This window comes from Hypanus sabinus, chromosome 4 (genome assembly GCF_030144855.1).
Source record: "Hypanus sabinus isolate sHypSab1 chromosome 4, sHypSab1.hap1, whole genome shotgun sequence".
NCBI classification, from domain to species: Eukaryota; Metazoa; Chordata; class Chondrichthyes; order Myliobatiformes; family Dasyatidae; genus Hypanus; species Hypanus sabinus.
Window position 1 is genome coordinate 99282825 of NC_082709.1, and position 144179 is coordinate 99427003.

The 144179-nt window shown below is 47.0% G+C and overlaps 2 protein-coding genes and 1 long non-coding RNA gene across 5 annotated transcripts in view; 2 read left to right on the forward strand and 1 right to left on the reverse strand.

Moving 5' to 3' along the window:
- Nucleotides 1-1367: 1367 nt before the first annotated feature.
- On the forward strand, nucleotides 1368-60499 carry adprhl1 (ADP-ribosylhydrolase like 1). The gene is made up of 7 exons (XM_059967714.1): nucleotides 1368-1581; nucleotides 28568-28732; nucleotides 28824-28949; nucleotides 38122-38262; nucleotides 40567-40694; nucleotides 51540-51672; nucleotides 59857-60499. The coding sequence occupies exons 1-7, from the start codon at nucleotides 1368-1370 to the stop codon at nucleotides 60018-60020; spliced, it is 1071 nt and encodes a 356-aa protein (XP_059823697.1). The 3' UTR covers nucleotides 60021-60499.
- Nucleotides 60500-68898: 8399 nt separating this feature from the next.
- The window catches only part of LOC132393023 (pleckstrin homology-like domain family B member 2), a 414321-nt gene continuing 339040 nt past the window's right edge, over nucleotides 68899-144179 (reverse strand). For 2 of the 3 annotated variants that reach the window (XM_059967715.1, XM_059967717.1), the window contains 7 exons: nucleotides 138041-138076; nucleotides 123167-123353; nucleotides 110130-110220; nucleotides 104501-104647; nucleotides 99422-99641; nucleotides 97321-97406; nucleotides 68899-71379 (listed from right to left, as the gene is read on the reverse strand). In XM_059967715.1, the coding sequence (XP_059823698.1) occupies nucleotides 71239-71379; nucleotides 97321-97406; nucleotides 99422-99641; nucleotides 104501-104647; nucleotides 110130-110220; nucleotides 123167-123353; nucleotides 138041-138076 (908 nt within the window). In that variant the 3' untranslated portion in view covers nucleotides 68899-71238. The remainder of the gene's footprint in view (nucleotides 71380-97320; nucleotides 97407-99421; nucleotides 99642-104500; nucleotides 104648-110129; nucleotides 110221-123166; nucleotides 123354-138040; nucleotides 138077-144179) is intronic. The other variant, XM_059967716.1, reaches the window with a different exon arrangement.
- LOC132393025 (uncharacterized) lies at nucleotides 71252-131756 on the forward strand. The gene is made up of 3 exons (XR_009511731.1): nucleotides 71252-71359; nucleotides 90250-90457; nucleotides 131417-131756. It is a non-coding gene; the product is annotated as an uncharacterized LOC132393025 (long non-coding RNA).

Consider the following 144179-nt stretch of genomic DNA (forward strand, 5'->3'; position numbering starts at 1 on the left):
AGTACATAGAAGATTGAAAGCAGCGAGCTGGCTGCTGGCTGTGTGCCTAGACACCTGAGTTCTTTGGACACAGAGCTCGGAAAAAGCGATGTAACAGAATTTTAACATCATAAATCAGTGAGTTGTTTGTTATGTCTCCCCTCTTGCTGTGAAATGGAGCCATTCCTTTTTCCCTTCTTAGTGGGAGAGAGCCCGTGGTATGTCAAATGCCAGGTGAACGTGTAGTCTTTGGGGTACTGTAAGACCGTGTCTGTATTGATGATTTGCTGCACGCTTGAGTACTCGGTGAGGGCACCGATGCTTGTTTTTGCTGGTGGGGGGGATTGTTGCTTTGCTGCTGCTTACGTGTGTGAGAGGGGAGCTGGGGGGGCTTTGGGGTTCTAATATTTAACATTCATTCTTCGGGGCACTCTGTTTTGAGGCTGCAAAGAAAAAAAATTTCAAGATGTATATATTTCTCTGACATTAAATGTACCGATAGAAACCTTTGCAAAAACACCTGTTCCCAATTTATGCTCCCCAGTTCCTGCCTAACACCATTGTAATTAGCCCTCATCCAATTAAGCACTTCTCATATCATCTGCTCTAAACTTTACCCATGGGTTTCCTAAAGGTCAGAAAGTTGTAGTCACTGTCTCTGAAATGTTCGCCCACCAAGAAGTTTGCTACCTGATCAGATTCGTTACCCATTACTAGACCCAGTATGCCCTCTCTTCCAGTCTGCTTGTTCATATACTATGTCAGGAATCCTTTCTGGACACACCTAACAAATTCTGTTCCTCCAAAACCTTTTCCTCTAAGGAGATGCCAGTCAGTATTAGGGAAGCTGAAATCACCCATGACAACAGCCCTGTTATTTTTGTACCTTTCCAGATCTGCTCAACTTATTTGCTTCTCAGTGTCCTGGTGGTCACTGGGGCTCCAATGGAATACTAGAAACAGAAAATGTTGGAACATTACTTGCGGAAAGAGTGAGAGAGCATGGATGAGTTATTTGGAGATGGGGAGCCTGCACTGTATGGAATGGTTAACATGGAAAATCACAAAGATAAAAGCAAATTCCATTTGGGGCATTCCTCCATTATAGTACAAAGGCATCAGACAATATTTATTTCTGAGATGGTAAGCAATATAAACTGTGTGTTAGCTAATTGCTATTCAATGGGACTGAGTGTTGTTTCCAAAAATACTCCAGCTGATTACAGTGGGAGAGAATGTTGATATCAACAGACAGTCTGCAGAAGTTTGAAGCTGCACTTGAGACTCTATATATAACAAACTAACCAGTGCAGAGAGCTACTCCCAGGGGATGGCCTGAACTCCCTGATATATTCTCCAAGGCAAAGCATTGGAATTCATTCCCAGCAATGGAACTCTACAAGGCTGCCATGGTACTGGGTGGAGTTGGTGACGCGCTGGGCTACAGGAATTCCAGGTGGGAGAAATGTTCTTCAGGTGTGGTCATTCTCTCTGAGCTGAAAGCTCTGGGTGGATTGGAAGGGATAACAGTATCAGCCGAAGAGTGGCCTGTCAGTGACAATACAGTCATGCACATAGTGACAGCAGAGACACTTGTATCAGGTAAGAATTTAATGAGAACAACTTTATGCTTGACTGAACCATCGGATCCTTATGATAGGTACCTGTTCCCCAATACACAAGGGTTACTCTTTCAGATAAACCCTCTCGCTGTTAATTTGTGCCTTTCCTTCTGACGTGGTTACTCTTACATCCCAGAAACGTGTGGATCAGTAGGTTAATTGGTCGCTGTAAGTTGTCCTGAGTGTGTAGGTGATTACTAAAATCTGGGGAAAAGGAAAGGCATTGGTTATTATCACACTGACCGAGATGGAGCTTTTCACTATATCCACACTGACCGAGATGGAGCTTTTCACTCTGTCCACACTGACCGAGATGGAGCTTTTCACTCTATCCACACTGACCGAGATGGAGCTTTTCACTCTATCCACACTGACCGAGATGGAGCTTTTCACTCTATCCACACTGACCGAGATGGAGCTTTTCACTCTGTCCACACTGACCGTGATGGAGCTTTTCACTCTAACCACACTGACCGTGATGGAGCTTTTCACTCTAACCACACTGACCGAGATGGAGCTTTTCACTCTGTCCACACTGACCGAGATGGAGCTTTTCACTCTATCCACACTGACCGAGATGGAGCTTTTCACTCTGTCCACACTGACCGAGATGGAGCTTTTCACTGTGTCCACACTGACCGAGATGGAGCTTTTCACTCTATCCACACTGACCGAGATGGAGCTTTTCACTCTGTCCACACTGACCGTGATGGAGCTTTTCACTCTAACCACACTGACCGTGATGGAGCTTTTCACTCTAACCACACTGACCGAGATGGAGCTTTTCACTCTATCCACACTGACCGAGATGGAGCTTTTCACTCTGTCCACACTGACCGAGATGGAGCTTTTCACTATGTCCACACTGACCGAGATGGAGCTTTTCACTCTGTCCACACTGACCGAGATGGAGCTTTTCACTGTATCCACACTGACCGAGATGGAGCTTTTCACTGTATCCACACTGACCGAGATGGAGCTTTTCACTCTGTCCACACTGACCGAGATGGAGCTTTTCACTGTATCCACACTGACCGAGATGGAGCTTTTCACTCTGTCCACACTGACCGAGATGGAGCTTTTCACTGTGTCCACACTGACCGAGATGGAGCTTTTCACTCTGTCCACACTGACCGAGATGGAGCTTTTCACTCTGTCCACACTGACCGAGATGGAGCTTTTCACTGTATCCACACTGACCGAGATGGAGCTTTTCACTCTGTCCACACTGACCGAGATGGAGCTTTTCACTGTGTCCACACTGACCGAGATGGAGCTTTTCACTCTGTCCACACTGACCGAGATGGAGCTTTTCACTCTGTCCACACTGACCGAGATGGAGCTTTTCACTCTGTCCACACTGACCGAGATGGAGCTTTTCACTCTGTCCACACTGACCGAGATGGAGCTTTTCACTGAGTCCACACTGACCGAGATGGAGCTTTTCACTCTGTCCACACTGACCGAGATGGAGCTTTTCACTCTGTCCACACTGACCGAGATGGAGCTTTTCACTCTATCCACACTGACCGAGATGGAGCTTTTCACTCTATCCACACTGACCGAGATGGAGCTTTTCACTGTATCCACACTGACCGAGATGGAGCTTTTCACTCTATCCACACTGACCGAGATGGAGCTTTTCACTGTATCCACACTGACCGAGATGGAGCTTTTCACTCTGTCCGCACTGACCGAGATGGAGCTTTTCACTCTATCCACACTGACCGAGATGGAGCTTTTCACTGTATCCACACTGACCGAGATGGAGCTTTTCACTGTATCCACACTGACCGAGATGGAGCTTTTCACTCCGTCCACACTGACCGAGATGGAGCTTTTCACTCTGTCCACACTGACCGAGATGGAGCTTTTCACTCTGTCCACACTGACCGAGATGGAGCTTTTCACTCTGTCCACACTGACCGAGATGGAGCTTTTCACTGTATCCACACTGACCGAGATGGAGCTTTTCACTGTGTCCACACTGACCGAGATGGAGATTTTCACTCTATCCACACTGACCGAGATGGAGCTTTTCACTGTGTCCACACTGACCGAGATGGAGCTTTTCACTGTGTCCACACTGACCGAGATGGAGCTTTTCACTCCGTCCACACTGACCGAGATGGAGCTTTTCACTCCGTCCACACTGACCGAGAGGGAGCTTTTCACTCTGTCCACACTGACCGTGATGGAGCTTTTCACTCTATCCACACTGACCGAGATGGAGCTTTTCACTCTGTCCACACTGACCGAGATGGAGCTTTTCACTCTATCCACACTGACCGAGATGGAGCTTTTCACTCTGTCCACACTGACCGAGATGGAGCTTTTCACTCTGTCCACACTGACCGAGATGGAGCTTTTCACTCTGTCCACACTGACCGAGATGGAGCTTTTCACTGTGTCCACACTGACCGAGATGGAGCTTTTCACTCTGTCCACACTGACCGAGATGGAGCTTTTCACTCTGTCCACACTGACCGAGATGGAGCTTTTCACTCTGTCCACACTGACCGAGATGGAGCTTTTCACTCTGTCCACACTGACCGTGATGGAGCTTTTCACTCTGTCCACACTGACCGAGATGGAGCTTTTCACTCCGTCCACACTGACCGAGATGGAGCTTTTCACTGTGTCCACACTGACCGAGATGGAGCTTTTCACTGTGTCCACACTGACCGAGATGGAGCTTTTCACTGTGTCCACACTGACCGAGATGGAGCTTTTCACTCTGTCCACACTGACCGAGATGGAGCTTTTCACTCTGTCCACACTGACCGAGATGGAGCTTTTCACTCTATCCACACTGACCGAGATGGAGCTTTTCACTGTGTCCACACTGACCGAGATGGAGCTTTTCACTCTGTCCACACTGACCGAGATGGAGCTTTTCACTGTGTCCACACTGACCGAGATGGAGCTTTTCACTGTGTCCACACTGACCGAGATGGAGCTTTTCACTGTGTCCACACTGACCGAGATGGAGCTTTTCACTCTATCCACACTGACCGAGATGGAGCTTTTCACTGTATCCACACTGACCGAGATGGAGCTTTTCACTGTGTCCACACTGACCGAGATGGAGCTTTTCACTCTATCCACACTGACCGAGATGGAGCTTTTCACTGTATCCACACTGACCGAGATGGAGCTTTTCACTCTGTCCACACTGACCGAGATGGAGCTTTTCACTGTGTCCACACTGACCGAGATGGAGATTTTCACTCTGTCCACACTGACCGAGATGGAGCTTTTCACTCCGTCCACACTGACCGAGATGGAGCTTTTCACTCTGTCCACACTGACCGAGATGGAGCTTTTCACTCTATCCACACTGACCGAGATGGAGCTTTTCACTGTATCCACACTGACCGAGATGGAGCTTTTCACTCTATCCACACTGACCGAGATGGAGCTTTTCACTCCGTCCACACTGACCGAGATGGAGCTTTTCACTGTGTCCACACTGACCGAGATGGAGCTTTTCACTCTATCCACACTGACCGAGATGGAGCTTTTCACTCTATCCACACTGACCGAGATGGAGCTTTTCACTCTATCCACACTGACCGAGATGGAGCTTTTCACTGTGTCCACACTGACCGAGATGGAGCTTTTCACTCTGTCCACACTGACCGAGATGGAGCTTTTCACTGTATCCACACTGACCGAGATGGAGCTTTTCACTGTGTCCACACTGACCGAGATGGAGCTTTTCACTCTGTCCACACTGACCGAGATGGAGCTTTTCACTCTATCCACACTGACCGAGATGGAGCTTTTCACTCTGTCCACACTGACCGTGATGGAGCTTTTCACTCTATCCACACTGACTGTGATGGAGCTTTTCACTCTGTCCACACTGACCGAGATGGAGCTTTTCACTGTGTCCACACTGACCGAGATGGAGCTTTTCACTCTGTCCACACTGACCGTGATGGAGCTTTTCACTCTATCCACACTGACTGTGATGGAGCTTTTCACTCTGTCCACACTGACCGAGATGGAGCTTTTCACTGTGTCCACACTGACCGAGATGGAGCTTTTCACTCTGTCCACACTGACCGAGATGGAGCTTTTCACTCTGTCCACACTGACCGAGATGGAGCTTTTCACTCTGTCCACACTGACCGAGATGGAGCTTTTCACTCTGTCCACACTGACCGAGATGGAGCTTTTCACTCTGTCCACACTGACCGAGATGGAGCTTTTCACTCCGTCCACACTGACCGAGATGGAGCTTTTCACTCTGTCCACACTGACCGAGATGGAGCTTTTCACTCCGTCCACACTGACCGAGATGGAGCTTTTCACTCTGTCCACACTGACCGAGATGGAGCTTTTCACTGTGTCCACACTGACCGAGATGGAGCTTTTCACTCTATCCACACTGACCGAGATGGAGCTTTTCACTCTGTCCACACTGACCGAGATGGAGCTTTTCACTGTGTCCACACTGACCGAGATGGAGCTTTTCACTCTATCCACACTGACCGAGATGGAGCTTTTCACTCTATCCACACTGACCGAGATGGAGCTTTTCACTCTATCCACACTGACCGAGATGGAGCTTTTCACTCTGTCCACACTGACCGAGATGGAGCTTTTCACTGTGTCCACACTGACCGAGATGGAGCTTTTCACTCTATCCACACTGACCGAGATGGAGCTTTTCACTCTATCCACACTGACCGAGATGGAGCTTTTCACTCTATCCACACTGACCGAGATGGAGCTTTTCACTCTATCCACACTGACCGAGATGGAGCTTTTCACTGTGTCCACACTGACCGTGATGGAGCTTTTCACTGTGTCCACACTGACCGAGATGGAGCTTTTCACTCTGTCCACACTGACCGAGATGGAGCTTTTCACTCTGTCCACACTGACCGAGATGGAGCTTTTCACTCTGTCCACACTGACCGAGATGGAGCTTTTCACTGTGTCCACACTGACTGTGATGGAGCTTTTCACTGTGTCCACACTGACCGTGATGGAGCTTTTCACTCTGTCCACACTGACCGAGAGGGAGCTTTTCACTCTGTCCACACTGACCGAGATGGAGCTTTTCACTCTGTCCACACTGACCGAGAGGGAGCTTTTCACTCTGTCCACACTGACCGAGATGGAGCTTTTCACTCTGTCCACACTGACCGAGATGGAGCTTTTCACTGTATCCACACTGACCGAGATGGAGCTTTTCACTCTGTCCACACTGACCGAGATGGAGCTTTTCACTGTGTCCACACTGACCGAGATGGAGCTTTTCACTCTGTCCACACTGACCGAGATGGAGCTTTTCACTGTGTCCACACTGACCGAGATGGAGCTTTTCACTCTGTCCACACTGACCGAGATGGAGCTTTTCACTCTGTCCACACTGACCGAGATGGAGCTTTTCACTCTGTCCACACTGACCGAGATGGAGCTTTTCACTGTGTCCACACTGACCGAGATGGAGCTTTTCACTGTGTCCACACTGACCGAGATGGAGCTTTTCACTCTGTCCACACTGACCGAGATGGAGCTTTTCACTCTGTCCACACTGACCGAGATGGAGCTTTTCACTCCGTCCACACTGACCGAGATGGAGCTTTTCACTGTGTCCACACTGACCGAGATGGAGCTTTTCACTCTGTCCACACTGACCGAGATGGAGCTTTTCACTGTATCCACACTGACCGAGATGGAGCTTTTCACTCTGTCCACACTGACCGAGATGGAGCTTTTCACTCTATCCACACTGACCGAGATGGAGCTTTTCACTCTATCCACACTGACCGAGATGGAGCTTTTCACTCTGTCCACACTGACCGAGATGGAGCTTTTCACTGTGTCCACACTGACCGAGATGGAGCTTTTCACTCTATCCACACTGACCGAGATGGAGCTTTTCACTCCGTCCACACTGACCGAGATGGAGCTTTTCACTCCGTCCACACTGACTGTGATGGAGCTTTTCACTCCGTCCACACTGACCGTGATGGAGCTTTTCACTCCGTCCACACTGACTGTGATGGAGCTTTTCACTCTGTCCACACTGACCGAGATGGAGCTTTTCACTCTGTCCACACTGACCGAGATGGAGCTTTTCACTCCGTCCACACTGACCGTGATGGAGCTTTTCACTCCGTCCACACTGACTGTGATGGAGCTTTTCACTGTGTCCACACTGACCGAGATGGAGCTTTTCACTCTGTCCACACTGACCGAGATGGAGCTTTTCACTGTATCCACACTGACCGAGATGGAGCTTTTCACTCTGTCCACACTGACCGAGATGGAGCTTTTCACTGTATCCACACTGACCGAGATGGAGCTTTTCACTGTATCCACACTGACCGAGATGGAGCTTTTCACTCTGTCCACACTGACCGAGATGGAGCTTTTCACTGTATCCACACTGACCGAGATGGAGCTTTTCACTGTATCCACACTGACCGAGATGGAGCTTTTCACTCTGTCCACACTGACCGAGATGGAGCTTTTCACTGTATCCACACTGACCGAGATGGAGCTTTTCACTCTGTCCACACTGACCGAGATGGAGCTTTTCACTCTGTCCACACTGACCGAGATGGAGCTTTTCACTGTATCCACACTGACCGAGATGGAGCTTTTCACTGTATCCACACTGACCGAGATGGAGCTTTTCACTCTGTCCACACTGACCGAGATGGAGCTTTTCACTCTGTCCACACTGACCGAGATGGAGCTTTTCACTCTGTCCACACTGACCGAGATGGAGCTTTTCACTCTGTCCACACTGACCGAGATGGAGCTTTTCACTCTGTCCACACTGACCGAGATGGAGCTTTTCACTGTGTCCACACTGACCGAGAGGGAGCTTTTCACTCTGTCCGCACTGACTGTGATGGAGCTTTTCACTCTGTCCACACTGACCGAGATGGAGCTTTTCACTGTGTCCACACTGACCGAGATGGAGCTTTTCACTCTATCCACACTGACCGAGATGGAGCTTTTCACTGTGTCCACACTGACCGAGATGGAGCTTTTCACTCTGTCCACACTGACCGAGATGGAGCTTTTCACTCTGTCCACACTGACCGAGATGGAGCTTTTCACTCTGTCCACACTGACCGAGATGGAGCTTTTCACTCTATCCACACTGACCGAGATGGAGCTTTTCACTCTATCCACACTGACCGAGATGGAGCTTTTCACTGTGTCCACACTGACCGAGATGGAGCTTTTCACTGTGTCCACACTGACCGAGATGGAGCTTTTCACTGTGTCCACACTGACCGAGATGGAGCTTTTCACTCTGTCCGCACTGACCGAGATGGAGCTTTTCACTGTGTCCACACTGACCGTGATGGAGCTTTTCACTCTAACCACACTGACTGAGATGGAGCTTTTCACTGTATCCACACTGAACGAGATGGAGCTTTTCACTCTGTCCACACTGACCGAGATGGAGCTTTTCACTCTATCCACACTGACCGAGATGGAGATTTTCACTCTGTCCACACTGACCGAGATGGAGCTTTTCACTCTGTCCGCACTGACCGAGATGGAGCTTTTCACTCTGTCCACACTGACCGAGATGGAGCTTTTCACTCTGTCCACACTGACCGAGATGGAGCTTTTCACTGTGTCCACACTGACCGAGATGGAGCTTTTCACTGTGTCCACACTGACCGAGATGGAGCTTTTCACTGTGTCCACACTGACCGAGATGGAGCTTTTCACTCTGTCCACACTGACCGAGATGGAGCTTTTCACTCTGTCCACACTGACCGAGATGGAGCTTTTCACTCTGTCCACACTGACCGAGATGGAGCTTTTCACTCTGTCCACACTGACCGAGATGGAGCTTTTCACTCTATCCACACTGACCGAGATGGAGATTTTCACTCTGTCCACACTGACCGAGATGGAGCTTTTCACTCTGTCCACACTGACCGAGATGGAGCTTTTCACTCTATCCACACTGACCGAGATGGAGATTTTCACTCTGTCCACACTGACCGAGATGGAGCTTTTCACTCTGTCCGCACTGACCGAGATGGAGCTTTTCACTCTGTCCACACTGACCGAGATGGAGCTTTTCACTCTGTCCACACTGACCGAGATGGAGCTTTTCACTGTGTCCACACTGACCGAGATGGAGCTTTTCACTGTGTCCACACTGACCGAGATGGAGCTTTTCACTGTGTCCACACTGACCGAGATGGAGCTTTTCACTCTGTCCACACTGACCGAGATGGAGCTTTTCACTCTGTCCACACTGACCGAGATGGAGCTTTTCACTGTGTCCACACTGACCGAGATGGAGCTTTTCACTCTATCCACACTGACCGAGATGGAGCTTTTCACTCTGTCCACACTGACCGAGATGGAGCTTTTCACTCTGTCCACACTGACCGAGATGGAGCTTTTCACTGTGTCCACACTGACCGAGATGGAGCTTTTCACTCCGTCCACACTGACCGAGATGGAGCTTTTCACTCCGTCCACACTGACCGAGATGGAGCTTTTCACTCCGTCCACACTGACCGAGATGGAGCTTTTCACTCCGTCCACACTGACCGAGATGGAGCTTTTCACTCTGTCCACACTGACCGAGATGGAGCTTTTCACTCTGTCCACACTGACCGAGATGGAGCTTTTCACTGTGTCCACACTGACCGAGATGGAGCTTTTCACTCTATCCACACTGACCGAGATGGAGCTTTTCACTGTGTCCACACTGACCGAGATGGAGCTTTTCACTCTGTCCACACTGACCGATATGGAGCTTTTCACTCTGTCCACACTGACCGAGATGGAGCTTTTCACTCCGTCCACACTGACCGAGATGGAGCTTTTCACTCTGTCCACACTGACCGAGATGGAGCTTTTCACTCTATCCACACTGACCGAGATGGAGCTTTTCACTGTGTCCACACTGACCGAGATGGAGCTTTTCACTCTGTCCACACTGACCGATATGGAGCTTTTCACTCTGTCCACACTGACCGAGATGGAGCTTTTCACTCCGTCCACACTGACCGAGATGGAGCTTTTCACTCTATCCACACTGACCGAGATGGAGCTTTTCACTGTGTCCACACTGACCGAGATGGAGCTTTTCACTGTGTCCACACTGACCGAGATGGAGCTTTTCACTGTATCCACACTGACCGAGATGGAGCTTTTCACTGTGTCCACACTGACCGAGATGGAGCTTTTCACTGTGTCCACACTGACCGAGATGGAGCTTTTCACTCCGTCCACACTGACCGAGATGGAGCTTTTCACTGTGTCCACACTGACCGTGATGGAGCTTTTCACTCTATCCACACTGACCGAGATGGAGCTTTTCACTGTATCCACACTGACCGAGATGGAGCTTTTCACTGTGTCCACACTGACCGAGATGGAGCTTTTCACTGTGTCCACACTGACCGAGATGGAGCTTTTCACTGTGTCCACACTGACCGAGATGGAGCTTTTCACTCTATCCACACTGACCGAGATGGAGCTTTTCACTCTATCCACACTGACCGAGATGGAGCTTTTCACTCTGTCCACACTGACCGAGATGGAGCTTTTCACTGTGTCCACACTGACCGAGATGGAGCTTTTCACTCTATCCACACTGACCGAGATGGAGCTTTTCACTCTATCCACACTGACCGAGATGGAGCTTTTCACTCTATCCACACTGACCGAGATGGAGCTTTTCACTCTATCCACACTGACCGAGATGGAGCTTTTCACTCTATCCACACTGACCGAGATGGAGCTTTTCACTGTATCCACACTGACCGAGATGGAGCTTTTCACTCTGTCCACACTGACCGAGATGGAGCTTTTCACTCTGTCCACACTGACCGAGATGGAGCTTTTCACTCTGTCCACACTGACCGAGAGGGAGCTTTTCACTCTATCCACACTGACCGAGATGGAGCTTTTCACTGTGTCCACACTGACCGAGATGGAGCTTTTCACTCTGTCCACACTGACCGAGATGGAGCTTTTCACTCTATCCACACTGACCGAGATGGAGCTTTTCACTCTATCCACACTGACCGAGATGGAGCTTTTCACTCTATCCACACTGACCGAGATGGAGCTTTTCACTGTGTCCACACTGACCGAGATGGAGCTTTTCACTGTGTCCACACTGACCGAGATGGAGCTTTTCACTGTGTCCACACTGACCGAGATGGAGCTTTTCACTCTGTCCGCACTGACCGAGATGGAGCTTTTCACTGTGTCCACACTGACCGAGATGGAGCTTTTCACTCTGTCCACACTGACCGAGATGGAGATTTTCACTCTGTCCACACTGACCGAGATGGAGCTTTTCACTGTGTCCACACTGACCGAGATGGAGCTTTTCACTCTATCCACACTGACCGAGATGGAGCTTTTCACTGTGTCCACACTGACCGAGATGGAGCTTTTCACTCTATCCACACTGACCGAGATGGAGCTTTTCACTCTGTCCACACTGACCGAGATGGAGATTTTCACTCTGTCCACACTGACCGAGATGGAGCTTTTCACTGTGTCCACACTGACCGAGATGGAGCTTTTCACTATATCCACACTGACCGAGATGGAGCTTTTCACTCTGTCCACACTGACCGAGATGGAGCTTTTCACTCTGTCCACACTGACCGAGATGGAGCTTTTCACTGTGTCCACACTGACCGTGATGGAGCTTTTCACTGTGTCCACACTGACCGTGATGGAGCTTTTCACTCCGTCCACACTGACCGAGATGGAGCTTTTCACTCCGTCCACACTGACCGAGATGGAGCTTTTCACTCTATCCACACTGACCGAGATGGAGCTTTTCACTGTGTCCACACTGACCGAGATGGAGCTTTTCACTCTGTCCACACTGACCGAGATGGAGATTTTCACTCTATCCACACTGACCGAGATGGAGCTTTTCACTCTATCCACACTGACCGAGATGGAGCTTTTCACTCTATCCACACTGACCGAGATGGAGCTTTTCACTGTATCCACACTGACCGAGATGGAGCTTTTCACTCTGTCCACACTGACCGAGATGGAGCTTTTCACTGTGTCCACACTGACCGAGATGGAGCTTTTCACTCTGTCCACACTGACCGAGATGGAGCTTTTCACTCTGTCCACACTGACCGAGATGGAGCTTTTCACTGTGTCCACACTGACCGAGATGGAGCTTTTCACTGTATCCACACTGACCGAGATGGAGCTTTTCACTCTGTCCACACTGACCGAGATGGAGCTTTTCACTCTATCCACACTGACTGAGATGGAGTAAGAATCTTTGTTTGCCATTCCATACATAAGTACATCAAAGTAGTAAAAAAGAAGAAAAACACAGACCAGAATGTCACAGATGCCAAGAGTAAGATGCGGGTGGTCAAATAAATTTGAGGATCTCAGTGAGGTAGATTGGGAGATTCAGAGCTCATTGTTTATGAGAGGTCTGTTCAGGCTTTTGATAGGAACGTGGGGAGGATAAAATGGGTTCCGCTAGGGTTACTATAAAAATGGTGGCTTTATCGTAGGCTCGGTGAGCTGAAAGCCCTGTTTCTGTGATTTGATGATGAGAAAGTACTTGGATTCCTGCTGTCTCTTTTATGATGCTGGGAAAATTTCCAAATCCCTTGACCACTAAATGCCTACTTTGAAGTACAATGACTGTGTACTGAACAGCTCTTAGCAGATGGCAGGGGGTCTGACATTCAGCAATGGCTCCTTGCCAGGTAGAAAGTTGTCATGCAGTGATGGGCGGTGAATTCGTGATAGGCCTTAGTTCGGGGTGACCTCATTTCTCACTGGCCTAAGTTATAGAGGATTTCCTTCCCACCACCCTCTCATTTCCAACACTTCACTCTCCTTTTAGGATTGTCAGACAGAGGAAGCGCAGACCCAACCCCCACCCCCCAATCTAACCAGACCAGGTTTTTACATGGGCATGTTATGTGAGTCAGACATCACGGCTAATCTTCTGTTGCTTGGCTCTTTGTGTTCACTTCTGATTGGTTTTGTAAGGAAGGTGGTTTGGAAGGACCTAAACCGTTTGTAAGCTTGAATGAAATAATGCAGTGGACTGAATATTCCAAGGGAAGGGGGTAAAAGCTAGAAGACAAACCAGTGATCGAAGGAAGAGGGATGAGAAATTTGGGAAATATGCACAAAATGCTGAGCCCCTCCAGCATTTTGTGTGTGTTGCTTGGATACCCAGCATCTGCAGATCTTCTCTTGTTTGAGAAATTAGAGAAGTGGACAAAGCCAATGCAGTCAGACCCCAGGCATATTTTCTGCTACACTGTGGTCTAATCTGTCCCATGCTATTCTGGCATAGCTCAAATACCATCTATAAATTTGCTGAAGATACAACCATTGTTGGTAGAATCTCAAGTGGTGATGAGAAGTCGTACAGGAGTGAGATATGCCAACTAGTGTAGTGGTGCCCAGCAACAACCTGGCACTCAACGTCATTAAGGCAAAAGAGCTGATTGTGGACAAGGAAGGGTAAGATGAAGGAACACATACCAATCCTCATAGAGGGATCAGAAGTGGAGAGAGTGAGCAGCTTCAAGTTCCTGGGTGTCAAGATCTCTGAAGATCTAACCTGGTCCCAACATATTGATATAGTCATAAAGAAGGCAAGACAGCAACGATACTTTATTAGGAGTTTGAAGGAATTTGGCTTGTCAACAAATACGCTCAAAAACTCCTAAGATGTACCACGGAGAGCATTCTGACAGGCTGTATCACTATCTGGTATGGAGGGGCTACTGCACAGGACCGAAAGAACCTGCATAAGGTTGTACTGGTCAGTTCCATCTTGGGCACTAGCCTACAAAGTACCCAGGACATCTTTAGGGAGCAGTGTCTCGGAAAGGCAGCGTCCATTTATAAAGACCTCCAGCACCCAAGGCATGCCCTTTTCTCACTATTACTATCAGGTAGGAGGTACAGAAGCTTGAAGGCACACACTCAGCAATTCAGGAACAGTTTCTTCCCCTCTGCCATCCCATTCCTAAATGGACATTTTAAGCTTTGGACACTACCTCACTTTTTTAAAATATATTCACATTTTTAAATTTATTCAATATATGTAATTGATATACTTGTTTATTATTTTTTTAATGTTATTTATTATTTTTTTCTCTGCTAGGTTATGTATTGCATTGAACTGCTGCTGCTAAGTTAACAGATTTCACATTACATGCCTGTGATAATAAACCTGATCCTGATTCTGAAATAATGTTAAGTGTATGTAGAACAGGATTCCAATGTCAGGCTGAGGAGTGAATGTAAATAGACAAGATGTCTCCCATTCCAGTAGAGAATGCTGACCTGTACTCTTAAACATGGCCCAGTTGGCCAGTTAGCCGCTTTTCTTAAGCTTCAGATAAAGGTAGGCTTAGTGCAGTAACAGATCAAACCTCAAGAACAAACTCAGATATTACCTGACTCGTCAAGTTCTTCCAGCAGTTTGCTTTTGCTCCATATTCCAGCGTCTGCAGAACTCCAAGATCATGGTGATGCCAAATAGCCAGTATCTTCTCCAAATCAGGACTTTGCTCAACTGATATTTGGTTAGTGAGGCAATCAAAAAATGAAGGAATGAAGCTGGAAGATGGAGCTTGAAGATCAGCTGCCATCTAATGGAATGGTAAGAGCAGACTAGGGAGACTCAGAGATCCTCTCCTGCCTCTGCTGCTTAACTTCTGAAAGATCCATCTCTCAATAAGTGCTAATGTAGACAATGAAGAAGGTCAACAACACTTATGGGGGAATCTTGATAAACTGGTTAAGTGGACTAAAGAACGGCAAATTCGATTCAGATTAAGTACAAGACATTGCTTTTTGTTTAGTCAATCAGGGCAAGGCCTTCACAGTGAACAGGGTGGCTTTGGGGAGTGTGGTAGAACTAAGGGACTTGCGGTATGTGGTATCACAGGTGGTTAGGGTGGTGAGGAAGGTTAGCCTTGGCCTTGATCAGTCAAGGCACTTATAGAAGCTGGAACATAATGTTGTAGTTATACAAGGTATTGGAGCAACTGTGTTTGAAATATTGTATGGAATTCTGATCTCGCTATTATAGGAAAGATGGCATTAAACTAGAAAGAGTGCACTAAAGATTTACAAGAATGTTGAGAGGACTCAAGGGCCTGAGTCAGCGGAAGAGGTTGGGGAAGCAAAGACTTTATCTCTTAGAACATAGAACAGAAGGGGTGACCGTCCCTTCCCTTCAACCATTCAATTCTTGATCCAACCACCCTTCTCTGAAAGTTCTGTATGATTTACGTCTAAGTGTTTTTTGTGAATGCTGCTCATCTGCTGCTCTGTGCTTGAGATGTTGCCCTCAAGTTCTTCACTGCACCTGTGTGTACAGAAACTTCGGCATATTTGGTTTTGACTTAGAAAAGTGTACAAAATCAAGAGGGTCACATACAATTTGAATACACACAATATTTTTCTCTGGGAAAGGAAATCAGAAACTAGAAAACATATGTTTAGGTGACAGGAGAAAGAATTGAAAGGAACCTGAGGGGGCAACTTCTTTACATAGTGGTTGGTAAATATATAGAATGAGCTTCCAGAAGAAGTTGGGGAGGTGGGTACAATAACAATGTTTAAAGGCATGGTGGGCAAGAGTGATGTGATGGAGACCAGGAATATAAAAAAGGAGGCGAAATGCAGAGAACTTGGTGGATTGGAGGAAGTTAGAAATAATGAGTGAGAAGGGTTACAGAGGCTTTCACCACAATAGACCAGGCTGTTCCAAAGGGATGGAAATACCAGATTTCCATGGAATTCTGAGCCCAGACTTGTTTGGATTTATCAGATTATGGTGGGAACTAGTCTCTGTGATCCCATGTCAGTTGTACTGCTTTTGGACTGGAACCAAAATTAAAGTAGAATTTATCATCATATGCTCAAGCACATGTCTACACTGTTGTAATGAGTAACTTGCAGCAACATCACAGGAATATCGCAACAGATAAGCAGCCTTCACAAGAAAAACATAAACATAAATCATGCACAAGTTTTTTTTACAAGAAAATACAATGAGAATAAAATAAATAAATTTTAGTGCAAAGTTGTCAAAGTGGTCACAGTGTTGCTGAACTCTAGTGATTAGGCTTCACTGGTTGGTTTGAAGGGAAGTGGCTGTTCTTGAACCTGGGGAGGAGTTCCAGGCTTCTGTACCTCATTCCCAAGGGTGGCTGCAAGAAGACAGCATGACCTGGATGTTGGGGAGATTTGATGTTAGATGTTGCCTTCTTGAGCCAGTGCCTCCTGTAGATATTACCAATGGTGGGGAGGGCTGTGGGCATAGTCCACTACTCTGTGCAGTTTCTTACAGTCCAGTGCATGTGAATTACCATACTAGACCATCATGCCATCAGTTGGGATACTTTCATCAGTATATCTGCATGAGTGTTCAATGACAATCTGAAGCTCCTTAACTTCTTAAAGTAATGACGCTGCTGCAATTTCCTTATTATTGCACCTGTATGTAATAATATATAACAGGACAGGCCATCAGATATGTTAACAATTTTCTCCATTGACGATTCTCTAGTGTAGAATGACACATATTAACCTCCTTCCTGTTGAAGTCAACAATCAGCTCTCTATAATTGCTGACACTGAATGAGAGGCTGTTGTGGCACCACTCAGCCACGGGTCCCATCTCACCCCAGTATGTTGATTCATCACCACCTGTGACTTTACCAACAGCAGTAGCATCATCAGTCAATTTGAAGATAGCATTGGAGTCCCCAGTTATTCATAGAAGCTTCTGACCCTTGCAGTAGAAAACATTTTGTTTCTTTTTACTTATTTTCCTTTTCTTTTACACTTTAAAAATCTATTATTCCATCACTTTCATGAGCTGAGGAGTGGTGGGGAACTAGCAGATGGAATAATGTGGCAACACTATGAAGAGAACAGAAGGTGATAGGTTTTGGGCTCAATATTAAAGGAAAGATGTGCTGACCTTGAGGAGGATACAGAGACGATTCACAAGAGTGATCCTGGGAATGAACAGCAAAGTATGACATGCATTTGGTGTCTCTGGGCATTTACCTGTTCAAGAAGGAGGAGGGGAATCTCATTGAAGTATACTAGATGCTGAAGGGTCTGTAATAAAGGGAACATGGAGAGGATGTTTTTATTACTCAGAGGAACTCAAGGACACAGCCTCAGAATAAAGAGACATCACTTTAGAACTGAGATGAGGAGGAATTTCTTCAGCAAGAGGGTGGTGAATCTGTGAAATTCATTTCCACAGAGGGCTGTCTTTGGGTGTCTTTATGGCAGAGACTGTTAGTTCTTGATTGGTAAAGAGATTAAGGATTATGTACAGGAAAGGAGAATGGTGTTGAAAAAAATCAACCGTAATTAAATCATGAAGCAGACTCAATGGGCTGAATGGCCTAATCATGGCCCTGTAACTTATGGAAAAGCAGAATATTAGTTAAATAGTGTGACACTGGGCTGTACTTATCAGGGATTTAGATTCCTGAAAGTGGCAGCAAATGTAAACAGGCTGGTAAAGAAGCTGTGTGGGATGGTTACATTCATTGTCTGGTGCACAGACTGGAAGTTTATAGTTAGTTATATCCAACTAGCTATATAGTTGGAAGTTATATCCAATTAAGTCCATCGTATCCAACAATGACAGGAGGCCTGTGCCGGAGAGGATAAACTGGGACAGTTCCACTCTCTTGTCGTTGGAAGTCTGGGTTCATTGGTATGAGTAGTCATCTCAAACTGGCCTCTCGGTTACAGTGGATGACCATGGAATCTATACCTTAGCATGCCCTTCGCTCTCCACCCAGTCCACCAGAGCTGACTTCACATGCTAGGACAGGCATGTCCCCATCTCAGCAGGATATGAGGCCTGCCAGTTATTCTCACCTCGTTCAGCCTGCCTGCCAAAGTGCTACACTGAAGTGTGGCTGCTGTCACAGCTATGTGGAGACACAGGAGCCCAAAGGTGAGTGAGCTGCCCTGGAATGGTCATGATAAGCCCTTTCACCAGAGGTGCTGGACACCCCATATACCTAAGGTTATAGTCAAGACCATCATTATATGCCATGTTATATGATGTGGGCAATCATGGATGGAAATCTGTCATTAATCCAAAGCTCTTCATAATCTTTCCTCTATCTGTGACCATGATTGTTCTTGGCATATTTTTCTACAGAAGTGGTTTGCCATTGCCTCCTGGACAGTGTCTTTACAAGATAGGTGTTATCAATACCCTTTGGAGATTGTCTGTCTGGCGTCAGTGGTTGCATAACCAGGACTTGATCTACACCAACTGCACGTACTACCATCCACCACCTGCTCCTATGGCTTCACGTGACCCTGATCAGAGGGCAAAGTTGGTGCTACACCTTTCCCAAGGGTGACCTGCAGGCTAGCAGAGTGAAGGAGCATCCTACACTTCATTTGATAGAGACATATCGCCACCCCACCACCCAAAAGGTTATAGTGCAACTCAATAAAACATTTGTTAGGTCGTAGCTGGAGTATGATGTATAGTTCTGGTCACCACACTACAGGAAAAAGGGATTGCACTGGAGAGGGTGCAAAGAAGATTCACCGGGTTGTTGGCTGGTTTTCAGTGTTTCAAATATGAAGAGAGATTGGATAGGGTGTAGTTATTTTCCTTGCGCAGGAAAACCTGACAGAGGTCGACAAAATGCTGAGAAACACTGATAGGCTGGATAGTGAGCCACTTCCCTTCTTCCATAAGTTTAGGGTGAGGATGAAGAAATGTAGGAAGAGTGGTTGGTGTCTGGAACTTGTTATAGAGTAATAGAGTCATAGAGAAGTACAGCACAGAATTGGGCCCTTTGGCCCATCTAGTCCATGCTGAAACCAATTATACTACTTACTTTCATTGACCAGCTCTGGGACGGTAGTCCTCCATACCCCTACCATCCATGTACCTATTCAAACTTGTATGAAGGATTGAAATCGAGCTCACATACATCATTTGTGCTGGTGGCTCATTCCACACTCTCACAAACCTCTGAGTGAAGAAGATTCCCCCCACATTCCCCTTAAACTTCTTACCTTTCACCCTTAAGCCATGACCTCTGGTTTTAGTTGCTCCCAACCTCAGTGGAAAAAGCCTGCTTGTATTAACCCTATCTATATCCCTCACAATTTTGTACTCCTCTATCAAATCTCCTCTTGGTCTTCTACATTCCAAAGAATACAGTCCAAGCCTATTCAATCTTTCCTTAACTCAGGTCCTCTGGTCCCAGCAACATCCTTGTACATTATTTCCTCTGCACTCTTTCAAACTTGCTTACATCTTTCCTGTAGGTAGGTGATGAAAACTGTACACAATACTCCAAATTAGGCCTCACCAATGTCTTATACAATGTCAACACAACATCCCATCTCCTGCACTCAGTACATTGACTTATGAAGGCCAATGTGCCAAAAGGTTTCTTTATGATCCTATCAACCTGTGACACCACTTTCAATGAATTATGGACCTGTGTTCCCAGATCTCTGTGTTCTACCACAATCCTCAGTACCCTACTGTTTTCTGTGTAAGACAATACTCTACTGAAGTGCAACACCTTGTACTTGTCTGCATTATATTCTATCTGCTATTGTTCAGCCCACTTTTCCAGCTGATGCAGATTTCTCTGCAAGCCATGATAGCCTTCCTCAGTGTCCACTATACCCCCAATCTTGGTGTCTTCTGCAAATTTGCTGATCCAGTTAACCACATTATTATTCAGATCATTACAATAGATGGCAAACAATAAAGGACCCAGCACTTCTTCCTATGGAACACCACCAGTCAGAGAGGCAACCCTCGACTACCACTCTCTGGCTTCTCCCACAAAGCCAATGTCTAATCCAGTTTACTGTCTCATCCTGAATGCCGAGCGACTGAACCTTCTTGACCAACTTCCATGCAGGATCTTGGTAAAGTCCACATAGACAACAGGTGGGGGAGTCTAGTACGAGAGGACATGAATTAAGGATTGAAGGGCGCCCATTCAGAACAGAGATAAAAAGAATTTTTTTTAGCCAGAGGGTGGTGAATCTGTGGAATTTGTTGCCACGGGTGGCAATGGAGGCCAAGTCATTTGGGTGTATTTAAGGCTGAGATTGATAGGTATTTGAGTAGCCAGGGCATCAAAGGTTATGGTGAGAAGGTGGAGGAGTGGGACTAAATGGGAGAATGGATCAGCTGATAAAATGGCAGAGCAAACACGATGGGCCGAATGGCTGACTTCTGCTCCTTTGTCTTTGTCTTATGGAAGAGAGCCCAATGATCCACAGATCTTACAGTATGTCTCCCTTCTACAGCAACTCCTCAGCCACATGTTAAACTGTATAATCTTCCTAGTTCCAGCCTCACTAACACATGGCATGGGTAACAATCCTGAGATACAACCCTGGAGGTCCTGCCCTTTAACTAACACCTAACAGCCTGAACTCCCTGTGCAGAACCTCGTCACTCATCCTACCTGTGTCATTGGTACCTACATGGACCACAACATCTGGTTGTTCACCTTCCCATTTAAGAATGCTGAGGACTTGATCCAAGATGTCCTGGACCCTGACACCCAGGAGGCAACAGGCCATATGATAATCTCATTCCTGTTCATTCCCTAAACTAACGAATCTCCTATCACCACAGCGTGCCTCTTCTCCCCCTTCCCTCTGAGACTCAGTGCCAGAGATCTGACCATTGTGACTTTCCTCTGTTAGGTCATCCCCCCTGACAGTATCCAAAGTGATATACCTGATATTGAGGGGGGTGGCCACAGGTGTATTCTGCACTGGCTCCTTAACCCCTTTTCCTTTTCCTGACTGTCACCCAGGTTTCTATGTCCTGCACCTTGGGTGTAACTGCCTCTCTAAGTGTCCTATCTATCACCCCCTTAGCTTCCCAAATAATCTGGAATTCATCCAGTTCCAGCTCGAACTCCTTTATGCAGATTGTTAGAAGCTGCAGCTGGATGCACTACTTGCAGTTGTAGTTGTCAGGGACACTGGAGGTCTCCCTGCATTCCTACATGAGAAGCATTCCACTATCCTGCCTGGCATCTATACTGTCATAACTGAGCAGATATAACAAAGAGAAGGAAAAAAAAAGACTTTACCTAAAGCTTTTATTTTTGCTTCCTCTGACTAAAGCCTCTTCACTGAATCCTCAAAGAGATAAAGTCTCAAGATCACCACTCTGAATCTGTCTCCTCCAACAATGGCTGTTGTACTTTATTTTGCTAATCAGTCCACAATGCTGATTGGTTGCTGGTCAAAGCTCAGCTGCCCTTTTCTACTCGGGCAGTGGCAGTGGCTTCTATCACCTTTGTTCTTGTACAAAGTGATGATTTTGGAGGCTGCTTCCTTCCCGCACTGACAGAGGACCTCTTGTAAAGGTTGGAGGAGTGAGCTCTTGCAGTGTTTGAGCAGGTCTGGAGGAATCCCATCATTGCCAGGAGCTTTCCCTGGGGCCAGACTGTCAATTGCCTCGCTGAGGTCCTCAGTGGTTGGTACGGAGTCGAGTTTATCCATGACTGGTAGTCAATCGATGGCATCAATGGCTGAGCTAACAACAACATTTTCCCTCGGGACGAGCTCAGAGTAGTGTTCTACCCAGCGTTCCATCTGCTTGCTTCTATCGGTGATTATTTCACCGCTGGATGACTTCAGGGGTGCTGTCATGCTCTGCGATGGGCCAAGGGCTTTCTTGATAACATCATACATCAATCTGATGTTGCCTATCACAGCTGCTGTCTGAATGTCCTCACTGAGCTGGAGCCAGTACTCATTTGTGCACTGCCTTGCAGTCTGTTGCACTTTGCTTCTAGCAGCTCGAAGTGTTTGGTCGGATGGTGAGCGTTTGTACTCTGTGAGAGCTGCACACTTGGCTTCGATGACAGGAGTCATGATGTTGGACTTTGCCTCAAACCAGCCACTGCTCTTTGTGATCTTTCTTCCACAGATAGAGAGTGCTGATCCGCGGACGGTGTCGCGAAGGTATGACCATTGTCCTGTTGTAGTATCTCCTTGTGAGGAGGTAGTCATCACACCCTGTACTGACTTGGCAAATTGGTCAGCCTTTTCTGAGTGTTTCATCTCTGATGTGTTGATGTGAGATTTTCCAGTTTGCTTGGAGTGGTGAATTTTCTTCGGACATAGCTTGATCTTGCAGCATACTAAAGCACGATCTGTATCGCAGTCTGCAGTGTGGTATGAGCGGCTGATTAGTACAGAGCTGATGAAAGAGTGCCTGGTGATGATCATGTCTAGTTGGTGCTAGTGTTTAGACTGTGGATGTCACCATGAGACCTTGTACTGCGACTTCGTCTGAAAATAGGAGTTAGTTACGCACAGGCCATGATAGGAGCAGAACTCCAGGAGATGTTGTCCATTGTCATTTGTTTTGCCAATTCCAAAGTGGCCAAGGCAAGACGGAAAGGAATCATTATCGGCTCCCACTCCGGCATTGAAGTCACCAAGGAGAACGAGGTGCTCTTCACTGGGAATATTCCTGACAACAGCTTCTAATTTGTCCTAGAACATGTCTTTTGTCTCAGAGGTGGAGTTCAAGGTAGGGGCATACACACTGATGAGAGATACTGGGCCATGACTGGTGTGTAGGCGGAGAGTCATAAATTGTTCTGATCCATTTTCTGGTGGCTCCACCATCTGTAACAAGGAGTTCCTAACGGCAAAACCCACTCCATGTTCACAGGGCTTGCCTTGGTTCTTTCCCTGCCAGAAAAATGTGTAGGCCCTTTCCTTCAGTGTATCTGAATCTGCCAAACGTGCTTCTTGTAGGGCAGCTATTTCTACAGTACCTTGAGCCTCAGTAGCTCATTGTTAATGACCGCTGTTCTTTGTGCATCTTCGGTATCCTTGAGGTTTTGGTCAAGTCCAGTCATCATTGTGCGGACATTCCAGCATCCCAACTTGAAGGGAGTTGTCTTATTCGATTTGCTTTCTTTCTTGTCTGGTGCAGTAGTTACAGTCAGCTCTTCGTGGAATAATCCATTATCCCCATGCACCCAATGAGGAAGACTGACTGTGGCGGGACTGCACCTTATGGCTGGGGGCTGCCCAGCTTGAGGCGGGCAGTAGCTGTCCAGTGAAACATGATGGTCTCTCCCACTGTCGGAAGCAACCCCTGGCGCCATGCTCTACGCCAATCAAGCATTATGACTTATAACCGGTAACTTTGGTCTATAAACTGGCTGATAATGCATTGTTGACAGAATCTCAAATGGAGACAAGGGCATTCAAGAGCGAGATGTACCAGCCAGTTTATAGATGGCATTTGAGCTCTACCTAGCCACACAGTCATGAGAATAGAGAGGTTAAAGTAGTGGGCTAAACACACATCCCTAAGGTGTGCCAGTATTAATTTGTCAGTGAGGTGGAGATGTTATTGCCAATCTGCACTGATTGTGGTCTTTGGAATGCATCAGCTGACCATTAGTGAACATAGAACAGTACAGCAGAGTCTTCATGATTCGTGGTTCATGGTTAGGAAGCTGAGGATCCCATTTGCAGAGGGAGAGGCAGAGGCCCAAGTTTCGTAGCTTATCGATCAAGACATTGGGAATGATTTACTGGTGCTAAATGCTGAGCTAAAGTCAACAAACAGCATCCTGACATAGGTATTTGTGTTGTTCAGGTGATCCAAGGCCGCGTGGAGAGCCCTTGAGATTGGCTCTGCTGTAGATCTATTGTGCCAATAGGTGAATTAAATTGAATTACATTCTTTGCATACATGAGGAATAAAGATCTTTACGTTACGTCTCCCTCTAAATGTACAATCATAGTAATTTATAATAATTTATCATAAATAGAACAGTCAATGTAATATAGAGTACACTCAAATCAGTGTGAGTTAATCAGTCTGATGGCCTGGTGGAAGAAGCTGTCCTGGAGCCTGTTGGTCCTGGCTTTTATGCTGCGGTACCGCTTCCTGGATGGTAGCAGCTGGAATAGATTGTGGTTGGGGTGACTTGAGTCCCCAATGATCCCACGGGCCCTTTTTCCACACTGTCCTTGTAAATGTCCTGAATCACAGGAAGTTCACAACTGCAGATGTGTTGGGCTGTCCACACCACTCTCTGCAGAGTCCTCCGATTAAGGGAGGTACAGTTCCCATACCAGGCAGTGATGCAGCCAGTCAGGATGCTCTCATTTGTGCCCCTGTAGAAAGTTCTTAGGATTTGGAGGCCCGTACCAAACTTCCTCAACCATCTGATGTGCTGGTGTGTTCAGACCACGTGAGGTCCTTGGTGATGTGGATGCCGCGGAACTTAAAGCTGTTTACCCTCTCAACACCAGATTCATTGATGTCAAAAGGGGTTAGCTCATCTCCATTCCTCCTGTAATGCAGTAGTTCCAGGTCCTTGTTGAGGCAGGCATTCATTCTCTCTGATGCACCATCAATAACTCTCTGAGACGTGAGGCGAGATATCAGCTTTTATTGACTGGAAGAAAGAACAAGCAGCAATTGACCACCATGCTACATCCTGGAGACTGAGAGGCAGGGCTCAGGCCCCAATCGCCTTTATACAGGGGTTTGTGGGAGGAGCCACAGGAGCAGTCAGCGGGGGTGGGGGGGGGGCATGTCCAGACAGGTATATGTAGTTCACCACACTCTCTATGACCAACCTGTCAAAGCATTTCATCACTGTTGATGTCAGTGTTACTGGATGATAGTCGTTGAGGCAACTCACACTGCTTTTCTTACAAACAGGTAGAATTGTTGCTCTTTTGAAGCAAGTGGGAACTTCTGACCTTATCAGTGAGATTTGAAAATATCTTTGAATACCCCTGCCACTTAGTTGGCCGAAGTTTTAAGAGCCTTACCAGGTACTCCATCTGGGCCGACCATTTTGCGAGGGTTCATCCTGCTGAAAGACAACATGACGTCACCCTCTGAGACTGAGATCACAGGGCCATCGGGTGCAGCATTGATCCTTACACCTGTATTTTATTCTCATTTTCAAAGTGAGCATAAAAGGCACTAATCTCATGTGGTAGTGAAGCATCACTGACATTCATTCCAAAGTTAATTCGAAGGGGATACTAGCAGGAATGATGGCCAAATAGCAATGGCTGGAGCTTCTAGGAATAATTAGGAAACATTCAGAAGATGAAAAAGTATTATAAAAGGAGGATGAACAAAGGAAGTCAAAGAGAGCATAAAAGAAAAATAGGAGCCATATAGCAAAAATTAGTGGGGAGTTAGAGGATTGGGAATTGTTTAAAATCCAACAGAAGGCAATTTAAAAACCATAAGGAGAGAAAAGAAGAGATGTGAAGTTAAGCTAGCCAACAATGTAAAAGTGAATACAAAAAGATTTTTTTCAGATGTACAGGAATAAAAGAAGTGAGAGTAGATAATGGACCACTGGAAAATGATGCTGGTATGGTAGCAATGGGGACAAAGAAATGGCAGAGGAACTTAATAAGTATTTTGTGTCAATCTTCACTGTGGAATATACCATGTTACACATGTGCTGCAAGTTTGAGAGTGTTGGGGGCAGAAGTGAGTGCTATTGCTATTACTAGGGAGAAGGTGCTTGGGAAGCTGAACAGTCTGAAGGTAGATAAATCACCTGGACCAGATGGGCTACACCCCAGGGTTCTGAAGGAAGTAGCTGAAAAGATCATGGAGGCATTAGTAATGATCTTTCAAGAATCACTAGATCCTGGAAATGTTCCGGAGGGCTGGAAAATTGCAAATGTCACTCCACTCTAGGAAGAGAGGGAGGCAGGAAAGAGTAAATTAAAGGCCAGTTAGTCTGACCTCTTTTCACATTTTATAATTTGGATGACGGAATCGATGGCTTTGTGGCCAAGTTTGTGGACAGTATGAAAATAGGTAGAGGGGCAGAGGCAGGTAGTGTTGAGGAAGCTGGGAGCTTGCGAAAGGACTTAGACAGATAAGGAGAATGGGCAAAGTAGCAAATGTAATATAGTAAATGGAAGTGTACGGTCATGCGCTTTGGTAAAAGGAATAAAGGTGTAGACTATTTTCTAAACGGATAAATTTCAAATATCAGAGATGCAAAATGACTTGGAAATCATTGTGCAGGATTCCCTAAAGGTTAACTTGCAGGTTGAGTCAGTGAAGCAAACACAATGTTAACATTCATTTCAAAATAAAAGCATAGATGTAATGCTGAGGCTTGATAAGGCGGTGGTCAGACCGCATGGCATATTGTGAACAGTTTTGTGCCCCTTATCTAAGAAAAGATGTGCTGGCATTAGTGAGAGTCCAGACGAGGTTCAGAGAATGATCCTGGGAATGAAAGGGTTAATGTATGAGGCTCATTTGATGGCTAGGGGTCTGCACTTGCTGGAGATCAGAAGATCGAGGGAGGATCTCATTGAAACCTCCTGAATATTAAAAAGCCTAAATAGAGTAGATGTGGAGAAGATGTTTCCTATATTAGAGGAGCTAGGAGCAGAGGCACAGCCTCAGATAGGGGGATGTCCACAAGATGAGGAAGAATTTCTTTAGCTAGTGTGGTGAATCTGGAACTCATTGACACAGATGGCTGTGGAGGCCAATTCATTGGGTATATTTAAAGCGGAGGTTGATAGGTTCTTGATTAGTCAGGACATTAAAGTTATGGAGAGAAGGGGTTGAGAGGAATAATAAATCAGCCATGGTGAATCTGGAACTTTCTACCCAAAAGATGAGTGGAGGCGAGGCTTGGTCAACGGGTTTATTGAAAATAGCTATCAGTAGATTCCTAGATAGTTCAGGAATGAAGGAATATGGAATGTGCTATGTTGAGGTTGATCAGCTATGATCTGGATGAATGGTAGAGCAGGCTCAGGGGGTGGGATTGTGGGTGGAGATAGTCAACACCTGCTTCTATACCTATATTGGACTTAATGCATTTTAATGTGTTATTAGAACATAGATTATACTGTAGAATGGTCTAGCACAGAAACAGGGCCTTCAGCCATGACGTGTGTGCCAAACACAAAGCTGAATTGAACTAAATGGTACACATCCCTCCACTGCCTATTGAAGAGCCTCTTAAAGACTATTATTGTACCTACTTCTATTGTCACCCCTGTCAGCCTGTTTCAAGCACCCACCTCCCTCTGTATAAACAAAAAAAACTTGCCCCACATATCACCTTTAAACTTTTTCCCCTCTCATTTTAAATGGATGTCCTCTAACTATTTGACATTTTAACCCTGGAATTAGAATTCAGTCTGTCTACTCTATCTATACTTCTCATAATTTTATAAACTTCTATCAAATCTTTCATCAGCTTCTGACATTCTAGGAAAACACAACTCACATTTGTCTAACCTCTCCTTTTAGCTCAAGCCCTCTAGTCTAGACAGCATCCTGGTTAAGTCTCTTCTGTACCTTTTCTAAAGTGTACAGATCCTTACTGTAATTGGGTGACCAAAAATGCACAGTGCATCTAGTGCTTCTAGTGCAGCCCAACGAAAGTTTTATACAACTGCAAATGTTTTCTTGACTTGTCCTCATTACCCCAGCAATGAAAGCAAACAAGCCATACACCACCCTTATCATCCTACCTACTTGAGTTATGGATTTGGACTCAAGGATCCCTCTGTGTATCATTATTTTAGGGGTCCTGACAGAACCAATATACAGTATTTTCTCCTTACATTTGATTAATAAAAGCATGTATAATATTTAGAACTATTTAAAGTGTTGTTGATAATTTTTATGAGATCTTGGCAGACCCTTGCTGCACAGGCTGAGAGATGAGGAACAGAACATCTTGGGATGGTACTGCACTGCTCCAGGGACTGTGGCTCAGCTGCCTCTGAGGACCCCTTGATGCCAGCCTCTGTACAACTGGGTTCTGTTGGGATGGGTGTGGAAAGGGCATGGGGATGTGTATTTATTCAAGAATAAAAGAAGAAAAGAAAAGTCAAAACTCTCATCACATTTTGACCTGAATTCTCAGATATCTGGTCCCTGACAGACCTCTACCGTGAGATGGTGAAGGCTTATGTTGAGATTGTTGAACAGATACACAAACGGCAGCCAGACCCAGCCACCATTGAAGGCTGCTCCCAGCTGAAGCCGGACAACTACCTTCTGGGCTGGCACACACCCTTCAATAAGAAAGGTACATATGAAGCCTCAGGTGGAATGGGATGCTTCTCATGACAAAGTCAGCTCAGCCACTGACAGAGCACTGACGCCTCTTTCTTCCTTAGGCTCAGGATTTGGTGCAGCCACGAAGGCTATGTGTGTCGGTATGAGATACTGGCAGCCTGAGAAACTGGACAACCTCGTGGAAGTGAGCATTGAGTGTGGACGAATGACTCATAATCACCCCACAGGTAATCACAACATTACCCCATTGGTCAAGACCCACAAGTCTGATCAGATCCACTGATTATTTCCCCTTGGGTCATCAACCTACAGGTCAATACAGACGCCATCACCCCGTCAACCCATGTAACATGGTACAGAAGTCATTGCTCCAGAGATCACCCCCTGGGTCATGTGTCATAGGTCACTACAAGAGCCCTAATCTGTGCAGTATTATATCTAACACTACCTAAAAATCCAAATACTATCTTCTACTGATTCACCTAAACCATGAAAATCTGTAATAGATTTGACAAACCTTATAACCTGACATTAATATCATGAATACTTTGATCAGCATCCTATCACATTCTAAGTTCCAGCCTTACAGTCCTATTTGTGGAACCTCTCCTTATAGTTTGACCTTCAGCTTACTCTGAGTAAAGAAATTTCATCAACCTCTGCCCTGAATTAGCAACCTATATTGTGGAACCAAGACCCTGGTTCTAGACAGCACAACCTGGAAAAAAAATCAACTGTGTCCATCCTTTAAATCTGTGCTGGAATATATATATCTCTCTCCCAATGAGATCACCTTACATTCTTACAAACTCAAGAGCGTAGGTCTAGTCTGCTTTCACTCCTCTATCACACACTCCTCTGTACTTTGGTAGGGAGACCGAACCTGTTCACAGTACTCTTACAATACAGGTCTTGCGGATTGCCTGCCATACCTATGCATTACACTGAACATAGAATAGTATGGTACAGGAACAGGCCCTTCAACCCACAGTGTCAAAGCCCACTAAACTAATCCCTTGTGCCCACACAATGTCCATATTGTTCCATTCCCTGTGCCAATCTAAGAGTCTCTTGAACATCTCTATTGTATTTGCCTCCTCTACCACTTCAGACATGTACCGGTCTCTGTGTAAAAAAACGTGCCCCACACATCTTTGCAATTTCCTGCTTCTACTTAAACCCATGCCCTCTAGTATTAGACATTTCAACACAAGGAAAAAGACACAATCTTACTGACTTTGACCAGGTCTCCCCTTAACCTCTGCTTGGTCCAGAGAAAATCAGCCCAGGTTTGTCCTACCTCCCCTTTTCGTACATGCCTTCTAATCCAGGCAGCATCCTCGTAAACCTCTTTTGCTGACTCTATCAAAGACTCAACATCCTCCCTATCAAGGGGCAAATGGAACTGAATGCAATACTGCAGATGCAGCCTCACTCAAGCTTTAATAAGCTGTAATTAACTTTCAGAGGACACCCAGATCTCTCTGAATCCCAACAGATTTCAATCCCCACCATTCCCATCTGCTCTCCCACCTTCTTTCTTTTATTCTATCCTCCATCTTCCTCTTTTCTTAGGTTCCATCACGTACAGATGTTTGTCACCTTCACTTACTGTATCACCTCCCATTTCCCCTACCTGACTCCAGCTGACAACCAAACTCCTCCTGACCTAGCTCCACCTAACACTTAGTAGCTTTTATCCCATCCCTTCCCTCCAGCTTTTTATGCTGGCCATGTTCCCTCTCTTTCAGTGCAGATGAAGCCCCTTTCGATGACCCCTTTCCCTCCACAGATGCTGCCCAACCCAGTGAGTTCCTCCAGCAGCTTCTTCTTCTTTTGCTCCAGATCCCAACAAAAACAGTACCTTGTGTCTCTAGATTTCAATCTCTCACCACTTAAATAAAAACCCTAGCTTTTTAAAATTCATATAAATTTCCATTAGCCATGTCCTTCCCATTGCCCTCTCTTGTTGACAAACATATGTAACACACTGGGTGCTGGTATGGAAGTATATCTCTACCAAAGGAGGCGTAAGGCACTCCTTTCCTCCACCAGCCTGCAGATCACCTCTGGGCAAGGTGTAGCACCTGCTTAGCCCCACGATCAGGGTCACATGAAGCCATGAGAGCAGGAAGTGGATGGTCATATGAGCAGCTGGTGTTTGTCACAAGTCCTGAGAATTAGTCTCAGCCCACATCAACCCAATAATTCTAAGTTGCTGTCACCAGACCAAGGTGATGTTTAATGGTCACAAGACCTGCTGAATTGTGTTGGGTTGTTTATTCCACACAAGGTGATTGAAACCAGCCTGTAGTGTTTGGTTTGAACCAGGTGCTCACTATTAATTAGACGTGAACCATACCTGCAAAGCCTGCTTCAGGATATACTGAAACCTGAGCTGTAGTTTATTGGTAAAATCAACTGTTGTCTCCACACACCAAACTGCTGAAGATTAAAGTTCCTAATTGGATAAGTATGGGGCTAATCTTTGTAGCTTGTAATTTGAAGCAGTAAGAAACATCTACAAGATGGTTGTGGCTTTTGAGATCTGTCAGCAAATGGCCTAGTCTGGCTTTCATTGCCTTTTAAATTAAGGAATAGAAGCTGGAATATTTCCTATTTCACATGTGGAAGGCATTGGGAAACTGGAGTAGCAGTGCAGTTGAATATGCTGACACTGCAACATCCTACATCTCCTTCTGTGAAGATGTGTGTCTTCCTGAAAGGAACAAGCTATGTTTCTCCAAGGAGTTGAGGAATTTCAGATTTACAAAGGTTCATGCCTACACGTCTGGAAACAGAGAGGAATATAGCTCTGGAATACATCAGTTTAATAAAGCTCCGAAAGTGGCATAAGCAAAGCCAGCTTCAGGATTGAAAGCCACTTACGAGGATTGACTGCAGAGAGAGAGACTTTAGCAACAATAGCTGGGCAGCCCAGGGTTCCCTGCAAATTCTTACCAACCTCAAACAGAAGTGCTCCCAAGTCTCCCCCTCCCTTACGTTGGCCAGTCAGCTCAATCAGTTTCATAAAGATAATCAACATCTTTATGTTCTCATTTCTTCTGATCCGGATATGCTGAGCCCTACTCTGTCCCTTTCACAACCACTCCGATGTCGCCATCCCTCCTTTCATCCCAGCCCCATTCACCTTCTTCAGCCTCCTGTAACTTGCTCATTCCCAATCCCACCCTATACTTCCTGTACAGCAAGAAGATACTCAGGAACTAGTTGGAAAACAGAAAATTGCAGGCCCTGATGCTGTGTCACCTGGTACTCTAAGGCACTGTGGATTAATTAGCAACTGTCTTCACTGAGATATTTAACTCCTCCCTGCAATTATGCATGTTTCTCGGCTGCTTTGAAGTTGCTACAGTCATTCCAGTTCCCAAGAAAGACAGCACACTGAATTTAATGATATAGGCCAGTCACTCTGCCTTTAGTAGTTATCAAAACCTTTTCATGTTTGATATTAAGTCCATTACTAATGCTCTTCTTGACCTGCTGCAGTTTGTTTATAGAGAAAATCGCTCAGTTGAGGATGCAGATAACTTGTGCCTTCATTATATTCTTCAATGTTTGGACTCCCTGAACACCCATGTGAGGATCTTGTTTGTGGATTTTCACTCTGCCTTGAACACTATTATTTCAGAGTTGCTCTACAACGAGCTAACCCAGACAGCTGTACCCTACAGTGGATTACTAACATCCTGACTAGGAAAAGCAATCTGTAAGTCTGGGCTCCAACTTGCCTGATTCAATGTCTGTAAACAGAAGCTCTCCCCAGTGCTCTGTTCTTTCACCCCTCCTGTTCTCATTTTATACAAATGACTGTACCTCCACAGACATAGAAACCTAGGAAACCTACAGCACAATACAGGCCCTTCGGCCCACAAAGTTGGGCAGAACATGTCCCTACCTTAGAAATTACTAGGCTTACCCAAAGCCCTCTATTTTACTAAACTCCATGTACCCATGCAAAAGTCTCTTAAAAGATCCTATCGTATCCGCCTCCACCACCGTTGCCGCCAGCCCATTTCACGCACTCACCACTCCCTGAGTAAAAAAAAACTTACCCCTGACATCTCCTCTGTACCTACTCCCCAGCACCTGAAACTTGTGTCCTCTTGTGGCAACCTTTTCAGCCCTGGGAAAAAGCCTCTGACAATCCACACGATCAATGCCTCTCATCATCTTATACAGCTCTATCAGATCACCTCTCATCCTCCATCACTCCAAGGAGAAAAGGCCGAGTTCACTCAACCTATTCTCAAAGGCATGCCCCCCAGTCCAGGCAACATCCTTGTAAATCTCCTCTGCACCCTTTCTATGGCTTCCACGTCCCTTAGTGAGGCGACCAGAACTGAGCACAGTACTCCGAGTGGGGTCTGACCAGGGTCCTATATAGCTGCAACATTACCTCTCGGCTCCTAAATTCAATTCCACGATTGATGAAGGCCAATGTGCCATATGCCTTCTTAACTACAGAGTCAACCTGCGCAGCTGCTTTGAGTGTCCTATGGACTTGGACCCCAAGATCCCTCTCATCTTCCACACTACCAAGAGTCTTACCATTAATACCATATTCTGCCATCATATTTGACCGACCAAACTGAACCACCTCACACTTAACACACACAAAATGCTGGTGGAACACAGCAGGCCAGGCAGCATCTATAAGGAGAAGCACTGTCAACGTTGCTTCGACGTCGACAGTGCTTCTCCTTATAGATGCTGCCTGGCCTGCTGTGTCCACCAGCATTTTGTGTGTGTTGTTTGAATTTCCAGCATCTGCAGATTTCCTCGTGTTCGCTTCACACTTGTCTGGGTTGAACTCCATCTGCCACTTCTCAGCCCAGTTCTGCATCCTATCAATGTCCCGCTGTAACCTCTGACAGCCCTCCACACTATTCACGACACCTCCAACCTTTGTGTCATCAGCAAATTTACTAACCCCTCCCTCCACTTCCTCATCCAGGTCATTTATAAAAATCACAGAGTAAGGGTCCCAGAACAGATCTCTGAGGCACAGAACTGGTACAAATCTATTAAAATCCTAAGGTTTGTGGATGAAATGACATCTTTAATAAGATGTGACCTGCTATCAAAGAGAGGTAGACCATATTGCAGCATGGTGTGCTCATAACAACTTGGAGCTTAATACTATCAAAACAGTGGAATTGAGAGTTGATTTCCACTGACAACTCCCTACCTGTCCTCCTTGGAAATTAATGGTCAGGCTGGGACCATTCAAATTCCTTTACCAGTACAGGCTGGGACAAGCACTTCACACTCATCATGAGGAAAGCCCAGCAGAGACTATTCTTCCTACCCCAGCTTAGGAAACTTAACATCTCAGGGTGAGTCCTGATGGATTTGTACTCAGCCATCATTGACAGTGTTATGAGCACCTCTGTCCCCATTTGGTTTCCCACCGGCACCTCCATCTCCAAGTCCCCATTCCAGCGAATGGTCCACTCAGGATGATTTTTGGTTGTCAGGTGCTGATACCAAATCACCTGTACATTGCCAAAGAGATGACAAGAGCTGAAAAAAGTTACTGCAGACTCCTAAAATAGGTGACTCCAGCAGTCACCTATTCAGCAAATTGTTATCAGGGAGACATTGCAAGTCCATAACAGCCAGGACTACACGTCATCTCCAAAGCTCCTTTCCTGTAACTATACAGCTTCTCAACAGAACTCACACAGGTGTAATACCCTGACTGTCCCTGCACAACCGCCATTAAATGGTCTTTCCTGCTGTCTTTGTTCTGTTGGTAATTATTGAGTCTGTTCATATGTTCACATTTATTTAAGTTTGATTATTGATGTTTGTACATGTGACCATTCTGCTAACTCTTGCATGCTCATGGCTATTGTCTTGTAACTTGTTGGTTGCTATTGTGTTGTCTATTATGGTAATTACCCTGTGTTTTATGCTTAGCACTGAACCACAATCAATTCTGGGATGTATCACATACTGGCAATAAAGTGATTCTGATTCTGGTAATTTCAGTGCACCTTGTTATTACAGTTCAGCCAGGAAGCTAACATGGGCCGTAGAGGAGTACGACACAGGGGGGTGTTTGGGCCCACAGTGTCTGTGCTGAACATGATGTCAAGTTAAACCTAATCTCTCCTACCCGTATGTGATCCATTTCCCTCCACTCCTTGCATATTCATGTGGAAAAAAGAGTCTGAGGCTACACCCACACTAGACCGGATAATTTTGAATACGCCAGTTTCATGTAAAAATGATAGCCGTCCATACCAAGTGTTTTTGAAAATACCTCTGTCCACATTAAAACGGGTATTTGGGTGAATCACCTCCTACTGCGCATACGCAGGGCACATCGACAGAAAATAAGTGACATGTTTGGTGTCGAATCTCGCTGTGAAAGTGCACGTTTGTCCAGTTACAGACTAGAAAAACTTAAAAGGAAATTGCCAAACGATGGACAGCTGGTGGCTCTCATGCAGGAGGACTTAAAACTAAAAAAAAATAAAATACTGGAGCGTATGGAGGCAACTGACAGGGAGTTCACGGACAGTTTGACCCGGCTGACGATGAACATTGAAAAACAAACTATCTCTGTTGCATTAATAAAGCACCTTGTTAAGTGTATAAAACATGTCTGCATCAGTGTTATCTTGTATTTCCATACAATGTTACATTAGGCTGTTATACATATACTGTCAGAGAAGTAATTGCATAAATAGGTAAACTACCTTCATACAAGCAAGGACAGAAAACAGGGCAAAGTGAGTATACTTATTTATTCAGTAAGTTATGGGTCAAAGTATTTGGTGAGTACATTTCTAACACTTCTGGCTTCAGTCTCATTGCCATCTGTTCTGAAATTGTTAGGTTGTGTGTGTGGGGGGTTGCGTTCAGGAAAACAATGAAATGCCGCGCTGCCACCAGCATCTGTTCTAGCAAGTCATGACAGTGTTTTTAAAAATATCCGGTTACCCCATCCACATTACTCTGCCCAACTGGCATTTTCAAGTTTACACACTCTGGAGGGCATTTTAGAAAAGCACCATTTCTGGGGGAGGAAAACACTGTTTTAGTGTGGACGGAGGATAAAAACTAAGAGAAAAAGCTTCGGTTACAGATTTATCTAGTCTAGTGTGAACATAGCCTGACTGGCTTCTCTACCTCTGCCTCCATCTGTTCCCTTGCATTTATTATCTGTGTCATTTGAAAGTGAATGAATTCAAAAGTTTCAAAGGTACATTTAATGTCAGTAATGTATACCATATACATCCTGAAATGTTTTTTCTTCGCAACAGTCTACGAAAACAGAGGAGTGTCCCAAAGAATGAATGACAGTCAAATGTTAGAACCCCAAAGTAACCCCCCCCAGCTCGCCTGCCTCCTGTGCGTAAGTGGCAGCCAGCAATGATCCCCCCTCCTCCCACTGGCGAAAAAGCACTGCCACCACTGAGAACTCAAGTGTGCAGCAAAGACACAGACCTACAGTACTCCAAAGAGTACTCATTCACCTGGTATTCGACATATCATAGGCATGTGAGCTCTCCCTCTCCCTCGCCCTCTTCCTCTCCCCCTCTCCCCTCCCCTCTTTCTCCCTCTTTCTCTCCCCCTCTCTCCCTCTCCCCTCCCCCCCTCTCTCCCTAATAAGGAAGAAAGAGATGTCTCCATTTCACAGTGAGAGGGGAGACATGACAAACAACTCACTGGTTAAAATTCTGCTGCATTGCTTTTCCCCAGCTCTGTGCCCAAAGATATTGGGTCTCCTACAAATCACTGATCTCCTGCTCAGACACTGACCTCTGACCCCCCCCCCCCCCCATCTCCAGAGCCAGGATGTTTCAGACCTTGGAAGGCAAGCAGGCTGAGCCTTCGGCCTGACCCCGAGAGCGGGTCCCATTCCCGCAAAGAGCCACAGTCAGTGTGTAACACAGTCAGGGTCTTCAAAAGAACCCTGAAAGGGAAAATGGAGATATTAAAGATAGAAATAGAGCTGTTTCAGGAGATGCAAGCAAAGGAATCACCTTTGAATTGATGAAATAATGCTGCTTGCTATGGAACATTTTCAAACTCCCTTCCCACCATGGCATTTCCATGAACATACAGAGAACATTTTAACATTTACAGATCACTTTATTTGTTCCAGGGATGGATGATGGAGGTGGACATTGTACGTCTGTACTGAGGGAGAGTTGTACTCTCAGGAGAAACAATGTGTGCTCTCAGTTGAACCTGTGATGCACTATCAATAACTCTAGGAGACTGGAAGTGAATGATAGGCTTTTATTAACAGTGAAAAGGGAGCACGACATCTCGAAGACTGAGGGAGGAGCAGTGCCCCAATCGCCTTTATACAGGGGTCTGTGGGAGGAGCCACAGGAGCCATCAGCAGAGGGGCATGACCAGACAGGTATACATAGTTTACCACAACCTGAAAGATCTCAGAGACAAGGGAACTTTCCCTGATGATCTGGGCTACTGTTTAACACCCACCCTGCAGAAAACCAACCAGTGGTCATTGTTACTTCCTGTTTTGTGTTTAAAGTTTCAACACTATAATGCTGTCTGCCCTTCAAAAGTGTCTGAAATATTCAATGGGCCAGGCTTTGTCTGTGGGAAGAGAAACAGACTCACAACAAAGGCTCCTCAACCTGACATATTAACACTGCCTCTCTCTCCAGAGATGCTCCCTGACTCACTCAGCATTTTAGATTGCCAACATCTGCAGGTTTGCTTTTGGTTTTCATTTCAGAAGTACTTCATACGATAGAAGATTCCAAGGAAGGCAAATGCATTGCACAAGTGCAAGTCTTTGAAGTGACATCCATACATTTCCCTATCATTTCAATCAAGTGACAGGTTGTCAGGCCAGTCAGGTGTCAGGAGGGGCCTCATTTTGGACTGCTCCAAGACCAGGCATCAGCAGGGGTCTTTGATCAGTGTGTCAAATGGGTCCTGAGGACTTGGGGTGGATGAGGACTGGACCCTGAGGCACAGTCTACTTGGGTGGTCAACTCTGGTCTTTTCTTTGTCTCCACGTAAGTCTCCAATGTGACCACAGGGTGTCAGTGCACAGCCGGGTCAGAGATGTAGAAGTGGGCAGCTGGGCAGGACTATGGACAACACATACCCAATACAGCAGATTTAATTTTCCCTACTCCCCTGCGCTTTCCCCAAAAAAGATTGCCCTTTGAATAGTTATTTCTGAAACTCCTTCCAATGGCCTTCAACGTAAACCATTCCAGTTACTTGACAGTTGTAAATATACTCCAGGGCCAGTTGTGATAGACCTTGACTTTGGTTCTAAACTAGCCCTCAGCCTCACCCCGTTTCCCCTTTGGAAATTTACCAATGAATCAGTGTTGGGCTGCATGTTCCAGTCTTCTCTCCCTCTCAAACCAGGATTCCTGGGATCACTGTGCACAGCTCTGTTTGCATCGTATGCCATCCAGCGCAAGCCAGTAGTGGACTGGGGGCGGGAGATGTTGAAGGTTCTCAATGCGGCCGAGACTTACTGCAGGAAGACTATTCGCCACATGGCAGGTAAATCTTGGCTGGGTGTGCGAGAGATGAATTGTGGGTTGGCAGTATGGTAAATATTTTATTATAATTAGTATCATCATCATTATTCACATGGAGATAAATACAGTGAAAAACTTTTGTTTGCGTATCATCCAGACAGATCATTCTGCTCCATACTTAGGCACAGTGAGGTATAACAAAAGGAAAACCAGTGTTGGTGTGCTTTCTTGGCCATAGCATGCACACGGTTGGACCAGGACAAATTGTTAAAGATGTTATCACCTGGGAATTCAAAACTCTTAACCAAGTCCACCTGAGCACCATTAATACTGATTGGGACCCATCTTCCTGAAATCAATGAAAGCTCTTTGTTTTGCTGACACTGAGTAAAATGTTTTCCACTAAGTTCAAGACGTACAGAAAAGCTGGATGAACTCAGCAGGTCAGGCATCATCCATTGAAAGGAGCAGTTGACGTTTCGGGTCGAGACCCTTGACTGCTCCTTTCAATGGATGCTGCCCAACCTGCTGAGTTCATCCAGCTTTTTTGTACATCTTGATCTGACCACAGCATCTGCAGTGTAGTTTGTGTTTTCCACTAAGTTTTCCATCTTTCTCGATGGCATCATGCCCAGCAGTGGATGCTCAAACTGGAGCTCTCCTTCCATGTTTTCTGATAACTTTATCAACAAGGGTACTCAAAACAATCCCATCAGTCTCATTGCCCCTACCCTTTCTCTCATGCCTATCAATTGCCCCCTATTCTCCTGTCACCCACCCACATTAGGGGCAATTTACAATGGCAATCAGCTGCATGCGTTTGGATGTGAGAGGAAACCGGTATGGCTGGCAGAAACCTGGCACGTGACAGACAGAACGTGCAAACTACATTCTGACAGCACTGGAGCCCTGAAGACTGGAAAGAGCACAGGGTCGGTGAGAATGAAGTGATTCTAGAAGAACAGGTTAAATAAACTGAAGTTTGCAAACTCATTAGAATGAAGGGGAATGCAGACTGAGGGGGAAATCCCTGAGGTCAAGATTTCCCAATACACAGGTCAGGGGTAATAGGGGGAAAGAGAGCAAGGTGGGGTTGCTGAAATGGCATCTGGAAGGTATTCATACAGAGAGATCATCCAGGTCAGTGGAAAGACAAAGGTAATACAGGTGGACAGGCTGATGAACAAAGTGTATGACAGACTTGCCTTCATAGTTTGGGGCATAGAATACAAAACTTGCGAGAGTTTAGATGAGAAACAAGATGTGAAGGGGGCAGTGATAGCTGGTCCACAGGTCAACACTGTGTGAAGAAGGTTGGAAAATACTAGACCACTCTGGAGAGAAGACAACAAGGGTGGAGGCGAGGACAGCTACCATCTCTGCTGATCATCAGCCATTCATTTACACTAATCTCAACCCAGTCTCATTTTAATCTGCCCACAATACTTTCAACTTTGACCATGTTTTTCCTACTCACCTTCAGACCAGTTGTCACACACTGAAAGTGAAAAGACAAGAGTGTTTCCAGTGGTACAAACACTAAGCAGTCATCTTTGAGAATTGCATATTGGTTCATGTACCAAAACACAATGAAAGTCTCCTGGTTCCTTGCCTTCCAAAAAAAATCATTCCATAATTAAGTACATGGAAGCAGTAAAAAAGAATAGAGAATAATGTTACAGTTACAGAGAAAGTGCAAGCACCATGATGAGGTAGACTGAGAGATCAAGAGTCTATATTTATCATGTAAGGGTCTGTTCAAATGTCTGATAACAGCAGGGTAGACTCTGTCCTTAAGCCTGCTGGTATATGTTCTCAAGATTTTGTATCTACTGCCTGACGGGAGGGAGAAGAAGATGATTTCGAAAGAAGCCTCATATGGTAATCCAGCTTTAGTAGAGGGCAAGAATCAGAACCAGGTTTATTATCACTGACGTATTATGTGAAATCTGTTGCTTTGTGGCTGCCGTACAGTGCAAAGACATATAAATCTATTAATTACATTAGTAAATAGTGAAAAAAGGAATAATGAGGTAATTTTGATGGGCCATTCAGAAATCTGATGGCACTGGGAAGGAAGCTGCTCCTGAGTATGGGTCTTCAGGCTTTTGCCCCCCCCTCCCCAATAGTAGTAATGAGAAAAAGGTATGCTCCAGATGTGAATGCCCTTAATGATGAATACCGCCTTCCTGAAGCACTGTATCTTGAAGATACCCTCAAGGTGAAGAAGCTTGTGCCTTTGATGGTACTGGCAAGAAAAATACTTTCATAGCTGATAGAGATTGCTTGAGAGAATGGCCACAGTAAGATGTGCCTTTTTCCTTAGAATATCAAGAAAGTTGGTTTTATTTTGAGACTAAGTGGCAGTCGTATTTGGAAGAAAGAGGAATTGCTCAGGAGGGGCAGAATACACCGAAATTTCCAAAGATCTACGATACCGAGGAAAGAGATCAGGTTGGTTATTTTAAATTTCTCTTTCAAGGCTCTACACCCTAAATTTCTGCATGCCTAAGGAAGCAAGTTTAGATGTCAGCAGAACATCTTGGGAAGTTGCTGGTTTGTTCCCAATCTTTTACAATTCTCCGTCACCAGGTATATGCATGTCTCAGTGTGTTGAAAATCACTGGAGGTGCTTTCTCCAGCAGACTGATCAAGCTTTGTGGTAGTCAAGGGTCAAGTGGAGATTATTTCTATTGAGTAGAATCAGAATGAAGCTCCAAAGCCTGTCACAGGAAAGGAGATTGTATCAGAAAATTAGTGATGCAGCCATAAATTATCCCTAATACAGTGCTCCTATCCAATTATTTGGCATGTGTCAGAATCTCACCAGCCTGGTTGGTTTGGGTATATTATTGTCACGTGTTGAGATATTTTGAAAAGTTTAGTTTTGCATACCATCCCTACAGACCATTTCAAAATGCCAGTGCATCAAATTAGTACAAAAGAAAAGGGAAATTGGCTGACTTGTGCCATCCAGATAGATCATGCCATATATAAGACACAGGAGTAGAATTAGACCATTGAGTCTGTTCCGCTATTTCATCAGAAACATTGAAAACCAACAGCACAATACAGGCCCTTCGGCCCACAAAGCTGTGCCTAACATTGCCTTTGCCTAGAACTACCTAGGCTTACCCATAGCCCTCTATTTTCCTAAGCATGTAGCCATTCAGGAGCCTCTTAAAAGTCCCTATCATTTCTGCCTCCACCACCGCCGCTGGCAGCCCATCCCACACACCCAACACTCTCTGCGTAAAGACACTTGCCCCTGATATCTCCTCTGTACCAGAGAACATTACAGCACAGAAAAAGATCTTTTGGCCCTTCTTGGCTGTGCCAAACCATTTTTCTGCCTAGTCCCACTGACCTGCAGCTGGGCCATATCCCTCCAAACCCCTCTCATCCATGTACCTGTCCAAGTTTTTCTTAAATGTCAAAAGTGAGCCCGCAGTCACCACTTCATCTGTCAGCTCATTCCACACTCCCACCACTCTCTGTGTGAAGAAGCCCCCCCCCCCCCAATGTTCCCTTTAAACTTTTCCCCCTTCACCCTTAACCCATGTCCTCTGGTTATTTTCTCCCCTGGCCTCAGGGGAAAAGGCCTGCTTGCATTCTCTCTATCTATACCCATCATAATTTTATACACCTCTATCAAGTCTCCCCTCATTCTTCAACACTCCAGGGAATAAAGTCCTAACCTATTCAACCTTTCTCTGTAACTCAGTTTCTCAAGTCCTGGCAACATCCTTGTAAACCTTCTCTGCACTCTTTCAACCTTATTAATATCCCTCCTGTCATTCAGTGACCAAAACTGCACATTATACTCCAAATTTGGCCTCACCAATATCTTATACAACCTCACCATAACATTCCAACTCTTATACTCAGTACTTTGATTTATAAAGGCCAATGTACCAAAAGCTCTCTACTACCCTATCTACCTGTGACGCCACTTTTAGGGAATTTTGTATCTGTATTCCCAGATCCCTCTGTTCTACTGCACTCCTCAGTGCCCTGCCATTTACCGTATATGTTCTACCTTGGATTTTCCTTCCAAAATGCAATACCTCACACTTGTCTGTATTAAACTCCATCTGCCATTTTTCAGCCCATTTTTCCAGCTGGTCCAGATCCCTCTGCAAGCTTTGAAAACCTTCTTCACTGTCCACTACACCTCCAATCTTTGTATCATCAGCAAATTTGCTGATCCAATTTACCACATTGTCATCCAGATCATTGATATAGATGACAAATATCAATGGACCCAGCACTGATCCCTGTGGCACACAACTAGTCACAAGCCTCCACTCAGAGAAGCAATCCTCCACTACCACTCTCTGACTTCTCCCATTGAGCCAATGTCTAATTCAATTTACTACCTCACCATGTATACCTAGTGACTGAATCTTCCTAACTAACCTCCCATGCGGGACCTTGTCAAAGGCCTTACTGAAGTCCATGTAGACAACATCCACTGCTTTTCCTTCATCCACTTTCCTGGTAACCTCCTCAAAATACTCTAATAGATTAGTTAAACATGACCTACCACGCACAAAGCCGTGTTGACTCTCCCTAATAAGTCCCTGTCTATCTAAATACTTTTAGATCCTATCTCTTAGTATTCCTTCCAATAATTTACCTACTACCAATGTCAAACTTACCGGTGTATAATTTCCCGGATTACTTTTAGAGCCTTTTTTAAACAACGGAACAACATGAGCTATCCTCCTATCCTCCGGCACCTCACTCGTAGATACCGACATTTTAAATATATCTGCCAGGGCCCCTGCAATTTCAACACTAGTCTCCTTCAAGGTCTGAGGGAATACTCTGTTGGGTCCTGGAGATTTATCTATTCTGCATTGCCTCAAGATAACAAGCACCTCCTCCTCTCAATCTGTATAGGTTCTATGACCTCACTACTTGTTTACCTTATTTCCATTGACTCCATGCCAGTTTTCTTAGTAAATACAGACGCAAAAAACTCATTTCTCTCCCGTTTCTTTTGGTTCCATACATAGCCGACCACTCTGATCTTCAAGAGGACCAATTTTATCCCTTACTATCCTTTTGCTTTTCATATACCTGTAGAAGCTCTTTGGATTATCCTTCACCCTGACTGCCAAAGCTACTCATGTCTTCTTTTAGCCCTCCTGATTTCTTAAGTTTTTTTTGCACTTTTTATACTCCTCAAGTACCTTAATTGCTCCGTTTCCTATACATGTCATATATCTCTCTCTTCTTTATCAGAGTTCCAATATCCCTAGAGAACCAAGGTTCCTTATTCTTATTCACTTTGCCTTTAATCCTGACAGGAACATATAAATTCTACACTCTCTAAATTTTGCCTTTGAAGGCCTCCCACTTACCAACGACATCCTTGCCAGAGAACAACCTGTCCCAATCCACGCTTTTTAGATCCTTTCTCATTTCTTCAAATTTGGCCTTTTTCCAGTTTAGAACCTCAACCTGAGGACCAGATCTATCCATGATCAAGTTGAAACTAATAGTGTTGTGATCACTGGAACCAAAGTGTCCACTACACACACTTCCATCACCTGTCCTAACTCATTTCCTAATAGGAGATCTAATATTGCATCCTCTTCAGTCGGTACCTCTATATATTGATTTAGAAAATTTTCATGAATACATTTTATAAACTCTAACCCATCTAGACCTTTAACAGTATGGGAGTCTCAATCAATATGCGGAAAATTAAAATCCCGTACTATCACAACTTTATGTTTCCTGCAGTTGTCTGCTCTCTCTCTGCAGATTTGCTCCTCCAATTCTTGCTGACTATTGGGTGGTCTATAATACAACCCCATTAATGTAGTCATATCCTTCCTGTCTCTCAGCTCCACCCATATTGCCTCGGTAGACAAGCCCTCTAATCTGTCCTGCCTGAGCACTGCTGTAACATTTTCCCTTCATCCTCCACCCGCCCCCCACCCTTCACCCCTCTGCCTGTATCACGTCTGAAACATCGGAACCCTGGAACATTAAGCTGCCAGTCCTGCCCCTCCTGTAGCCAAGTTTCACTAATGGCTACAATGTCATAATTCCACATGTCAATCCACGCCCTCAGCTCATCAGCCTTCCCCACAATACTCCTCGCATTGAAATAGACACACCTCAGAAGATTATTACCACCACTCACAACCCTTCTATTTGTGACTTTGCTTGAAACCTTAACATCATTTATTTATTTACTACTCCCTGGCAGAATATACTACACCCTGTACCTACTCCCAAGCAGCTTAAAACAATGACCTGTCATGTTAGCCATTTCAGCCCTGGGAAAAAGCCTCTGACTGTCCACACGATCGATACCTCTCATTATCTTATACACCTCTATCAGGTCACCTCTCATCCTTCGTCACTCCGAGGAGAGAAGGCCGAGTTCACTCAACCTATTCTCATAAGGCATGCTCCCCAATCCAGGCAACATTCTTGTAAATCTCCTCTGCACCCTTTCTAGGATTTCCGCATCCTTCCAGTAGTGAGGCAACAAGAATTGAGCACAGTACTCCAAGTGGAGTTTGACCGGGTCCTATATAGCTGCAACATTACCTCTCGGCTCTTAAACTCAATCCCACAATTGATGAAGGCCAATGCACTCTATGCCTTCTTAACCACAGAGTCAACCTGCGTAGCAGCTTTGAGTGTCCTATGGACTCGGACCCCAAGATCCCACTGCCAAGAGTGACACCATTAATACTATATTCTGCCATCATATTTGATCTACCAAAATGAACCCTTTCACACTTACCTAGGTTGAACTCCATCTGTCACTTCTCAGCCCAGTTTTGCATCCTATCAATGTCGCGCTGTAACCTCTGACAGCCCTCCACACTATCCACAACCCCCCCCAACCTTTGTGTCATCAGCAAATTTACTAACCCATCCCTCCACTTCCTCATCCAGGTCATATACAAAAATCACAAAGAGTAAGGGTCACAGAACAGATCCCTGAGGCACACCACTGGTCACTGGTCTCCATGCAGAATATGACCCATCTACAATCACTCTTTGCCTTCTGTGGGCAAGCCAGTTCTGAATCCACAAAGCAATGTCCCCTTGGCTCCCACGCCTCCTTACTTTCTCAATAAGCCTTTCACGGGGTACCTTATCAAATGCTTTGCTGAAATCCATATACACTATATCTATGGCTCTGCCTTCATCAGTGTGTTTAGTCACATCCTCAAAAAATTCATTCAGGCTCATAAGGCAGAACCTGCCTTTGATAAAGCCAAGCTGAATATTCCTAATCATATTATGCCTCTCCAAATGTTCATAAACCCTGTCTCTCAGGATCTTCTCCATCAACTTACCAACCACTGAGGTAAGACTCACTGGCCTATAATTTTCTGGGCTATCTCTATTTCCTTTCTTGAATAAGGGAACAACATCCGTAACCCTTCAATCCTCCAATCCTCCAGAACCTCTTCCATCCTTATTGATGATGCAAAGTTCATCACCAGAGGCTCAGCAATCTCCTCCCTCACTTCCCACTGTAGCCTAGGGTACATCCCGTCCAGTCCCGGTGACTTATCCAACTTGATGCTTTCCAAAAGCTCCAGTACATCCTCTTCCTTAATATCTACATGCTCAAGCTTTCCAGTCCACTGCAAGTCATCCCTACAATCACCAAGATCCTTTTCCATAGTGAATACTGAAGCAAAGTATTCATTAAGTACCTTTGCTATCTCCTCCAGTTCCATATACACTTTTCCATTGTCACACTTGATTGGTCCTATTCTCTTGCGTCTTATCCTCTTGCTCTTCACATACTTGTAGAATGCCTTGGGGTTTTCCTTAATCCTGTCTGCCAAGGCTTCTCATCGCCCCTTCTGGCTCTCCTAATTTCATTCTTTAGCTCCTTCCTGCTAGCTTTATAATTTTCTAGATCTCTATCATTACCTAGTTCTTTGAACCTTTCATAAGCTCTTCTTTTCCCCTTCTTCATGGCTGATCCATTTCCCTCTCAACCCCAATCTCCTGCCTTCTCTCCATAACTTTTCAAGTCCTGACTAATCAAGATCCTATTAGCCTCCACCTTAAAAGACGCCCAATGACCTGGCTTCCAGAACCACCCAAGGCAATGAATTTGACAGATTTATTATCCTCTGGCTAAAGAAATTTCTGCTTATCTCTGTTCAAATAGACATCCTCTTTTTTGAGGCTGTGCTCTCTGATCCTAGACTGCTCCAACCTAGGAAACATCGTCTTCACATCAAGGCCTTTCAACATTCTATAGGTTTCAATGAGATCACCCCTTCATTCATCTAAATTTGAATAAAGGCTCAGAGTCATCAATTGCTCCTCATGGGATAACCCTTTCATTCCTGGCACAATCCCTGTGAACGTCCTCTGAACCCTCTCCAATGTCCTTTCTTAAATAAGGGACTCAAAACTGCTTATAATACAATTGATGTGGCCTCACCAATGCTTTATAAAGTCTCAACATTACATCCTTGTTTTTATATTCTAGTCCTCACAAAATGAAGGCTAACATTGCATTTGCCTTCTTCCGCACCAACTTAATCTGTAACTTAACTTTTAGGTAATCCTGCCTGAGGACTCCCAAGTCTCCTTGCACCTCAGATATTTGGAATTTTCTCCCCATTTAGAAAATAGTTTATGCTTTAATTCCTTCTACTGACCATATACTCCATGCCACTGAATTGCATCTGCCACTTCTTTACCCATTCTCCTATTCTGTTTAAGTCCTTCTGCAGCCTCTTGATTCCTCAACACTGCCTGTAACTCCACCTATCTTCTTATCATCTACAAAAAACTGGTCACAGAGCCATCAATTCCATCATCCAAATCATTGACATAAACTTAAAATGAAGTGGTTCCAACTCTGACCCCAACAGAACATCACTAGTTATGAGCATCCAATTGAAAAGGCTCCTTATATTCCCATTCTTTGCTTCCTACCGACCAGCCAATGCTCCATCCGTACTAGTATCTTCCCTATAACACCATGGGCCCTTAACTTGCTAAGCAGCCTCATGTGCTGCACCTTGTGAATAGGCCTTCTGAAAATCCATTGATTCTTCTGTGTCTATCCTGCTTGTTATTTCTTCAAAGAATTCCAGCAGATTTGTCAGGCAACATTTTCCCTTGAGGAATCCTGCTGACTTTGGCATATTTTATGTGCCTCCAAGTACCCGAAAACCACATCTTTTACAATTGACACTGATATCTTCCCAACCACTGAGGTCAGATTAATTGGCCTCTCTCCCTTCTTGAAGAATGAAAGGACATTTGCAATTTTCCAGTCACCTGGAACTATTCCAGAATCCATTGATTCTTGAAAGATTATTACTAGTGCTTTCACAATCTCTTCAGCTAACTCTTTCCGATTCCTGTGGTGCAGTCCATCTGGTTCAGGTGACTTATCTACCTTCAGACCTTTCAGTTTCCCAAGCATCTTCTCCCTAGTGATAGCCACTGTGCTCACTTCTGCCCCTGACATACTCAGATTTTCTAGTGTTTTCCACAGGAAAGCCTGATATAAAATACTTGTTCAATTTGCCTGCCGTTTCCTTATCACCCCCCTTGATAGCTCTCCGGCATCACTTTCCAATGGTCAGATATCTATTCTCACCTCTCCTTTACTTTTTATATCTGAAAAAAATGTTGGTATGCTCTTTGATATTTTAAAAGGCTGGCTTCCCCCCCCCCCCCGCCCCCCCCCCATTTCCCTCCCCATGGTCTTTTGAGTTTTCTTCTGTTGGTTTTTCAAAGTTCTTTATCCTCTAATGAGGACAATGATGTAATTAAAAATGAAAAACAGAAACAATGCAAAATATAGTTAGAATTAATTTAAATCTTGCATAGTCCCACAACACAAGGGAGTGAAAATCTTTGTGTTATGACTACATCGCATTGTACAGACTTGTGAATTTATAAGTCTATTGGCTTGTAGAAAGAAGCTGCAGTACCGTTTGCCAGACGGAAGCAGCTGACACAGATTATGGTCCGGGTGACTGGTGTCCCCAGTGATCTTCCAGGCCTTCTTTATGCACCTGCTGCTGCTGTAAATGGCCTCATTTGAGGGAAGTTCACATCCACAGATGAGCTGGGCTTTCCTTACCACTCTCTACAGTGCCCAGTGATCAAGATCGGTGCATTTCCCATACCAGGCAGTGATTTAACCAGTCAGGATGCTCTCAAAGGTGTCTCTGTAAAGGTCTTGGGGATTGGAAGTGGAAGTCGCCTGAAGTGGAAGAGACAATGGTTGTGCTTTTTTGCCACACAGCTGGTGTGTACAGTCCAGGTGAGATCATCGGTGATGTGTGTACCGAGGGACATTTTGGTAATGTGTATACAAAGCAACTTGAAAGTGCTCACCCTCTCAACTGCAGACCCATTGATGTTGATCAGGCTGAACCTGTCTCCGTTCCACCTGTAATCCACAATCTTTTTTTTTGGACATTGAGGGTGAGGTTGTTTTCTTTGCACAGCTGTGTGAGGGTGTTGACCTCTCCTCTGTAGGCTGTCTCATTGCCACTGGAAATAAGGCCATTCATCTGCAAATTGGCGGTTAATGAGAAAGTGCTGTGCAGATAGACTAATAAGGTGTAAGCACCATGACTGGGTAGACTGTGAGGTCAAAATTTCACCTTTAATGTATAAGAGGTCAGTTCAAGTGTCTTATAATAGTGAAATAGAGCTGCTGATGTGTTTTCAAGACTTTGTATCCTCTGCCCAATGGGAGGGGGAGAAGAAGGAGTGACAAGCTCAGAGACACACCTACTTCAGTTGTTCAGCATTAGTTGGCTATTTGAGGTTGGCTGTTTTGTGACCAGATGTGGAATGATTGATATGTTTCAGGGTTGGAATGCTCTGCAACTATGGTGGAAGAAGTGTCTGGTCACATATCTGAAAGTAATGTTATTGGAGGCATACTCACCCAGGCGAGTGCAAAGCATGCCATCACACTCCTGCCTGGTAGGTAGTGGAACAGCTTTATGGACCTAGGGGAGTTCCTCAGTGCAGGAGCACCAGTCCCTGACCTGCTGTTGTAAGTCATGGTATATATTAGGCTGGTTCCAGCTGAGTGTCTGATCCATGGTGACTGCTAGAATATTCGTTGGGGAACTTGTCCTTAGTAATGTCACTGAATCTTGGGGCGGGAGGTGGGGTTGTCCATGAGGACTGGTCTGATGATTGTGTTGTAGCATGCACACAAGGAAGGTATGGGGATATGGATATTGTGTAGGTCAGAGGGGTTAGTGTTTGGGTAATTTTGATTTGCTTTTTAGGTGGTTCAGCACAGCATTGTGGGCCAAAAAGCCTGATCCTGTGCTACACTTTTCTAAACAATTGAAATGTTGGCCATGTGAAAATCGGCATCCATTTGATGTGTGTTCTCTACGTATTGAATCTCTGGGATAATTTGGACACTCTGTGAGAGAAGTCAGTTAGGACTTGAACTCCAGGATACTTGGTGATTATAGCAATGCCCTGGAATGCTACAGTACCTTTACTCTAGGATAGTTAGATGTTTTGGAGATTTTTTTTGTCTGGAATGGTTCTTCCAGTTAAAATGGTGCTACTGAACATGTGCAACAGCTCTCTAGTAGTTCAAATAGCAAGAAGTCCTACAAAAAAATCACTAAAAACACCTTTTCTGAGGTAAATTGTGTTAAATTATTGCCATAAACAATGAGGGAAGGTGAAGCAAGTTCGGAGGATGAGCCGGGCTGGTGTGTTGTAGAATCGATGCAGACGGAGTAGGCTACTCCAAGAGGAGTTCTGATGCCTGGGTGTGGGTGTGAGGCTGGATCGTGCACAGAGCTGTTTTGAAGAGCTTGAGAGCGGCTTCGGCTGGGTAATGAAATCTGGGCTTGGAGCAAGTTGCTGGTCTGGGCCCCGAGCCCTTTGCAGTAGTTGGGTCTTGGTGCGAGGTATAACCTGCTGTTCAGACAATTTAAATGCTGGCTTATATTGGAGGCAGGAGCTGATTTTGCTTACTCTCTGCAATGTTCGCTGCTCTCTCCAGGCCACGAGAGCTTTTCATTGCAGTGGTTTCCAGGTACAATGCGAGGTACAAATCCATTATTTGGTCAATTTAAATGCCAGCCCAGATAGACTGAAAAGACAGGGTGTTGAGGTCTGAGGCCAGAGCCGATGTTTCTTGCTGTCCGTGATGGTCATCTCCATGGTGCTGAGTCTACGAAGACTGTCCCAGTTGTTGTGCTCTGTGCCTGCTAATATGATGAGCTGATAAGTAAGGCTTTGGGCCTACTCTGGGCTGCTCTGAGGACTCAGTTTGGTTCAGAATGTTGTTGTTTGCTTCAATGGTTTGCACAATTTGTGTTTTTTTCCCCCCTTTCTCTTGCACATCGTGTGTAAGTCTTTTATTGTATTTCTTTAATTCGGTTCTTTTGGGTTTTTCACTTTGTGGCTACTGTGAGCAAGCAAATCTCAAGGTTGTATGATTTATACATTCTTCATTAATAAAAGTACTTGCATCTTTGAATAGTTTGGGAACTGCTTTGGACTAGTTTGAGATCATTACTCTGGATTTATTTGAATTGGTTTGGGATCTTTGTTTTGACTAGAAAGATGCTATTGAATTGGAAGGAGAAAGAGTGCAGAAAAGAATTGCAAGTATGTTGACTGGACTCTAGGGCCTGTTCTAGAGAAAGGTTGGGCAAGCTAGGAGGTCTGTTTATTGGACCATAAGAGTCTGAAGGATATAAAACCATGAAGAGCATAGGTAGAGTGAAAGCACTTTGCCCCCAGGGTTGAGAAATCAAGAACCAGAGGGCATGAATATAAGCCAAGAGGGAGAACATTAATAGGAACTTGAGATAACAACTTTTTTTTTACACAGGAATGAAGTGCTAGAGGAGAGATTCTTGGTGTCCACGGACCCCTTGCTTAATGTACTGTCCATTAGCATAATAAAGGCCTATGCCTGCAGAAATGGTAAAGGCAAGATCGTTAAGAACATTTATAAGACACTTGGACAAGTACGTGGATTGGCAAGGTTTGGAAGGTTATGGGCCAAGTGGGACTATCTTGGATGGGAATCCTTGTTGGAATGGCGTAGTAGGGTCAAAGCATCTGCTTCTGGGCCAGGAGGCTCTCCGACTTACTGAGTCTAGATTTGGTTCTGCTTTGCACAAGTTCTTTCATCTTTAGTTGGTCAGCATTAGTTTAATTGTGTGTGATTGTGTGAAAATTAGGTCAGACAGATGTGCTTGGAGGGGATGGAGGATAATAAATTGTATAAAGTATGAATGACTCACATGTTATCAAACTAACCCCTCAAAGGTCTACAGGGAATGGAGCTCTGAGGGTGTGGGCGGACGAAGAGGTCATGATGCGCCAATGATTGCCTATGATGCCCTCCTCTCCGTTGGCAACAACTGGACAGAACTGTGTAACCATGCCATGTTCCATGGAGGTAAGAACATAGAAACGAACAGCACATTACAGGTTGTTCAGCCCACAATGTTGTGCCAACCGTGTAACCTGCTCTAGAAACTGCCTAGAATTTCCTTACCGCATAATCCCCTATTTCTCTAAGCTCCATGTACCTATCTAAGAGTCTCTTAAAAAGACCAGATTGTAACCACCTCTACCACCATCATTGTCAGTGCATTCCATGCCCCACCACTGTAATGAAAGGCTCTGGAACCCTGGAGAGAGTAGTGAACATCACAGAGAGCGAGCAAAATCGGCTCTCACCTTCGTTCTAGGCCTGCGTTTAAATTGTCTAAACAGTAGATCTATTTAACTAATTTTGTGAGTTCTAAAACCAATTGGCTGCACCCATGATGATTAAAGGGGGTGAATTATTTTATGCAATCAATTATTTTATGTTCTATATTTGTAATTAATTTAGATCACTTTTTGTAGAGATCTGTTTTCACTTTGACCAAAAGAAATTAAATCCACTGTGATTCAGTGTTGTAAAAGAATAAAACATGAAAACATTCGGGGGGGGGGGCGGTGAATGCTTTTTGTAGGCTCTGTATGGAACAGAATGAGGTCCTTTGGCCTATCACATCTGTTCCACCATTTCATCATTGCTGATTCACTTTTTCCTCTCAGCCGCAATCTCTTGCCTTCTCCCCATATCCCTTCATGCCCTGACTAATCAAGAATCTATCAAGCAACACACATAAAATGCTGGTGGAACACAGCAGGCCAGGCAGCATCTATAGGGAGAAGCACTGTCAACGTTTCGGGCCGAGACCCTTCATCAGGACTAACTGAAAGGAAAGATAGTAAGAGATTTGAAAGTAGGATGGGAAGGGGAAAATGCAAAATGATAGGAGAAGACCGGAGGGGGTGGGGATGAAGCTAAGAGCTGGAAAGGTGATTGGCAAAAGGGATACAGAGCTGGAGAAGGGAAAGGATCATGGGACGGGAGGCCTAGGGAGAAAGAAAGGGGGAGGGGATCACCAGAGGGAGATGGAGAACAGGCAGAGTGATGGGCAGAAAGAGAGTGAGTGAGTGAGTAAATAAATAAATAGATGGATCAAGATGGGGGGGGGGGGGAAAGCTAACCATATCAGGGATGGGGTAAGAAGGGGAAGAGGGCCATTAATGGAAGTTAGAAAAGTCATTGTTCATGCCATCAGGTTGGAGGCTACCCAGCCGGTATATAAGGTGTTGTTCCTCAAACCTGAGTGTGGCTTCATTTTGACAGTAGAGGAGGCCATGGATAGACATATCAGAATGGGAATGGGACGTGGAATTAAAATGTGTGGCCACTGAGAAATCCTGCTTTCTCTGGAGGACCGAGCGTAGGTGTTCAGCGAAACAGTCTCCCAGTCTGCGTTGGGTCTCACCAATATATAAAAGGCCACACCGGGAGCACCGGACGCAGTATACCACACCAGCTGACTCACAGGTGAAGTGTCACCTCACCTGGAAGGACTGTCAGGGCCCTGAATGGTGGTGAGGGAGGAAGTGTAAGGGCAGGTGTAGCACTTGTTCCGCTTACGAGGATAAGTGGCAGGAGGGAGATCGGTGGGAAGGGAGGGGGAGGACGAATGGACATGGGAGCAATCCCTGCAAAAAGCAGAAAGGGGGGGAGGTAAAGATGTGCTAGAATCTATCAACCTTGGCCTTAAATATACATAAAGATTTGGCTTCCACAGTTGCCTGTGGCAAAAAAATTCCTCAGATTCAACACTGTCTGGATAGAGAAATACCTTCTTATTTCCATTCTAAAAGGACATCCCTTTCTTCTGAAGCTGTGTCCTTTGGTCTTAGACTCTCCCACCATAGGAAACATCCTCTCCACATCCACTCTATCAAGGTCTTTCACCACTCGTTGGGTTTCAATGAAGTTACTCCTCATTCTTCTGAATTCCAGTGAAATCACATCCAGAGTTATCAGACGCTCTTCATATGACAAGCCATTCAATCCTGGAATCATTTTTTGTGGAACTCCTACAAACCCTCCTCAGTTTGAGCACATCCTTTCTTAGATATGGGCCCAAACCTGCTCACTGTACTCCAAGTGAGGCCTCATCACTTCTTTATAAAGCCTCAACATTGCTTCCTTTCTAGTCCTCTTGAAATGAATGCTAACATTGCATTTGCCTTCCTCACCACAGGCTCAACCTGCAAATTAACCTTTAGGGAATCTTGTACAAGGACTCCCAAGTCCTTTTGCACCTCAGATTTTTGTATTTTCTCTCCATTTAGAAAATAGTTGACCCTTTTATTTCTTTTGCCAAAGTGCAGGACCATACACCTCCCAACACTGTATTCCATCCGCCACTTCTTTGCCCGATCTTTAAAACTGTCTACGTCATTCTGTAGCCTCTCTACTTCCTCAAAACTACCTGCCCTTCTACCTATATTCATATAGTCTGCAAATTTTGCAACAAAGCTGTCAATTCTGTCATCCAAATCATTGACATAACGTAAAAAAGAATCGGTTCCAACACCGACTCCTGTGGAGCACCACTTCACACCACTTCCAGAAAAGGCTCCCTTTATTCCCACTTTTTGCCTCCTGCCAATCAGCCACTGCTTATCCATGCTAAAATCTTTCCTGTAACACCATGGGCTCATGACTTTAGTGGCTGTGGTAATGTAATGGTTGTTCCTATTTCAGCCTCTTTTGTATGTTACACAGTCATCCATCATGAAACAGGACCATCAATGACATACCGTATTTCTCCACGTTCTTCCCCCCCCCCCCCCACATATCAGTGGTAATTTATAGTTGTTAATTAACCAGCCCACCTCTATGGGATGTGGAAGGAAACTAGAACACCCAGGGGAAACCCACGCTGTCACAGGGAAGACGAGCAAACTCCACACGGAAATTTCTCACACTGGAGGTAATGTTCAAACCTGGGTCTCAGGAGCCAAGAAGCAGCAGGACCACCTGCTTCAGCATGAGCAGACCTGAGCCTCAGGTGTCTGCAAGATGGTCAGAGACACAAGCAAATACAGATTCTGGAATTTGGAGCAGCAATCTGCAGGGGAAGGTCCATGGGAGGAAGGGAATTATCAGTCTTCAGGGTGAAATCTTGTGTTAGAAAGGGAATTATGAATGATTCAGGTTGAAACCCTGTACGGGGAGTCTGTACAGCATTAAAGTTGGATATGCCCCAGGGTCTGACGGCATATATCCCACAATATTAAAAGAAGCAAATGAGGAGATTGCTGGGACTTTGACAAAGATCTTTTGTGTCCTCACTAGCAGCAAGCAAGGTGGTGAAGGACTGGGAAATAGCTAATATTGTTCCTTTGTTCAAGGAAGGAAGTAGGGATAATCTGGGTGTTCACATAGAAGGAAGTTATTGTAAAGGATAGTGATGAATAGGCATTATGCACATTGGAATGACATGGCCTACTTAGAGTTGTTAGCATAGCTCTGTGCAGGACAGGACATGCTTTACAAACTTAATCAAGTTCTTTGAGCAGCTGACAAAGGGACCTGATTGAGGCAAGTCACATTGTCTTCATGGACATTACTAAGACATTTGATAAGATCTGCATGATATGTTGATTCAGAAAATAAAGATGTATGGGATCCAGGATGAATTGCAAGTTTGGTTTCAGAACTGCTTTGCCTAGAGAAGGCAGAGAGTAGGGGTGGAAATAATATTATTCTGACTTGTGGGGTTCTCCAAGCATTGGTGCTGGTGTTGTTTGTGATATATACTAATGATTTGTGTGGAAGTGTAAAAGCCTGGAGTAGGAAGTTTGCAATTGGAACAGTAGTTAACAGTGTAAAGAACTATGAAAGAATACAGGTACATATAGGCAGAGAGGTGGCAGATGGAGTTTAACCTGGGCAAACATGAGTTGTAGAACTCTGGGAGTGCAAATAAAGGGACAAAATATATCGTTAATGGTAGACCTCTGAATAGCATTGAGATACAGAGTGATCTGGGGTCCAGGCCCATAGTTCACTGATAAAGTGGTAAAGACATATGGCAAGCTGCCTTCATTGGTGGGAGTGCTGAGTGTAAGAACAAGGAAGTCATGTTTAACAACATAAAACTTTATGCATCCCACTACAGGAAGGACATGGGACCTTTGGAAAGGGTACAGCAGAGGTTTGCCAGGAGGCTGCCTCGATTAGAGGGGATGGGCATTGAAGAAAGCTTGGACAAAGGTGTACTCTTTAGAACATGGGAAGCTGAGGGGATATTTGATGGAGTTACTTAAAATTATGACAGGCATACAGTCACAAAGGAGACAGTCATAATATCAAACATTAGGCAACATGTTTTTGAGATTAGGAGGGGGGGGAGTTTAGAGGTGATATGAGTAGGAAGTGCCTGGGATGGTTTCCCATGATTACTAATGGAAGCAGGCAGCTTGGTGGAGTTTAGGATAGGTCTTGTTCAAGGCTGGAGCCTGAGCTGGAGGTTGCACAATCAGCATTTTGAAGGTGTCCAAGATAGTTGGAACCCGCTTTGATAGCGTTCTGAATCTGCTTGGGATTGTTAGAACTATTGAGGCTGCTGAGGTGCAGTTTAAGAGGCCTAGACAAATGAATTTTAAGTGAATGGATGGATACGAGTGATGTATCACTCAGAGCACTGAGTGCAGTCTGACCGAAGGAGAAATCGCTCAGGGGAGTGCTCACACTGAAGATGTAGGGGAAAAGGAAGAAAGAGATAATAAAGTTGTTTGCACTGTTAGGGATAAACAGAGAGTAAGAGGTGGAGAGTTTCTTAAATGCATCTATTTTAATGCTCGGAGCATTGTAAGAAAGGTGGATGAGCTTAGAGAATGGATTGATACCTGTAAATATGATGTTGTAGCTGTTAGTGAAACATGGTTGCAGGAAGGGTATGATTGGCAACTAAATATTCCTGGATTTCATTGCTTCAGGTGTGATAGAATCGGAGGGGCAAGAAGGGAAGGTGTTGCATTGCTTGTCAGAGAAAATATGACAGCGGTGCTTTGGCCAGATAGGTTAGAGGGCTCATCTAGGGAGACTATTTGGGTGGATTTGAGGAATGGGAAAGGCATAGTAACACTTATAGGGGTGTATTAGGTGTATTACCACCTAATGGGGAGCGAGAATTGGAGAAGCAAGTTTGTAGGGAGATAGTAGATATTTGTAGTAAGCACAGGGTTGTGATTGTGGGAGATTTTAATTTTCCACACATAGACTGGGAAGCCCATACTGTAAAAGGGCTGGATGGTTTGGAGTTTGTAAAATGTGTGCAGGATAGTTTTTTGCAGCAATACATAGAGGTACCAACTAGAGAAGGGGCAGTGTTGGATCTTCTGTTAGGGAATGAGATAGGTCAGGTGATGGAGGTATGTGATGGGGAGCACTTCGGGTCCAGTGATCGCAATGCCATTAATTTCAATAAAATTATGGAGAAGGATAGGACTGGACCCAGGATAGAGATTTTTGACTGGAGAAAGGCTAACTTTGAGGAGATGCGAAAGGATTTAGAAGGAGTGGATTGGGACAATTTGTTTTATGGGAAGGATGTAATAGAGAAATGGAGGTCATTTAAGGGTGAAATTTTGAGGGTACAGACTCTTTATGTTCCTGTTAGGTTGAAAGGAAAGGTTAAAAGTTTGAGAGAGCCATGGCTTTCAAGGGATATTGGAAACTTGGTTCGGAAAAAGAGAGAGATCTACAATAAATATAGGCAGCATGGAGTAAATGAGGTGCTCGAGGAATATAAAGAATGTAAAAAGAATCTTAAGAAAGAAATTAGAAAAGCTAAAAGAAGATATGAGGTTGCTTTGGCAAGTAAGGTGAAAATAAATCCGAAGGGTTTCTACAGTTATATTAATAGCAAAAGGATAAAATTGGTCCCTTAGAGAATCAGAGTGGACAGCTATGTGCGGAGCCAAAAGAGATGGGGGAGATTTTGGATAATTTCTTTTCTTCGGTATTCACTAAGGAGAAGGATATTGAATTGTTTAAGGTAAGGGAAACAAGTAGGGTAGTTATGGGAACTATGATGATTAAAGAGGAGGAAGTACTGGTGCTTTTAAAGAATATAAAAGTGGATAAATCTCCGCTACTGACAGGAAATTCCCTAGGACCTTGACGGAAGTTAGTGTAGAAATAGCGGGGGTTCTGACAGAAATATTTCAAATTTTATTAGAAATGGGGATGGTGCTGGAGAATTGGCATATTGTTCATGTGGTTCCATTGTTTAAAAAGGGTTCTAAGAGTAAACCTAGCAATTATCGACCTGTAAGTTTGACGTCAGTGGTGGGTAAATTAATGGAAAGTATTCTTAGAGATGGTATATATAATCATCTGGATAGACAGGGTCTGATTAGGAGCAGTCAATATGGATTTGTGCGTGGAAGATCATGTTTGACAAATCTTATTGAATTTTTTGAAGAGGAAAGTTCACGAGGGTAAAGCAGTGGATGTTGTCTATATGGACTTCAGTAAGGCCTTTGACAAGGTTCCACACGGAAAGTTAGTTAGGAAGTTTCAATTGTTAGGTATTAATATTGAAGTAGTGAAATAGAGTCAACAGTGGCTGGATGGGGGATGCCAGAGAGTAGCGGTGGATAACTGTTTGTCACGTTGAAGGCCGGTGACTAGTGGTGTGCCTCAGGGATCTGTACTGTGTCCAATGTTGTTTGTCATATACATTAATGATCTGGATGATGGGGTGGTAAATTGGATTAATAGGTATGCAGATGATACTAAGATAGGTGGCGTTGTGGATAATGAAGTAGGTTTACAAAGCTTGCAGAGAGATTTAGGCCAGTTAGAAAAGTGGGCTGAACGATGGCAGATGGAGTTTAATGCTGATAAGTGTGAGGTGCTACATTTTGGTAGGAATAATCCAAATAGGACATACATGGTAAATGGTAGGGCATTGAGGTGGAATCTCATGTGGATAGGGTGGTGAAGAAAGTTTTTGGTATGTTAGCCTTTATAAATCAGAGATTTAGGAGTATAGGCGTTGGGATGTAATGTTAAAATTGTACAAGGCATTGGTGTGGCCAAATTTGGAGTATTTTGTACAGTTCTGGTCACTGAATTATAGGAAAGATATCAACAAACTAGACAGAGTACAGAGGAGATTTACTAGAATGTTACCTGGGTTTCAGCACCTAAGTTACAGGGAAAAGTTGAACAAGTTAGGTCTTTATTCTTTGGAGCATAGACGGTTGAGGGGGGACTTGATAGAGGTATTTAAAATTATGTGGGGTATAGATAGAGTTGACATTGATAGGTTTTTTCCATCGAGAGTAGGGGAGATTCAAACAAGAGGACATGAGTTGAGAGTTAGGGGGCAAAAGTTTAAGGGTAACACGAGGGGGAATTTCTTTACTCAGAGAGTGGTAGCTGTGTGGAACGAGCTTCCAGTAGAAGTGGCAGAGGCAGGTTCGATATTGTCATTTAAAGTAAAATTGGATAAGTATATGGACAGGAAAGGAATGGAGGGTTATGGGCTGAGTGCGGGTCAGTGGGAGTGGGTGAGAGTAAACGATCGGCACGGACTAGAAGGGCTGAGATGGCCAGTTTCTGTGCTGTAATTGTTATATAGTTATATGTACATGGGAAGGGCATTTCGTATAAATTGGCCGTCAGATTGGCACAGTATTGAGGGCTGACTGGTCTGTCCAGTGCTGTACTATTCTTTGTTCTTAGTTCTGTTGTTTCTTTGCTCAATTGTCAATATGCATGCCATGGTAGGACCAATGCCTCACAAACTTTAGAGACCTGGATTCAGTCCTGGCCTTGAATGCTGTCTGTGTGGAGTCTGCATGTTCTCCTTGTGACCGTGTGAGATCCCCCTGATGTCCTTGCACTAAGAGAAAGCAGAAGTTAATTGGCCGCTGTAAACTTACCATGTGTCACTGGGTGGTGGGAGAACCAGGGGGCAGTTGAAGGGATTGTGTGGGATCATTTTGGAGGGCTAAAGTGGAGTACAGAGTGGGACTGATGGTCTTGAGGTCCTGGAATCGGAATAGGTTCAATGACTGGAGTCACAGTAAGGACAATTCACATCATTGGCTCTTCTCAACCTCTCCCCCACCTGCCCTATCCCAAAACAGCCTCTCCACTGCAGAAGGCATGTATCAACTGTGAGTTGTATGCACAACGCCCGCACAACAGGTTGAGAGCCAAAGTCCTAACCAACTTGTTACTTCATGCCAACAGGTCTGAGTGGAGCCACGGGCTCAATCGCTGGCTGTCTCTATGGCCTGCTCTTCGGAATGACGAACGTTCCCAAGGGACTGTACCAGAACCTGGAGTTCAGGGAGAAGCTGGAAGAACTTGCAGCCAAATTGCACAAAGCAGCAAATGAGGGTGAAACAGTCTGACCAATCAAAGGGAATGGGGATAGGGGATCAGAAAAAGAGAGACATTTAAAAACTCTGCCATTACCACTTCTCTCAGTTGATTTCATGCTCCACCTTCATCATCTGCCTCCAAATTCCATTGTCTTTAGCCCTTTGACACCTCCACACATCAACTCCCAGCCTCTGTCACTATTCCCACTCTGCCCTCCCACATCAGTCTGTTGCCACTCTTCCTTAACTGGATCTACCCATCCCTTCCCTCCACTGCTCTATACTGGCTCTCTCCCCTCTATCCATCAGTGCAGATGAAGGGTCTCTCTCTATCTGATATCTGGACTATTCATTTCCCTTCACAGGTTTTGCTTGATGCCCACATTTTGTGTGTTGCTCCAGATTCCAGTGCCTGCAATCTCTTGTATCAACGTTTAAAACAGGTTCTCAACCTGACCCCTTGGTTAATGATAAGGGTCCTTAGCATAAAAAACACTGGGGATCCCTGATTTTAGTATATATATGATATAGAGTCATACAGAACAGATATAGACTCCATGTTTGCTCACCATCAATTATGTTTTGATGGTCTAAAGGCAGTGTACTGAAACTGGTGTTCCTCCAACGTCATGGTACCAGTCCGCTCCTCACTGACAAAGGCAGCATTGTCCAATGCTGGGCAGACCATTTCCACCAGGATTGAACCTCGGTCTCTGGAACTGTGGCTCTACCAGCTGTGCCACACAATTTTAATTATTTCCAGAATCCTCCTTTCACTTACAAATCTGCTTTACTAATAATAAGTGCTACTTTAAATAGTAGAAACATAACTTGATACAATGGAGAAGCTGCAGCTTTAAGTGTGTCACCTTACAATGTGAAGAGTACAGCTTGCCGGGAGCTCCGCAGCTGTGATGTGCTGTCTGGAAACCCTGCTGCACGCTCACTGAAGTTGCAGCAACACTGATTACGTGCACTGTGTGGTGGCCTATAACATAACGCTGACACTGCAGTGGCTGATTAACCTAACACTGCTTTATAGCTTCACAATATTCCCCTTTTCAATACATAGTACGTACATTGTACACACCTAACAGCCAATTGTATTTTACAGTATAATGCTTGTATATGTCTGAACTAAACAACAGACATTATTCTGAAGACATAGAAGCAAATCAGGCCATTCAACCCTTCAAATCCCACTTGGAGTTCTGTGCTCAGTTCTGGTCACCTCACTACAGGAAGGATGTGGAAGCCATAGAAAGGCTGCAGAGGAGATTTACAAGGATGATGCCTGGATTGGGGAGCATGCATTATGAGAATAGGTTGAGTGAACTCGGCCTTTTCTCCTTGGAGTGACAAAGGATGAGGGGTGACCTGATAGAGGTGTCAAGATGATGAGGGGCATTGATCGTGTGGATAGTCAGAAGCTTTTTCCCAGGGCTGATATGATTGCCACAAGAGGACATGGGTTTAAGGTGCTGGGGAGTAGGTACAGAGGAGATGTCAGGGGTAGTTTTTTAACAGAGTGGTGAGTGCGTGGAATGGGCTGCCAGCAACGGTGGAGGAGACGGATATGATAGGGTCTTTTAACAGACTTTTAGATAGGTGCATGGAGCTTAGTAAAATAGAGGGCTATAGGTAACCCTAGTAATTTCTAAGGTAGGGACATGTTCGGCACTACCTTGTGGGCCAAAGGGCCTGTATTGTGCTGTAGATTTTCCATGTTTCTATGAATCCACACCACAATCAGTTGTGGCCGATATTTGATTTCTCTTTTCAACCCCATTCTCTTGCATTCTTTTCTAACCCTTAAGCCCTTTATTACCCAAGAACCAAAATATCTCTGCCTTAGGTATGCCCAGTGACTTGGCCTATATAGCCCATGTGGCAATGAATTCCGCATATCAGAATCAGGTTTAATATCACTGGCATATGTCATGAGATTTGTTGCTTTGCGGCAGCAGTACATAATAATAAAGACTGTGAATTACAGTCCAGGCTCCTGTACCTCCTTCCCAAAGAGAGCAATGAGAAGAGAGCATGGCCTGGGATTATGGCTTTCTGCAGCTTTTGTAAACACCCCCAACCAGCAGATGGCGATGCAGTCAGTGATAATGCACTCCATAGTACATCGAGAGAAATTTGTGAGTGTCTTTGGTGACTTACCAAATCAAGTCAATTTTTATTGTCATTTCGACCATAACTGCTGGTACAGTGCATAGTAAAAATGAGACAACGTTTTTCAGGACCATGGTTTACATGACACAGTACAAAAACTAGACTGAACTACGAATAAAAAAAACACAGAGAAAGCTACACTAGACTACAGACCTACACTGGACTGCTTAAAGTGCACAAAAACAGTACCGGTATTACAATCAATAATAAACAGGACAGTAGGGCAAAGTGTCAGTCCAGGCTTTGGGTATTGAGGAGTCTGATAGCTTGGGGGAAGAAACTGTTATATAGTCTAGTCGTGAGAGCCCGAAGGCTTCGGAGCCTTTTCCCAGATGGCAGGAGGGAGAAGAGATTGTATGAGGGGTGTATGGGGTCCTTCATAATGCTGTTTCCTTTGCTGATACAGCGTGTAGTGTAAATGTCCGTGATGGTGGGAAAAGAGACCCCGTTGATCTTCTCAGCTGACCTCACTATCTGCTGCAGGGTCTTGCGATCCGAGATGGTGCAATTTCCGAACCAGGCAGTGATGCTCAATACAACCTCTGTATAATGAGATGAGGATGGGAGGCAGGAGATGGACTTTTCTCAGCCTTTGCAGAAAGTAGAGATGCTGCTGGGCTTTCTTTGCTATGGAGCTGGTGTTGAGGGACCAGGTGAGATTCTCCGCCAGGTGAACACCAAGAAATTTGGTGCTCTTAATGATCTCTACTGATGAGCCGTCGATGTTCAGCGGGGAGTGGTTGCTCCGTGCCCTCCTGAAGTCAACAATTATCTCTTTTGTTTTGTTCACATTAAGAGACAGGTTGTTGGCTCTGCACCAGTCTGTTAGCCGCTGCACCTCCTCTCTGTAAGCTGACTCGTCGTTCTTGCTGATGAGACCCACCATGATCATGTCATCGGCGAACTTGATGATGTGGTTTGAGTTGTGTGTGGCAGCACAGTTGTGGGTCAGCAGAGTGAAACAGCAGTGGACTGAGCACACAACCCTGGGGAGCCCCCGTACTCAGTGTGATGGTGTTGGAGATGCTGCTCCCAATCCGAACTGACTGAGGTCTCCCAGTCAGGAAGTCTAGGATCCAGTTGCAGAGGGAGGTGTTCAGGCCCAGTAGGCTCAGCTTTCCAATCAGTTTTTGAGGGATGATTGTGTTGAATGCTGAACTGAAGTCTATGAACAGCATCCAAACGTATGTGTCTTTTTTGTCCAGGTGGGTTAGGGCCAGGTGGAGGGTGGTGGCAATGGCGTTGTCTGTTGAGCGGTTGCGTCTGTACGCAAACTGCAGGGGGTCCAGTGAGGGGGCAGCAGGATCTTGATATGCCTCATGACGAGCCTCTCGAAACACTTCATGATGACGGATGTGAGTGCAATGGGACGGTAGTCACTTAGGCAGGACACTGAAGACTTCTTCGGCACGGGGACGATGGTGGCGGCCTTAAAGCACGTTGGAACGGTGGCGCTGCTCAGGGAGGTGTTGAAGATGTCAGTGAGAACATCTGCTAGCTGGTCTGCACATCCTCTTAGCACTCTGCCAGGGACGTTGTCTGGTCCAGCAGCCTTCCGTGGGTTGATATAGCCACTGTTGGGCCTTCTTTGTAACTCCATCTATATGTGGGCCCAGGATAGATCCTCAGAGATCCCATATGATCCAATCTTCCAGACCAGCCTGCCAGGAGGGACCTTGTCAAAGACAACGGATCTATGTCTTCTTCCCCACCCCCCTGCCTTGCTCTATTATGCCCCTCCCATTGAGGCCCCTTCTCCGAACTCCCTTGCCTCTACTGCCACTTCCTTGCCTTCTTACCCTACTACCGCCCCCCCACTCCCAAGGCCCTGCCACACTGCCCCTGCATCTCCCCTGCTCTGACTTTCTTATGGACAAAGACTGCCCTCAGTGGAAATTTGAAACAAATGTTGGGAGCTCAGCAGGCCAGGTACACCTGCAGGAGTGGGAGAGAAGCAGGGTTGAAATTTCAGACTGATCACCTTCTATCAGAGCTGGCAAAAGTTAATAAATCTTTTATGAATGGCCTGAAATGCTGCCACCTTCTCTCTCCACAGATGCTGGGTTATCCAGCATCTCCAGCTTTAGTTCAGCTGCCTACTGGAGAGTGTGTCAGGGCAGGACTTCCACAGCACACTGGTTTATTATTGTAACATACCAAGATACAGAGAAAAACTTGTCTTGCATACCGCCTATACAGATCACTGCACTGAGGTAGTACAAGGTAAAACGGTAACAGATGCAGATTAAACGGTAACAGATGCAGGGGAGGTGGACAGCAAGGTGCAAGGTTCTGAGTCAAGGTTCCATCTAATCAGACCAGGACACTGTTCAATAGTCTGATAATAGTGTTTTTGAGCCTTTTGTATCTTCAGTCTGATGGGAGGGGGAGAGAGAATGTCTGGGGTGGGAGGGGTCACCGAGGCTGCAAGAAGTGCAGAGAGAGTGAGTGGAGGAGAGTGGTGCCTGTGATGTGCTGAGCTGATCACCAGGGTCTGCTGGTGAAGAGAGGGACGTAAGAGTACAGGAACACCTTTACTGGAAGCAGCCAGGGCAATAAAAGGGCTTTTGGTATGCCAGCCTTCATCAGTCAGGGCACTGAGTGTCCGAGCTGTGACAATAAGACATGGGGGTAGAATTAGGCCTTTTGGTTTGGCAAGCCTGCTTCACCATTTGATTGTAGCTGATTTATTTTCCCTCTCAACCCCATCCTCATGCCTTCTCCCCATAACCTTCGATGCCCTTACTAAACAGCAACCTATCAACCGCCGCTTTAAATATACACAATGGCTTAGCCTCCACAGCCAAATGTGGCAATGAATTCAATAAATTCACCACCCTCAGGCTAAAGAAATTCCTACTTAGCCCTGTTCTATAAAGAGGCCATTGTATTATGAGACTGTGCCCTCCAGTCCCGGACACTCCCACTACTGGAAACATCCTCTGCTTGCTAACAACTTCTGTATTAAGTTTGGTATGATTCTACCTCATTCTAAACTCCAGCAAGTACAGACCCACAGCCATCAAATGTTCCTTATTTAAAGCACAAAGTAAAATTTACTATCAGAGTACATACATGTCACCACATACAACCCTGAGATTCTTTTTCCTGCAGGCATACTTTGCAAATCTATAGAACAGTAATTGTAAATGGGATCAATGAAAGAGCAAGAGCAGCCTGCAAATGCAAATATAAATAAATAGCAATAAATAATGAACATGAAATAACAAGAGTCCTTAAAGTGAGATCATTGGTTGTGGGAGCATCACAATAGACGAGTGTCGTTAGCCTCTTTTGTTTAAGAGCCTGATGGTTGAGGCTAGTACTGCTCTTGAACCTGGTGGTGCGAGGCCTGAGACACTGGTACACTCTTCCTGATGGCTGCAGCGAGAGAAGATCATGGCCTGGGTGGTGAGGATCTTTGATGATGATGCTGCTTTTCTATGACAATGTTTCATGTAGATGTGCTCAGTGGTTGGGAGGGTTGTACCTGTGATGTATTGGGCCAAGTCCATTAGTTTTTGTAGGATTTTCCACTCAAAGGCATCGGTGTTCCTATACCAGGCAGTAATGCAGCCACAGCACAAATATATGGAAGTTTGTTAAAGTTTTTGATGACATGCCAAATCTCCGCAGACGCCTAAGAAAGAAAGTAGCGTTGGTGTGCTTTCTTTGCAATTATATTTATATGATGGGTCCAAATAGTGAGATAGTGACACCCAGGAATTTAAAGTTACTGAACCTCTCCACCTCTGACACTGATGAGTACTGGTTCATGGACCTCTAGTTTCCTTGTCCTGAAGTCTACAATCAGTTCTGTGGTCTTGCTGACACTGAGTGAGAGGTTGTTGTTATGACACCACTCAGCCACATTTTCAGCCTCCCTCATGAATGCTGATACATCATCACCTTAGATAAGGCCCACAACAGTGGTGTCATCAGCGAACTTGTATATGGTGTTAGAGCTGTATTTAGCCACATGGTCATAGGTGTAAAGTGAATGGAGCAGGGCAGCCCTGTGGTACACCTGTGCTGATATTTTTCCCAGGATCCAATAGCACAACCCTTTTACTCCTCGAGTCATTCTCCTGAGCCTACACAGTGTGGTGAACTATGTGCCTGTCTGGACACGCCCCCTGCTGACTGCTCCTGTGGCTCCTCCCACAGGCCCCTGTATAAAGGCGATCTGAGGCCTGACGTTCGGCCTCAGTCTCCAGGACATAGTATGATGGACACTCACTCCTGGTTCCTTCTTCCAGTCAATAAAAGCCGATATCTCGCCTTACGTCTCAGTGTGAGTTATTGATGGTGCATCACACAGGACACTCTCCAATGCCAGCATATCGAATCTTACCTATGGGGCCTAACCCTGCTCACAATAGTCAGTGTGGTCTGACCAAGATTTCATAAAGCCTCATAAAGTTGCATTTGCCTTCCTTGCTACTGACTCAGCCTGCAAGTTAACCTTTAGACAACCCTGTACATGGACTCCCAAATCACTCTGCACCTCTGATTCCTGAATTTGCACACCATTAGGAAAATAATCTACACCTTTATTCCTTTTACCGAAGGGTATAACCATACACTTCCCTATAATGTATTCTATCTGCCACATTTTGCCATTCTCCTAATCTGAACAAATCCTTCTGCAGACTCCCTGCTTCCTCACACTATCTTCCCCTCCACCTATCTTTGTAACATCTGTAAATTTAACCTGAAAACCATCAATTCTGTCATGCAAATCAGTAACATGAGAAGTAGTGGACCTAACACTGACCCTTCCAGAAAGCCACTAGCCTCTAGAAGCCTGCCAGAATCAGCCCCCTTCTGCCCATGTTAGTATCTTTCCTGTGCTTGTCAAAGGCCTTCCGAAAATCCGGGTGCAAAAAACATGCTTATTTGTCTATAATGCCTATTACTTCCACAAGTAATTTTAACGGATTTATAAGGCAAGGTTTCCACTTATGGAAACCACGCTGACTGGCCTATTTTATCACATGCCTCCAAGTACCCTGAAACCTTATCCTTATTAATTGAAACAACACACACAAAATGCTGGTGGAACACAGCAGGCCAGGCAGCATCTAATAAGCACTGTCGACGTTTTGGGCCAAGACCCTTCATCAGGACTTAATAATTGACTCCAGCATTTTGTCAACCACTGAGATCAGGCCAATTGGGCTATAATTTCCTGTCTTTTACCTCCCTCCCTTCTTAAAGAATAGAGTGATATTTAAGATTTTGCAGTCTTCTAGAGTCCTTACAGAACCTAGTGGTTCTTGAACAACCATTACTAATGTCTCCACAGGTTTTTTAGCCGCCTCTTTCAGAACCCTGGGGTGTAGTCCATCTGGTCTGGGTGATTTAACTACCCTCAGACCTTTCAGCTCCCAAGTACCTTTTCTTCAAAAATAGTAACTACACTCACCTCTGCCCCCTGACACTCTTGAAGTTCTGGCATGCTGCTGGTATCTTCCAAAGTGAAGACTGATGCAATTTAATTATTCAGTTCATCCTCAACCCAAGAGATTCTGCTGATGCTGGAAATCTTGAGCAATAAACACAATATCTTCTTTGAACTCAACCGGCCCTGCTGAATTCCTTCAAGATTTTGTCTGTGTTATTCAATTTGTTTGCTATTTCCTTGTTCTCTACTACTGCCTGAGTGGACAGTGGGGAGGCTACACCTGGAAAAATGTGTATGGCTTTAGTCATCCTGTCAAATGAATGTTACTAAGCTGGAAACTGTCCAAAGAAGATTTTCAGGACCTTTGCCAGGACTCAATCTACTGAGTTATTGGAAGAGATTGGACAGGCTAGCACTTTATCCCTTGGAATGTCAGTGACTGAGGGGTGATTTTAGAGGAATATGTAATATAAGGGACATCTATATGGTGAATGCACTCACTTCCTTTTCGGGGGGAGGTAATCAAAAACTAGAGGGTATTGGTTTGAGGTGAGAGGCAAAAGATTTATAAGGAACCTGAGGACAGTGGAGGATGGTGTGTATATGGGATAAACTGCTAGAGGAAATGGTCGAAGCAAGTATATTAACAACATTTAAAAGACACTTGCGTAAGTATATAGATGAAGTTTTAACAGGGTATGGTGAAAACATGGCTTAGATTGGCACCTTGGTTGTCATGGAGAAGTTGAGCTTAAGGGCCTGTTTCTGCACGTATGACATGGTAACCTTCAAAGCAACTAGGTTCTACTAGGATGGTGGGATAATCTAATGGAATGGATGGATAAGCAGAAAAGATTTAGGAACCGAGACTGTGATGGTTATCCAAGTAGTTTCAACCTGCTCTTTAAAGGCTGCTCAATTGATTCTACAATGAAAACTTACCCCCAAGAAGATAAAGAGGCAGGAAGAAGGGACGAACACAAGCGCAGGAGCAGGATTGTGTGGAACAGAAGAACATATACAATCTACTTGATACGTAGAAGTCCCTCACCATGAGCACCTCACATCCAAGGGAACCCAACCATCATTCAGTTTCCTTTCATTCACGTAGCAACACAGAGCAGACATACATTAAATATGTTGTATCCTCATTCGGGGGAAGTCTGGAAGTCCTTGCACATCAGCACAGAAGATCAAAGTGGACCTTCCTTAAGGGCAGTTAGGGTTGGACAACAAATAATAAACTCCCACTAATATAAATAAAAGTAATGCAAAGTGTGAAAATATCTGAGTGGTTGAAGAATTCAGCTATAAAAACAATAGGATTGTTGTATTTTATTCAAATTTATAGATTCCATAAAAGATGCAACCATATAAAGACATTTAAAATAGGAAATAATCAAGAGTGTGCAAGATATAAAATTTCATTATATTTTAAAGTAATAGAGAATAAATAATGAGCTTAGATACATGTACACAGGGCAGCTGTTAAAATGACTAAACTGGTAACAGCTGTTTATGATAAAATTAGTTAAAAGCTTTGTGATAAAATAAATTCTCTGACATTTGATTACAAATTTTGCCCATTATATAAGAATCAGGCAAAGTAAGATTTCCCACCTTAACTGCTTTCAACTCCGTTTAAATAACTTGCATTCAAAGATCAGTGACACCAACTGATCCTCATTGGCCTCTCCCCGAAGGATAGTAAAGGGCAGAAAGGAACTTCCATTCAATGGGCATTGTGGGTGGTGGGTGGGAGGGAGCCTCAATAAGGACGATGAATGGACTGGGACCAGAAAGCTTTACATGTGTCTTTTCATGGAATATGGAAGTTGGCATTAGTTGCCCACACACTGGATTTTAGTTATATTCCTAGTATTAAACACTTCCTCCATATACTTAATAAAAAGCCACCAAATAAAGTTTAAATTAGGCCACCCTAGCTCTAAGAAATTATTGCTGATCCTTTGAGCTAAGGGGAGAACTGAATTCTGCAATGCTTTCTGTTGCTGCAGTGACAAGTAGAGAGGGTTCCACCGATGTAGATCTGTCTGATGAGCTGTGGGTTGTGAAGGTACAGGCCACATGTTGCTCATACTTCATTATTCCACATGGAGAATAAAGCATCAACACTTGATAGAGGCAGCAGTGATTCCTGAATGTAGCATCAATTGACAACATCAACCAAAACCTCTGACTTTTTCCACAGCTCTGAATTGTGGAAATGTCTGTTTAGTTTAAGATATGAACTATAATTTCAGGATACAATGAAGTCAGTGACTATACTCCTCTGGCTTCAGGCAGATTACAATTGTTTTTTTTGGCTCTGAGAGGGGTGAACGAGCAGATTTCAGAAAGAGCAATGCGACATGCTGACATTTGCCATCAGTTACTCATTTCTGTCAGTCTGATTGCAATAACAAAGGTATCTGTTGGAGGTGAAGCTCCATTCCTTTGGAAAACTCTGCACATTAGTAGAGTGCAATATTAATGTAAAACTACAGAGGCTGCCCACAAGGTGCCAGAGTCACTGTTGGCAAGATTATACCTGCTACCTGATCTTTAGTTTCAATAATACTAATATCATTTAAAAACAGGCTGTTTAAATAAAAATAACAATTAAACTTTAAAAGATAAAAAAACAAAAATAAGAGTTCTCTTGCTGGACAAATCACCAATGCCATGTCAGTCCAGATCCTGGGCTCTTTCATACACACAGGGGATGGGTCCCCTGGTTGCCTTAGCTGTGGTAGAGAGCTGATCCAGACTAACGTTGGCATCTGGGAGACTGCAGAGAAAGCGCTGACTACAGAAACATCTGCACTGTGTAATATGTGGTCCTGAAGAGTATGGTTTCAAAATGTGCAAGGTTACTTTCTCTGACCATTTTTAAACAAGTTTTCCATCTCTACTGATTGCTGGTTCACCACATAAGGAGGACACATATGGCTGAGGTAATACAGCCTGAGCAAGTTACAAATACTGAGGCAGAGCTGCATAATCGTGGGTTTTCACTGGGCTTGCACACTCACACTCATCTGGGGGTGTACGCAGGAATAGTCTCACACACAAACACACACACACACACACTCTCTCTCTCCCTCTCTCTCCCCCTCCCTCCCTCCTCCCCCCCCTCCCTCCCTCTCCCTCGCTCTCTCTAAAGCAGTACAGCTACAACACCCTCACAAGGACCACTGCATATTAGGGCACATATTCCGAAGTCAGAGCAGGGACACGAGAGGACGTTCTATCCAGGCTGAAAATTGCACCACGCATGAAGGCATTCATGCCAACCAGAGATACAGTCATGCACTTTGACATGGCTGTCACATGTACTTTGAGCAATACACACACACCACCCCCTCCCCATAAACTGGGCTTCATTCACTCATCTCATGTAATCAAACACCAAGGTATATTCCTTAACCCGGGTACTTCTCAGTCACAAAGGCTCTCTTTCTTTCACAACATCCAAAGCAAACCTTGCTCCAATTTAAGCAAGTTAATACTGTAATACTTTAACCTGTGTATGATTGTCAAAAGTTTGAGATAACATAGATAGATCTCCAGCAGTGATCTGTAGCAAAGAGTCTTGTTTCATAAATAATTCAAAACGCTTTGCATGCAGAATAAGGTTATAAAGACAGGAAGCCTCCTCTAGAGCTGGAACTGGGTGTAACCTTCAGCTCCTGTCACTATGACATCCATCCAGATCCTCATGGTCTCAGCAGATGGTGCCACCATGTAGAAGATTCTGTCCCGGGTCTTCACGCTGAAGGTAAGCAAAGGTTTGGGGCTCTAGAGAAAGAGAAAGACAGTACATGTGTAAGAGTGGTAAACACTCAGTAGGGATTCCACTCTACACCACCTCTACCAAGGATTGGTCTGGTGTCTGTACTAACGTGACTCAGGATCCTGAGCCCTGCTATCACCTGCCAACACAGCTCTGGATTAAAGTGGGGTTTCTGAACCAGAGACCAGCATGAAATTAAACCAAGGACTTCTAAAGCAAAACTGGGTAGATAAGGTGAGCTGCACCCTAACCGACAACGTAGAATGAAGCAAAGACATGTAGTCTGGTCACATCATTTGCACAGCTGAAGCTCAGTTCAGGAGAGAAACCGCAGCCCAGCCGAAAGAGAGAGTGCAGTACAGGAATGGAACTGTAGCGAGCTGCTAATCTTGTTAATGGGGCAACCACTCCTCTTTCAACCACTGTCCCGACTGACTGAACAGTTTGCAGCCCATGGTCCGGTTCATTGTCACCTGTACAAGTATACACAGGGAATCAGTACAACAAACAGCTTACCTGTATCACATCAAACACACGCAGCATTCACAAGAAAAGCATAAATTACACATCAATAATAAACAGTTTCTGAAAAGAAAGGAAGCATTTAGAAGAAAAAATACAGACTATTACAGTACAAATTGATCAAACTGCTCACAGTACTGGACAGGCGATTCTGTGGACGCAGGAAAGAAGCACGGATGGTAGTTTGTCTCCCAGGTACCAGAGTCCAGGTTGTTTCTGATCGCATCCACAATATCTCGAAGTGGGAAGGAAAACAGCCAGAGGTCGTGGTACATATTGGTACCAACGACACAGGCAGGAAAAGGGAGGAGGTCCTGAAAACAGACTACAGGGAGTTAGGAAGGAAGTTGAGAAGCAGGACCTCAAAGGTAGTAATCTCGGGATTACTGCCTGTGCACGTGACAGTGAGTATAGGAATAGAATGAGGAGGATGATAAATGCGTGGCTGGCGGATTGAGCAGGAGGCAGGGATTCAGATTTCTGAATCATTGGGACCTCTTTTGGGGCAGATATGACCTGTACAAAAAGAATGGGTTGCACTTGAATCCAGGGGGGACCAATATCCTGGCAGGGAGGTTTGCTAAGGCTATTGGGGAGAGTTTAAACTAGAATTGCTGGAGGGTGGGAACCCAACTGGAGAGACGGAGGAAGAGGAGGTTGGCTCACAAATAGAGAAAGCTTGGAGACAGTGCGAAAGGGAGGATAGGCAGGAGATAGAGAAGGGACGCACTCAGACCGATGGTTTGAGGTGTGTCTATTTTAATATGAGGAGTGTTGTGAACAAAGCAGATGAGCATAGAGCAGGGATCAGTACTGATGGTGTGGGACATGGGCGAAGTGACTGGTGGCGTGGGACACGGGGGAAGTGACTGGCATGGGACATGGGGGAGTGACTGGTGGCGTGGGACACGGGGGAAGTGACTGGCATGGGACATGGGGAAGTGACTGGTGGGGTGGGACACGGGGGAAGTGACTGGCGTGGGACATGGGGAAGTGACTGGTGGTGTGGGACAGGGGGGAAGTGACAGGTGGTGTGAGACACGGGGGAAATGACTGGTGGCGTGGGACAAGGGGGAAGTGACTGGTGGCGTGGGACAAGGGGGAAGTGACTGGTGGTGTGGGACAAGGGGGAAGTGACTGGTGGTGTGGGACATGGGGGAAATGACTGGTGGCGTGGGACAAGGGGGAAGTGACTGGTGGCGTGGGACAAGGGGGAAATGACTGGTGGCGTGGGACAAGGGGGAAGTGACTGGTGGTGTGGGACACGGGGGAAGTGACTGGTGGTGTGTGACACGGGGGAAGTGACTGGTCGTGTGGGACACGGGGGAAGTGACTGGTGGTGTGGGACACGGAGGAAATGACTGGTGGTGTGTGACATGGGGGAAGTGACTGATGGAGTGGGACACAGGGGAAGTGACTGGTGGGGTGTGACTTGGGGGAAGTGACTGCTGGTGTGGGACACGGGGGAAGTGACTGGTGGGGTGGGTCACGGGGGAAGTGACAGATGGAGTGGGACACGGGGGAAGTGACTGCTGGTGTGGGACACGGGGGAAGTGACTGGTGGAGTGGGACACGGGGGAAGTGACTGGTGGTGTGGGACACGGGGGAAGTGACTGGTGGAGTGGGACATGGGGGAAGTGACTGGTGGTGTGCAATCGAGGGGTCTGCCGGGACGTGTGGGACACAGGGGAAGTGATTGGTGGTGTGGGACACGGGGGAAGTGACTGGTGGTGTGGGACACGGGGGAAGTGATTGGTGGTGTGGGACACGGGGGAAGTGACTGCTGGGGTGGGACATGGGGGAAAGAACTGGTCGTGTGGGATATGGGGGAAGTGACTGGTGGTGTGTGATCGAAGGGACTGAATGGACGTGTGGGACACGGGGGAAGTGACTGGTGAAGTGGGACACGGGGGAAATGACTGGTGGTGTACAATCGAGGGGTCTGCCGGGATGTGTGGGACTAGGGGGAAGTGACTGGTGGTGTGGGACGGGGGAAGTAACTGGTGGTGTGGGACACGGGGAAATGAATGGTGGTGTGGGACGGGGGAAGTGACTGGTGGTGTGGGACATGGGGGAAGTGACTGGTGGAGTGGGACACGGGGGAAGTGACTGGTGGTGTGGGACACGGGGGAAGTGACTGGTGGTGTGGGACACGGGGAAATGACTGGTGGTGTGGGACACGGGGGAAGTGACTGGTGGTGTGGGACACGGGGGAAGTGACTGGTGGTGTGGGACACGGGGAAATGACTGGTGGTGTGGGACACGGGGGAAGTGACTGGTGGTGTGGGACACGGGGAAATGACTGGTGGTGTGGGACACGGGGGAAGTGACTGGTGGTGTGGGACATGGGGAAATGACTGGTGTTGTGGGACACGGGGGAAGTGACTAGTGGAGTGGGACACGGGGGAATTGACTGGTGGTGTGGGACACGGGGAAATGACAGGTGGCGTGGGACACGGGGGAAGTGACTAGTGGTGTGGGACACGGGGGAAGTGACTCTTGGTGTGGGACATGGGGGAATTGACTGGTGGTGTGGGACACGGGAGAAGTGACTGGTGATGTGGGATACGGGGGAAGTGACTGATGGAGTGGGACACGGGGGAAGTGACTGGTGGTGTGGGACATGGGGGAAGTGACTGGTGGTGTGGGACACGGGGGAAGTGACTGATGGAGTGGGACACGGGGGAAGTGACTGATGGAGTGGGACACGGGGGTAGTGACTGGTGGCGTGGGACACGGGGGAAGTGACTGGTGGTGTGGGACACGGGGGAAGTGACTGGTGGTGTGGGACATGGGGGAATTGACTGGTGGTGTGGGACACGGGGAAATGACTGGTGTTGTGGGACACGGGGGAAGTGACTAGTGGAGTGGGACACGGGGGAATTGACTGGTGGTGTGGGACACGGGGAAATGACTGGTGGTGTGGGACGGGGGAAGTGACTGGTGGTGTGGGACACGGGGGAAGTGACTAGTGGTGTGGGACATGGGGGAAGTGACTGGTGGAGTGGGACACGGGGGAAGTGACTGGTGGTGTGGGACACGGGGGAAGTGACTGGTGGTGTGGGACACGGGGAAATGATTGGTGGTGTGAGACACGGGGAAGTGACTGGTGGTGTGGGACACGGGGAAATGACTGGTGGTGTGGGACACGGGGGAAGTGACTGGTGGTGTGCGATCGAGGGGACTGACTGGACGTATGGGATATTGGGGAAGTGACTGGTGGTGTGTGATCGAGGGGACTGACTGGACGTGTGGGATATTGGGGAAGTGACTGGTGGTATGCGATCGAGGGGACTGACTGGACATGTGGGATATTGGGGAAGTGACTGGTGGTGTGTGATCGAAGGGACTGACTGGACGTGTGGGACACGGGGGAAGTGACTGGTGGCGTGGGACACGGGGGAAGTGACAGGTGGCGTGGGACACGGGGGAAGTGACTGGTGGTGTGGGACACGGGGAAAGTGACAGGTGGCGTGGGACACGAGGGAAGTGACTGGTGGTGTGGGACACGGGAGAAGTGACTGCTGGTGTGGGACATGGGGGAAGTGACAGATGGAGTGGGACACGGGGGAAGTGACTGGTGGTGTGGGACATGGGGGAAGTGACTGGTGGAGTGGGACACGGGGGAAGTGACTGGTGGAGTGGGACACGGGGGAAGTGACTGGTGGTGTGGGACATGGGGGAAGTGACTGGTGGAGTGGGACACGGGGGAAGTGACTGGTGGAGTGGGACACGGGGGAAGTGACTGGTGGTTTGGGACACGGGGAAAGTGACTGGTGGAGTGGGACGGGGGTAGTGACTGGTGGTGTGGGACACGGGGGAAGTGACAGATGGTGTGGGACACGGGGGAAGTGACAGATGGAGTGGGACACGGGGGAAGTGACTGGTGGAGTGGGACACGGGGGAAGTGACTGGTGGAGTGGGACACGGGGGAAGTGAGAGATGGTGTGGGACACGGGGGAAGTGACAGATGGAGTGGGACACGGGGGAAGTGACAGATGGAGTGGGACACGGGAGAAGTGACTGGTGATGTGGGACACGGGGGAAGTGACTGGTGGAGTGGGACACGGGGGAAGTGACAGATGGAGTGGGACACGGGGGAAGTGACTGGTGGTGTGGGACATGGGGGAAGTGACTGGTGGTGTGGGACACGGGGGAAGTGACTGGTGGTGGAGGACACGGGGGAAGTGACTGGTGGTGTGGGACACGGGGGAAGTGACCGATGGAGTGGGACAGGGGGGAAATGACTGGTGGTGTGTGATCGAGGGGACTGACTGGACGTGTGGGATATTGGGGAAGTGACTGGTGGTGTGTGATCGAAGGGACTGACTGGACATGTGGGATATTGGGGAAGTGACTGGTGGTGTGGGACACGGGGAAATGACAGGTGGCGTGGGACACGGGGGAAGTGACTGGTGGTGTGGGACACGGGGGAAGTGACTGGTGGTGTGGGACATGGGGGAATTGACTGGTGGTGTGGGACACGGGGGAAGTGACTGGTGGTGTGGGACACGGGGAAATGACTGGTGGTGTGAGACAAGGGGAAGTGACTGGTGGTGTGCGATCGAGGGGACTGACTGGACGTATGGGATATTGGGGAAGTGACTGGTGGTGTGTGATCGAGGGGACTGACTGGACATGTGGGATATTGGGGAAGTGACTGGTGGTGTGTGATCGAAGGGACTGACTGGACGTGTGGGACACGGGGGAAGTGACTGGTGGCATGGGACACGGGGGAAGTGACAGATGGAGTGGGACACGGGGGAAGTGACTGGTGGTGTGGGACATGGGGGAAGTGACTGGTGGAGTGGGACACGGGGGAAGTGACTGGTGGAGTGGGACACGGGGGAAGTGACTGGTGGTTTGGGACACGGGGAAAGTGACTGGTGGAGTGGGACGGGGGTAGTGACTGGTGGTGTGGGACACGGGGGAAGTGACAGATGGTGTGGGACACGGGGGAAGTGACAGATGGAGTGGGACATGGGGGAAGTGACTGGTGGAGTGGGACACGGGGGAAGTGACTGGTGGAGTGGGACACGGGGGAAGTGACAGATGGTGTGGGACACGGGGGAAGTGACAGATGGAGTGGGACACGGGGGAAGTGACAGATGGAGTGGGACACGGGAGAAGTGACTGGTGATGTGGGACACGGGGGAAGTGACTGGTGGAGTGGGACACGGGGGAAGTGACAGATGGAGTGGGACACGGGGGAAGTGACTGGTGGTGTGGGACATGGGGGAAGTGACTGGTGGTGTGGGACACGGGGGAAGTGACTGGTGGTGGAGGACACGGGGGAAGTGACTGGTGGTGTGGGACACGGGTGAAGTGACCGATGGAGTGGGACACGGGGGAATTGACTCGTGTTGTGGGACAGGGGGGAAATGACTGGTGGTGTGTGATCGAGGGGACTGACTGGACGTGTGGGATATTGGGGAAGTGACTGGTGGTGTGTGATCGAAGGGACTGACTGGACATGTGGGATATTGGGGAAGCGACTGGTGGTGTGGGACACGGGGAAATGACAGGTGGCGTGGGACACGGGGGAAGTGACTGGTGGTGTGGGACACGGGGGAAGTGACTGGTGGTGTGGGACAGGGGGGAAATGACTGGTGGTGTGTGATCGAGGGGACTGACTGGACGTGTGGGATATTGGGGAAGTGACTGGTGGTGTGTGATCGAGGGGACTGACTGGACATGTGGGATATTGGGGAAGTGACTGGTGGTGTGTGATCGAAGGGACTGACTGGACGTGTGGGACACGGGGGAAGTGACTGGTGGCATGGGACACGGGGGAAGTGACAGGTGGCGTGGGACACGGGGGAAGTGACTGGTGGTGTGGGACACGGGGGAAGTGACTGGTGGTGTGGGACACGGGGGAGGTGACTGATGGAGTGGGACACGGGGGAATTGACAGGTGGCGTGGGACACGGGGAAAGTGACAGGTGGCGTGGGACACGGGGGAAGTGACTGCTGGTGTGGGACATGGGGGAAGTGACAGATGGAGTGGGACACGAGGGAAGTGACTGGTGATGTGGGACACGGGGGAAATGACTGGTGGTGTGGGACACGGGAGAAGTGACTGGTGGAGTGGGACACGGGGGAAATGACTGGTGGTGTGGGACACGGGAGAAGTGACTGGTGGTGTGGGACACGGGGGAAGTGACTGATGGAGTGGGACACAGGGGAAGTGATCGGTGGTGTGGGACACGGGGGAAGTGACCGGTGATGTGGGACACAGGGGAAGTGACTGGTGGTGTGGGACACGGGGGAAGTGACTGGTGATGTGGGACACGGGGGAAGTGACTGGTGGTGTGGGACACGGGGGAAGTGACTGATGGAGTGGGACACGGGGGAAGTGACTGGACGTGTTGGACATGGGGAAAACGACTGATGGGGTGGGACACGGGCGAATTGACTGGTGGTGTGGGTCACGGGGGAGGTGACAGGTGGAGTGGGACGGGGGAAGTGACTGCTGGTGTGGGACATGGGGGAAGTGACTGGTGGTGTGGGACACAGGGGAAGTGACTGGTGGTGTGGGACATGGGGGAAGTGACTGGTGGAGTGGGACACGGGGGAAGTGACTGGTGGAGTGGGACACCGGGGAAGTGACTGGTGAAGTGGGACACGGGGGAAGTGACTGGTGGTGTGGGACATGGGGGAAGTGACTGGTGGAGTGGGACACGGGGGAAGTGACTGATGGAGTGGGACACGGGGGAAGTGACTGGTGGTGTGGGACACAGGGGAAGTGACTGGTGGTGTGGGACACGGGGGAAGTGACTGATGGAGTGGGACACAGGGGAAGTGACTGGTGGTGTGGGACACGGGGGAAGTGACTGGTGATGTGGGACACGGGGGAAGTGACTGGTGGTTTGGGACACGGGGAAAGTGACTGGTGGAGTGGGACGGGGGTAGTGACTGGTGGTGTGGGACACGGGGGAAGTGACTGGTGGAGTGGGACACGGGGGAAGTGACTGGTGGAGTGGGACACGGGGGAAGTGACTGGTGGTGGAGGACACGGGGGAAGTGACTGGTGGTGTGGGACACGGGGGAAGTGACCGATGGAGTGGGACACGGGGGAATTGACTCGTGTTGTGGGACACGGGGGAAATGACTGGTGGTGTGCGATCGAGGGGACTGACTGGACATGTGGGATATTGGGGAAGTGACTGGTGGTGTGCGATCGAGGGGACTGACTGGACGTATGGGATATTGGGGAAGTGACTGGTGGTGTGTGATCGAGGGGACTGACTGGACGTGTGGGATATGGGGGAACTGACTGGTGGTGTGCGATCGAGGGGACTGACTGGACATGTGGGACACGAGGGAAGTGACTGGTGGTGTGGGACACGGGGGAAGTGACTAGTGGTGTGGGACACGGGGGAAGTGACTGGTGGTGTGGGATACGGGGGAAGTGACTGGTGGTGTGTGATCGAGGGGACTGACTGGACGTATGGGATATTGGGGAAGTGACTGGTGGTGTGTGATCGAGGGGACTGACTGGACGCATGGGATATTGGGGAAGTGACTGGTGGTGTGTGATCGAAGGGACTGACTGGACGTGTGGGACACGGGGGAAGTGACTGGTGGTGTGGGACATGGGGGAAGTGACTGGTGGAGTGGGACACGGGGAAATGACTGGTGGTGTGGGACGGGGGAAGTGACTGGTGGTGTGGGACACGGGGGAAGTGACTAGTGGTGTGGGACATGGGGGAAGTGACTGGTGGAGTGGGACACGGGGGAAGTGACTGGTGGTGTGGGACACGGGGGAAGTGACTGATGGAGTGGGACACGAGGGAAGTGACTGGTGGTGTGGGACACGGGAGAAGTGACTGGTGATGTGGGACACGGGGGAAGTGACTGATGGAGTGGGACACGGGGGAAGTGACTGGACGTGTTGGACATGGGGAAAACGACTGATGGGGTGGGACACGGGCGAATTGACTGGTGGTGTGGGTCACGGGGGAGGTGACTGGTGGAGTGGGACGGGGGAAGTGACTGCTGGTGTGGGACATGGGGGAAGTGACAGATGGAGTGGGACACGGGGGAAGTGACTGGTGGTGTGGGACATGGGGGAAGTGACTGGTGGTGTGGGACACGAGGGAAGTGACTGGTGGAGTGGGACACGGGGGAAGTGACTGGTGGTGTGTGACACCGGGGAAGTGACTGGTGGAGAGGGACACCGGGGAAGTGACTGGTGGTTTGGGACACCGGGGAAGTGACTGGTGGTGTGGGACACGGGGGAAGTGACCGATGGAGTGGGACACGGGGGAAGTGACTGGTGGAGTGGGACACGGGGGAAGTGACTGGTGGTGTGGGACATGGGGGAAGTAACCGATGGAGTGGGACACGGGGGAAGTGACTAGTGGTGTGGGACACGGGGGAATTGACTGGTGATGTGGGGGACGGGAGAAGTGACTGGTGGTGTGGGACATGGGGGAAGTGACTGGTGGAGTGGGACATGGGGGAAGTGACTGGTGGTGTGGGACACGGGGGAAGTGACTGGTGGTGTGGGACATGGGGGAAGTGACTGGTGGAGTGGGACATGGGGGAAGTGACTGGTGGTGTGGGACACGGGGGAAGTGACTGGTGGTGTGGGACACGGGGAAAGTGACTGGTGGTGTGGGACATGGGGGAAGTGACTGATGGAGTGGGACACGGGGGAAGTGACTGGTGGAGTGGGACACGGGGGAAGTGACTGGTGGTGTGGGACATGGGGGAAGTGACTGGTGGTGTGGGACATGGGGGAAGTGACTGGTGGAGTGGGACACGGGGGAAGTGACTGGTGGTGTGGGACATGGGGGAAGTGACTGGTGGAGTGGGACACGGGGGAAGTGACAGGTGGCGTGGGACACGGGGGAAGTGACTGGTGGTGTGGGACATGGGGGAAGTGACTGATGGAGTGGGACATGGGGGAAGTGACTGATGGAGTGGGACACGAGGGAAGTGACTGGTGGTGTGGGACACGGGAGAAGTGACTGGTGATGTGGGACACGGGGGAAGTGACTGATGGAGTGGGACATGGGGGAAGTGACTGGACGTGTTGGACATGGGGAAAACGACTGATGGGGTGGGACACGTGCGAATTGACTGGTGGTGTGGGTCACGGGGGAGGTGACTGGTGGTGGAGGACACGGGGGAAGTGACTGGTGGTGTGGGACACGGGGGAAGTGACCGATGGAGTGGGACATGGGGGAAGTGACTGGTGGTTTGGTACACGTGGGAATTGACTCGTGTTGTGGGACACGGGGGAAATGACTGGTGGTGTGCGATCGAGGGGACTGACTGGACGTGTGGGATATTGGGGAAGTGACTGGTGGTGTGTGATCGAGGGGACTGACTGGACGTGTGGGATATGAGGGAACTGACTGGTGGTGTGCGATCGAGGGGACTGACTGGACGTGTGGGACACGAGGGAAGTGACTGGTGGAGTGGGACATGGGGGAATTGGCTGGTGGTTTGGTACACGAGGGAAGTGACTGGTGGTGTGGGACATGGGGGAACTGACTGGTGGTGTGCGATCGAGGGGACTGTCTGGACGTGTGGGATATTGGGGAAGTGACTGGTGGTGTGTGATCGAGGGGACTGACTGGACGTGTGGGATATTGGGGAAGTGACTGGTGGTGTGCGATCGAGGGGACTGACTGCACATGTGGGATATTGGGGAAGTGACTGGTGGTGTGTGATCGAGGGGACTGACTGGACGTGTGGGATATTGGGGAAGTGACTGGTGGTGTGTGATCGAGGGGACTGACTGGACGTGTGGGACACGGGGGAAGTGACTGGTGGTGTGTGACACCGGGGAAGTGACTGGTGGAGAGGGACACCGGGGAAGTGACTGGTGGTTTGGGACACCGGGGAAGTGACTGGTGGTGTGGGACACGGGGGAAGTGACCGATGGAGTGGGACACGGGGGAAGTGACTGGTGGAGTGGGACACGGGGGAAGTGACTGGTGGTGTGGGACATGGGGGAAGTAACCGATGGAGTGGGACACGGGGGAAGTGACTAGTGGTGTGGGACACGGGGGAATTGACTGGTGATGTGGGGGACGGGAGAAGTGACTGGTGGTGTGGGACATGGGGGAAGTGACTGGTGGAGTGGGACATGGGGGAAGTGACTGGTGGTGTGGGACACGGGGGAAGTGACTGGTGGTGTGGGACATGGGGGAAGTGACTGGTGGAGTGGGACATGGGGGAAGTGACTGGTGGTGTGGGACACGGGGGAAGTGACTGGTGGTGTGGGACACGGGGAAAGTGACTGGTGGTGTGGGACATGGGGGAAGTGACTGATGGAGTGGGACACGGGGGAAGTGACTGGTGGAGTGGGACACGGGGGAAGTGACTGGTGGTGTGGGACATGGGGGAAGTGACTGGTGGTGTGGGACATGGGGGAAGTGACTGGTGGAGTGGGACACGGGGGAAGTGACTGGTGGTGTGGGACATGGGGGAAGTGACTGGTGGAGTGGGACACGGGGGAAGTGACAGGTGGCGTGGGACACGGGGGAAGTGACTGGTGGTGTGGGACATGGGGGAAGTGACTGATGGAGTGGGACATGGGGGAAGTGACTGATGGAGTGGGACACGAGGGAAGTGACTGGTGGTGTGGGACACGGGAGAAGTGACTGGTGATGTGGGACACGGGGGAAGTGACTGATGGAGTGGGACATGGGGGAAGTGACTGGACGTGTTGGACATGGGGAAAACGACTGATGGGGTGGGACACGTGCGAATTGACTGGTGGTGTGGGTCACGGGGGAGGTGACTGGTGGTGGAGGACACGGGGGAAGTGACTGGTGGTGTGGGACACGGGGGAAGTGACCGATGGAGTGGGACATGGGGGAAGTGACTGGTGGTTTGGTACACGTGGGAATTGACTCGTGTTGTGGGACACGGGGGAAATGACTGGTGGTGTGTGATCGAGGGGACTGACTGGACGTGTGGGATATTGGGGAAGTGACTGGTGGTGTGTGATCGAGGGGACTGACTGGACGTGTGGGATATGAGGGAACTGACTGGTGGTGTGCGATCGAGGGGACTGACTGGACGTGTGGGACACGAGGGAAGTGACTGGTGGAGTGGGACATGGGGGAATTGGCTGGTGGTTTGGTACACGAGGGAAGTGACTGGTGGTGTGGGACATGGGGGAACTGACTGGTGGTGTGCGATCGAGGGGACTGTCTGGACGTGTGGGATATTGGGGAAGTGACTGGTGGTGTGTGATCGAGGGGACTGACTGGACGTGTGGGATATTGGGGAAGTGACTGGTGGTGTGCGATCGAGGGGACTGACTGCACATGTGGGATATTGGGGAAGTGACTGGTGGTGTGTGATCGAGGGGACTGACTGGACGTGTGGGATATTGGGGAAGTGACTGGTGGTGTGTGATCGAGGGGACTGACTGGACGTGTGGGACACGGGGGAAGTGACTGGTGGTGTGTGACACCGGGGAAGTGACTGGTGGAGAGGGACACCGGGGAAGTGACTGGTGGTTTGGGACACCGGGGAAGTGACTGGTGGTGTGGGACACGGGGGAAGTGACCGATGGAGTGGGACACGGGGGAAGTGACTGGTGGAGTGGGACACGGGGGAAGTGACTGGTGGTGTGGGACATGGGGGAAGTAACCGATGGAGTGGGACACGGGGGAAGTGACTGGTGATGTGGGGGACGGGAGAAGTGACTGGTGGTGTGGGACATGGGGGAAGTGACTGGTGGAGTGGGACATGGGGGAAGTGACTGGTGGTGTGGGACACGGGGGAAGTGACTGGTGGTGTGGGACATGGGGGAAGTGACTGGTGGTGTGGGACATGGGGGAAGTGACTGGTGGAGTGGGACACGGGGGAAGTGACTGGTGGTGTGGGACATGGGGGAAGTGACTGGTGGAGTGGGACATGGGGGAAGTGACTGGTGGTGTGGGACACGGGGGAAGTGACTGGTGGTGTGGGACATGGGGGAAGTGACTGGTGGAGTGGGACACCGGGGAAGTGACTGGTGGTTTGGGACACCGGGGAAGTGACTGGTGGTGTGGGACACGGGGGAAGTGACCGATGGAGTGGGACACGGGGGAAGTGACTGGTGGAGTGGGACACGGGGGAAGTGACTGGTGGAGTGGGACACGGGGGAAGTAACCGATGGAGTGGGACACGGGGGAAGTAACCGATGGAGTGGGACACGGGGGAAGTGACTAGTGGTGTGGGACACGGGGGAAGTGACTGGTGGTGTGGGACACGGGGGAAGTGACTGGTGGTGTGGGACACGGGGAAAGTGACTGGTGGTGTGGGACATGGGGGAAGTGACTGATGGAGTGGGACACGGGGGAAGTGACTGGTGGTGTGGGACATGGGGGAAGTGACTGGTGGTGTGGGACACGGGGGAAGTGACTGGTGGAGTGGGACACGGGGGAAGTGACTGGTGGTGTGGGACATGGGGGAAGTGACTGGTGGAGTGGGACATGGGGGAAGTGACTGGTGGTGTGGGACACGGGGGAAGTGACTGGTGGTGTGGGACATGGGGGAAGTGACTGGTGGAGTGGGACACGGGGGAAGTGACTGGTGGTGTGGGACACGGGGGAAGTGACTGGTGGTGTGGGACACGGGGAAAGTGACTGGTGGTGTGGGACACGGGGGAAGTGACTGATGGAGTGGGACACGGGGGAAGTGACTGGTGGAGTGGGACACGGGGGAAGTGACTGGTGGTGTGGGACATGGGGGAAGTGACTGGTGGTGTGGGACACGGGGGAAGTGACTGGTGGAGTGGGACACGGGGGAAGTGACTGGTGGTGTGGGACATGGGGGAAGTGACTGGTGGAGTGGGACACGGGGGAAGTGACAGGTGGCGTGGGACACGGGGGAAGTGACTGGTGGTGTGGGACATGGGGGAAGTGACTGATGGAGTGGGACATGGGGGAAGTGACTGATGGAGTGGGACACGAGGGAAGTGACTGGTGGTGTGGGACACGGGAGAAGTGACTGGTGATGTGGGACACGGGGGAAGTGACTGATGGAGTGGGACATGGGGGAAGTGACTGGACGTGTTGGACATGGGGAAAACGACTGATGGGGTGGGACACGTGCGAATTGACTGGTGGTGTGGGTCACGGGGGAGGTGACTGGTGGAGTGGGACGGGGGAAGTGACTGCTGGTGTGGGACATGGGGGAAGTGACAGATGGAGTGGGATACGGTGGAAGTGACTGGTGGTGTGGGACATGGGGGAAGTGACTGGTGGAGTGGGACACGGGGGAAGTGACAGATGGAGTGGGACACCGGGGAAGTGACTGGTGGAGTGGGACACGGGGGAAGTGACTGGTGGTGTGGGACGGGGGTAGTGACTGGTGGTGTGGGACACAGGGGATGTGACTGGTGGAGTGGGACGGGGGTAGTGACTGGTGGTGTGGGACACAGGGGAAGTGACTGGTGGTGTGTGACACGGGGGAAGTGACTGGTGGTGTGGGACACGGGGGAAGTGACTGGTGGTGGAGGACACGGGGGAAGTGACTGGTGGTGTGGGACACGGGGGAAGTGACCGATGGAGTGGGACATGGGGGAAGTGACTGGTGGTTTGGTACACGTGGGAATTGACTCGTGTTGTGGGACACGGGGGAAATGACTGGTGGTGTGCGATCGAGGGGACTGACTGGACGTGTGGGATATTGGGGAAGTGACTGGTGGTGTGTGATCGAGGGGACTGACTGGACGTGTGGGATATGAGGGAACTGACTGGTGGTGTGCGATCGAGGGGACTGACTGGACGTGTGGGACACGAGGGAAGTGACTGGTGGAGTGGGACATGGGGGAATTGGCTGGTGGTTTGGTACACGAGGGAAGTGACTGGTGGTGTGGGACATGGGGGAACTGACTGGTGGTGTGCGATCGAGGGGACTGTCTGGACGTGTGGGATATTGGGGAAGTGACTGGTGGTGTGTGATCGAGGGGACTGACTGGACGTGTGGGATATTGGGGAAGTGACTGGTGGTGTGCGATCGAGGGGACTGACTGCACATGTGGGATATTGGGGAAGTGACTGGTGGTGTGTGATCGAGGGGACTGACTGGACGTGTGGGATATTGGGGAAGTGACTGGTGGTGTGTGATCGAGGGGACTGACTGGACGTGTGGGACACGGGGGAAGTGACTGGTGGTGTGGGACATGGGGGAAGTGACTGATGGAGTGGGACATGGGGGAAGTGACTGATGGAGTGGGACACGGGGGAAGTGACTGGTGGTGTGGGACACGGGGGAATTGACTGGTGGTGTGGGACACGGGGAAATGACTGGTGGTGTGGGACGGGGGAAGTGACTGGTGGTGTGGGACACGGGGGAAGTGACTAGTGGTGTGGGACATGGGGGAAGTGACTGGTGGAGTGGGACACGGGGGAAGTGACTGGTGGTGTGGGACACGGGGGAAGTGACTGGTGGTGTGGGACACGGGGAAATGACTGGTGGTGTGAGACACGGGGAAGTGACTGGTGGTGTGGAACACGGGGAAATGACTGGTGGTGTGGGACACGGGGGAAGTGACTGGTGGTGTGCGATCGAGGGGACTGACTGGACGTATGGGATATTGGGGAAGTGACTGGTGGTGTGTGATCGAAGGGACTGACTGGACGTGTGGGACACGGGGGAAGTGACTGGTGGCGTGGGACACGGGGGAAGTGACAGGTGGCGTGGGACACGGGGGAAGTGACTGGTGGTGTGGGACACGGGGGAAGTGACTGGTGGTGTGGGACACGGGGGAGGTGACTGATGGAGTGGGACACGGGGGAAGTGACAGGTGGCGTGGGACACGGGGGAAGTGTCTGGTGGTGTGGGACATGGGGGAAGTGACTGATGGAGTGGGACATGGGGGAAGTGACTGATGGAGTGGGACACGGGAAGTGACTGGTGGTGTGGGACACGGGGGAAGTGACTGGTGATGTGGGACACGGGGGAAGTGACTGGTGGTGTGGGACACGGGGGAAGTGACTGGACGTGTGGGACACGGGGGAAGTGACTGGTGGTGTGGGACATGGGGGAAGTGACTGATGGAGTGGGACATGGGGAAAGTGACTGATGGAGTGGGACACGAGGGAAGTGACTGGTGGTGTGGGACACGGGAGAAGTGACTGGTGATGTGGGACACGGGGGAAGTGACTGATGGAGTGGGACACGGGGGAAGTGACTGGACGTGTTGGACATGGGGAAAACGATTGATGGGGTGGGACACGGGCGAATTGACTGGTGGTGTGGGTCACGGGGGAGGTGACTGGTGGAGTGGGACGGGGGAAGTGACTGCTGGTGTGGGACATGGGGGAAGTGACAGATGGAGTGGGACACGGGGGAAGTGACTGGTGGTGTGGGACATGGGGGAAGTGACTGGTGGTGTGGGACACGGGGGAAGTGACTGATGGAGTGGGACACGAGGGAAGTGACTGGTGGAGTGGGACACGGGGGAAGTGACTGGTGGTGTGTGACACCGGGGAAGTGACTGGTGGAGTGGGACACGGGGGAAGTGACTGGTGGTTTGGGACACCGGGGAAGTGACTGGTGGTGTGGGACACGGGGGAATTGACTGGTGGTGTGGGACACGGGGAAATGACTGGTGGTGTGGGACGGGGGAAGTGACTGGTGGTGTGGGACACGGGGGAAGTGACTAGTGGTGTGGGACATGGGGGAAGTGACTGGTGGAGTGGGACACGGGGGAAGTGACTGGTGGTGTGGGACACGGGGGAAGTGACTGGTGGTGTGGGACACGGGGAAATGACTGGTGGTGTGAGACACGGGGAAGTGACTGGTGGTGTGGAACACGGGGAAATGACTGGTGGTGTGGGACACGGGGGAAGTGACTGGTGGAGTGGGACACGGGGGAAGTGACTGGTGGTTTGGGACACCGGGGAAGTGACTGGTGGTTTGGGACATTGGGGAAGTGACTGGTGGAGTGGGACATGGGGGAAGTGACTGGTGGTTTGGGACACCGGGGAAGTGACTGGTGGTGTGGGACATGGGGGAAGTGACTGGTGGAGTGGGACACGGGGGAAGTGACTAGTGGTGTGGGACACGGGGGAATTGACTGGTGATGTGGGACACGGGAGAAGTGACTGGTGGAGTGGGACACGGGGGAAGTGACTGGTGGAGTGGGACACGGGGGAAGTGACTGGTGGTGTGGGACATGGGGGAAGTGACTGGTGGTGTGGGACACGGGGGAAGTGACTGGTGGTGTGGGACATGGGGGAAGTGACTGGTGGTGTGGGACACCGGGGAAGTGACCGATGGAGTGGGACACGGGGGAATTGACTCGTGTTGTGGGAAACGGGGGAAATGACTGGTGGTGTGCGATCGAGGGGACTGACTGGACGTGTGGGATATTGGGGAAGTGACTGGTGGTGTGTGATCGAGGGGACTGACTGGACATGTGGGATATGGGGGAACTGACTGGTGGTGTGCGATCGAGGGGACTGACTGGACGTGTGGGACACGAGGGAAGTGACTGGTGGAATGGGACATGGGGGAAGTGACTGGTGGTTTGGTACACGGGGGAAGTGACTGGTGGTGTGGGACATGGGGGAAATGACTGGTGGTGTGCGATTGAGGGGACTAACTGGACATGTGGGATATTGGGGAAGTGACTGGTGGTGTGCGTTCGAGGGTCTGACTGGACGTGTGGGATATGGGGGAACTGACTGGTGGTGTGCGATCGAGGGGACTGTCTGGACGTGTGGGATATTGGGGAAATGACTGGTGGCGTGTGATCGAGGGGACTGACTGCACATGTGGGATATTGGGGAAGGGACTGGTGGTGTGTGATCGAAGGGACTGACTGGACGTGTGGGACACGGGGGAAGTGACTGGTGGTGTGGGACATGGGGGAAGTGACTGGTGGTGTGGGACACGGGGGAATTGACTCGGATTGTGGGACATGGGGGAAATGACTGGTGGCGTGCGATCGAGGGGACTGACTGGACGTGTGGGATATTGGGGACGTGACTGGTGGTGTGTGATCGAGGGGAGTGACTGGACGTGTGGTACACGGGGGAAGTGACTCGTGGTGTGGGACATAGGGGAAATGACTGGTGGTGTGCGATCGAGGGGACTGACTGGACGTGTGGGATATTGGGGAAGTGACTGGTGGTGTGCGTTCGAGGGGACTGACTGGACGTGTGGGATATGGGGGAACTGACTGGTGGTGTGCGATTGTGGGGACTGACTGGACGTGTGGGATATGGGGGAACTGACTGGTGGTGTGCGATCGAGGGGACTGACTGGACGTGTGGGATATTGGGGAAGTGACTGGTGGTGTGCGTTAGAGTGGACTGACTGGACGTGTGGGACATGGGGAAGTGACTGGCGGTGTGGGACATGGGGGAGGGCACTGCACGTGTGGGACATTGGGGAGGGCACTGGACGTGTGGGACATGGGGAAGTGACTGGCGGTGTGGGACATGGGGGAGGGCACTGTACGTGTGGGACATGGGGAAGTGACTGGCGGTGTGGGACATGGGGGAGGGCACTGCACGTGTGGGACATTGGGGAGGGCACTGTACGTGTGGGACATTGGGGAGGGCACTGGACGTGTGGGACATTGGGGAGGGCACTGGACGTGTGGGACATGGGGGAGGGCACTGTACGTTTGGGACATTGGGGAGGGCACTGGACGTGTGGGACATTGGGGAGTGCACTGTACGTGTGGGACATTGGGGAGGGCACTGGACGTGTGGGACATGGGGGAGGGTACTGTACATGTGGGACATGGGGGAGGGCACTGTATGTGTGGGACATGGGGAAGTGACTGGCGGTGTGGGACATGGGGGAGGGCACTGCACGTGTGGGACATGGGGGAGGGCACTGTACGTGTGTGACATGGGGGAGGGCACTGTACGTGTGGGACATGAGGGAGGGCACTGGACGTGTGGGACATGGGGAAGTGACTGGCGGTGTGGGACATGGGGGAGGGCACTGGACGTGTGGGACATGGCTGGATGACATGTATTAGATAGAAGAGTGAACTGCAGCCAACTCTGCAACATGACTGTAACATTCTAGTCATCTGGCACTCTCAGAACTCAGCACTGGTGACTGTAACTCCATATGGAACCTAACAAGTTTCTCGGCCATTATATTGTAATCTGTTCTGGCATTCAGAGAAATCCGGTCAGTAAGGTCCTCACCATGTAGGCCATGCTCTCTTTTTGACAGTGCAACAGCTCGAAGTTCAGCAGCAGCCCCCTCCTCACTGCCATCAGGTTCCTGATCTGACCTGAAACCCTAATACCACCTCAGTTCATACTTCTCTCTTCTTGCACCCATGTTTTTATGTCCATTTCTGTTTATTTTGTCATCTAGGTTATGTATAATTTCTGTTAACTTAAACTTGTTTAATTTATAAGGTTGAGAAAGTCTGCAGATGCTGGAAATCCAAGCAACACCCACAAAATGCTGGAGGAACTCAGCAGGCCAGGCAGCATCTGTGGAAAGGAGTAAACAGTCCATATGTTGGGCTGAGACCACTTCCTCAAGACTGAGGATTTGAATTTGTTCATATTGTACTGTGTTGCTGCAAAAGAAAAACTAATTTTTGTGACATTTCTACCTTGGGTATGTGTTGCCATGACAATAACCATGAACTTGAACTCCATTCCCATTCACCCAAATTTTGCCTGTAACCTATTTTGCATTAACATCCACTGATCCTCCCAGCACTCACCTACTCTGGGGTCCAATTACAGCAGTTGGTTAACCAAGCAAGCATCTGTGGGATGTGGGAAGAATCTGGGGAAGCCAGAGGAAGCCCACAGAGTCATGGGGAGAAGATGCAAACTCACAGAGACAGCACTTGAGGTCACAATGGAACCAGGGTTTCTGGAACTGTGGGGCATCAGCTCTGTCTGCAATCCAACTCTATCCAGCTTTCCATTAGAGACAAGTTCAATCTGTGTTAACAACCAAGCCTTTGTCGAGGCTGCTGTTGCACACACATATGTCAATTATTGGCCAAGATCTCAGGTACATATACTTCGCAGTGAGATATACTAAATCAACATCACAACGCACTGTAACAGCTTCAGTAATCCAGTAATACTCTTAAATAAATGTTTAGAGAACATTTGGACAGGTTCATGCATGGGAAACATCTCGAGGGACTGAGGCCAAACACAGACAATTAAGACTGCTTTATGTAGGCGCCTTGATCAGCAGAGTCAAGATGGGTTGAAGATCCTCCTGCCAATTTGTAATACCTAGTGACTCTGCTTTCCATCTTGGATCCAAACAGATAGAAGTGTGAGTGAGTACTGAGAGCTCACACCCCTTACCAAGTCTATCTCAGCTCATCCCACCTCCAGGGTCCATTCATTTGCAAATCACTGGTCCACTGTTACACTGTATATGATATCTCAGCCCTCAAAATTCTTCACCACTCCACGAACTAGATTAAAATGGCCTTGCCTCTGTCACTCTTATAGGTAATGGCACCAACTTCTATACTCTGACCCATCATGCTTTGCTCTGTGCCCTGCCCCATTATCCTTCATTCTACGCCCTGTCCCATCATGCTTCACTCTACGCCCTGCCCCATCATGCTTCACTCTACGCCCTGCCTGATCATCCTTTGCTCTACGCCCTGTCCCATCATGCTTCGCTCTACGCCCTGCCCCGTCATGCTTCACTCTACGCCCTGCCTGATCATCCTTTGCTCTACGCCCTGTCCCATCATGCTTCACTCTACACCCTGCCCCATGATTCTTCGCTCTACGCCCTGCCCCAACATCCTTCGCTCTACGCCCTACCCCATGATCCTTCGCTCTACGCCCTACCCCATCATCCTTCACTCTACGCCCTGCTTGATCATCCTTTGCTCTACGCCCTGTCCCATCATGCTTCACTCTACACCCTGCCCCATCATCCTTCACTCTACGCCCTGCCCCAACATCATTCGCTCTACACCCTACCCCATCATGCTTCGCTCTATGCCCTACCCCATGATCCTTCGCTCTACGCCCTACCCCATCATCCTTCGCTCTACGCCCTGCCCCAACATCATTCACTCTACGCCCTGCCCCAACATCATTCGCTCTACACCCTACCCCGTCATGCTTCGCTCTACGCCCTGCCCCATCATCCTTCCCTCTACGCCCTACCCCATGATCCTTCGCTCTACGCCCTACCCCATCATCCTTCGCTCTACGCCCTGCCCCAACATCCTTTGCTGGGGCGCCCTGCCCCAACATCATTTGCTCTACGCCCAACCCCATGATCTTTCGCTCTACGCCCTAACCCATGATCCTTTGCTCTATGCCCTACCCCATCATCCTTCGCTCTACACCCTACCCCGTCATGCTTTGCTCTACGCCCTGCCCCATCATCCTTCCCTCTACGCCCTACCCCATGATCCTTCGCTCTACACCATAATCCTTTGCTCTACATCCTACCCCATGATCCTTCGCTCTACACCCTGCCCCATCATCCTTCACTCTACACCCTGCCCCATCATCCTTCACTCTGCACCCTGCCCCATCATCCTTCACTCTGCACCCTGCCCCATCATGCTCGACTCTACAAAGTAGGAGAAGATGCTGGAAACATTCAGCAGTTCAGGCAGCATCTGTGGAGAAGAAAGAGTCAATATAGGTCTACCTGTACTGCACTTATCTGCTACACTAACATTGTATTTTCCATTGTTTTCTCTTTGTACTACATTACATGTACCTGTCTACATACATACATCAGCTTTTCTGTGCCTCTTGGTATGTGTGACAATACTAAACCAATTACTAATTTCAGCCTTAATACTTTTCATTCAAATAAATGTCTCCAACCCAAAGCATAAACTGTTTCTCTCTGCACATATGCCATCTGACCCAGAGCATAAGACGATAAGACATAGGAGCAGAATTAAGCTATTTGGCTCATCGAGCCATGGCTGATTGCAGATCTCACTCAAGCCTGTCTTCTCATCATATCCTTTGATACCCTGACTCATCAGGAAACTATCAATTTCTGCCTTATATATACCCACTACTCTGGCTAAAAGAATTCCTTCTTACCTTTGTTCTAAAAGATCACCCTTCAGTGGTGGCATACCCCCACCACAGGAACCATCCTCTCCACATCCACCCTATCCAGTCCTTTCACCACAGGAAACATCCTCTCCACATCCACCCTATCCAGTCCTTTCACCAGAGGAACCATCCTCTCCACATCCACCCTATCCAGTCCTTTCACCACAGGAAACATCCTCTCCACATCCACCCTATCCAGTCCTTTCACCAGAGGAACCATCCTCTCCACATCCACCCTATCCAGTCCTTTCACCACAGGAAACATCCTCTTCACATCCACCCTATCCAGTCCTTTCACCAGAGGAACCATCCTCTCCACATCCACCCTATCCAGTCCTTTCACCACAGGAACCATCCTCTTCACATCCACCCTATCCAGTCCTTTCACCACAGGAACCATCCTCTCCACATCCACCCTATCCAGTCCTTTCACCAGAGGAAACATCCTCTTCACATCCACCCTATCCAGTCCTTTCACCAGAGGAACCATCCTCTCCACATCCACCCTATCCAGTCCTTTCAACATTCATTAACTTTTAATGAGATCCCCACACATTCTTCTAAATTCCAGTGAGTACAGGCCCCAAACTGCCAAACGCTCCTCATATTAACCCTTCATTCCTGGAATCATCCTCATGAACCTCCTCTGGACTCTCTCCAATGACAACACATTCTTTCTAAGATGTGGGGCCCAAATCTCCTAGTGTCTTATAAAGCCTCAGTATTATCTCCTTGCTTTTATATTCTATTTCCCTTGAAATAAATGTCAACATTGCATTTGCCTTCTTTAAAACAGACTCAACCTGTAAATTAACCTTCTGCAAGTCTTGCACAAGAACTCATAAGTACCCCTGCACCTCTATTGTTTGAACCTTCTCCCCATTTCGGTAATAGTCCACACTATTGTTCCTTTTACCAAAATGCACTACCATACATTTCCCCACATTGTATTCCATCTGCCTGACTTTTGCCCATTCTTCCAATTTGTCTAAGTCCTGCTGCAATCACATTGCTTCCTCAGCACTACCTACCCCTCCCCCTATCTTCATATCATCCGCAAACTGCCACACAGCCATCAATTTCATTATCCAAATTATTGACAAACAACGTGAAAAGTAACGGTCCCAATACTGACCTCTGAGGAACACCACTAGTCACTGGCAGCCAACCAGAAAAGGCCACTTTTATTCCTACTCACTGCCTGTCAACCATTCCTCTGTCCATGCCAGTACCTTTCCTGTAACACCATGGGAATTTATCTTATTAAGCAGACTTATGTGTGGCACTTTATCAAATGCCTTCTGAAAATCAAATTAAGTGACATCCACTACCTCTCCTTTGTCCACCCTGCTTGTTACTTCCTCAAAAAACTCTAACAGATTTGTCAGGCAAGATTTCCCTCAACAGAAACCATGCCGACTTATTTTGTTTGGAGACTTATTTTATCATTAGTCTCCAAGTATCCCGAATCCTTAATTACAGACTCAAACATTTTCCCAGCCACTGAGGTTAGGCTAACTGGCCTATAATTTCCTTTCTTTTGCCTTCCTCCCCTCTTAAAGAGTGGAGTGACGTTTGTAATCTTCCAGTCCTCTGGGGCCATGCCAGAAGCAAGTGATTCATGAAAGATCATGACCAGTGCATCCATTATCTCTTCAGCAACCTCTCTCAGGACTCTGGGATGTAGTCAGTCTGGTCCAGGTGACCTATACACCTTAAGACCTTTTAGTTTGCCTCGCACTTTTTCCTTTGTAATAGCAATGGCACTCACTGCTGCTCACTGACATGCACAGACCTCTGGGCACATTGCTAGAGCCTTCCACAGTGAAGACTAATGCAAACTACCCATTAAGCTCATCTGCCATTTCTTTGTCTCCCATTACTACCTCACCAGCATCCTTTTCCAGTGGTCCAATATCAACTCTCATCTCCCTTTTACTCTTTATATAGCTGAAAAAACTTCCGGTACCCTGCTTTATATTATTGGCTAGTTTGCCATCATATTTAATCTTTTCCCTTCTTATAGCTTTTTTGGTTGTCTTTTGTCAGATTTTAAAAGCTTCCCAATTATCCAACTTCCCACTCACTTTTGCTACCATATATGCCCTTTCCTTGGCTTTTATGCAGTCCTTAACATCCCTTGTCAGCCATGGTTGACTACTCTTGCCATTTGAGAAAAAGTTCTTCTGTGGGGAATATGTCTATTCTCCATCTTGTGAACGGTTCCCTGAAACTTCAGCCATCTCTGCTCTGCTGTTATTCCCGCCAGTATCATCCTCCAGTCCACCTGGGCAAGCTCCTCTCTCACGCCTCTGTAATTCCCTTCATTCCATTGTGATACTGAAACATGTGAGTTATGCTTCTCCCTCTCAAACTGCAGTATGAATTCAATTATATCATGATAACTGCTTTCTAAGGGTTCCTTTACATTAAGCTGCCTAATAAGATCTGGGTTACCCAATCTAAGATGGCCTTTCCCCGAGCAGGCTCAAGCACAAGCTGCTCTAAAAAGCCATCTCACAGGCATTCAACAAACTCTGACACCAATCTGATTTTCCCAATCCGCTTGCATATTGAAGTCCCCCATTACAATTGTGTCATTATCCTTATTACATGTCTTTTCTAGCTCCCTATGCAACCTCAACCCCACATCTTGGCTACTATTTGGAGGCCTATATAGGATTCCCATAAAGCTTTTTCACCCTTGCAGTTTCTTAACTCCACCCACAAAGATTCAACATTCTCTGACCGTTTGTCACTGCTTTCTAAAGGTGTAATTCCATCTCTTCCCAACAGAGATACACCACTGCCCATGCCTTCCACCCTGTCCTTCTGGTACTAAATACAACCTTTGATGTTAAGCTCCCAACTATGGTCCTCTTTCAGCCATGACTCATTGATGCTGAGTGTTTCCCAATATTTTGTATTTTTATTTCAGATTTCTAGTGGCTGCTGTTTTTCATTCTTTTCAGAGAAGCAGGAATGACCCTACTCTGTATTCTGCCTTCAGCTCGCTCTAAACTGCAGCTCAGGAGAATGTGTAAACCCACACCAGGGGATTAGGCAGCCTTGGTTTCATAGAAACATAGAAAACCTACAGCACAATACAGGCCCTTCAGCCCATAATGCTGTGCCGAACATGTCACGTACTTTAGAAATTACTTAGGGTTACCCATAGCCCTCTATTTTTCTAAGCTCCATGTACCCTGTCCAGGAGTCTCTTAAAAGACCCTATTGTATCTGCTTTCACCACAGTCGCTGGCAACCCATTCCATGCACACACCATTCCCTGCATAAAAAACTTAGCCCTGACATCTCCTCAATTCCTACTTCCAAGCACCTTAAAACTGTGCCCTCTTGTTCTAGCCATTTCAGCCCTGGGAAAAAGCCTCTGACTAGCCACACGATCAGTGCCTCTCATCATCTTATACACCTCTATCAGGTCACCTCTCATCCTCCATCACTCCAAGGAGAAAAGGCCGAGTTCACTCAACCTGTTTTCATAAGGCATGCTCCCCAATCCAGGCAACATCCTTGTAAATCTCCTCTGCACCCTTTCTATGGGTTCCACATCCTTCCTGTAGTGAGGCAACCAGAACTGAGCACAGTACTCCAAGTGGGGTCTGACCGGGTCCTATATAGCTGCAACATTACCTCTCGGCTCCTAAACTCAATCCCATGATTGATGAAGGCCAATACACCGTACACCTTCCTAACCACACAGTCAACCTGCCAGCAGCTTTGAGTGTCCTATGGACTCAGACCCCAAGATCCCTCTGATCCTTCACACTGCCAAGAGTCTTACCATTAATACTATATTCTGTCATCATATTTGACCCACCAAAATGAACCACCTCACACTTACCTGGGTTGACTCCATCTGCCACCTCAGCCCAGTTTTGCATCCTATCGGTGTCCCACTGTAACCACTGACAGCCCTCCACACTATCCACAACACCTCCAATCTTTGTGTCATCAGCAAACTTACTAACCCATCTCTCCACTTCCTCATCCAGGTCATTTATAAAAATCACGAAGAGAAGGGGTCCCAGAACACAAGGTCCCAGGGGTCCTTGAGGCACACCACTGGTCACCAAAGAATTCCTGAACATTTTTACCAGGGATTAATTTTTATATTCATATGTATGATGATGAAACAAAAGTCTGAATTTGTGATTGAGTGCTGGTGTCTCTCTGCCTGACATCAGTAAAGGCACGGTTCTGAAGTCAACATGTCTGTCAGTGGTGGGTTAAGTGACTGGCTGTTACAGTGTGGATGTTTTAAGAGGTGGAAACTGCACTTCACTTTGCAGAAACTTCATATCTGCTTGGCCAGCTGGTTACAGGGTCTGCAACCTTTACACCAGATGGCACGGTAAAAATTAACAGAAGCTTCTTTACCTTGTACGCACTCTTCAAATGGTCATAGTACACCTCCTCGATGGCTTGGAAATAGATCACTCCTTTCAATTTGGTTTCGTGTTTGTCTGCAGGAAGATAACAGTGAGGGCTTCAGTGCTGGCAGATTAAACACTTACACACAATCTGCTGGAGGAACTCAATGGGTCAAGCTACATCTGTAGAGGGAAGGAAGTGTCAAAGTTTCAGGTTGAAACCCTGCATCAGGACATTGGTATCTCCCCCGGCCCACCACGACCAATGTTGTTTGAACCCTCTGAGTTTTCCCACCAGATTGTGAGTTGCTCTATCTGCTGGTTCTTGTATCTCCACTGTCTGCTGGTTCTTGTATCTCCACTGTCTGCTGGTTCTTGTATCCCCATGTCTGCTGGGTTCTTGTATCCCCACTGTCTGCTGGTTCTTGTATCTCCACTGTCTGCTGGTTCTTGTATCCCCATGTCTGCTGGGTTCTTGTATCCCCACTGTCTGCTGGTTCTTGTATCCCCACTGTCTGCTGGGTTCTTGTATCCCCACTGTCTGCTGGTTCTTGTCTCTCCACTGTCTGCTGGTTCTTGTATCCCCATGTCTGCTGGGTTCTTGTATCCCCACTGTCTGCTGGATCTTGTATCTCCACTGTCTGCTGGTTCTTGTATCTTCACTGTCTGCTGGTTCTTGTATCCCCACTGTCTGCTGGGTTCTTGTATCCCCACTGTCTGCTGGTTCTTGTATCCCCACTGTCTGCTGGTTCTTGTATCTCCACTGTCTGCTGGGTTCTTGTATCCCCACTGTCTGCTGGGTTCTTGTATCCCCACTGTCTGCTGGATCTTGTATTCCATTGTCTGCTGGTTCTTGTATCTTCACTGTCTGCTGGTTCTTGTATCCCCATGTCTGCTGGGTTCTTGTATCCCCACTGTCTGCTGGTTCTTGTATCCCCATGTCTGCTGGTTCTTGTATCTCCACTGTCTGCTGGTTCTTGTATCCCCATGTCTGCTGGGTTCTTGTATCCCCACTGTCTGCTGGTTCTTGTATCCCCATGTCTGCTGGGTTCTTGTATCTCCACTGTCTGCTGGTTCTTGTATCCCCGTGTCTGCTGGGTTCTTGTATCCCCACTGTCTGCTGGTTCTTGTATCCCCATGTCTGCTGGTTCTTGTATCCCCATGTTTGCTGGGTTCTTGTATCTCCACTGTCTGCTGTTTCTTGTATCCCCATGTCTGCTGGGTTCTTGTATCCCCACTGTCTGCTGGTTCTTGTATCTCCACTGTCTGCTGGGTTCTTGTATTCCCATGTCTGCTGGTTCTTGTATCTCCACTGTCTGCTGGTTCTTGTATCCCCATGTCTGCTGGTTCTTGTATCCCCACTGTCTGCTGGTTCTTGTATCCCCATGTCTGCTGGTTCTTGTATCCCCACTGTCTGCTGGTTCTTGTATCTCCACTGTCTGCTGGTTCTTGTATCCCCATGTCTGCTGGTTCTTGTATCTGCACTTACACACCTCAGCCTGGGAGTAGTTGATGAAGGTGCTTAAACATGGAATGATTTGCAGTGAAGTGGAAGGACAGTCAAAGACCTGAAGTGACCGAGGGAAAGGACTGGCACAACCATGTCAGTGTGCACAATGCATTGGTGGTGCACGCTGATACAAGAAAGGAAACTGAATGGAGGGAAAGGATGAACAGGGTTACTGGGGAAGAAACAGGGAATTCATTGGCTGGATACCTCATGTCACAGGTAGGCAGGGTGATGCTGGGGGAACTCAGCAGGCCAGAGAGCATCTAGGAAAAGAGTACAGTCGATGTTTCAGGTCGAGAACCTTCATCCATGAAAGGTCTCGGCCCAAAACATTGAATGTATCTTTTTTGCCTGGCCTGCTGAGATCCCCAGCATTTTGTGTGTGTTAAGTGGGGATCTTGCATGGCATGGACCAATTAGAATGGAGGGCCAGTTTTGGTGCTGAGTTACTCTGTAACAAAGGACAAACACAGGAGATGGAGAGATAACCCCAGCCTGCTGTGCACGAGCCAAGGGTTTAACAAGGGGTCTTTGCCCATTGACGGAGCCTGGCCCATGTATACCCGCGTGCATAACAGGAGATGGTCCGTTTACCCACCTGCATAATAGGAGAGGGTCCGTTTAGTCCTGTTGAAAACAAACCAGCGTTTCTTCCAGGTTTTAATTTTGCCACCCATTTTGATCAAGAAGCCTCTGCAGGTCTTCTCCGTGAGGGACACATGGTAGCAAGTCTCAATGTTGTGTCCAGCTGCTTCAATATGGGCTCGCAAGTCAAAGTCTTCCTTTCTGACCGGGAGGTAGCGAGTCAGCGGCCTGGCCTGTCGGCACAAAGTCAAAGTCGAGTTTCTTGTATGTGGGGTGCATTAACAAAAAAAAACATAATTTAAGCATAAAATATATGCATTTATACAAGAAAGAACACAACTAGAACAAGTAAATAAAGCACGTTGTAGTGTAAAGTGGTCATAGTGTTGCTACACCGGTAGTAATTGGGGTTCTGCAGATTGGTTCAAAACCAAAAAGAAATAGCTGTTCCTGAACCTGGTGATGTAGGACTTCAGGCTTCTGTACGAGGACAGAGCTGAGGGCATCTGCAAATAGTGTCTACAATGAGCTGGTGTCCTGATCAGGGAAATTCCTGCTGATCATTCCATTGGCTGAACAGCACAATATGTGATTACTACTTTGTAAGGTGTACATCTAACTCCTTCTCCGCGCTGCGCCACGGGGAACAATGAACAGCCCATTCACTGATAACACACACCCACACAGCCCAGCAACACATATCCATGCTGGATCAGGATAATTCCATTGCCTCATTCTCTCCGATTTCCTTTTGATACAGGTGTTTACCAATTGTTTATGTTGCCTCTCATGGCAGTTCCATCACTTATTTCTCAGTGACCCACTCTCACTCACTTATCTGTTATCTCTCACAGCCTTAAGTAAATGACACTCATTTATTCTCGAAAGTGCTGTCACAGGTAGACAAGATTGTAATGAAAGCTTTGGGTACATTGGCCTTCATAAATCAAAGTATTGAGTACAGGACATGTTATGAGATGTTTGAGATGTTATGTTGAAGCTGTACAAGATGTTGGTGAGGCCTAATTTGGAGCATTGCATACAGTTTTGATCACCGACCTACAATAAAGATATAAATCAGATTGAAAGAGTACAGAAAAAGTTCACAAGGATGTTGCTGGGTCTGCAGGACCTGTATTATAAGGAAAGATTGAGTAGGATAGGACTGCATTCCTTAGAACAGAAGATTGAGAGATTTGACAGAGGTATACAAACTAATGAGGGGCATAGATAAGGTAAATGCAAGCAGGCTTTTTCCACTGAGGTTAGGTGGAACTACAGCCAGAGGTCATGGGTTGAGGGTGAAAGGTGAAATGTTTAGGAGAACATGAGTGTAAACTTCTTCACTCAGAGGGTCGTGAGAGTGTGGAATGAGCTGCCAGGACAAAGCTCAATTTCAATGTTTAAGAGAAGTTAGAATAGGCACATAGAATGTAGGGATATGGAGGGCTGTGGTCCCAGTGCAAGTTGATGGAAGCAGGCAGTTTAAGTGGTTTTGCAAAGACTAGATGGGCTGAAGGGTCTGTTTCTGTGCTGTACCCTTCTATGACTCGCCCACAGCCCTGTGTCAACTTAGACACTGCCCTGCATCGTCCTGTATGAATACAAAGCTAACTCCACAGTCCTGTCTCAAATGCAAACTTAATCCCACTGCTCTGTCCACAGTGTGTATCAATATCAGACAAATTCCACTACCTGCTCCCTCCCCAGAGTACCAAACTAATCTCAATCCATTCTCACCCAGTACCATTTGCAAACCACTGAACTAACCTATCAGAATCATTGAACATACAATAGTACAGCACATCGCAGGCCCTTCGGCCCACAATGTTGTGCCAACCCTCAAACCCTGCCTCCCATATAACCCCCCACTTTAAATTCCTCCATATACCTGTCTAGTAGTCTCTTCAACTTCACTAGTGTATCTGCACTCAGGCAGTGCATTCCACGCACCAACCACTCTCTGAGTGAAAAACCTTCCTCTAATATCCCCCTTGAACTTTCCTCCCCTTACCTTAAAACCATCTCCTCTTGTACTGAGCAGTGGTGCCCTGGGGAAGAGGCGCTGGCTGTTCACTCTGTCTGTTCCTCTTAATATCTTGTACACCCCTATCATGTCTCCTCTCATCCTCCTTCTCTCTAAAGAGTAAAGCCCTAGCTCCCTTAAGCTCTGATCATAATCCATACTCGCTAAACCAGGCAGCATCGTGGTAAATCTCCTCTGTATCCTTTCCAATGCTTCCACATCCTTCCTATAGTGAGGCGACCAGAACTGGACACAGTACTCCAAGTGTGGCCTAACCAGAGTTTTATAGAGCTGCATCATTACATCGCGTCTCTTAAATTCTATACCACGACTTATGAAAGCTAACACCCCATAAGCTTTTTTAACTACTCTATCTACCTGTGAGGCAACTTTCAGGGATCTGTGGACATGTACCCCCAGATCCCTCTGCTCCTCCACACTACCAAGTATCCTGCCATTTACTTTGTACTCTGCCTTGGAGTTTGTCCTTCCAAAGTGTACCACCTCACACTTCTCTGGGTTGAACTCCATCTGCCACTTCTCAGCCCACTTCTGCATCCTATCAATGTCTCTCTGCAATCTTCAACAATCCTCTACAATATCTACAACACCACCAACCTTTGTGTTGTCTTCAAACTTGCCAATCCACCCTTCTACCCCCACATCCAGGTTGTTAATAAAAATCACGAGAAGTAGAGGTCCCAGAACAGATCCTTGTGGGACACCACTAGTCACAACCCTCCAATCTGAATGTACTCCCTCCACCACGACCCTCTACTTTCTGCAGGCAAGCCAATTCTGAATCCACCTGGCCAAACGTCCCTGGATCCCATGCCTTCTGACTTTCTGAATAAGCCTACCATGTGGAACCTTGTCAAATGCCTTACTAAAATCCATGTAGATCACATCCACTGCACTACCCTCATCTATATGCCTGGTCACCTCCTCAAAGAACTCTATCAGGCTTGTTAGACACGATCTGCCCTTCACAAAGCCATGCTGACTGTCCCTGATCAGACCATGATTCTCTAAATGCCCATAGATCCTATCTCTAAGAATCTTTTCCAACAGCTTTCCCACCTCAGATGTAAGGCTCACTGGTCTATAATTACCCGGACTACCCCTACCACCTTTTTTGAACAAGGGGACAACATTCGCCTCCCTCCAGTCCTCCAGTACCATTCCCGTGGACAACGAGGACATAAAGATCCTAGCCAGAGGCTCAGCCTTCCCTCGCCTCGTGGAGCGGCCTGGGGAATATTCCGTCAGGCCCCAGGGACTTAACCATCCTAATGTATTTTAACAACTCCAACACCTCCTCTCTCTTAATATCAACATGCTCCATCAACCTCACTCATATAGTCCTCACCGTCATCAAGTTCCCTCTCATTAGTGAATATCGAAGAGAAGTATTCATTGAGGACCTTGCTCATTTCCACAGCCTCCAGGCACATCTTCCCACTTTTATCTCTAATCTGTCCTACCTTCACTCCTGTCATCCTTTAGTTCTTCACATAATTGAAGAATGCCTTGGGGTTTTCCTTTACCCCAAGTAAATAAATTACAGTATACATATATTGAATAGACTAAAATATGTGCAAAATCAGAAATAGTGTACAGGTAGTCCCCAAGTTACGAACGTCCGACTTACGGACAACGAACCAAGGAACGAGAACGCCGTCCGTCATTTTAAGTCGGATCCCAATGCTGTCCGTCATTTTAAGTCATTGCCATTGACACTGCATTGAGTGTTTGTATTTGTATTTGGCTTAAATTTTTCTTAGTAAGATTCACCCTGACCACCACCCCCCCTCCAAGTTCCGGTCGGCTGATGGCGCAGTGAGTCCAGCGCCGGGTCGGAGAACGGAGGTTTAGTGACAGACCGCACCCGTGCCGGGTTGACATCGAGCTTGCAACTCAACCACGTAAAAAAAAACACTGCCACCTCCAGTTTAAATATCGTGGAGGATCAAATACCCGAACCCAGCACAGCCCCCACTTGTCCCATTTAACCTGTCTCAGTGCGGACCTGGGGAATTCAGTGTGGTGGGCCTTAGGACCCAGTGGACCTCGGGAGCCAGCAGAGCTAGGGACCCGCCGCCCACACTGATCCAGTTCCATTGACGAGAAGCGATCGTGATTGAAAATAAAGTGGAAATAATAAAGCCTTTGGAAAGAGGTGAAATGCCATCTGACATTGGAAAAGCGTTAGGCTACAGTTGGTCAACGATCGGAACAATTTTAAAGGATAATGGATAAAGTGAGAATAATGGAGCATGTGAAAGGCCCTGCCCCAATAAAAGCTACAATTATTACTAAGCAACACAGTGGTTTAATTATTGCAATATATACATTTCTTAAGTGTTTTATATGCATAGAAAGGTAAAATATATACTATATACTAAGACAAACGTTTGACTAACTGACACTAAATAATACCAGATGTACTTGTAAGACACTTAGAGCAATATCCGTTTGAGTGCAAAGATGGTCATGGGGTTGCTAACCTATGGTGACTAGGGTTATAACAACACACAAAATGCTGGGGCACTCAGCGGGTCAGGCAGCACCTATGGAGGGAAATAGACAACCAGCGTTTCAGGTTGGGACCTCATGACTCAGATAGTGGGGATCTTTGATGACCTTCTCGAGGTAGCGCCTTCTGTTATTACTACTAATTGTAGTGATCTCTGTGTAAACAAAACTTACCCCTCAGAACCCTTTCACAAATCCTTACTCCCATCTTCACCTATGTTCCCTTGTCTTTGGGAAATGGATTTTGGATATCTATCCCTCTTATAATGTTATATATTTCCTTCGGGTCATCATTGCTCCAGCTCAACTTCCCGTAACTAAATTCCTCCAATCCAAAAAACATCTCCTCTGCACTCTCACTGGTGCAACCATATTGTGAGATAAGGTGAGTACTGGCTTTGGGGACCCTGAATGGAGATTTATAAAAGGCATAGAGCCATTTCATAAAGTTGAGGGCTGCAGAATTCAACAGAACTGGGCTAGCACCAGATGCCAGGCTCCAGGTCCCAGATCAACGTACACATCAAGTACCTGCCATCGCTGCTTTTCTCGCAGTTTAACTTCCTTCTCGATCAGCTGCTGCCTGCGTTCTGTCTCCTCCTGCAGCCTTTTCTCCAGCTGCTCTCTGCGGCACCGTTCCTCTTGCAACGCCTGTTTCTTCGCCTCCATTTCCCGCTCCTGCAAAACCAGGAAAAAAGAACGTCAATTAACCAATCTGGCAGAAAAGCAGCACGTGACTTTGTCCAATGGAGACTGCTTCTCTCTTCAAAGTATAAACATCAACAACTAAAGCAGTGTAAAATCCCCTCCACCACTTCTGTTCCTCAGATTATTACACACCCAGCCAGCATTAAAGTCAATGAGGAACCCGGACAATATCCAGTCCGAGAAAGAGACTCTTAGTTCTGCCTTTACACTAGACGATGGCAGTGTTAATGTGGGCGCAGTTGTACATGGCACTCCAGAATGAAGCACGTTCACAAAGGGCACAACAACCACATTCAGCATTACCAAAAGAATTTCTACGCTTTACTGTATCACAATTTTAAGCTGTAAAAGTGCAGAAAAAAACTGGGATATTGATGCTGGGGTTTGGCCGTGGTACTGTCATTAAATCTCAAGGATTGGTGGTTCCTGGAAATAATCATTGCCTTTGCGTGAGTGTTGCTTGCCATTTATCAGCCTAGGTCTTATTAGGGTACGGCCTGATTTTCTGAGGAGCTGCAAATGGAATTGAACAGTCATCAATTGTCAGTGAATATCCCCATGCTTGGCCTCATGATGGATGGAAATGATGGGGCAAGTGAGGATGTTTGGAGCCTAGGACACCGCCCTCAGCAACTCTTAGAGGAATCAATGATTGGCTAACCTCCATTGACCACAACCAACTTCAGAGTGGTTTAATAAATTATTGTTCCCTGTCCAAAGGTAGAGTGAAAAACTTCAGAACACAAACATAATGCTGGAGGGACTCAGCAGGCCAGGCAGCATCTTGTATTACATCCACACTGTCATAATGCTGGAGGAACTCAGCAGGCCAGGCAGCATCTTGTATTACATCCACACAGTCATAGTGCGGGAGGAACTCAGCAGGCCAGGCAGCATCTTGTATTACATCCACACAGTCATAGTGCGGGAGGAACTCAGCAGGCCAGGCAGCATCTTGTATTACATCCACACAGTCATAGTGCGGGAGGAACTCAGCAGGCCAGGCAGCATCTTGTATTACATCCACACTGTCATAATGCGGGAGGAACTCAGCAGGCCAGGCAGCATCTTGCATTGCATCCACACTGTCATAATGCTGGAGGAACTCAGCAGGCCAGGCAGCATCTTGCATTGCATCCACACTGTCATAATGCTGGAGGAACTCGGCAGGTCAGACAGCATCTTGTATTACATCCACACTGTCATAATGCTGGAGGAACTCAGCAGGCCAGACAGCATCTTGTATTACATCCACACTGTCATAATGCTGGAGGAACTCGGCAGGCCAGACAGCATCTTGTATTACATCCACACTGTCATAATGCGGGAGGAACTCAGCAGGCCAGGCAGCATCTTGTATTACATCCACACTGTCATAGTGCGGGAGGAACTCAGCAGGCCAGGCAGCATCTTGTATTACATCCACACTGTCATAATGCTGGAGGAACTCAGCAGGCCAGGCAGCATCTTGCATTACATCCACACAGTCAGAATGCTGGAGGAACTCAGCAGGCCAGGCAGCATCTTGTATTACATCCACACTGTCATAATGCGGGAGGAACTCAGCAGGCCAGGCAGCATCTTGTATTACATCCACACTGTCATAGTGCGGGAGGAACTCAGCAGGCCAGGCAGCATCTTGTATTACATCCACACAGTCATAATGCGGGAGGAACTCAGCAGGCCAGGCAGCATCTTGTATTACATCCACACTGTCATAATGCGGGAGGAACTCAGCAGGCCAGGCAGCATCTTGTATTACATCCACACTGTCATAATGCGGGAGGAACTCAGCAGGCCAGGCAGCATCTTGTATTACATCCACACTGTCATAGTGCGGGAGGAACTCAGCAGGCCAGGCAGCATCTTGTATTACATCCACACTGTCATAATGCGGGAGGAACTCAGCAGGCCAGGCAGCATCTTGCATTGCATCCACACTGTCATAATGCTGGAGGAACTCGGCAGGCCAGGCAGCATCTTGTATTACATCCACACAGTCATAATGCGGGAGGAACTCAGCAGGCCAGGTAGCATCTTGCATTGCATCCACACTGTCATAATGCTGGAGGAACTCGGCAGGTCAGACAGCATCTTGTATTACATCCACACAGTCATAATGCTGGAGGAACTCGGCAGGCCAGACAGCATCTTGTATTACATCCACACTGTCATAATGCTGGAGGAACTCGGCAGGCCAGACAGCATCTTGTATTACATCCACACTGTCATAATGCTGGAGGAACTCAGCAGGCCAGGCAGCATCTTGCATTACATCCACACAGTCAGAATGCTGGAGGAACTCAGCAGGCCAGGCAGCATCTTGTATTACATCCACACTGTCATAATGCGGGAGGAACTCAGCAGGCCAGGCAGCATCTTGTATTACATCCACACTGTCATAGTGCGGGAGGAACTCAGCAGGCCAGGCAGCATCTTGTATTACATCCACACAGTCAGAATGCTGGAGGAACTCAGCAGGCCAGGCAGCATCTTGTATTACATCCACACTGTCATAATGCGGGAGGAACTCAGCAGGCCAGGCAGCATCTTGTATTACATCCACACTGTCATAGTGCGGGAGGAACTCAGCAGGCCAGGCAGCATCTTGTATTACATCCACACTGTCATAATGCGGGAGGAACTCAGCAGGCCAGGCAGCATCTTGCATTGCATCCACACTGTCATAATGCTGGAGGAACTCGGCAGGCCAGGCAGCATCTTGTATTACATCCACACAGTCATAATGCTGGAGGAACTCAGCAGGCCAGGCAGCATCTTGTATTACATCCACACAGTCATAATGCGGGAGGGACTCAGCAGGCCAGGTAGCATCTTGCATTGCATCCACACTGTCATAATGCTGGAGGAACTCGGCAGGTCAGACAGCATCTTGTATTACATCCACACAGTCATAATGCTGGAGGAACTCGGCAGGCCAGACAGCATCTTGTATTACATCCACACTGTCATAATGCTGGAGGAACTCAGCAGGCCAGGCAGCATCTTGTATTACATCCACACTGTCATAATGCTGGAGGAACTCAGCAGGCCAGGCAGCATCTTGTATTACATCCACACTGTCATTATGCTGGAGGAACTCAGCAGGCCAGGCAGCATCTTGTATTACATCCACACAGTCATAGTGCTGGAGGAACTCAGCAGGCCAGGCAGCATCTTGCATTGCATCCACACTGTCATAGTGCTGGAGGAACTCAGCAGGCCAGGCAGCATCTTGCATTGCATCCACACTGTCATAATGCTGGAGGAACTCAGCAGGCCAGGCAGCATCTTGTATTACATCCACACTGTCATTATGCTGGAGGAACTCAGCAGGCCAGGCAGCATCTTGTATTACATCCACACTGTCATAATGCTGGAGGAACTCGGCAGGCCAGGCAGCATCTTGTATTACATCCACACAGTCATAATGCGGGAGGAACTCAGCAGGCCAGGCAGCATCTTGTATTACATCCACACAGTCATAGTGCTGGAGGAACTCAGCAGGCCAGGCAGCATCTTGCATTGCATCCACACTGTCATAGTGCTGGAGGAACTCAGCAGGCCAGGCAGCATCTTGCATTGCATCCACACTGTCATAATGCTGGAGGAACTCAGCAGGCCAGGCAGCATCTTGCATTGCATCCACACAGTCATTTTCACTGAGGTGGTAGAATGGAAAAAACACAGAATGAAGTTTTAACAGTTACAGATAAAGTTCAGTACAGAGAGGCAATAAGGTGCAAGGCCATGATAAGGTAGACTGGGAGATGAGAAGTCCATCGGGGTAGAAGCTGTCCTTGAGCTTGGTGAGACGTGCTTTCTGCTCGATGGGGGGGGGGGGGGCGGGGGTGGTGAGGAGAGGTTTGTGGTGGGTGGAGTACAGACCAAGTGCATGGAAGGGAGACTAGCTTTTGTGCTGGACTGGCCTGCCCACAACTCTCTGCAGATTCTTGCAGCCTCGGACAGATTGCTGCCACAGCGGACTATGCTGGATCTGGATAGAACACTCCTGAGTTTCGACCTTCCCCTTCAATGTCCACTGACTTCAGCTTTAACAGTGATGGCCACACTTAATCAAACACTGTCTTGATGCTGGAGGCAATTACTTTCATCTTTGACATTCAGCTCTACAGTTGCACCAAGATGGACCCGGAGTGGTCAATGGGTTATTGCTAACAGCTTTGTTGACAACACCATTACCCACTTTGCAAGTGATGAACGTGTCAGAAGTAATGAAAATGGAATGGCATGATGGTGTATTCAGTACTGCAGCTGAACGTTGACTGGTTGTTGCAGAACCAGCCGTTTCTTGATATAAAGTGGAGTGAATCGATTTGGCTGAAGAGGGGATCTATGATGATGGGATACACAGGAAGGCCCTGTTTCCCTCAGCAAAATCAGATTTATCATCACATGATCTGAAATTTGTTGTTTGAAGGCAGAAGTACAAAATTATAAAACAAATCAACAGTCGAAAATAAAAGCAACAATGAAGTAGTGTCCATGGACAATTGAAAAAGCTGATGGCAGAGGGGAAGAAGCTGCTCCTGAATCATTGAGTGTGGTTTCACCGGCTCCTGTGCTTCCTCGTCGGTAGAAATAAAAGAGGACTCATCTCAGATGGTGAAGTTCCTTAATGATAGATGTTGCCTTCTTGAAGCACTGCCTGTTAAAGATGCCTTTGATGGAGCTGGCTGAGTCCACAAGCCCCCACAGCCTCTTTCAATCCTGTGCATGGAGCTCCTGAACCAGTCAGAATGCTCTCCACTATACATCTATAGAAGACTCGGTGACCTATGAAATTTCCTTGGACTCCTAATAGAACTGCTGGCTTGCCTTCATGACTGCATCAATGTTTTGGGCCCAGGAAAGGAGATATTGAAACCCAGGAACTTGAAGCTGCTCACCCTTTCCACCACTGACCCCTAAGGACTAGTGTGTAGTCCCAACTTCCTGAAGCCCACTATCAACTCCTTAGTCTGGCTGACATTGAGTGTGAGGATGTTGTTGTGACACCACTCAAACAGCTGATCTATCTCGGTCTTGTATGCCGCCTAGTTACTATCTGGCATTTTACCAGAATCAGTGCTAACAGTTGTTCAGAGACAGGGATCTAACATATTCATTGTAATATTAACAGAAAAGGAATAGTTGCCAGACCTTAAAATCACTGCCTGGAAGGTTGGCTGAGACCAGCGTGAAAACACTGACGGATCTTTGCTACTGTCAGTACTGTGTATGACCCACCCAATGTTACAACTTCTGTGTCGTGAGACAGCCCCGAACAGAGACTGTTTGTGAACTGCTTACAAGGTCTGTTTCTTTTGGCATAGAAGGTGACAATGAAATGAATTCAGGTTTGTAAACACTTGCAGAGCACTCAGAGCTCCTTGAGATAGAAATGAAGAGAGATTAAGCTGACGACCCCAGAGCTGGGAATGGAACTCACTTTGCTCTCGATGAGCCATGCTTTCTCAGCCTGAGCCTCCTTTAGAAGACGTTCCATCTCCTCAAGTTTTGCAACATTGAACGTACTGGCGCTGCACGCAAGCATACAAACCATGAAAAGCATGTTGAAAGTTAATAATGCAAAGAGAAGTAATGTTGATATTGAATCCTCATTCACCACTTGTGCTGGCAGTTCATTCCACACTCTCACCGCCCTCTGAGTGAAAAAGATCCCCTTATGTTCCCCTTAAACATTCCACCTTTCATCTTTCACCTCTAATTCTTGTTTCCCCCAACTTCAGTGGAAAAAGCCTACTTGCGTTTACCCTATCTATACCCCTCAGATTTTTGTATAGCTCTAAAAAATCTCCCCTCAATCTTCAATGCTCCAGAGAATAAAGTCCTAACGCATTGGACCGTTCCCTACAACTCAGGTCTTCAAGTCCTGACAACATCCTTGTAAATTTTCTCTGCACTCTTTCATTCATATTGACATCTTTCCTGTAGGTGGGTAACTAAAACTGCACACAATACTCAAATGAGGCCTTGTCAACATCTTATACAACTTCAATGTAACATTCCAACCTTCTCTCAGTACTTTGACTTATGAAGGCCAGTGTACCAAAAGCTTTCTTTACAGCGCCATCTACCTGTGATACCACTCCAATGAATTATGGATCTGTACTCCCAGATCCCGCTGTCCCAGTGTTCTACCACTCACCATGGTTTGTCCTCCAAAATGCAAAACCCCTTTTCTGCATTAAATTCTATTGCCATTTTCAGCCCATTTTTCCAGCTGGTCCAGATCCCATAGCAAGTCATGATAGCCTTCCTTGTTGTCCACTATGTTCCCAATCTTGGTGTCGTCTGCAAATTTGCTGATCCATTTTCCCACATTATCATCCAGATCACTGATAGAGATGACAAACAACAAAGGACCCAGCACTGATCCCTGTGGCACACCACTAGTCACAGGCCTCCAGTCAGAGAGGCAACCATCTACTACCACTCCCTGGCTCCTTCCACAAAGCCAATGTCTAATCCAATTTACTAACTCACCTTTAACGCAGAGTGATCAAAACTTCGTGACCAACTTATGATGTGGGACCTTGTCAAGGAACTTGCTGAATTCCAATTAGGCAATACCCACTGCCTTTCCTTTATCAGCTTTTCTGGTAAATTCCTGAAAAAACTCTATAGATTGGCTAGACATGACCTACGCACACAAAACCATGTTCACTATCCTTAATCAGTCCCTGTCTATCTATATATACTTATATAAATGGTTCTGTAGAATACCTTCCAGTAACTTACCCACTACTGACGTCAGGCTCACCAGTCTATAATGTTCTGGCTTATTCTTAAGCAACAGAACAGCATTAGCTATCCCCCAATCCTCCAGCACCTCACCCATGGTTAGGATGTTTTAAATATCTCTGCTGGGGCCCCAGCATCCCTGCATCTGCACTAGCCCCCACAGGGTGGGGTCCAAGGGAACACCTAGTCAGGCCCTGGGGACTTATCCACCCAATTTGCTTTAAAATACCTCCTCCTTTGTAATCTGTAATCTGTATATGGTCCATGAACTCACTGCTGTTCCCCCTCACTTCTATAGACTCTGTGCCCATCTCCTGAGTAAACATAGATGCAAACAACATCCATTGAAGATCTTCCCCATTCCTTTTGGCTGCATGCACAGATGTCCACTTCCAGAGGACCAATTTTGTCCATTGCTATCCTTTTGCTCTTAATAATTCTGTGGAAGCCCTCGGGATTCTCCTTCACCTTGTCTGTTCAGGCAGCCTCATGCCTTTTGCTAGCCCTCCTCATTTTCTTCTCTTGCATTTCTTACACTCCTCAAGTATCCCATTTGCTCCTACCTGCCTTTACCTGCTATGCATCTCCTTCTTTTTCTTATCCAGGGTCTAATATCTCTTGAAAACCAAAGTTCCCTAAACCTTTTTTCTATTTCAATCTTTTTATTATAAAGTTCCCTAAACCTGTAATCTTTGCTTTTTATTTTGAGAGGAACAAACAAATGCTGTATTCTTAGAACTTCACTTTTGAGTTTCACCTTTGCCAGAAAACAGCCTGTTGCAATCCACACTTGCCTGATCCTTTCTGATACCATCAAAACTGGCCTTTCTCCAATGTAGAGAAAAACCCATGGACCAGACCTATCCTTCTCTATAATTATGTTGAAACTCATGGAATTATGATCACTGTGCAAAGTGTTCCCTTACACAAACTTTTGTCATCTGCTCTGTCTCATTCCTTAATAGTATCACACTCTCCCTAATTTGGGACCTCTATTTACTGATTAAGGAAACTGTCCTGAGCACATTCGACAAACTCTATCATATCCAGCACTTTTACAGTATGGGAGTCCCAGTCAATATGTGGAAATGTAAATTCACCTATGATTACAATACATGCTTCTTGCAACAGTCTGCTATCTCTACAAATTTGCACCAGACAGGCTATTGGGAGAAGTCTCCACATGTGCCCTTACCAATGTCTGGATACCTTACCAAAGGCTGACAATGAGAAATGCAGTTCTCTTCAAACCTTCAAAGAGCCAGCACAGGCTCAATAGGCCACAACTCTTCCAGTGCAGATTCTACACTTTGCTGACTACTCCAGTGAAACCAGTTTCACTGAATACACCATATAAAAAACCTGAATGCATGGAGTGGGGAGCAATAGAGAGCACAACTTATCAACCAGCCAAACTGATTTTGCAAAGGATCCATACGGTACTCAGAGGGGAGGAGGAATCGGGAAGATAGGGGCTTGGGAGGGTTCAAGGCTTTAAACGATGAAACAGCAGAGCCAAAGCAAAGTCGGCACAGTGATACAACTGGTAGAGCCACTGCCTGACAGCTTCAAACCAAGGTCTTGGGAGCTCTGGTGAACCATAGGTCAGGACAGCCATTCATTTCTGATGTCCCATGCTGTCCATGTGAGGAGTTTGCACATTCTCCCCTTGACTCTGTGGGTTTCCCCAAGTGCTTCACTTTTCTCCCACATCGACAGGTGTATTTGTCAGTTTAATTTGCCCCTAATGTGCAGTGAGTGGTAGAATTTGTGAGGAGAAGAGAATGGCATGAATGTGATTGGTGTTGGATGGTCTGTACAGACTCGATGGGCCCAAGGGCCCATTTCACAATGTATGACTCACACCCCACCCTCTACTCCTCTTTTGATTTATTTACTGAGTCTGGAGTTCACTGTCCCGACAGTGTTTATCTCCCTTCCCTAATTGCCATCGAGATGGTGAAGGTGAGTTCCTTCGTGAACTGGTGACCCAGGGAGTTCCAGAATCCAGTCACTTGCTCAAGTTGTCTCCTGACCGTCTTGTGTTTGCCTGATCTCTTTGGCTGCCTTACTCCTTTCCATTCTGGAATTCTTCCCCTCCATCTATTGGCAGCATTTCATCTGCCCTTCAGTTCTCTCAGCACACGCCATTTGTCAACTGCAAAGCGATTGGCACAATTCGATGCAGCTCCTTCTCTGGAAGAACACCATTAGTCAGGTAACATCTGTGAAGGTCAATGTATCAGGCTGAGACAGTTCATCTGGACTGACAGAATAGAGGGAAGAAAGCCAGTATAAATATGTGAGGGAAACAAACTGGATCCAGGTGGTGAGGGTGGCAGGCAGATGGAGGAGAGGAGATTAGAGGTAGTGACAAAGGCTGGGAGATGACAAAGCGATGACGATGAAGCAATCTGCTAGGGTGAATGTGGAGCATGGAATCAGGTGGGTTGGGCAATCAAGAGCAGTAGGGGGAGGTGACCCAGTGGGTTGGGGGTGGGCGGATGGAGTGGGTGGAAGAGGGGAAAGAAATGGGGTGCTATGGATGGTATAGGAAGAGTGGGGGTAGATCAGGAGGAGAGAGGGGCAAAGAGTGGAGGTTACATGGAATTTGAGAGTTCAATGTTCATGCTGCTAGGTGCTCATCCTCCAGTTTATATTTAACCTCACTCTGGCAGTGGAGGAGGCCAAGGACAGGCAGGTTGGTGTGGGGATGGGGAGAATTACAATAGTTAGTAACTAGGATTCTATCCTTTTCAGCTCTTTGTCACCTCCCAGCCTCCGATGTTATTCCCACTCTCTTCTCCTGCAGTCCCCTCACCTGGTCACCTGCCAGTTCTTGCTCCATCCCTCCCCTCCACATTTTAAACACTAGCTGCTTCCCTCTTTCTTTCAATCCAGAAAAGGGTCTCAACCCAAACATGGCTGATCTTCCTTCCCAGATGCCGCCCGACCTACTGAGTTTCTACAGTACTTTGTGTGTTGTTCCAGCTTCCTGCATCTGCGTCTCTCAGGTCTCCATCTGCTTCGCACCCTGATCGTTTTACACCAGATGTCAGAGTTGAAGCAAGATCAAAACATTCCTGCTTTTAGGATGGCTAATCAGAGAGGTTAGAGACAGAGTAGATTTATTATCAATGACATGGTAGCACGCTGCTTTACAGTACAGGAGACCTGGGTTCAATTCCCGCCATGGCCTGTAAGGAGTTAGGATTCAAATGATTGGGGAATCCCTGCTATGAGAATCAGTTCAAAGATTTAAATTAACGTGATGCCTTGCCCTTCTCATCCAGCAATGTACTTCTGAAATGAAAACCAAAAGCAAACCTGCAGATGTTGGCAATCTAAAATGCTGAGTGAGTCAGGGAGCATCTCTGGAGAGAGAGGCAGTGTTAATGTGTCAGGTTGAGGAGCCTTTGTTGTGAGTCTGTTTCTCTTCCCACGGACACAGCCTGGCCCGTTGAGTATTTCAAACACTTTTGAAGGGCAGACAGCATTATAGCGTTGAAACTTTAAACAGAAAACAGGAAGTAACAATGACCACTGGCTGGCTTTCTGCAGGGTGGGTGTTAAACAGTAGCCCAGATCATCAGGGAAAGTTCCCTTGCCTCTGAGATCTTTCAGGTTCACACATTGTTTCTCCTGAAAGAGAGTACAACTCTCCCTCAGTACAGACGTACAATGTCCACCTCCATCATCCATCCCTGGAACAAATAAAGTGATCTGTAAATGTTAAAATGTTCTCTGTATGTTCATGGAAATGCCACGGTGGGAAGGGAGTTTGAAAATGTTCAATAGCAAGCAGCATTATTTCATCAATTCATTCGCTTTCAAATGCCTCAAGATGTCAGACTGACCAACCGGGAACAATGACACAGATAATAAATGGAAGGGAACAGATGGAGGCAGAGGTAGAGAAGAAAGTCAGATTCTTTCTCTCAGTGTAGAAATGTCAAGGACAATAGGATGTGCAGTTTTAAGGAGATGTATGGGATGCTTTTTGCAGAGTGGTAGGTGTCTGGACCAGGCTGTTAAGAGTGATGCTGGAAGCAGATAACTGAAAGGCAGTTAGATAGACTCATGAATATGCAGGGGATCACGTACAGGTAACTTGACATCATGTTCAGCACAGACATTGGGCCCAAGGACCTGTTCCTATGCCGTACTCCTCTACGTCCCATGTTAGCTTCCTGGCTGAACTGTAATAACATGGTGCACTGACACTACCACATGAAATGAAGTGAAGTAGGAAATATTCCAGCTTCTATTCCTTAATTTAAAAGTCAATGAAAGCCAGACTGGGCCATTTGCTGAAAGATCTCAAAACCCTCATTATCTTACCCAAAACCATCTTGTAGATGTTTTTTACTGCTTCAAATTACAAGCTACAAAGATTAGCCCCATATTTATCCAATTAGGAACTTTAATCTTCAGCAGTTTGGTGTTTGGAGACAACAGTTGATTTTACCAATAAACTACAGCTCAGGTTTCAGCTTTGCAGGTATGGTTCACGTCTAATTAATAGTGAGCACCTGGTTCAAACCAAACACTACAGGCTGGTTTCAATCACCTTGTGTGGAATAAACAACCCAACACAATTCAGCAGGTCTTGTGACCATTAAACATCACCTTGGTCTGGTGACAGCAACTTAGAATTATTGGGTTAAGTCCAATCTCATTCTCCATACAACAGACTTGTCAGGATGAAGCTCCAAGTGACCAGTGTTGGAATTTAGGATAGTGAGGTCTCATCAAGATTGTGGCAAACTTTGACGTGTGTACTAAGAGACTTACTGATTGCTCCTCTTCAACCTGCCCCTCCATGTACCTCCTAAAATAACCCATCTTTGGGATCAATAAGGAATCTGCTGGAGAACTCAGCAGATTGAGCAGAATCTATGGGGGTAGAGGAACTGTCCAATCCCTGCATCAGGACCGAGCAATTTTGGGTTCCTAGAAAACATCTGCTGGCATTGGAGAGAGAGGAAATTGCCACAAACGGCTGTGGAAGTAAAGTCATTGGGTATATTCAAAGTGAAGGTTGATAGATTCCTTATTAGACAGGGCATCAAAACTTACAGGCAGAAGCCAGGAGGATGGGGTTGAGAGGGATAATAAATCAAGTATGATAGAATGGTACAGTAGGTTTGATGGGCTGAATGGCCTGTTTCTGCTCCCATGTCTTATGAGTGGGGTAGGGAAGTGGCCAGTGTAAAGAGGAAAGGGGGAGTGAGACAGGACTGTTAAGTGATTGGTGGACTGAGGAGTGGTGAAAGACAGCGGATAGGTCCAGAAGGAGAAGGAGGGTGGAGTAGGATTCCAGTGGCAGGTGAATGATTGATGGAGACAGTCGGGGAGAGAGAAATGAGAGGCGCAGGGAGAGTGAGAAATGAGAAGCAGAGGGAAAGAGAGAAATGAGAGGCAGAGAGAGAGTGAAATGAGACAGTGGGAGAGAGAGAAATGAGAGGTAGAGGGAGAGAGAGAAATGAGAGGCAGAGAGAGAGTGAAATGAGAGTGGGAGAGAGAGAAATGAGAGGTAGAGGGAGAGAGAGAAATGAGAGGCAGAGAGAGAGAGAAATGAGACAGTGGGAGAGAGAGAAATGAGAGGCAGATGGAGTGACGTCAAGGAAGGGGGGATGTGAAGGTGAGGTGTTTCTTTGAAAATTATCTCCGCATGTCTAGTTTTGTTTCCCATTTTAAAATCCTCAAATATATGCCCATCTTTCTTTGAGCTTTGATCTTGCCTGCTCACACCTACAGAAAACATTGGGAAATGATCACATAACTTACACCCCTACGTGTCTAGCAAAGATACACCATCTCTGTTGGTCTTTCTGGGCTAGCCTGTGCCAGAGCTCACAAAACCTTACTCTTGTTACCTGTCCATTGTGACCATTCACAATGATTGCAAGCAATGGGGAAGACATGCAGAGGTCAGAGCTGGAGGAGCAGAGTGATCTTAGTGCAGTGTGGAGCCAGAGGATAGGGAGGTAATTGTTGCATTTTTGTCAAATGTACTGAGATATAATGAAAAGCTTTTGTTTGCGTCTTATCATTCCATTCATGATGACACCAGAGTAGCAGAGAAGGAAAACGGAATGCAGAACGTGGTGTTACAGAGGCCAAGGAAGTACAGTGGAAGCAGTCAAGCTCGTTAGGTGCAAGGGCTACAACAAGGTAGATAGTGAGATCAAGAGTTCATCTTTATCATACAAGAGCCTTCTAACAGCAAGACAAACTGCTATGAGCCTAGTTAATACACGTTCTCAAGCTTTTGTATTTTCTGCCCGACAGGAGAGGGGAGAGAGTGACCATTGGTGGGAGAGGACGATCGTGGTGGTAGAGAATGACTCGGGTGGGAAGGGGAGGCAGAACGAGGACACTCCTCAAACAGCCGTCATCCATAAGCACAGTGATAATGGGGAACTAGTCTTGTATGAGTTCTGTCTCAGGCATCAGGATCTGGGATCAGATTTACAGAAGAAGGGCAGTTGGGAAACCAGCTGACAGGTGACAGGTACATGAGGGATTCAGCAGCAGGCAATGAGGTGGTAGGGCAGGGGTGTGGTTTGGCTGGGAGATTCACTATACAATGGACTGAGAAATTCATTCTACAAAGTACTAATGCTCTGTGTCCCTGCTACTAGAACAGACTATGATACCTGAGCTGAGCATATTGCCAAATTAAATAAAAAAAAGAAACATAGAAAACCTACAGCACAATACAGCCCCTTCAGCCCACAAAGCTGTGTCGAACATTTCCTTACCCTAGAACTACCTAGGCTTACCCATAGCCCTCTATTTTTCTAAGCTCCATGTACCTATCCAGGAGTCCCTTAAAAGACCCTATCGTATCCGCTGCCGTTGCCGCTGGCAGTCCATTCCACGCACTCATCACTCTCTGCGTAAAAAACTTACCCCTGACATCTCCTCTGTACCTACTCCCCAGCACCTTAAAACTATGCTCTCTCAGGTTAGCTATTTCAGCCTTTGGAAATAGCCTCTGACTATCCACACAATCAATGCCTCTCATTATCTTGTACACCTCTATCAGATCACCTCTCATCCTCCGCGCTCCAAGGAGAAAAGGCCAAGTTCACTCAACTTATTCTCCTAAGGCATGCTCCCCAATCCAGGTAACATCATTGTAAATCTCCTCTGCACCCTTTCTATGGTTTCCACGTCCTTCCTATAGTGAGGTGATCAGAACTGAGCACAGTACTCCAAGTGGGGTCTGACCAGGGTCCTATATAGCTGCAACATTACCTCTTGGCTCCTAAATTCAATCCCATGGTTGCTGAAGGCCAATACACCATATGCCTTCTTAACCACAGAGTCAACCTGCGCAGCTGCTTTGAGTGTCCTATGGACTCGGACCCTAAGATCCCTCTGATCCTCCACACTGCCAAGAGTCTTACCATTAATACGATATTCTGGCATCGTAATTGACCCACCAAAATGAACCACCTCACACTTATCTGGGTTGAACTCCATCTGCCACTTCTCAGCTCAGTTTTGCATCCTATCTATGTCGCGCTGTAACCTCTGACAGCCCTCCACACTGTCCACAACACCCCCAACATTTGTGTGATCAGCAAATTTACTAACCCATCCCTCCACTTCCTCATCCAGGTCACTTATAAAAATCACAAAGAGTAAGGGTCCCAGAACAGATCCCTGAGGCACTCCACTGGTCACCGACCTCCATGCAGAATATGACCCATCTCCAACCACTCTCTGCCTTCTGTGGGCAAGCCAGTTCTGGATCCACAAAGCAATGTCCCCTTGGATCCCATGCCTCCTTACTTTCTCAATAAGCCTTGCATGGGGTACCTTGTCAAATGCCTTGCTGAAATCCATATACAGTCGGCCCTCCTTATCCACAAATTCAACCAACCACGAATCGCGAAAACTTCCAGCACTTGTTGTTCGAGCATGCAAAGACTTTTTTTTCTTGTCATTATTCCCTAAACAATGCAGTATAACAACTATTTTACATAGCATTTACATTGTATTAGGTATTATAAGTAATATAGTGATGATTTAAAGTATACTGGAGGATGTGCGTGGGTTATTGTGGATCGGATCGAAAAAATAGTAAGTTCTTACTAAGTAAGTCGGAACAGGTACATCCGGTATTATTTAGCGTCAGTTAGTCAAATGTTTGTCTTTGTATATAGTTTATATTTTACCTTTCTCTGCATATAAAACACTTCAGAAAGTAAGTTTCAGCACTGGGCTCGAGAAGTTCCAGAGTTCGATCTAGTGACAGATCGCTCCCGAGTGCACTCTGCACCGTGCCGGGTTGATGTGGAGGATCAAACACCCAAAACTCCAAAACCCAATAATTAAACCACTGCGTTGCTTAGTAATAATTGTAGCTTTCATCAGGGCAGAGCCTTTCTCACTTTATCCTTTAAAATTGTTCCGATCATTGACTGACGTAGCCCAACGCTTTTCCAATGACCGATGGCATTTCACCTCTTTCCGATCGCTTTATTATTTCCACTTTATTTTCAATCGTTATCGTGATTATTTTCATGAATAGAAACTCTGCGGATTCAGATCACTACCGTTGGGTCCTAATGTCCACTGCACTGAGACCAGTTAAATAAGGTCTGGGGTTCCGCTGGGTCCTAAGAGCCACAGCATTGAGACACGTTGAATAAGGGGCTTGAGCATCAGCCAATTTTGGTATCCGCAAGGGGTCCCGGAACCAATCCCTCACGGATAAGGAGGGCCGACTGTACACTACATCTACGGCGCTACCCTCATCACTGTGTTTAGTCACCTCCTCAAAAAATTCAATCAGGCTCGTAAGGCATGACCTGCCTTTGACAAAGCCATGCTGACTATTCTTGATCATATTATACCTCCCCAAATGTTCATAAATCCCACCTCACAGGATCTTCTCCATCATCTTATCAACCACTCACTGGTCTATAATTTCCTGGGCTATCTGTACTCCCTTTCTTGAATAAGGGAACAACATCTGCAACCCTCTAATCCTCTGGAACCTCTCCCGTCCCCATTGATGATGCAAAGATCATCGCCAGAGGCTCAGCAGTCTCCTCCCTCATTTCTCACAGTAGCCTGGGGTACATCCCATCTATCCCGGTGACTTATCCAATTTGATGCTTTCCAAAAGCCCCAGCACATCCTCTTTCTTAATATCTACATGCTCAAGCTTTTCAGTCCACTATGAGTCATCCCTACAATCGCCAAGATCCTTTTCCATAGTGAATACTGAAGCAAAGTACTCATTGAGTACCTCTGGTTCAATACACACTTTTCCACTGTCACACTTGATTGGTCCTATTCTTTCATGTCTTATCCTCTTGCTCTTCACATTCTTGTAGAATGCCTTGGGGTTTTCCTTAATCCTGTCCACCAAGGACTTCTCATGGCCCCTTCTGGCTCTCCTAATTTCATTTTTAAACTCCTTCCTGCTAGCCTTATAATCTTCTAGATTTCTATCATTACCTAGTTTTTTGAGTCTTTCGTAAGCTCTTCTTTTCCTCTTGACTAGATTTACAACAGCCTTTGTACCCCATGGTTCCTGCACCCTATTATCCTTTCCCTGTCTCATTGGAATACACGTATGCAGAGCCCTGCACAAATATCCCCTGAACAATTACCACATTTCTTCCGTACATTTCCCTGAGAACGTTTCCAATTTATGCTTCCAAGTTCCTGTCTGATAACCTCATATTTCTCCTTACTCCAATTAAACATTTCCCTAACCTGTCTGTTCCTATCCCTTTCTAATGCTATGATGGAGATAGAATTGTGATCACTATCTCCAAAATGCTCTCCCACTGAGAGACCTGACATGTGACCAGGTTCATTTCCCAATCCCAGATCAAGTACAGCCTCTCATCTTGTAGGTTTATCTACATATTGTGTCAAGAAACTTCCCTGAACACACCTAACAAACTCCACCCCATCTAAACCCTTCACTCTAGGGAGATGCCATATTTAGGAAATTAAAACCTCCCACCACAACAACCCTGTTATTATTATACCTTTGCAGAATCTGTCTCCCTATCCGTTCCTCGATGTCCCTGTTACTATTGGGTGGTCTATAAAAACACCGAGTAGAGTTATTGACCCCTTTCTATTCCTAACTTTCACCCATAGAGACTCAGTAGACAATCTCTCCATGTCTTCCTCCTTTTCTGAAGCCCCCACACTATCTCTGATCAACATTGCCACGCCCCCACCTCTTTTGCCTCCCTCCCTGTCCTTTCTGAACCATCTAAAGCCTGACTCTCAAAGTAATCATTCCTGTCCCTGAGCCATCCAAGTCTCTGTAAATGCCACAACATGATAGCTCCAAGTACTGATCCACACTCTAAGCTCATCAGCTTTGTTCATGATGTTTCTTGCATTAAATTAGACACATCTCAAACCATTGGTCTGAGCACATCCCTTCTCTATCACCTGCCTATCCTCCCTCTCACACTGTCTCCAAGCTTTCTCTATTTGTGAGCCAACTGCCTCTTCCTCTGTCTCTTCAGTTTGGTTCCCACCCCCCAGCAATTCTAGTTTAAACTCTCCCCAATAGCCTTAGCAAACCTCCCCACCAGGATATTGGTCCCCCTGGGGTTCAAGTTCAACCCGTCCTTTTTGTACAGGTCACACCTGCCCCAAAAGAGGTCCCAATGATCCAGAAATCTGAATCCCTGCCCCCGCTCCAATCCCTCAGCCACGCATTTATCCTCCACCTCATTCTATTCCTATACTCACTGTCACGTGGCACAGGCAGTAATCCCGAGATTACTACCTTTAAGGTCCTGCTTCTCAACTTCCTTCCTAACTCCCTGTAGTCTGTTTTCAGTACCTCCTCCCTTTTCCTGCCTATGTCATTGGTACCAATATGTACCACGAACTCTGGCTGTTTTCCTTCCCACTTCAGGATATTGTGGACGCGATCAGAAACATCCTGGACTCTGGAACCTGGGAGGCAAACTACCATCCGCGTTTCTTTCCTGCGTCCACAGAATTGCCTGTCTGACCCCCTGACTATAGAGTCTCCTAATATTGCTGCCAGAGGCACGGCCACTGTTGTTTCCCCAGGTAGGCTGTCCCCACCCCCAACAGTACTCAGGCAGGAGGACAGCCACAGGGGTACTCTCTAGCATCTAACTCTTGCCCTTTCCTCTCCTGGCTGTTACCCACTTATCTGTCTCCCGAGGCCCCAGTGTGACTACCGCCTATAGCTCCTCTCTATCACCTCCTCACTCTTCCTGACCAGATGCAGATCATTGAGCTGTAGCTCCAGTTCCCTAACACGGTCCCCAAGCTCGACACACTTGGTGCAGATATGGCCGTCTGGGAAGCTGGGAGTCTCCCAGACATCCCACATCTGATACCGGGCACAGAAAACCGGCCTCACACACATACTTCCTGTCTGTATTCTACACAGGCAACTTACCTTGCCTCAACCCGTTATTGTCAAAGCCCTGTTGAGCCAAAGCCTTCCTACTCTGTCTCCCTCTACTCCATCACTTGCTCCTCCAATGGCCTCTGTATAAATCTGTCTTCTTTTTAAACTCTTCTCACTGACTCACTTACGCAGTCGTGCCCCCTTTAAACTGCTGAAGAAATAAATGAATCCCGTCTGCCCGTACATGATCCATGTACCTCCATTCTCTGTCTATCTAAAAGCCTCATCAAAGCCCAATTGCATTTGTTCCCAGTAAACAAGACAACTTTTACCTGGAAATATTGTCAGGGGAACACGCAGACAAGTTGGTGTCTGCACTGTCAGAGCTGCCCAAGCTGAGGGCATCAAGTGCACTGTCCTTGCAGCCATTGTCAGTACAGAGGGCTTGCTCCAGCCCAGTGCGAGTTTGGACCTGGGATTTCACTCTCTGCTCCTCGGTGGCACGGTGAAGCCGGGGTCCTGAGGGAGCACAAAACAATATCTTGGTCAATCTACAGAACAAACCAGGCACAAATCAGACCAAACGACTCAGGGCAAGGCAGCCCCTGGAGCCCAACTCCAACCATAACTGTGGTGAGGCCCTGGTATCTATTGTTGCACGGATAATAATGCCTCAGGAAAAAGGCGCACTTCATCAGGGACCCCTACCCTCCGGGCCATGCCTTCTTCTCAATGCTGCCATTGGCCAGGACATACATGAGCCCAAGGACCAACACGTCGACCTTCAACAACTGCTTCTTCCCCACTACCACCCTGGCCATGAACTGACTTAATGCTTTCTCAGTGTACATCTTCCTCAATGTGCACCAATATTATATCTATTATATTTATGCTCATTTTGTCATGCAAGCTATGAAAAATTTATTTTATATTCCATCGTGGCTGATCTATTTTCCACTCAGACCCAATTCCCTGCCTTCTCCCTGTAACTTTTCATGCCCTGACTAATCAAGAACCTATCAACTTCTGCCTTACATATCACTTGGTTTCCACAGCCACCTGTGGCAAGGAATTCCACAGATTCACACTCTCCAGCTAAAGAATTCCTCCTCATCTCCATTCTAAATCGTCCCTCTATTTTGAGGCTGTCTTCTGGTCTTAGACTCCCACACCACAGGAAACATCCTTTCCATGTCCACTCCATCAAGGCCTTTCAATATTCAATAAGTTTCAATGAGATTGTGGTAAACTACATATACCTGTCTGGACACACCCCTCTGCTGACGGCTCCTGTGGATCCTCCCACAGACCCCTGTATAAAGGTGATTGGAGGCACTGCTCCCCCACCCCCCCCCCCCCAGTCTCCAGGATGTCGTGGTCTCGTTTGCTGCTAATAAAAGCCTATCGTTCACCTCCTGTCTCTGGGAGTTATTGATGGTGCATCAGAGATCACCCCTCATTCTTCTAAACTCCAGTGAGTACAGACCCAGAGTCTCAATCAGTCTTCAAACAATAACCCTTTCATTCCCCGAAGAATTCCTGTGAATCTCCTCTGCATCCTCCCTGATGTCAGCACATCCTTTCTTAGATAAGGAGCCCAAAAACTGCTCACAATACTCCAAGAGAGACCTTAACAGTGCCTTATAAAACCAAAACATTATATCCTTGCTTTTATAATCTAGTACTCTCCAAATTAATGCTAACAATGCATTTCCTCTCCACTGAACTAACTTTTCCTGGGATGATTCTCACTGTTCTAATTGTCCTTGGGGCCATTCCCACTGAACTAACTTTCCCTGGGGCCATTCTCACTGTTCTAATTGTCCTTGGGGACATTCTCATTGAACCAATTGTGCCCTGGGGCCATTCTCACTGAACTTACTTTCCCTGGGGCCATTCTCACTGTTCTAATTGTCCTTGGGGCCATTCTCATTGAACCAATTGTGCCCTGGGGCCATTCTCACTGAACTTACTTTCCCTGGGGCCATTCTCACTGTTCTAATTGTCCTTGGGGCCATTCTCATTGAACCAATTGTGCCCTGGGGCCATTCTCACTGAACTTACTTTCCCTGGGGCCATTCTCACTGTTCTAATTGTCCTTGGGGCCATTCTCATTGAACCAATTGTGCCCTGGGGCCATTCTCACTGAACTTACTTTCCCTGGGGCCATTCTCACTGTTCTAATTGTCCTTGGGGCCATTCTCATTGAACCAATTGTGCCCTGGGGCCATTCTCACTGAACTTACTTTCCCTGGGGCCATTCTCACTGTTCTAATTGTCCTTGGGGCCATTCTCATTGAACCAATTGTGCCCTGGGGCCATTCTCACTGAACTTACTTTCCCTGGGGCCATTCTCACTGTTCTAATTGTCCTTGGGGCCATTCTCATTGAACCAATTGTGCCCTGGGGCCATTCTCACTGAACTAACTGTCCCCTTTGACACAATGTGTTTCCTTGGATATTAAGCTCCCAGCTATATCATCCCTCAGCCATGATTCAGTGATGCCCACAACAAGCTATGATGTTGTTGGGATAATGGAGACATGGCTGCAGGGAGATCAGACCTGGGAAATGAATGTACAAGGGTATACGTGGTATTGTAGGGACAGAAATGTGGGCAGAGGGGGTGGGGTGGCCCTGTTGGTGAGGAATGAGAGTCAGTCCTTTGCAAGGGGGGACATAGGGTCAGGAGAAGTAGAGTCTGTGTGGATAGAACTGAGGAACAGTAAGGGCAAAAGGACCCAAATGGGTGTTGTCTACAGGCCACCAAACAGTAGCATGGATATTGGGTGCAAGTTGAATAGGGAGTTAACACTGGCATGTGGCAAAGGTAATGTTGCAGTAGTTATGGGGGATTTCAACATGCAGGTGAACTGGGAGAATCAGGTTGGTGCTGGACCACAGGATAGGGTATTTGTAGAGCGCCTATGGGATGCATCCTTGGAACAGCTTGTACGAGAGCTGACCAGGGACAAGACTATTCTGGATTTAGTGTTATGTAATGAACAGGATTTGATAAGCAATCTTGCAGTAAAAGAGCCATTAGGAGGTAGTGACCATAATATGATAAGTTTTTATCTGCAATTTGAGAAGGATAAGGGCAGCTCGGAGGTGTCAGTGTTGCAGTTGAACAGGGGAAACTATGGAGCCATGAGGGAGGAGCTGGCCAAAGTTGACTGAACGGATACCCTAGCAGAAAAGACAGTGGAACAGCAATGGCAGGTATTCTTGGGAATAATGCACAAGGTGCAAAATCAGTTCATCCCCCAGAGAAGAAAGGATTCAAAGGGGGGAAAGGAGCCACAGTGGTTGACAAAGGAAGTCAGAGATTGCATAGCATTAAAAAAACAGGAAGTATGACAGAGCTAAGGTGAGTGGGAGGACAGATGATAGGGAAGTTTTTAAGGAACAACAGAACTTAACTAAAAAGGCAATACGGGGAGAAAAAATGAGGTACGAACGTAAGCTAGCCAGGAGTATAAAGGAAGATAGCAAAAGCTTTTTTAGGTATGTGAAGAGAAAGAAGATAGTTAAGAACAATGTTGGGCCCTTGAAGAATGAGTTGGGTGAAATTGTTATGGGAAACAGAGAAATGGCAGAAGAATTTAATGAGTACTTTAGATCTGTTTTCACTAAGGAGGACACAAGCAATTTCCCAGATGTATGGATGGGCCAAGGACATAGGGTAACAGAGGAAATGAAACAGATTGACATTAGGAAGGAAATGGTGATGAGTAGACTGATGGGACTGAAGGCTAACAAATCCCCAGGTCCAGATGGTCTGCATCCTAGGGTACTAAAGGAGGTGGCCCTGGAAATTGCGGATGCATCGATAATCATTTTCCAATGTTCCTTAGATTCAGGATCAGTTCCTGAGGATTGGAGAATGGCTAATGTTATCCCACTTTTTAAGAAAGGAGGGAGGGAGAAAACAGAGAACTATCGACCTGTCAGCCTGACATCGGTGGTGGGGAAGATGCTAGAGTCCATTATTAAGGATGAAATAGTGGCATATCTAGATAGCAATGATAGGACTGGGCCGAGCCAGCATGGATTTACCAAGGGTAAATCATGCTTGACTAATCTGTTGGAGTTTTTCGAGGATGTAACCAGGAAGTTAGATGGGGGAGATCCAGTGGATGTAGTGTACCTCGATTTTCAGAAGGCATTTGATAAGGTCCCACATAGGAGATTGGTGGGTAAAATCAAAGCTCATGGCATCAGGGGGAAGGCATTGACATGGATAGAAAACTGGTTGGCAGATAGAAAGCAAAGGGTAGTGGTGAATGGGTATTTCTCGGAATGGCAGGTGGTGACTAGTGGGGTGCCACAGGGCTCGGATGAAGGCATTGAGAATAACATCAGCAAATTTGCTGATGATACTAAGCTGGGTGGCAGTGTGACATGTGATGAGGATGTTAGGAGAATTCAGGGTGACTTGGATAGGCTGGGTGAGTGGGCAGATACTTGGCAGATGATGTTTAATGTGAATAAGTGTGAGGTTATCCACTTTGGGAGTAAGAACAGGAAGGCAGATTATTATCTGAATGGTGTAGAGTTAGGTAAGGGAGAAATACAAAGAGATCTAGGAGTCCTTGTTCATCAGTCACTGAAGGTGAATGAGCAAGTGCAGCAGGCAGTGAAGAAGGGTAATGGAATGTTGGCCTTTATTACAAAGGGAATTGAGTACAAGAGCAAGGAAATCCTTTTGCATTTGTACAGAGCCCTGGTGAGACCACACCTGGAGTATTGTGTACAGTTTTGGTCTCCAGGGTTAAGGAAGGACATCCTGGCTGTAGAGGAAGTGCAGCGTAGATTCACAAGGTTAATTCCTGGGATGTCCGGACTGTCTTACGCAGTGAGGTTAGGGAGACTGGGCTTGTACACGCTGGAATTAAGGAGATTGAGAGGGGAGCTGATTGAAACATATAAGATTATTAAGGGATTGGACAAGATAGAGGCAGGAAATATGTTCCAGATGCTGGGAGAGTCCAGTACCAGAGGGCATGGTTTGAGAATAAGGGGTAGGTCATTTAGGACAGAGTTAAGGAAAAACTTCTTCTCCCAGGGAGTTGTGGGGGCCTGGAATGCACTGCCTAGGAAGGTAGTGGAGGCCAATTCTCTGGATGCCTTCAAGAAGGAGCTAGATAGATATCTTATGGATAGAGGAATCAAGGGACATGGGGACAAGGCAGGAACTGGGTATTGATAGTAGATGATCAGCCACGATCTCAAAATGGCGGTGCAGGCTCGAAGGGCCGAATGGTCTACTTCTGCACCTACTGTCTATTGTCTATCATACATGTCAATCTGTAACTGTGCTACAAGTTCATTGACCTTATTCTGTATATTGTGTGCATTCAAATATAGCAGCTTTAGCCCTGTATTCAGCCTTTCCAATTTTGTCCCCCTTTTTCCATTGCAATTCATTCTGTTGACTGTAATTTTGCCTTGTCGTTAGCCTGTTGTTGCTAGCACTCTCACTGCCTGTTTGTAAACCATCTGCCCCATCCTCAACACTATCACTTTGATTCCCTCCCCCCACCAATTTAGTTTAAACCCTCCCCAACAGCTCGAGCAAACCTGCCTGCAAGGATGTTGGTCCCCCTCGGGTTCAGATAGAACCCATCCCTGTTGTACAGGTCGCACCTTTCAGAAGAGATCCCAATGATTCGGAAATCTGAACAGCTGCCCCTACACCAGCTCTCAGCCATGTATTTATCCATCGACTGCTCCTATTCTTACCCGCACTGGCACGTGGCACAGGCAACAATCCCGAGGTCACTACCCTGCTGGCCCCGCTTTTCAGCTTTCTACCCAACTCTCTAAAATCTCTCTTCAGGACCTCCTCACCTTTCCTACATGTATCATTGGTGCCAATCTGTACCAAGACTCCCGGTTACTCAGCACCCTTTAGAATGCCGTGGACATCCCTGAGCCTGGCACCAGGGAGACAACATACCATCCAGGTGTTCCTATTGCACCTACTGAATCTCGTCTCTATCCCTCTGACTGTGGAATCTCCTGTCAGCACCGCAGTCCTCTTCACCTCTCTTCCCCTCTGAGCCACAGTGCCAGACTCAGTGCTAGAAACCTGTTCGCCGTGGCAACCCCTGGTAGGTCATACCCCTCAATAGCATCCAAATGCTCATTACTGAGCGGTAAGGCCACAGGTTACTCCACACTGGCTTCCCATTTCCCTGCATTCTCATAACAGTCTCCCAGTTACCTGCCTCCTGCAACCAAGGGGTGACGACCTCCCTGTAGCTCCTATAAATCATCTCCTCGGTCTCTCGAGTGAGCTGATGGTCACAGAGCTGCAGCTCCAGATGCCTAACGTGATCTCTGAGGAGGAGCAGAGTGCACCTGGTGCAGATGAGGTTATGTGGGAGGATGCAGGTCTCCCAGAATACCCACATCACAAACAGGGAACAGAATACCCCCTGGGGCCATTACCACTGTTCTAACTGTACCCTGGGGCCATTCACACCACACTAACTGTACCCTGGGGCCATTCTCCCCACACTAACTGTATCCTGGGGTCATTCTCCGCACACTAACTGTACCCTGGGGCCATTCTCCGCACACTAACTGTATCCTGGGGTCACTCTCCCCACACTAACTGTGTCCTGGGGTCATTCACACCACACTAACTGTACCCTGGGGCCATTCACACCACACTAATTGTGACCTGGGAACATTCTCCCCACACTAACTGTGTCCTGAGGTCATTTTCCCCACACTAACTGTATCCTGGGGTCATTCTCCGCACACTAACTGTATCCTGGGACCATTCACACCACACTAACTGTGTCGTGGGACCATTCTCCCCACACTAACTGTGTCGTGGGACCATTCTCCCCACACTAACTGTGTCCTGGGGTCATTCTCCCCACACTAACTGTGTCCTGGGGTCATTCTCCCCACACTAACTGTGTCCTGGGATCATTCTCCCCACACTAACTGTGTCCTGGGGTCATTCTCCCCACACTAACTGTGTCCTGGGATCATTCTCCCCACACTAACTGTGTCCTGGGGTCATTCTCCCCACACTAACTGTGTCCTGGGATCATTCTCCCCACACTAACTGTGTCCTGGGGCCATTCTCCCCACACTAACTGTGACCTGGGGCCATTCTCCCCACACTAACTGTGTCCTGGGATCATTCTCCCCACACTAACTGTGTCCTGGGATCATTCTCCCCACACTAACTGTGTCCTGGGGTCATTCTCCACACACTAACTGTGTCCTGGGGCCATTCTCCCCACACTAACTGTGTCCTGTGGTCATTCTCCCCACACTAACTGTATCCTGGGGTCATTCTCCCCACACTAACTGTGTCCTGGGGCCATTCTCCCCACACTAACTGTGACCTGAGGCCATTCTCCCCACACTAACTGTGTCCTGGGATCATTCTCCCCACACTAACTGTGACCTGAGGCCATTCTCCCCACACTAACTGTGTCCTGGGATCATTCTCCCCACACTAACTGTGTCCTGGGATCATTCTCCCCACACTAACTGTGTCCTGGGATCATTCTCCCCACACTAACTGTGTCCTGGGGCCATTCTCCCCACACTAACTGTGACCTGGGGCCATTCTCCCCACACTAACTGTGTCCTGGGATCATTCTCCCCACACTAACTGTGTCCTGGGGTCATTCTCCACACACTAACTGTGTCCTGGGGCCATTCTCCCCACACTAACTGTGTCCTGTGGTCATTCTCCCCACACTAACTGTATCCTGGGGTCATTCTCCCCACACTAACTGTGTCCTGGGGCCATTCTCCCCACACTAACTGTGACCTGAGGCCATTCTCCCCACACTAACTGTGTCCTGGGATCATTCTCCCCACACTAACTGTGACCTGAGGCCATTCTCCCCACACTAACTGTGTCCTGGGGCCATTCTCCCCACACTAACTGTGTCCTGGGGCCATTCTCCCCACACTAACTGTGACCTGAGGCCATTCACACCACACTAACTGTGTCCTGGGATCATTCTCCCCACACTAACTGTGTCCTGGGATCATTCTCCCCACACTAACTGTGTCCTGAGGTCATTCTCCCCACACTAACTGTATCCTGGGGTCATTCTCCCCACACTAACTGTGACCTGAGGCCATTCTCCCCACACTAACTGTGTCCTGGGGCCATTCTCCCCACACTAACTGTGTCCTGAGGTCATTCTCCCCACACTAACTGTGTCCTGGGATCATTCTCCCCACACTAACTGTGTCCTGAGGTCATTCTCCCCACACTAACTGTGTCCTGGGATCATTCTCCCCACACTAACTGTAACCTGAGGTCATTCTCCCCACACTAACTGTATCCTGGGGTCATTCTCCCCACACTAACTGTGACCTGAGGTCATTCTCCCCACACTAACTGTATCCTGGGATCATTCTCCCCACACTAACTGTGTCCTGGGATCATTCTCCCCACACTAACTGTGACCTGAGGTCATTCTCCCCACACTAACTGTGTCCTGGGATCATTCTCCCCACACTAACTGTGCCCCGAGCCCATTGTCTCTGTTCTAACTGTCTTTGAGGCCATTCTGACTGAAATAACTGTGCAGTAACAGATAAGGAAAGAAGAAGGACAAAGAAGATAAAGAAGGAGCCTCCCATATACTTACCTTATCCCAGCCTGATCTTGAGGTAAATATCTGGTAAGTTCTTTCTTCTTCCCTCTCATGTTTGTAACTGCAGCTAATTTCCATGCCCATGGCAGTAAATCTGAAGTTGAACATGTCTTTCTGTGACATTTCCATCGTTTTGTCTCTACCGTGCTTGCTACAGACTTGAGTTATCATGTTGCCTCCTCTGACCTCATGCCAAACTGGCAAGCATTTGGCTATTCTTCCTGGCCAAGATTCACATTTAACTGTCATTCAACCATACATGAATATAGCCAAATGAAACAGAGTTCCTCTGGGGCCAAGGTGCAAACTAATCTCCTCTGCCTTCACAATGTCCATATCTCTTCATTTGCCTTACACTCATGTGCCAATCTAAATATCTCTTAAAAATCCTGAATGCATCTGCCTCCACCACCAGCCCAGGCCCCCACCACTCTGAGTTAAAAACTTGCCTCTCACATCTCCTATAAAATTGCCCCCACTCACCTTCACTGCATGCCCTCTGGTATTAGACATTTCAACCTTGGGAACAGATACTCCCTGTCTACTCTATCTATGCCTCTCATAATCTTATAAACCTCTATCAGATCTCCCTCAGCCTTTGCTGCAGTCAGTCAGTCAGCAAGGTCCCTTCCCAACTATTTCCACTGGTGTCCACCGTTTGTCTAACACCGTGTGCCAGCTACCATTTTGCTTTACTACACTTTTACAACAGAATGTCAGCTCATTGATGTCTCTACCTCATGATCATGTCTTGGGCTCTCCATTGTCTCTGTTCAGAGCTCAAAGTCTCCTCCAACCATCGTATGGTGGTCCACATGCCCACCTGTCACATGGCAGACTGGGGTTCAATTCCCACTCATCCCCGACCTGGCTGAGGAAGTGGAGGGAGGAGTTAGTGAATTTGCTGAAGACACAAAGGTTGGGGGTGTTGTGGATAGTGTGGAGGGCTGTCAGATGTTACAGTGGGACATCGATAGGATGCAAAACTGGGCTGAGAAGTGGCAGATGGAGTCCAACCCAGATAAATGTGGGGTCCGAGTCCATAGGACACTCAAAGCAGCTGCGCAGATTGATTCTGTGGTTAAGAAAGCATACGATGCATTGGCCTTCATCAATCATGGGATTGAGTTTAGGAGCCAAGAAGTAATGTTGCAGCCCCCTTGGAGTATTATGCTCAGTTCTGGTCACCTCACTACAGGAAGGATGTGGAAGCCATAGAAAGGGTGCAGAGGAGATTTACAAGGATGTTGCCTGGATTGGGAAGCATGCTTTATGAGAGTAGGTTGAGTGAACTCGGCCTTTATTCCTTGGGGTGATGGAGGATGAGAAGTGACCTGATAGAGGTGTATAAGATGATGAGAGGCACTGATCGTGTGGACAGTCAGAGGCTTTTCCCCAGGGCTGAAATGGCTAGCACGAGATGGCACAGTTTTAAGGTGCTTGGAAGCAGGTGCAGAGGAGATGTCGGGGTAAATTTTTTTTACACAGAGAGTAGTGAGTGTGTGGAATGGGCTGTCGGCGATGGTGGGGGAGGTGGATACGATAGGGTCTTTTAAGAGACTCCTGGACAGGTACATGGAGATCAGAAAAATAGAGGGCTATCGGTAACCCTAGGTAATTTCTAGGTTAAATACATGTTTGGCACAGCTTTGCGGGCCAAAGGACCTGTATTGTGCTGTAGGATTTCTAAGTTTCTATTTCATTGTATGCTTCAATGTACATGTGATAAATAAATCTTTTTCTGATTCTGTGAGTTGTCTCTGCAGTTCAGTTCGACAGCAGAATCTGCGGGGAGTTGATGCTCTATGGGGAATATGTGGAATTTGGACTCGAAGGGTCAAAGGGTCTATTTCTGTGTTGCATCTCCCTGTGATTCCATCCAATGGGAAGCTTAAAGTTAACATCTTCCTACTCTGTTCAGCTGACCGCCAACCCTCACTCTATCCAAAAACTCTCTGAAACTCAGTTAGAATCAGGAAAATCAGGGACTTACAACTTTGCTCTATGTTTAACCCTTCAGTGAGACTTGGAACCTATATCTCTGTGGTTGTCAAATTTGTTATATGTGTAACTCTCTCTGGCTTCAGTACCTCTCCTACTGATACCCTCTTCCATGCCTCAACCTCCTGTATTCCAGTACACCCAGCTGGTCTGCACTCTATTATTCTGTATTTTCTTGCGATGTAGGAGAAGCTTATTTGACCCACTGAGTCTGTGCTAAGCAACCCTACCAGTCCTGTTCCTCCAATTAATCCTTCTCCACTGACATTTTCTACAATCCTGCCACCTTCCTAAACAGATGCCAAAGTAACCAAAATCTCGAGGGCTTCACATGATCCATAACCATGTTTCTGTGCCAGCTTAACAGCCTCCTAAATGCCACCTTCATATCTGCTTTCACCACTGCCCTTGGCAGCCTACCCTGAGTACCTACCAACCTCTGTAAAAACAAAGTACCCGGCACATCTTCTTTTGAACCTACCTCCCGTCACCCAGTAGTATTAGACACTTTGACTCTGGGGAGAAGATACTGCCCATCTAATTTTATAACCTCAACTTCTGCCACTCCAAAGAAAACAACCCAAGTTTGTCCACCCTCTCCTTATAGCTCATGCCCTCTAATCCAAGCAGCATCCTTCTGCACTTTCTCCAAAGCCTCCAGTTCCTGTAATGGGACAACTAGAAATGCACACAATATTCTGGGTAATTTAAGGCAACTTGTTCATCCAACATCTAGCATGTCTTTGCAATGGGGAGGTAATGGGGAAAGCCATGCAGTCACAGGGAGAACGTGTAAACACACAGGTCAGAGGTCAGGATTGAACCTGGGTCACTATACCATCCACCTCAGGGTTTGAATCCTTTCGGTTATTTCCTTCAAAGCTTTACTATCTACAATAGGTCCAAACCGATCAAAGTCCTATGCAACTATCAGTTCATATTCACAGACAGCACCATTTCCCCATTATAATCCATCTGTCCAATCCCTCCGTGATCTATTTATTTCTACGTCCTTGCAGCCTCAGTTATTTATGCTCCCCCATTCTAACCTCCAGTTCACCCCAAAGCCCTTCTATATAGAACTATAGCTCCATTCTTTTATTTATACCCTCTGTCCCATTTCCTCTTTAAAAATACAAGTAGCTTTTTAACCAGCCTATTGACCTGTATGCTCAAGGTGAGGTTTTGTTAAGACCACCATGTGATATGGTGCTTAAAGAGTGGAAACTGGTGTTGACAGACAGGTTAATATCAATGGACAGACCAGGGAGCCGTGCAATAAATCCTTTAGTTTTCCATCTGGGAATGGAGAAAGGAAGGTTGCTCTGCTAAAATTATCCGTGACTATCAGATGTATCTCTTTATTAATCCATCATCAAGACATGGACTGTAGGTGGAAACTGGCTAAAGGGAGTTCTCAGACGAACATCAGGAAGCATTTTGTTACACAGCGAGTTGTGAACACATGGAATAATCTACCTAGTTGTGTAACTGAGTAGTACCTTAGAGACATTCAAACCTAAACTCGATAGTTATTTCAACACTCTATGTGAATAGGAATCTGGCAAGTTTTGTTGGACAAATGGCCTGTTTTTGTCAAAAACTTTCTAATGTTGTAATATTCTCATCTCAAACCACATGAAACAAAATAACTTTAAAAAGGTTTCAGTTAAAAGTTTAAAACTGCAGTTTTATTCTACTTAATGATACAGTTCGGAGTCAGACCTTCTGGTCCTTCGAGATACACCACCCCAGCAAATCTACAACCCCAATTAACCCTAACCTAATCACAGACAATTTACAATGACCACTTGACTACCTGCATATCTTTGGACTGTAGGAAGAAACCCAAGCACCCAGGGAAAACGCATGCACGCCACAGGAAGGATGTATAGAGACACCTTCACCCAAGATTATCTCTGGGACACCCCAAGCTGTCATAGCATCATGTTAACCACTGTTGGTTCTCCAGGCCACCTCGAGAAACTAAATGTCCCAGGGAAACATCCTCCAGCCCAGTACAGATACAGGCATAGAGCCGTTTAACTCCACAGCTGCCATTGAATGACACAGTTAATTCAACTGAAGTCTAGCTGTTGAAAGATACTAAATAGGAAACGTATGCAGAGTCTAGGCTCAGTAAGTCTGACTGGCTCAAGTACACAACATAGCCTTAGATTGAAGGAATACACTCCTGTTTAGATAAACACTATTTTATATCTTTCAACCCAAGCTAGATTTGAAAATATACTCGGCAGCCACTTTATTAGGTACATCTGCTGAGTAATGCAAATTTCTAATTAATCATATGGCAGCAATTCAGTGCATAAAAGCATGCAGGCATGGTTAACAGGTTCAGTTGTTGCTCAGACCAAATGTCAGAATGGGGAAGAAATGTGATCTAACAGATCTTGACCATGGAATGATTGTTGGTGCCAGATGGGGTGGTTTGAGTATCTCAGAACTGCTGATCTCCTGGGATTTTCACACACACTGGTTTCCAAAGTTTACAGGGAATGGTGTGACAAACAAAAAACATCCAGGGTGAAAATGCCTCGTTGATGAGAGAGGTCGGGGTGAATGGCCAGACCAGCTCAAACTGACAGGAAGGTAACTCAATTAACCATGTGTTACAACAGTGGTGTGCAAAAGGGCATCTCTGAAGGCACAACACATTAAACCCTAAGGTGATCAGGCTACAGCAGCAGAAGACCACGGACATACAGAAATTCACTCAGTAGCTAATTTACTAAGTACCTCAAGTGGCCCCTGATTCTACCTATTCTACTCATAAAGTCCCCACTGGTTAAAAGAAACTCCCAAGCAGTTGGACAGAAATTTAGTAATCCTCGCACAAGTCCCAAACACACAAGCTTTCACTGAAGTTTTTGGTAAGAGACTAATGATGACACAATAAAAACACAAAATGCTGGCAGAACTCAGCAGGCCAGACAACATCTATGGGAGGAGGTAGTGATGACGTTTTGGGCCGAAACCCTTCATCAGGAGGGTTCTGCCAGCATTTTGTGTTTTTATTTATTTCCAGCATCTGCAGATTCACTCGTGTTGCCTAATGATGACACAAAGCTGCTTCTCTCTAAGCCCAGGGTCAAACATTTTCCGCACCCAGCAGTTGAAGACATTCTGAATGCAAATGGTAAAAATGGGACCAAATTGCTTGTGAAAATGAATACAAATGGTAAAAATGGGACCAAATTGCTTGTGAAAATGAATGCAAATGGTAAAAATGGGACCAAATTGCTTGTGAAAATGAATACAAATGGTAAAAATGGGACCAAATTGCTTGTGAAAATGAATACAAATGGTAAAAATGGGACCAAAATGCTTGTGAAAATGAATACAAATGGTAAAAATGGGACCAAATTGCTTGTGAAAACCTTTGATACTCAGAGGAGCAGCAATGCGCATAAAATGCTGGAGGAACTCAGCAGGACAGGCAACGTCTAGGAAACGAGTACAGTCAATGTTTCGCACCAAAACCCACCAAAGGGTTTCAGCCTTTATATATTACACCACAAAAAATAAATAAATTAAACCCAAATTTATCTGATCAATGTTTCCGATGTAACCAAGAAATTGGTACTTTTTTACATTCTACTTGGTCTTGTTCTAAAATTCAACCTTTTTGGACAAATTTAAGAGTTTTATTGGAACAAATTATTGGAATACAACTTCCACATAATCCAATATTATTTTTATTAGGTGATATTGAAGGGATAAAACCAATACCCAAATTGAATAAATATCAGAAAGAATTTATAAAAATTGTATTGGCAGTAGCCAAAAAGGCTATTGCAGTTACTTGGAAATCGGATACATATTTAAGTATAGATCGTTGGAAGAAAGAAATTTACAGCTGTTTCCACTGAAAAAATTACTTATAATTTAAGAGATAAATATGAAACATTTTTGAAAATTTGGCGCCCTTATTTACAAAAGTCAGGATTAAATATATAGGTGCTCTGAAGATGAAATAATTGGTTATTTGGGGAAAGAAATAAATATATATACTAAAGTTATTACAAACTCCATGGAGCATGTGGGGATCTTCCAATATCCAGGCACTCTTTCTTTCTTTTTTTTTCTTTCTCTTTTTTTATATATAGGGATGCTAGGGGGGAGGGGTTAAGGAGAGGGGGGATGGGTAATATACATTTTTTTCTCTACTTTTATTTTGTAACTACTTGAAATACAATAAAAAAGTTTAAAAAAAAAGGGTTTCAGCCTGAAACGTTGACTATTAACTCTTTTCGATAGATGCTGCCTGATGTGCGGGTTCCTCCAGCATTTCGTGTGTGTTGCTCGGATTTCCAGCATCTGCAGATTTTCTCTTGTTTGTTCTCAGAGGAGTAGCCATGGGTTGTAACCACATTTAGAGATCAGACATTATCTTTACAGAAAACACTCGGGTGGAGAAATTGTCCATTACAGAAACTACTCACAAAACAACAGCTGCCAACCCAAACACACTATTCAAACCAACCGGCATCAACGAGACTCAAATCTACTCCAGTACTTTCACTTCAAGATATTTACCTTTCCTGCGAGTCCCCTTCGAATGCAAGGCTGGTCCTAGAAAGATTTGCAAAAGAAAATCAACTCAGAACAAGGAACTCTGAGTGACTACTGAAAACTATTTCAGGAACTGACTGAGCGTTGTTTCATGTCACATGACAACATTTTATGAACAATATGAGCACAGTTCCACGCTCAGGAACCCTTTGTACATTATGTATGTACCGGCTGTATCCCAATTGATATTGTGTGTTGTCTGTATGTGTGTGACGTTTGATATTGTGTGTTATCTGTACCAGTGTGATGATTGATATTGTGTGATGATTTTGTGTGTTGTCTGTACCTGTGTGATTATAGAAATTGTGTGACGATTGATATTGTGTGTTGTCTGTACCAGTGTGATGATTGATATTGTGTGTTGTCTGTATGTGTGTGACATTTGATATTGTGTATTATCTGCACCAGTGTGACGATTGATATTGTGTGTTGTCTGTACCAGTGTGATGATTGATATTGTGTGTTGTCTGTATCTGTGTGATTATTGATATTGTGTGTTGTCTGTACTTGTGTGATTATTGATATTGTGTGTTGTTGGTCCATGTGCGATGATTGATATTGTGTGTTGTCTGTACCAGTGTGATGATTGATATTGTGTGTTGTCTGTATCTGTGTGATGATTGATATTGTGTGTTGTCTGTACCTGTGTGATTATTGATATTGTGTGTTGTTGGTCCATGTGCGATGATTGATATTGTGTGTACATGTGTGATTGATATTGTCTGTACCTGTCTGACAATCGATATTGTGTGTTGCCTGTATTTATGCGTCTTTATTCTACTGTAAGTTTTTCAATGTACCTTTATTTCACTCGATTTGTGCATGTACCTGATGAAAAACTCATTTTGATTTTCCATTTTCACACTTCAGATATAAAAGCCTTAAAGCATGTTGCACTGGGCTCCAGGATAGCTTCAACCCCACTGGTATAAGACTATTAAATGGCTGTAAGATGCACCCCTGACCTCACAACCTACCTCATTTGTGCAGCTCACCATTCACCTTCATAGGATTTTCCCTGGAGCTGTTGCACTTTATTCTGCATTGTTATTGGTTTACCTTTTTCTACCTCAATGATGAACAGTATACAATGCAAACTTTTCACTCATATTAACCCAATTCCAATTCCAAACCCTGTTTCGGCAAAATGCCTCACTAATAATCAGTATTCACCTGATCATCAATTTACCTCTGTTTAATTCTGTCCTCCTCTCCCTAGATCCACTTTGAAAATTATAAACACTCCTGTAACACTGGTTACAAAAGAACATAGCACAGAACAGGCCCTCTTGACCACAATATCCAAACCAAATTAAACAAAATCCCTTCTGCCTGCACACAATCCATATCCCTCCATTTGCTGCATATTCATGTGCCTAACCAACTGCCCTATAACACCACTACAATGTCTGCATATTCGTGTGTCTATCCAACTGCCCTATAACACCACTACAGTCTGCATATTCATGTGTCTAACCAACTGCCCTATAACACCACTACAATGTCTGCATATTCGTGTGCCTAACCAACTGCCCTATAACACCACTACAATGTCTGCATATTCGTGTGTCTATCCAACTGCCCTATAACACCACTACAGTCTGCATATTCATGTGTCTAACCAACTGCCCCATAACACCACTACAGTCTGTATATTCGTGTGTCTATCCAACTGCCCTATAACACCACTACAGTGTCTGCATATTCGTGTGTCTATCCAACTGCCCTATAACACCACTACAGTGTCTGTATATTCGTGTGTCTATCCAACTGCCCTATAACACCACTACAGTGTCTGTATATTCATGTGTCTATCCAACTGCCCTATAACACCACTACAGTGTCTGTATATTCGTGTGTCTATCCAACTGCCCTATAACACCACTACAGTCTGTATATTCATGTGTCTATCCAACTGCCCTATAACACCACTACAGTGTCTGTATATTTGTGTGTCTATCCAACTGCCCTATAACACCACTACAGTCTGTATATTTGTGTGTCTATCCAACTGCCCTATAACACCACTACAGTCTGTATATTCGTGTGTCTATCCAACTGCCCTATAACACCACTACAGTCTGTATATTCGTGTGTCTATCCAACTGCCCTATAACACCACTACAGTCTGTATATTCGTGTGTCTATCCAACTGCCCTATAACACCACTACAGTCTGTATATTCGTGTGTCTATCCAACTGCCCTATAACACCACTACAGTGTCTGTATATTCGTGTGTCTATCCAACTGCCCTATAATACCACTACAGTGTCTGTATATTCGTGTGTCTATCCAACTGCCCTATAACACCACTACAGTGTCTGTATATTTGTGTGTCTATCCAACTGCCCTATAACACCACTACAATGTCTGTATATTCATGTGTCTATCCAACTGCCCTATAATACCACTACAGTGTCTGTATATTCGTGTGTCTATCCAACTGCCCTATAACACCACTACAATGTCTGTATATTCGTGTGTCTATCCAACTGCCCTATAACACCACTACAGTGTCTGTATATTCATGTGTCTATCCAACTGCCCTATAACACCACTACAGTGTCTGTATATTCATGTGTCTATCCAACTGCCCTATAACACCACTACAATGTCTGTATATTCGTGTGTCTATCCAACTGCCCTATAACACCACTACAGTGTCTGTATATTCATGTGTCTATCCAACTGCCCTATAACACCACTACAGTGTCTGTATATTTGTGTGTCTATCCAACTGCCCTATAACACCACTACAATGTCTGTATATTCGTGTGTCTATCCAACTGCCCTATAACACCACTACAGTGTCTGTATATTCATGTGTCTATCCAACTGCCCTATAACACCACTACAGTGTCTGCATATTGATGTGTCTATCCAACTGCCCTATAACACCACTATAGTGTCTGTATATTCGTGTGTCTATCCAACTGCCCTATAACACCACTACAGTCTGTATATTCATGTGTCTATCCAACTGCCCTATAACACCACTACAGTGTCTGTATATTCGTGTGTCTATCCAACTGCCCTATAACACCACTACAATGTCTGTATATTCGTGTGCCTATCCAACTGCCCTATAACACCACTACAATGTCTGTATATTCGTGTGTCTATCCAACTGCCCTATAACACCACTACAGTCTGTATATTCATGTGTCTATCCAACTGCCCTATAACACCACTACAGTGTCTGTATATTCGTGTGTCTATCCAACTACCCTATAACACCACTACAGTGTCTGTATATTCATGTGTCTATCCAACTGCCCTATAACACCACTACAGTCTGTATATTCATGTGTTTATCCAACTGCCCTATAACACCACTACAGTCTGTATATTCATGTGTCTATCCAACTGCCCTATAACACCACTACAGTCTGTATATTCATGTTTATCCAACTGCCCTATAACACCACTACAGTCTGTATATTCATGTGTCTATCCAACTGCCCTATAACACCACTACAATGTCTGTATATTCATGTGTCTAACCAACTACCCTATAACACCACTACAGTGTCTGTATATTCATGTGTCTATCCAACTGCCCTATAACACCACTACAATGTCTGTATATTCATGTGTCTAACCAACTGCCCTATAACACCACTACAGTCTGTATATTCATGTGTCTAACCAACTGCCCTATAACACCACTACAGTCTATATATTCATGTGTCTAACCAACTGCCCTATAACACCACTACAGTGTCTGTATATTCGTGTGTCTAACCAACTGCCCTATAACACCACTACAGTGTCTGTATATTCGTGTGTCTAACCAACTGCCCTATAACACCACTACAGTGTCTGTATATTCATGTGTCTAACCAACTGCCCTATAACACCACTACAATGTCTGCATATTCGTGTGTCTAACCAACTGCCCTATAACACCACTACAGTGTCTGTATATTCGTGTGTCTAACCAACTGCCCTATAACACCACTACAGTGTCTGTATATTCGTGTGTCTATCCAACTGCCCTATAACACCACTACAGTGTCTGTATATTCGTGTGTCTAACCAACTGCCCTATAACACCACTACAGTGTCTGTATATTCGTGTGTCTATCCAACTGCCCTATAACACCACTACAATGTCTGTATATTCATGTGTCTATCCAACTGCCCTATAACACCACTACAGTGTCTGCATATTCATGTGTCTATCCAACTGCCCTATAACACCACTACAGTGTCTGTATATTCATGTGTCTATCCAACTGCCCTATAACACCACTACAGTGTCTGTATATTCATGTGTCTATCCAACTGCCCTATAACACCACTACAGTGTCTGTATATTCATGTGTCTATCCAACTGCCCTATAACACCACTACAGTGTCTGTATATTCATGTGTCTATCCAACTGCCCTATAACACCACTACAGTGTCTGTATATTCACGTGTCTATCCAACTGCCCTATAACACCACTACAGTGTCTGTATATTCATGTGTCTATCCAACTGCCCTATAACACCACTACAGTGTCTGTATATTCATGTGTCTAACCAACTGCCCTATAACACCACTACAGTGTCTGTATATTCATGTGTCTAACCAACTGCCCTATAACACCACTACAGTGTCTGTATATTCGTGTGTCTATCCAACTGCCCTATAACACCACTACAGTGTCTGTATATTCGTGTGTCTATCCAACTGCCCTATAACACCACTACAGTGTCTGTATATTCCTGTGTCTATCCAACTGCCCTATAACACCACTACAGTGTCTGTATATTCATGTGTCTATCCAACTGCCCTATAACACCACTACAGTCTGTATATTCCTGTGTCTAACCAACTGCCCTATAACACCACTACAGTGTCTGTATATTCGTGTGTCTATCCAACTGCCCTATAACACCACTACAGTGTCTGTATATTCGTGTGTCTATCCAACTGCCCTATAATACCACTACAGTGTCTGTATATTCGTGTGTCTATCCAACTGCCCTATAACACCACTACAGTGTCTGTATATTCATGTGTCTATCCAACTGCCCTATAACACCACTACAGTGTCTGTATATTCATGTGTCTATCCAACTGCCCTATAACACCACTACAGTCTGTATATTCCTGTGTCTAACCAACTGCCCTATAACACCACTACAGTGTCTGTATATTCGTGTGTCTATCCAACTGCCCTATAACACCACTACAGTGTCTGTATATTCGTGTGTCTATCCAACTGCCCTATAACACCACTACAGTGTCTGTATATTCATGTGTCTATCCAACTGCCCTATAACACCACTACAGTGTCTGTATATTCATGTGTCTATCCAACTGCCCTATAACACCACTACAGTCTGTATATTCCTGTGTCTAACCAACTGCCCTATAACACCACTACAGTGTCTGTATATTCGTGTGTCTATCCAACTGCCCTATAACACCACTACAGTGTCTGTCTATTCATGTGTCTATCCAACTGCCCTATAACACCACTACAGTGTCTGTATATTCATGTGTCTATCCAACTGCCCTATAACACCACTACAGTGTCTGTCTATTCATGTGTCTATCCAACTGCCCTATAACACCACTACAGTGTCTGTATATTCGTGTGTCTATCCAACTGCCCTATAACACCACTACAGTGTCTGTCTATTCATGTGTCTATCCAACTGCCCTATAACACCACTACAGTGTCTGTATATTCATGTGTCTATCCAACTGCCCTATAACACCACTACAGTGTCTGTATATTCGTGTGTCTATCCAACTGCCCTATAACACCACTACAGTCTGTATATTCGTGTGTCTATCCAACTGCCCTATAACACCACTACAGTGTCTGTATATTCATGTGTCTATCCAACTGCCCTATAACACCACTACAGTGTCTGTATATTCATGTGTCTATCCAACTGCCCTATAACACCACTACAGTCTGTATATTCATGTGTCTATCCAACTGCCCTATAACACCACTACAGTGTCTGTCTATTCATGTGTCTATCCAACTGCCCTATAACACCACTACAGTGTCTGTATATTCGTGTGTCTATCCAACTGCCCTATAACACCACTACAATGTCTGTATATTCGTGTGTCTATCCAACTGCCCTATAAC

What these genes read in the sequence shown, in the direction of transcription:
- adprhl1 (XM_059967714.1), top strand. Translation starts at nt 1,368, where the DNA reads ATGGAACTCTACAAGGCTGCCATGGTACTGGGTGGAGTTGGTGACGCG. An exon ending in AGCAGAGACACTTGTATCAG is followed by an intron (nt 1,582 to 28,567) that starts GTAAGAATTTAA and finishes CTGAATTCTCAG; the next exon opens with ATATCTGGTCCCTGACAGAC. An exon ending in CCATGCCATGTTCCATGGAG is followed by an intron (nt 51,673 to 59,856) that starts GTAAGAACATAG and finishes TCATGCCAACAG; the next exon opens with GTCTGAGTGGAGCCACGGGC.